Source organism: Phaethon aethereus (genome assembly GCF_964289735.1).
Source record: "Phaethon aethereus genome assembly, chromosome: 19".
NCBI classification, from domain to species: Eukaryota; Metazoa; Chordata; class Aves; order Phaethontiformes; family Phaethontidae; genus Phaethon; species Phaethon aethereus.
This window is the reverse complement of record NC_138595.1, coordinates 6834507-6977142: the sequence shown is the minus strand read 5'-3', so window position 1 is coordinate 6977142 and position 142636 is coordinate 6834507.

Sequence of the window (142636 nt, the reverse complement as noted above, 5' to 3'; positions counted from 1 at the left end):
TTGTCCAGGAGTGCAAGGCTTTGTTTAGTTTTCAGGTTGCAAAACTTTTTAAAGGCTTTTCTCTTCATTGTGGAAAAAGCTTAGAAAGCCATCAAGTTTTAAGTGAAGAAATTGTTCCCTTGAATGATGTATCCCTAATGCCAGTTCCCTAATGACTTGATCAGAGAAGACACATGGGGAGTGTCTCTCCTCTGCTCAGCTGCACCTCTTCACCTCATTCATTGGAACCTCTGAGTTTTAAGGTCCCCAATTTTGTGTTGAATGCACTTGAAATCAGCTCAAAAGCTTTGAGGGAGGGCAGGCAGACTGACAGATCAACAGACTCATGCAGTGAAACTATTTGATTGCTCCAGTGTTATTTCTATCAGCAAACTGATTGGAAAATAAATTAAGACAAATTTGATTTTGAAGGGGAAAAAAATATAAACTAGTTTAAGGAAAGTTGAAGTGAAAAATTTCAGCCCTCCTCAAAACGCATTGTTCCCTCAGGTGCCAGAACCTGTCTCTGTTGGAGACTCACGTAGGCAGGCAGTGGAGGAGGCATGGAAAAGAGCGGGTGCATGGCAGGTCTAACTGGGCTGGCTGGGGGTGGTTTCTTCTGAGTGTCTGGTACACAGAGCTGTGCTTTCATTGCCTGCCAGGCACAGCCTGTGCTGTCAAACCAGGGGAACGCATCCCTCAAACCAGGGCACTCGAGTGCTGCTGCAGGGCCATCGTGCTCAAGAGCCTTACAAGAACATTGTTTCTCTCCCTTTGCTCCTAACTCTGCCATCCCTGCCCAAATCCTTGCCCTAAATAATTAAGAGCACCAAAGTCCTGATGCCCTTCTCAGGTGGCAATCTTGAAAGCAACAGAGGTACCCCAAGAGACTGTTTGGCCCTGATACAACCAGAAATGCAGAGAAGAGAAAAACCCAGCAAAACTACACTACCTGCCAGAAAAACAACCACATTCCCTCTGCCTCTGCTCCCCTCGCCAAACTGCTTAGCAAAGCTGAGTGTTTCTTGGCTGCCACTGACTCCCCCTCTGGATAAAGTTGCAGCATAACAAAACACAGAAGGAGCAAGCCACTTGCCTAAAGACACCTCTTCTTTCCTCCCCTTCTTGCTGTGCAAGGAGGAGGGAGGCTCAGAGACGCTGCCCCAGAGCCTTTCACTTAAGCACTGTGCAGCAAGCGCCGCACAGCCCTCCCAAGGATTTCAGCTCATTTTCCCCAGGGCTGGTGTAGCATTAAGTTCTTATATCTGAAAGCAGCCTTTCAAATTGCTGCCTGGTGTGTTACATAAATCCTCACCAGGATCCTCAGAGACTGCAAGCAATTACACTAGGTGCTGAGGAAGCAAGCGGGAGCTCAAAGAAAGGTTAAAAGAAGAAGGAGGAAAAAAAAGAAACAACAAAAATCCCAGCCCTGGTGGCAGCTTGGAGTGGGAGGGTAGCCCACACGCTCAAGACAAGGCTGCGTGACTTGTGTGGAAATTGCTACATCTTGGCCCAGTTCAGCTGGGGCCCAAGGGAACTTCACCCATCTCTTAACCATGGTACTATTTGATGAAGATCTGAAACGTTCATTTAGGCCCTAAAACGGGAGAACGAGTTGTCAGCAGAGCTCACAGCGTCTGTAGATGGTTCCTAGAAGTCCATGCTCATGTAGGTATTATCTGGATGCTCTCCAGTCAAGGACATTCGCCTCTGTATAGACCTCCCAGTGTCCTCTGCCCACTTACCTGGATGTGCATGGGTGCTCATGCATGGGAAGGGCTATTCACCCATCATGCTCATGGGAAGGGCTATTCACACCATCTCACCTTGCTCTTCAACAATGAATGGCAAACAGCTGAAGTCTGTCTCCGTTAGCCAGTAGAAAGCGTGAGAGATTTCTCTGGAGACCAGTTCAAAGCTGAGACTAGCCTGCTCCAGGAACGTGTTGGAGCCCTTCCAAGGCCTGTCTGCAGCCTGAGATCAAGTGAGGAACTGTGACCCAGAGACTGAGCTGAAAGACCTGAAATCCCCCAGGGTGGGTCCATAGTGCAGAGCTGATGTCTGCAGTCAAGGGCTGAGGGTCCCTTGTGCTCTGGGCAGGCTCCTCAACTCTGCCAACGCACAGACTCTACTTTGGGTCTGGCTCAGTCAGAGCCAACATGGGACTCTCTCCAGTGCCTTAAAATCAGCTGCAAGTGTAAGATGTTACCTTCCTTGCCTTCCCATTTCCCCTCAGGGCAATAATCTCCATCAGCGATCGTCTCCAAAGTGCTTCCAGATCAGTGTGTAGAGCCTGATATCTCAGAAGTTTTCCCTGCACTTGATGCAGAAGTGCTCTTTTCCCAGAGCTGCCCTGTGCCTAATGCAGGCAGCGTGAAGCCAGCCTGCTTTCCCTGGTGTTTTGCTCTCTGTTAGTCCCATAATGTTGTTATCCTTCACGACCTGACAGCTCTAGTGCCTGGCCGATAGGTAACTTTTAGGGGAAGGGGGGTTTGGGGTTGAAGTGAATACATCAAATAGATTTAACAGGGTTGCCTGAATTCATGGTGCTCATAACACATGCATTTCCCTAATAGACATAGGCATGGATTTAACTGTCAAGCAGTTGCATTAAGAAAATGGATAGCAGATCCTGGAGACATCTGAGCTCTGGGTGGAGAAGGAGGTTTAATCCAGGTACGCTGTTCTGGCAAATATGTCACTGACTGGTTGGAGGATCCAGTAATAACTATTGTTCTTAGCTGTTCCCTGGCGGCAAGGCAGATCCTGATAACCTGCCTTTATCAGAGGAAAAAGCAAAGCGCAGGGAAGCTGGAGCAGTAAGTCAGCAGCAAGAAAGGAGCCCACGTGCTAACCCACTGGACTGCTTGGGCGAGCCTGCTGTATGGCAGCGGGCTCTGAGCGATCCTTGGGAGGGAACACAGTCAGTCTACGGACAACTGAATTAGCAAAACGTCCAGACTTTGTCAGGAGGGGTGCCAGGGAGCTGCAAGACAAGTGGACAGCCATCCTGTGCAAGACACTGCACAGCCATCAGTCAGTGCAGAGAGGGTGGCTGATGCTCCTCAAAGCATCCCGCGGAGCAACACTGGTCAGCACAGGCTCAGCACTTTGTTCTCTCTGCAGGTTGAAACATGGCTTCAACTGGGGAAAAAACCCAGTCTTGGGACCTCCAGGTGACAGCACAGCCTCATGCCCTTGAGCTGTGTCCCCAGCAGCAGCAGCAGCACCTGGCTAATGACTCTCACTTTCATGATATTTTAGTTGTCTCCCATTTGACATCAGGCCCCTTCCCTATTTCTTTCCCAGGTGGGTGTAGTCTGCAGAACTGCCTTACTCCTCCTCAGCACAAGCTGACAAAGAGCTAAAGAGGCTGAAGAAAATCTAAGAAAAGAAAGAGGAAAAGGAGAATCTGTGGGCCACTGACATCTTTCCTGGTATCTCCAAGCATCTTTGAAAGACTTGTCTCTTCCTTTGACAGAGCCAGCTAGCCCTTCATCTGGGAACTACACGAGTCTCAGACAGCTTCAAAGCAGGATGGCCACATTCACATTCCCAGCTCCAGGGACTTTCAGAGTCTATATTTAGGCTTTTCCATAGGATAAGGGACAGGCAGTATGGTTTCTGCTGAAGAAAATTGTATTTCTCTGACCTGCTTAAATCCTTTGGATAAGTTAAGAGACCAGTGGATAAAAGGGAATGAGACAGTGTATATACACACACTCCTTCTTTTGAAATTCAAAAGCCTTTTTTGATAAAAACCTTGACAGAGAGCTATCAAGGCATGATGGTGACCAGGGGGTGCAAGTTAAAATCCCTGTGATAGATTAATGCTGTTGGAGAGAATAGAAAGAAATGGGTAATACTCAGCAGGGGAAACTCTGATTGTCAAGGGGTTCTTGCAGGTCAGCGTTAGATGGGAATATTGCTCAGTCTATTTACTAATGGTTGTGGCTGGGGCTGACTAGAGAGGTAGGTAAGTTTGCTGATGACACGTTTTTGTATTTGTTTTCAAGACTAAAAGGGAGTGGAGAGTAACTTCAACAGAGCTGGGAGTCTGGTGTCCTGATTTCTACCTCTGACTTAAGCTGGCCCAGCTCTGCTGCCAAGCAGTGCCTCTGATTTGCACTCAAGGCCCTTTTGTTTGCGGGCGGCAAGGGAAGCAGCCTGGAGAGGGCTTGTGACTGAGCCGGGCTGCTCATTCCCAGCTGCCAATGTTTTCTGACAAGCCGCGCTGCTTCGTCTGGCACATTCAGTTGCCATATGTCCCCAATCTGAGGGCTGCGGCCATAAATGCCCAAGTCAGAATAGCTTCCCAGCATAGGAGAGGGGTTTCTAATTAGTCTGCAACCCTGCCAGGATGCTGTGAGAAGGAAGTTAATTAGCAGAATCCATTCGGACAGCTCACCAGGGAAGTCAGACGCGCTTCACCTCTTACTCCTGATTTCTCTGTCTGTTCCTCTGTCCACCCATCCCCATGCACAGCAGTCTGTCCACCCCTCTGCACAGCTGTCTGTCTTTATCTGTCCATCCAACCATCCATCATCATTGTCCTGCTCTTCATCTCTTGCTCTTAGATAGATCTTACTTCTCCCATGGGAGCACCATTTGGGATCACACTTTTCCCGGATAGCTGAGTCCTGCTTCCCAGGCTCTGTGCACCAGGCATGAGCAAGCTGTGCTGGTCGTCATCTTGTAAGCAGAGCTAAGCTCATGAGACCTACTGACTCCTTAGGAGTCTCTACCACAGCTTTTCTGTCTTTGCTCCCTTCTCCAGCCCCTCACCCACGCTCTCTTCTCTATTACCCCCCAGGAACTGCAGCTAAATTGAATTAGAGTAATTAACTTTTGGTCACACTTTTAATTGAGTAGTCAGGAGGGAGCAAAACGAAGAGAAGTTAATTGAGATGAAAGGAGATGACATCAAGCAACAACCTCTGGTTAATGCACATTGGTGAAGCCCAAGCAAGTGTTGCAGTGTTTGCAGTGGTCACGGAAAACCTCTGACATCTTATTCATAGACCCTGTGTCATATTGCACTCTGGATTTGGGGTGGGGAGGGATTCTCCTCTCTGGCAGGGGCTGTTGGGATTGAATTATCTTGTCGTTTTTCTTCCCAAAATTTTCTTTTCACCAGGTTGGTAATTAAGACAGTTTACATCTACACTGTGTGACTTCTAATTGGACAAATTGTTCTGGCTTGATGGGCTCCAAACACTGTCATAAACTCAAACATGTGGGTGCGGTGCTGGTCTGAGAAGACCTTGTGGGGATGTTTCCTTTTCCTGTAAACAAGGATGTTACCCTCACCTCCTATTGCAGCTTTCAGACCCTCTGACATTTTGATCTGCTCCAGGATTTATGGGAGGGAAGATGAAGTCTCATCTGTTAAATGAAGTGCCTCAGATAAGGCATTTCTATTTATTAAGACAGTTACTATATAATAATTAAGCACCAGTTGCTGACAGAAAACATATTTATGGAGGTTTAACAATGCAGCCTATGAGAGATAAATAGATACTGGAGAAGTGATTGGGGTTTCACACATTGCAGCTATCCATTAAGCCTCAGGGAGAGGCAGAACACCTAAGACATTTTCATGACCAACAGCTGGATGAGAGCTGTTGAAAATGGAAAGTTTTCTCCTGAAGGGGAACTAGACCTGCTCTGTTGAGAAAAGGCACTTTCCAAAGCCAAGGGAGCCTTGTCCATGTGGGGTCATGCTGATGGTCAGGTGTCCCCTTCATCCCTCTGCTCCTGCTGAAAGCCTTGAGGTCCTGGGTGCTGCTGGCAGTTGGGCTACATTGTGCAAAACTTCCCCTCCTGTTCCAAGAGTCGTGCTGGACACCAAGCTCAGGATTCCTGGAGCAGACCAGCTGCAGATACTGGTGTCATCCTCTACTTCCACCATGCCCATGGGAGCCTACTCCTCCTGCGCATCCAAAATTTGCCCCGCTCTTGTGCTTCCGTCGCTCCCCTGATAGCCGGTGCCAGCGTGCCATGGCAAGGACTCCCGCTGATGGGGAGAGGAAGGAGGCTGCATTTCAGAGTGGCTGGTTTTCATGCAGGAGGAGATTTCAGGAGGTGCCTCAGTTTCAGTGCCTGCTTGGCCTAGTCCCAGTGCTCCCTGGCTGAGCTGTGCTCCTGGAGAGGGAATAGGACAGTAAAGGGTGCAGGATCTCTCTAAATGCGCCTCTAATTAAGATGTGCTACTCCTTACATGCCTTAGAAGATATGCTGCAAGCAAGGGGAGGAAGAAAAACAAGTTGCTACCTTCCATGAGGTCTCGGGAGCTGTGATTAGAGGTGGTCTGAATTTGAGTTCTCCTACAGTTTCTTTGCATGATCCTGGCAAAAACCTTTCTTTCAGTAGAGCATGAGCAACCCCCAAAGATGCACATAGCAGCCCCGCCTCATCTGGAACCAGTACCATGAAACACTGCTGGATACAAATGTGCTGCTGTGATGCAGCATGTAGAAATACCTGCCCTTCCCTCAAGCCATCATTACCGAGTCCTCGCAGAGCTGCAGGGCTGCGCTGGCGTTCGCTTCTCTGACAGCCCAGCTCCGCTGCAGCAGCCAAAAGGGAGTGGGGTAATGGAGAGGGTGAAGAAATCAGGGGAAACGTGGAAAAGAAAGTTCTCTGAAGCTTGGTATTAGGCAGGGATTTGGGAAGGTTAGAAGATACAAAAAGAACTTTGAGAAATGCGTTTTCTCTGGGATTAAGACCACAGAGTCCATCTCACTGTGGCTTTTATCTGCCTTGAGGCTGTGTAACACAGCAGCTTCAAAGAGCAAATCCAGAGAAACAGAAAATTAAGGGTATTTTCTCTCCCCACGCCCCACCTGTCCTGTTGCACTCTGAAAGGGAGAACTTTGTAAAAACTCAGGGTAAGCAATTAATTTTAGAGATATGGTCCAGCTTGGAGGCCACAGGCAGCTTGGCTCCTGTTGAAGTGTTTGGGCACAGGTTCCATGTAAGTCCATTACACGCTCAAGCAGACATGCTTTCACGTGCTCCCTCCCATCCGCATGCATCACACAGGCATCCCCCCATGCCTGCCCACACGTGTGCAAATAGTAGGGTATAAAACCTTGCACACACACTCAGAGCATCTTTTCTCCTTCTCCCTTTCTTGGCGTGTCATTGCTGCAGCGTCTCCTTTTTTTAAAACATAGTTAAAGCCAATAAAATAATCATTATTGCTGCAATTATTTCCAAACAGATTAAATATCTGCCATGCTCCCAGTTACAGCATAAAACAGGAAGAACCATAAACCATCTCAGTGCATAAAAACAGGGAAGGGAGAAGGGAGGGATGACATTTCATCTGGCTTCCTCATGGGCCTGTGTAGTTACTGGGAGCATTTGCATATTTTTAATGCAGTGCCTCTTTAATAAATTCCTCCCTCCAGACACATTAAAAATGGTGTGCTTGCCTGAACATCACTGAAGGATAGGGAGTGTTAGCGACTTCAGACCCTTACTTCAGCCACAGAACAAACAATAAGGGGAATATTTGTGGTATTTAATGGTAGGGGAAGAGTGTAGATATGGAAAGCAGATAACTTTTTTTTTTTGTATACACCATCAGAGAATGCCATCTGTTTAATTTTTGACCTTTTTGTTGTCTGACCTCCTCTGAACTTCACCAGAATTCTCCAGGGTAATATATTTTCTTTGCATTCAGGGGCAGGATTATTTGCTATTAAATTGGAATTCAGGAAAGAAGGAGACTTTAATTCTTCTCCTGACCTGTTAATCTTCTGCGGCGTGAAAGTATTGCCTGTAATTACAGGGTTTTCTTTTTTCCTTTTTGGCTTGAGTTCAGGCCAAACCCAAAACTTGCACTTTAAGCCTCTTATGGCAAATACCTCTTTTCTGAGAACAGGCTGTGCTGTTACATTCCCCGGTCAGCTAAATATCTCAGCGCAGAGGCGCCGAGTCCTGTCCGCTGTCACCAGCAATGCTGCTGCCTGCCTGCAGCTGTGGGTCCAGCGCTGAATACGGAGGGAAAGGGGCAAACCAGTGCTGGTTTTAAATGGACTCTGGGAACAGGAGCTCGACTGTGACTCCCACGCAAGCTCAACAAGGTTTGAATAATCCAAGTCCATAAGGACACTGTTGGAGGGATTCACCACATGTAGTAGAGATCAATATGTTCCCTCATCCTGTCACTGGCTCCCACTTTGACTTCAAAAGGACCTCCTCATCTTACCTGTCTCCCTCGTGTCACAGATGCCTCTTTTCTTCTACCCTTTTCCTCTCTTGTTCACTTCTTCTCACCCCAGTGGGGCTGCCTGGGGAGAGGTTTGTGTTGGGATGTGGGATGGCAGATGTGGTCCATAGCTGTACCTCTGGACAGTGCAGATGGGACTCTTCTGCAGTTCCTAGCTGATGAGGATGGTTCACCTAGAAATTTGGGTGATTTTTTTTCTCAGAAAATAGCTCATTTCCTGAACATTGTCATTTCTCCCCAGAAAAGTTGCTTTCATTTTTCTCCCAGAGTGCCTGAAAAGTGGAAGATGTCCAGTCCTCAACTGCTGCAATTCAGGCAAATGGAACAATTTCCATCTCGCTGGGCGGATATGATGCTGGGCAAAACCTGTAATTTGGAGGCACAGTTCCTCATGTCCTCTTTGGGTCAGGGGCTCCCAAGTAGACTCCCATCTCCAACGATGCATTGCAATGGCCATTTCTAGGCCACTCCTGGCTACTGAGTAGGGGGAGACTGTAGTATACCCTGAGAGAAGATATCTACAGTGAACTCCACCTCTTGTGGAGCAGTGTAGCATCCTCCTGAAACTTCAGCATCTTGAGGTTGGCTTGTAAACCCAGCATTTTCAGTGAGTTTCTTTCCCCACCCTCCTTTTGCCCCCAGTTCCTGGCTAGCTTAAATGCCACTATCAGATAGATGTTAATAAATCAAGAGGGCTCATTCTAGGGTCCTTTCTGCACCGTACACATATTGGGTCTAATTCTGCCTGGCAGACTGAAGGTACAGAGGATGCATATCGAATCAAGAATAAGAAGAGTTTTAGTTAACGCACTCCAGCAACTTGCTTTCCACAGCACCTCAACCGGCTATTTTATCAGCAGAACAGAGCACAAGAGAAATTGTAGATGAAACAAATACAGAAAATACATTAAGAGAGTAAGTAATGAGATCTGGGTGAAATTGCATCTTATGAAAAAGTAATCTGCAGCTTAGTGTGCAAGGAGGAGGAATTTGATGGAATAGAGGGACTCTCAAGAAAGGAATGAAGGAGCACATTACAAACAGACAAAGACAGCCAGGTGTGTCATGCAACGCAGGGAAGTCGTTAAATTAGGATGTAATAGAAAAGGTTATTTTAATATTCTCCTTTATGGATATTGGTGTCAATATTATCTCAGGGAAGGAGAGAGTGAGGGTGGGGGAAAGGGGTGTTATTTGTAAAAAAGACAGATAAATTGCATCATGTGCAAATTCAAGAGTCCTTTCATCAGGAAGAACAAAGACGCAAGCGGCAGATATTGCTAGTGGTATCGTGGTAATACGCAGAGGTCGCAAGGGTTTGCAGCATTACCGTGCTCACAGCAGCACAGCCACACACACACATTTCCCTGCACACACGTGAGGGCATGGCAGCTCCTGCTTAGGAGGGTAGAGCCTGAGCTTCCCGAATCCAGGGCTTGTGTCTGGCTGCGACGGGAGGAAAGTGGACCCACGTAGGACAGGATTGTTTAGAGATGTCCCATAGCACAGCCCAACCTTCTCACTGCTTCATTCTAGGTTTCAGTTAGCCTTTCCCTGCAGCAGGATTTCTGTGTCTTTGTCCCAGTGCCACACAATACAGTGAGGAGAGCGGGAGAGCAGGGGCTGCGGGACACTTCTTAAAAGAGATTTTCCCCCTTGAGGCTGCTGTATGGAAGGGCTTGGCAGGATATGCCTTTTCTTTAACCATCCAAATCTCAAATCCAAGGTAGCCCCCTGGGCTTCCTCTACAGGCAGTGGAGAGGCAGAAGCACCTTCCCCAGAGGTTTTGTCACCCTCTCCATCTACAGCAAATGTCAACTGCAAGCAAGCGTCTCTGCTTTAGCTGTAGAGGGAGCTCAGATGCATGGATTTTGGGTGGAGAGGTGGATCAGTCCTTAAACAACAGGCCCTGGGCACAAAGGAAATGGATCCATGCCACAGAGCAGTTCCTGAGGCAGAGGCAGCCAAAATTCCACCTTCTGCCTCCTACCTCTTCCTCCTCCTTCCCTCCTGCTTGCATCCCTCAGCCTCCAACGCAGTGCAACCTCTCCCATCCCGTGCAGAGGCCTTCCACTGGCTGGTGACACTTCACATACCTGGGACTTATTAGCCTCTCCGAGAGAGCCTAATTATGTAGTTGACTCATTAGACAGACAAGCTGAGGTCATGTTGACTTACCAAGGTCAGTCAGGCGTATCTGTGAACTATACCTTTTGTTTATTCCTCCCCTCTTCTTGCAGAAAGCTGGAGGTGTTAATAAAGAGGAGAGGAGCAGTTTAGGACGTGCAGCAGTCAAGAGGTGCCACTTGCGTTTTTCATTAAGGAGCCCAAGATTTGAGCTGAAGTCTGGCACACACACGCCTTACTGGGGGGATTTGTCATTCCTGTCCCCTCCTCCAAAACTCTTGCAGGGCGAGTATCCCCTGCCATTGGGGATCACCGGTGCAACAAGAAATCTCAGGTTCAAGCCTTCCAGCTAGCCACCAAGGCTCCTGCGCAGAGCTGTTGCTCCCAGAGTTGCCCCTGCTCTTAGCTGACTATAGAAAGAGTCAAGGCTGGATTAATTTAGTCCAGAGTGGAATTTTTGCTAACTAAAGTTTGATGAGCTCATTTACTACCTGCATTGCAATCTGGCTCTAACACCTGCCATTCCCAAACAAGCCAGGAAATTAATTCATTTCAGACCAAGCCAGTGGGTAGTTTTCTTTTGTAGTTTTGAATTTTTAGTGGATGGAGAAATCAGCAATGATTTCATTGGGGACTATAGGAAATGCTTTGTTCAACCCCAAATAAGAAGTGGGAGGGTTTTACTCTTTCAAGTATGGTCTTATATAATGGGAATCCATATGAAAAGAGAATGAGCCCTGTGAGCTGAGAAATTAGAGTGGTCCCTATGAAAAATGTCACACTAAAGTATTTCAGGCTTGGGATGAAGAGGAATACTGCTTTCTGCTTTGGCTTTTTCAACTGAATATTGACAATGCAGATAAACCTGGGTTTTTTTTAGCCCAGCCTACATGCTAATGTCACCCAGCTCCATTGGGGTGAAAGGACTGAATCATAGACCCTTGACCCCAAGCGTTATTACACAGATGGGGGGTTTGGGCACACTCCTCCCGTTGGCGTCTGCTCCTCCAACAGCAGAGCCTCCTTCCCTGCTTTAGCCATCATCTCCAAACCTCCAGCTGGGACGCCAGACACCCTACTGAGCTGTACCAGTTTGTTCTCACGCCTGGTCTTTGCACAGCTTCATCCTCGACAGCTCCTCCTATTTCTTACCTGAAATGAATCCCATTGCATCCTCTCAACACTGCTGAAGCAAAAAAAGGGTAAATTAAAAGGAAGCCATTTAAAAAAGACTTTTCACACAGGCACCTTTGTCCCTGTCTCAGTGAAAAAGAGAATGAAATTTTCATAGTCGAAGCTGTTGAAATGAATGTAGATGAAATGGTACAGTGTAATTAAGTAAAGGATCTCCAAGACCTTAAGAGTATCGCCAATGTACAGAAGACATAATTGTGTATACAGTGTCTGAATAGATCATTACACACATGTACAGATGTGTAGACTGTGTGCGAAGTCCAGCCACTGAAATCCTGGATGGACAGTCCTGTAAGCCCACTCCAACCAGCGTTAGCGAGAGCCCAAGGTAAGGCTGCCTCCTCTGGGATTTCCTCAACAGAAAACTGTCCTCACGTAACATACCACTCATGCAATGAACCTGGTACTTCCAGGAATCACAAGATCTGCTGCGCGTGGGACACGTGCTTGCTGGGACGCATTTTGGATGCGCCAGACTTTACTGTACCTGCATGAATCACCTGTGCAGCAGCACAAGCAAGAGTTGTCTTTGCTAGTTTTGGAGTAGTTTCTCTCTGTTGCGGTAGTTATTACATATCAAAGCACAGTGTTTTCTTATTTTGCCTTATTTCTTTTCTTTTGTTAACCCATTCTGGGTTGGAAGGAATTTAGTGTAGGCAGGACAGTGTAGCCAGCAGTCTGAGGGACTAAGCAGTCTCAGCCTACTTACATCTGCGTGCTGTGGTTTGGGTTGATCTCAGGTTCTGTCTTCTCTCAGAGGTTGACCCAAAGCCTGCTGCCACTAAAAGATATGTCGGATAATTCAACTGAATTTTACACTGCACCATGCAGAGTCAAGGCAGATCACAAAAAGCGGAGTTGTGAGGGAGGAGAGCCAGGGATTCCCAAAGAAAAGATGCTTTGAAAAGGTGCTTTTAAACATTCAAGAAAAAAAAGTGGCCAAGGAAAATTATTTTTAAAGCTCACTCCATGAAAACTGTGTTAGGGGAAGAACACAATGCGCACCGTGTCTTGCAGTGCAATAGATGCTCTGTGAGAAAGCAGAATGAGCTACCTAGTGATTAAACTTTCCAAATGAGCCACTGTTGGAAGAGCAAACAATAACTGAAAACAAATTGGTATCAAATTTCCTTTTTCTTTCTTGCCACAGGGAAGAAGGAAAATAACTTGCTATTAGCAGCTGTGGGAGCTCTGCAGAGGGCTCAGTGTTGCAGTGCACTGCGATGGGCAGAGGCACGAAGCAGAGACCATGAAGATGAGAGGAAAAGATTGAAGAACAGAGTTAGGGCCACAGCAGAGCCAAGGAAGGGGGAAAGGCTGGAAAAGAAGAGAGACCAGAGGATGGTAATGAAGTGCGGCAGCAGCACTGCTTCATGATGCTGAATGATGCATGGCGGTTTTCCTGGTTAGATCTAAACTCACGTTCAGAGGAGGCTGCTGCCCTTTTGTTCCCTTCATGCGTAGGGAAATGCAGGTGCCGACGGGCCCGAAGTTTGGGCTTAGACGAGCAGCTGGAGGAGCCCAGCTCCTGCCCTGCCTGCTGTGTGGACCCTGGTCCAGGAGGCCAATGCTGGGGTGAGCTGCCTGCAAGCAGAGTCCCCAGGAGAGGCAGCTAAGGCAGATGTTTAGGCTGGAAAAGCCAACAGGAGGGTCCTGGTGTGCACTGCTGTTGGGGAGTTCCTTGCGGTCACCGCCAGCCCAGATCTGCAAATCTATTTTTTGCTGGGCAGCTGTGAATCAGGGAGTTTTTGCATGGCAGGTATGAGTGCAACTGCGAGTGATCCTCCTCCTAGCTGCCTCCCCAAGGCACGCTTCGGTCCGCTGCATGGCTATGCAGCTGGGTTGTGTGTCTGGGCAGTTGTTGTGCCACTCTGTCCCTCCACGCCTCAGCCTCAGTGTTCCTATCTTGCTGACAAATTCACTAATCTCATTTACAAGGTGCTTTTGGGATGCTGTAAAGCACTGCCCAAGGCAGGAGTGATTTTGGCCAAGACAGAATCACAGCGAGTACATCATCCCAGGGTGAGCTGCCGCCTCCCAGAAATACCGCAGCAGTCTTGCCCAAAGCCCAAGGTAGGAGATCACTAGAGGGTTTCCAGCCCTTGTTTCCCTCTGGTTCAGCACCTCTTCAGATTAGGTGCTAGGCTTTGTAAAGCTGGGCTTGAGGGCGGCGAAGGAATGTCCCATATGGCAATTAGCCAGCACACAGCCTCCAAGGCCACCTGGTTAGAAGAACCAGCTATTTTGTAGGCCTTATCTAGGAAGCTTTGAAAGGACATGCTTTTCAGAGACAATTCCTGAAAACCAGGTCCCTGAGAGGCAGCACTTGATAGGACAGCCCTCATGGCAACTTCTGCTTTGGAAAAATTTGATTTTTCTTCCTCTCCTGCCTGTCCTGTGACTCTCTCCTTTCCCTGACCCCTACCTTTCTCCTGCTGTCCAGCAAATCATTTCCATAGGCTCCTTCTCCAGGGTACTTTGTGCATGTTACAAAATCCACAAGATCTGAAGAGGGGGAGGAAGGGGAAAAATACAACTTTATAGCACAGGCAGTAAGAACCCACTTTATTATTTATAATGCTCAGCTGTAAGCAATAAACACAGGCACCAAATGTAAATTCTGCCACTTCCCTTACCCTCTCTATATAATTCCCTGGTAAATTCACATCATTCACTGTCGGCCTTAATGTGCCTCCATTTGTCTGAGCTACAGATTTCTCTGTGTGATTTTTTTTCTGATGAAATAATATCTCTGTGGATAGTTCTCTTCTTCTATCCTTAGTCTTGTAAATTAAATTTATTTAAAATTCAAAGGGATAATATTCTGCTAAAATGATCAGCTGTATCATTGCAGGTCATGGTGTTGGACTGTAAAATAAAAGCCTGTTTATAACTTATCATTTACAAGGCTTTCTTCTCCCAGAAGCTAGCAATGCGGTGGGTAGAGCCGCCTGAGGAGCTGGAAAGGGGAGATGTCCATTTTCTGTATGGGAAATGTTCATAAATGAACATCCAGAGGGAGATGTTCATATATCCTGGGCCTGTGGCATCTAAAAGATTATCTGAGTGGACTTTTAAAATGCAGTGCACTGTTGTTTGAGCATCCCCCTTCCACAAGGCCTTAACCTTGCTCTTTAGTGTGGTGCTTTGGGGAACTCAAGGAAATCCAACAGAGGGAATGCCACTGTTTCCTTGCCCCCAGTTTCCTTTGCTTGAACACTGTGGTCCCAAGCGGCAGCAAAGCCAAGAGGAAAGACAAAAGTTCCACATCCCATTTTCATATCAGGGGTCTGCTCCTCAATATTATATATAGCAGGAGTGCAAAGCTTGATTTTTCTGGAAGGAGGATGAAAAGTTATTATTTCAAATCTCAGAAACAGCAAAAAACTTCTGTCAGAATTATCCAAGATAATTTTCTTCAATATTTCATTTTCCTGTTATATATCAGAACGAATTGAAAAGAAAAGACTGAGGAGAACAACTTCAGTTAGATTTGTAATGAGCTAGAAATTTTACCGCTGTCAGAAACGGCTCCACTCCCACAAAATCTGTTCAGCTAGCAATACAAAGGAGTCCTTAGGTACTGTGACTCTAGAAACACAAAAGCGGCAGGTGCAAAATCTGCTCCAGCTTCCATGAAGCATTTCTGCACTCTTCCATCCTTAGCACTGGGCAATTTAGTAAACCTGAGTGAGAGACACAGAAGTGCCACCTCCTTTTAATGGGAAGATTATGGAGAAAAGACTCATTTTTGCCACCCTTTCCTACATCCAAGCCCCATTTGCAGGTACTGCTCCAGTGGTGCAATTTTTTCCTGCTGACATATCCTTACCTCCAGTACCAAGACATTGAATCTGCAGCCGTTCCAGGCGCTGCGGCCGCTGTGTTCCTCGGTGAGACAAGGCCAGTTCCCCCCTCCCTCACTCAGCTGTGAGCGGGAGCGTGGCCGAACGGCAGCAAAACGTGTCTCATTAGTGATGCAGTGCAACTGACTTTAAGGTTTCTTCACAGCGCGACCAAACCCCGTAATGGTTTTCTTTCAGTCACTTAATGAAGACTGTTCGCTCCCACTCCTCGTATATCATATTTGCAATGGTTCCTTCGGTGTGGTTGGTGCTTCAGTGGTAGTTCTGTAATTTATGAGACTCTTAGTGCCTTAATTATGCCGTCAGCTCCATCTGTCACTTAACTGATATGAGGAATGATGGGATGCCATTAGCCAGCTAATAGTTGCTGTAAAGAGTATTGTTTTATGCCATTAAATAGCAAGAACATAAACAGTTTTTGCTCCCCAATATCCAGGCTTGCTTTGGTAATGATATTTAAGAGGCCGGTCTTGACATCTGTCTTTCTGCCTGAAAAAGTGCTGGAGGAAATAAAAGGAAACTATCAGCAACAAGTCTAATTAGATTTACCATCAAGATGACAATCATTTGGCTTCATTTTTTCCTGTGATGATGGAACTTTTTATTTGAATCTTGGGGCCTTCCTTCCTTCTCATCTTGATCTCTCATGATGAAGGCAAGGATGCGGTGTCTTCATCTCCATAAGGTAATTAGTGGGCTTGCAAAATTTGCATCTGAGCCCCTCAGTTTCTTTAGCGCATCTGCCCTCTTTGCACATCTGTGAAGTATTATTCATTTAATAGATGGAGAGCTGAGGTACAGGAGGCCATGAATTAGATCTGCTGGAGGACAGAGGCACTTGGTTTCCATTTTAGATGGCAAAGTTAAAAACTTAAATCCCTCTCAATTATTGTTTAACCCTGGAGCTACCTAAAATGTAGTTTTCAGCACTGAAGTTTCTCAGGCACCAACATTCCTGCTTGTGAGCTCACCAAAGACAGTTTCAGCCCAAGCAGGTCTTTGCAGCTCTAAGCCTTGCCTGAACCCCTGCACGGCAGGCAATTTTTGGCAATGTGTTTCGCTGCCAGTCTCAGTGCTGTTGGACGGTGGGCATTTGTGGAGGATGAGGGCATGGGAACTGGGAGGCAACTGAAACCACAGAACTGTGCGCACCTTTCTCAGTTCTGCTATTTTAATCCCAGACACAGCTGTCTCACCCACTCTTGTTCTTCTGCTCCTGCTCATCCCACGTTTGATTTAGTTTCTGCAAACATCACCTTCACCCTGCCTGACAGCATCCACTGCACCAAGCCAGGAGAAGTCCTTCTGGTTCACCCATGCAGTATTTCAGCATTTTCATTTCCAAAAGGTGCGAGTAGAGTGCCCAGTGCTAGAGATGTGAAACCCAGTGCCCGACGGGTTGAGGAGGCAGCGCCCTGCATGCCCAATGATCCTCTCTGCAACAAGTCTATGAGCCACATTCCCAGGATACACCAGGTCCTGAAAAGAGGCAAATTGCCGAGAGCACACTGTTCCAATCCTCTTGGACGGTGCCCAGATTTCCATTAAACTGCTGTGACTCCTTGGCGTGACCTACATCCTCGTAAGCGAGGGGTTAATGCCCGTTGGCTGCTGGTCACTCTCCCGCTCAGATAAGTAGCCATCAATCAGCAGGCGATCTGCTGTAGTCACACAGTAATAAAACTGGAGAGATTATTTGCTACTGTGTCATTCATAATAAATGTATCCCAAAGTGCTTTGTAGAATTAATTAATAGACAAAGGAGAGAGAAATTAAGAGCTGAAGACCAGGAATAACAACTAAGGCTTGAAATGAAATGTGGGAGGATCTCCTGGAGTAAATGTCTGCGGTGGGGCAGCAGCGTGGAGGGGGCTGCTCGGGGGCACCGTGTACCACCGGGTGGCAAGGCAGAGGAGAGCAGGTGCAGATTTGGCCCCTGACACGTGTCATCCCCCATGTCGCTGATGGCAGCTAGGGTTACAGCTCAATACAGGAGCCCAGAGGAGGATGTGGGTCCTCCTGCCAGCCCCCTTCCTGGCCGGCGGTGCATCCTTCATGGAACTGCTGCCTTCCTCTATCCCTCAGTTTCCTCCATAGCAGGCAGAGACTGCCATATTTCGCGGGGCACCGCACGGCTTCATTCATCAGTGGCTATAAAATACATGGCAGCATCTCAGTGAAAGGCACTCCATAAATCCCAGATTTTTTGTCTTATTATTATTTATGGGAACATGCCACCTGGGGACTCCCCCTCTATAAAAATGGTGTAACGCATCAGGGTCAGCCCAAGAACATGGGCTGTCCTTGGCCAGGGCGAGGAGGATGGAGTCAAGAGAGGAAAAAGGGAGAAAATTCCTATTTTAATAAGGAGCATCTATTTGCCTACAATTCCCTCCCACACAGTGCTGAGCACCTCAGCAGGTCACCAATATTTTCAGGTTCACAGTTCATGGAAGTAGGTGGATGAGAAAGTGAGTGGCTGGGTTAGTACTGCTGCTGAGGGACAGGCTGCAGGCATGCTCAGCCTTTATTAGACACTGAAGAACCCACTTGGGAGCAAGAATTTTGATTGCCCTAAGCGGTGGAAAAGGCTCAGTCAGCATCTCTGCCTTGCTGGGGCCAGGCAGTGGGAAAATCACCTCTGCCAGCGTTACTGCTCACCATAGGAGTTACTGTAGGATGTGACGGGCCTGGCCACAGGGCAAGACGCAGGTTTCGGTTAGTGGGACAGACCCAGAGCCGCCATTCATGAGGAGAGCGGTGGGTTCAGCTCTGCCTTACACTGCTGCAAAGCCTTCAGCTGGTGCTGAGCCCATGCTGGGGATAACCTTCATGCCCAAAACATGACCCTCATCCCTGGAGTCCTGGTGGACACCGGTCTCCAAAGTGGGAAGACATCACTTGGGGCTGGGAGCAGGACACGTCCCACACAGCTCGTCAGCTGTGAGGAAGCATGGGTCCTCCAGCCCTCATTCCCCCTTTGTTAAATTGCAGCGCTATAAAACAAAATGTCAATTTTCTTTTTAAACGTCTTTTATGGCAGATTTGATGCAGCTTGGCAGATTGATAGCCCTGGTGACTGACGGCTCCCATTTATCCTTGCCATGCGGCGTCAGGCATGCAGGATTCCCCGGCGCAGGCAGTCCTGACAGGGAAGAAACACCGGGAGGGGGCAACGGGCCAAGGAGGTGGTTGTGGCCCTCTCAGTCAGTCCAGGTACCATTTGCATTAACGAGACTGCTGGGCTAGGTAGAGGTGTCTGTTTGCTATGGGGCTGAATTATACCAGACTAAATGTCCCTGCGGTCGCAGGCTGTGTGTGTAGAGATGGCCCCGTCTGTCCTGCTGACGTGGTGCTTCCACTCAGGCGAGAACGCCGTCAGGAGCGGGCGGTGGGAGGAGTGGGAACAGCCGTGCCATTTGTGCTGACAAGAGCAATATTAGCATAACAAAGGCTATTTTTTTCAGTATCTGGTAGATAAGCTAAGAGATGCAGAAACAGTAAAGGCAGCCTCGAGTAAATAGACTCTTTTCTTCCTCTCCTCATCTGTTCTTTCCTCTTTTCCTCCCTCACTTCATTGCCAGGCTTCATAGCACCTCCAACACACTCCAGCTGCCAGCAGTGTCCAAAATAATCCAAGCAAGAAGTTTATCTGAGCTGCTGTGTTCCTCCCTCCCCGAGAGGATGCTCATGGAAAGGCAGAGCTCCTCTGAGCGAGAGTGCCAGCTGGAGAGAGAATCCCACCGTATGGCACAAACGCTCCCTGCACCGGCGCTCGGGCGAAGGAGGGGGAGAAGGCAGCCGTGCAAGGGCTAGCGAGGACAAGACGAAGGCCGTCTTGGCAAGGGGGCCCAGATTACTGGCCAAACTGGCCCACTCTTTGATATGGCACAGTTGGAGTCAGGGACGTGATGACACTGGGACACCCTGCCAGCGGATGGCTTTAGGCAAGGGTCACCGGCCCATGGAGATACGGCTTCAAACTCAGGATTTCTGCACCCGGCAGCTCCTCTTCCCATCTGCCATGGCTATCTTTCATCATGGTGCTTTGCTCACAGGGTGTGCTGCATACAAGAGGTCGGATTCTGCTCCTTGCTTGCAGAAAACACAGTATGTCAATTATTCATTTAACACATTCTTTGGCAGCATTTGCTCAATTCGCTGTGAAACTGGGTGAGAATGCAGAAAACAAAGGAGCTATTGTATAATTGAACTGCATTTCTTCAGTAGAACAGGATTTAAAAATGGCACTTTCTCTGAGAAAATTCTAACACGATTATTTTTTCCAATGGCTTAATTAAAAAAAATCAAAACCTCAGCATCTTTCATTAAATACCTATCAGTGGTAAACCCTGAAGTTTCCATTTCTTGGCTTAAAAGCTTTTATCAGGTGACTGAATGTGGTCAGTGTTTGACCTCAGACATCTCAGTCAAAATACTCTCCAGGTTTTGGACCACAAGTCATCATTTCTGAGGTTTGCAGACACTGTGAAAAGTTTGGTTTCATTTGCAGCCTTTCTACTGAAAAACTGTTTCATTAGGAAAAAGTGTCACCCATCCTTCCCTATTAATACTTGAGACTCTCAGCATTAATTTTAGCAGCTTGTGTAGTCAGGGAAGGCAACAGAGGTGTTGTGTGGTGTCTGCACCAAATGAACTCCATTGGTTTTGGTCTGTCTTTCTTCTTTTCTAAAACAAAGTATAAATACCTACCACCACTGCCTGTTCAAAGGGGAAAAGGACAGGGTTGACAGGTGAGCAAAACTACAAAAATATTCTATTCCTTGTTGGGCCTTTAATGAAGCATTTACAAGATCAAACAGGAAGAGGTGCCCTCCTACAGCCTTCTTAAAGCTGTAATTAATTGCAAAGTAACTAGCATATAATTGCTTTCCCAAGAGCACCCCAGAGAGCAGGGCGATGCCTTGACAAAGGTGCTAGAGCAAGCGAAAGTTAATTAACATTAAGAATTAAGTGGCTATTTACATTGTTCTGGCACTGCAGCTCACTCTCCCAGCGAGGTGGTGTTTGGAGAGCGTTTCATCCTGGCACGGACCCGGGGGCTGTACCTGGCCGCATCCGTCCATGTGGGCCCAACCCACACAGACATGCCATGTCAGGAGATGCTGGCAGCATCGCAGCGTCTGCAATGACCCAAAGGACCATCTTGCAGATGAGGTTCTGCTGCAGCGGATGGGCTTGGCCTCTCACGTGCTGCTAGACTTTGGTGGGTCAGCCCCAGCTCTTGGCCCCATGCTGGGGTCCTCCACAGGGGACAAGGAACAGCAGATGCTGTGGCTGCTTTTCAGCCAACAGCAACATTAATGCGAAGCAACAGCAGTTAAAGTAAAGAGTAGCAGGCACACCAGTCACCTCCCCATACAATAATCCTTGTGTTCCTAGAGTTTCCCAATTTCCTTGTAAGCCTTCACCTCCCCTGGGTGTATTCAATTAGCCAGAGGGGTCAGGAGCTCTGCAGTATTAAAGGATCCAGCTGCCTGCTTTTAACATGGTAGCAGTGCTTCAGTCTCCCCATCTTTGGGACAATGAGAACTGCAGTTATCACCGAATCATAGAACAGTTTGGGTTGGAAGGGACCTTTAGAGGTCCTTATTATGAGGACCCCAATAAAGATCCCAGGGTTGGGAGCATTACACAGATGTGGCTAGCACTGCTATACTAATACCAGCTATGGCATAGGGCTTAGAGCTAGAAGCAGCCCTTGACTTGCAGAAGGCATCTGCACAGCCTTTGGAGATGAGGCAAGTGACCTCCTTCACGGATCAACAGCTCCGAGGATGGGCCTCCTGGGTGGGGCTGGCTGCCCCATGGGGCAGTGAGCTGCTGTGCAAAAGATGCAGAGTCTGGGGACGGGAGAGCAAGGCCAGTCCTTGGAGGGAGCAAAGCTGTGTGGTGGGGACACGGATGGCTCGGCGGAGAGCCTGGCTCGGCATTGCAGAGGCAGACACTGCCCATTCTTGTAGGCTTCTACTGTATGGAGGGGATTTTCGAGGCACCATCCATGCATAAACCTGCTTCTTCTGGCGTGCCCCCCTTGCACGCCCTGAGCCAGAGTGCACACACAGGCTGGTGGTGTGCAAGGACCCGTGTGACCATCCCATCCAACCCACCTCTGTCTGAAGGGCAACCTGCGGAGTGGGGGCTGAGTGGGGCTAGCTGTCAGAGGTGTTTTACTCTGGAGATGTCTCGTCTTATGAGTGCCTTGGCCAAAGCAGCACTGTATCTGCAAGGGTATTTTAGCACTCTTGGAAATCTGCTGGACAAACAGGAGATTTTATCTTTCTGTGCTCTTGTGTTTCTCTCTGGGTAGCACGACCTCTCCCCTCCTCTCCAGGATGCGCTCTTCCCTCCGGCCTCGCCAAGCCACATGCCATGAGCTTAATCGGTCATTTTTATTCCACCAGACTGTGGCTGGTGCAGAGGGACCTGGGGAGCTGCAGCTCTCCAACGCAACCAGCAACGAGTGAGGCGATAGATTGAAATTTCTTATGTGTGGGCATGAAAATGTTGGAAAGGCCAACCCGCTGCAGGTACCAGCAGACATTGCTTGTGCTGCCTTGTTCCAACCCCATCACAGGCTCCATGATGGAGGTGCAGAAGGAAAAGGGCTTGCTGGTCAGGGAGTGCTGAGGTGGGCATGGCCTGGGACCGTGGCTGGGAATATCATCTACAGTTCTTGGGGACGGTGAGAAAGGCAGCTGCTGAGAAAGGCTGTAAGGGAGGTTGTGCTGGGAACTGTCTCCTCTCTTCTAAGTGGGATGTGCCTGAAGCTGCCCTCCCATCTCCAGATCAGTCTGTGCCATCGGGGCCAGATCCCCCTGGGTGGAAGGAGGCCAGTGAGGGATTTAGTCCGTAGCTCTTTGCAGGGGGACCCGTGTGGATGTGGACACAGTGCCAAGGCCACCCTGTTTGCTGCAGGGCTCGTGTGAATGCCCTGGCTAGGAGGAAGGTTTCGCTTTCCCTGCACTGAGGTACTCTCATCTGACAGCTCCTTCCTCGGAGGTACTTTAAAAGCAAATTGAAAACCTGCATATTTGCAGAGGATTAGCGCAGCATGGCACTGAGCTGATGCGCTGTGGGAGCTCTAAGGGGGGGGGGGTTGGCAAGCGCTTTGCTTTGCACAGTTTTTTATGAAATGTGTTAAGTGAGAGGCAGTTTGGAATTGGTGAACCCTTTGGGGATGGACAGGAGCTAGTTGCGCATGTGTCACTTCTGGCTTGCCCTGGGGTACATTGCCAGGAGACCTGGGGGGATGCAGGGTGGGCTGGGATGAACTGTAGTCTTTGGTTATCAAAGAGGAGCATGTGTTTCGGCTGAGGATATGTTGCTTGCTTCCTACCCTGCTCGTCTGCTCAGCAGAGTTTGCATGGAGCAACTCCATGTCCATGGTGGTGTCTCTTGGTTTACTAGATAAAACGAAAGTGTGAGCTAGAAAATACCTGTGCAGGTGAGAAGCTCTTGGTTGGGAGATGCTGAGAAGGAAATTCATTCTGGTGCCAAATGCAAATAACAGCTCTGTCACTTCAGCTCTGCAGACTACTTTCCCCTGTTTGTTGCATGTAAAGATGTGGAGAGGCACCCTACAACTCCGTTCCACTCAGCTTCATTCCCGTTCATATTCAGGTCATATTGGAAGCAATAATACGCTAAGCCCTGATGCTTTTCATATCTTCGACTTGCATTCCTGCTGCTGCAGGGACCCCACGAAGGACGGAGCGCAGTGCTTCACGCTGACAGTGCTGTGATTGCACAGCATGGCTCATAGCCCTCTCACAGCATCACAGGGTCATGAACTGTGAGGAGAGACTGTGAAGGCTTCATGGCTTTCCTCCCAGCTATGAAAGGCCAAGGCAGCGCCAGCTCCATGGGATCCTGGCAAACAGAGGCTGGGTGGCTCTGAGACCCACTGAGAGCCGTGGAGTTTTCTCCACCTAGCATGGGTGTGTAGCGGTCAAGCAGCACAGTCGATGTATGCTTCTTTGGAAGCCCTCTCCAAAATAAGTGGAGATGCCTTGCTGGCCACTGGAAAGTTCTTCCTCCTAAGCTCGGAGACTTGATAGCTACAGATCTGTGAGCAACACTGGGTTTATTTTATTTAAGGTCTTGCATACTTGACTGAGCTTATCATGCCCTCTCTGTGTGTTCCTGCTGCTCCCAACCAGACAATCTCCTCTCTGAAGGGCGTATCATGCCTCAGCCAGCAAAAATGAGGGTTTTTCCAGTATCATCTTCCTGAGATATTCAGTTCTTCACCCTATGTCTTCATTTTGACTCTTTCTGCTTTCCCCCAGTGTGTCCCTGTATTTAGGTGCCTTCTGGATTGGGTGACACCTCCCTCAGCTCAGAGATTCAGTCTTTAGTCTGATGGGCTCCCTCCTCTCCAGTCTTCAATCTCTCTTGCTGAGAGTTTACAATCTGGCACTGGGCACTAACAAATTTCCTCTCCTCCCTGTGACCAGGCCATCTGAAAGCACTAACCTGCAGCACGCCTTGTCACGTCAAGCACTGGACATACACACAGACTACTCAAGCCTTCAAGGACTTAGTGTTAACTCTCTCTGGGAACACTCTTCATGGGACTAGACATATTTTCATGGGCTGAGCATTAGCATCCATGAAGGCAAAGGTGATCAGGGAAGAAGCCCGGTTCTCCCCTAGTGCTTTGTGTTCAGGTGCTGCAGCAGAGAGGAGAAGCCACAGTTCCCCTCTCGGGTACCAGGAGGGGTGCTGCCATCTAAGCACAAGCCGTTTTCAGTGAAGAGGGTTTATGAGCCTGTTTTTTAGATAACAGCATTTGCCTTAACCTCTCCCCTGGCTCTTCTCCCTCTGTTATGTTGCTGTTAATTCTGGGGATATTTCTTCATCTCCTGACAGTCCAAATGCAGCAGCGAAGGTAATAAACAGAACATTAGCTGTGCTTTGTCAGAGTGAACGAGGCTTCCCTGATAAAGAGTCGACGGGGCCCGACAAGAGGAGTTGCTCTCCCGGGCAACATCTTCATTGTGTATGGCTCCGAGTCATTTCTTCCCGCTCAGGAGCCGCGCTTGCCTCCCTGTCGCTGGATGAAACAGGGATGGCCCCATTCCTCTGGCCTCCCGCGGCAGGGGGAGAGCAGACTGATGCTGTGGCCGAGGCCCTTTCTGGGTCTGGGAGAGGAGGGGAAGGAGATAGCGGAGGAAAAAGGAGAAATTGGGTGTGATTCCCAGCAAGCCTGAGGGGGGCCTGAGTTGCCATAGCAATAGCTGGGATGCCCAGATTGGGCAGAGTTGGTCCTTGATGTGCGGGAAGAGGTGATGCAAGAGGCACCATCAGTCAAGTCAAGGACTCGGCAGCGGTTTGCCACCAGCCCTCAGGTTACTTTTCAATGAACGCGCCCAGGACAGTCTCCAGCGGGGCACGTGGAGTTCAGTTCCCGCTGGATGGCTTTGAAGAGGTTCCTTTAGCCAGGTTCCCAAAAAGAAGCAGTCAGGTCTGTGCTGAGCCAAGGTATCTCCCCACGCTGACAAACCCTCACCCACTTGGTGCCCTGAACCTGAGGTGGGTACAGCGAGGGGCCCGGGGAGATTGTGGGGCATTAAGATTTGACTCACTGGTGAGAGAGCAAAACCTTGAAGTTTGTGTCCTGATCTCACTGAACCGCACCTATAAATGCACACGTGCTTGTCTGAGCTGGGGAGACAGGGCGATTGGATAGGAGGGCAGCCGCTGTGCTCCTCGCGGTGCCCTTGGAGGCAGAAAGCAGGGGGTGGGTGTTGCAAAAAAAATTGCCACGTGGCACGATTCTGCTTGTGCCACCAGAAACCAGGTGCCTGCCCTCAGACTGCGGCAAATTCCCCGGCCCCCGGCCCCCTGCCCTTCCTCTTCCTAAACATCCTCTCTGAGCATCCTTCTGCCCTTGCTGTCTCCCAGCTGCATCTTACCCGCCACCAGTGAGTTAATACCGAAATGAGGATAATAAAGTGTGTCAGGCAGGGAAGGGAGAGGACGCTGCTCATTCATTTGGCCTCTCGCATTCCTGTTTGTGTTTGGGTGTATGTGAAATATCTGCCCAAAGGGGCCTAATGTAGCAGAACGCTGGAAATGCTTTCAGGCTGTTAGGTAGCTGCCCGACATGGCATTACCCCAACAGCTAATTAAACTGGTGCCCGTCCCAAAGTGATGAGTTTGCAGGGAGGCTGTGAATCTGAAAGAGATTGATGTTGCATGGCTTATCAATTTTCAATCTCAACACAGCGAGATATTTATCAGGCTGAAGAGAACAAACACTTGTAATATGTAAAGGGGGAAGACTTTAATGGAATCCATTGCAGATCACCAATTTCTGTTCCCCTGGGCTCATTCCTTTCCTCTTCTTTCAGTCTTTTTTATTTTTAAATCTTATTTTCATTTTTTTAGCATATAATAGTCAATGAGGGAAGGAGGTTTTAATTTAAAATGCTAGTTCTCTTCATCTCCCCCACCCTCTTTCCTTTCCTAAAGGTTTATGCATTTATTTGGATAAAAGGTTTTAAACAATAAAGAACTGTCTGCAGTAATTTGTGAAGATAATAGATTATCCTGGGAGGAGGCCTAGGTTGAAAAATTTCCTACTGCAGAATTCAGTCCTTGTCATTTAGTTATTTTATTAGGAAAGAAAAAGAAGGGCAAGAGAGTAGGAGAGAGAAGAATACAATTACTGGGCTGAATTATTTGCTCCATACATCCTCCCGTTTTTATTGAGCAGGTTCTGAATCTGGTCCTTTCATACACTTGCTCTCAGGTCAGGGCTGTGCAATCAGTACTGAGGGCTGCCAGGTAGTTTTACCAAAGTCACCTCAATGGGAAATAGCATCATGGCTCCATCCCTGGGAATTCAGTTGGATACGGTCCTGGATGAAAAATACTCTACAGTTTTCTCCAAGGAGGCCTAGAGAAAAATTGCCTGATCTCCCTGGCGTGGGATCCAGGCAAGGTCAAGCTAAAATTCATCAGTAGTTCAGAGCTGGACCTGAGTTTGCCATTTAAGAACTCAGCTTTAGATTACAGGTCTATTCATAAGTGCTCATTAGTACACCACGAATACGGGCTGGCTAAATCACTAATCAATAGCTAAAGGGTTTAGCTGATTCTTTTCAGCCACAGCTTATAACTGCCTTCAACACCTTCCACTGACTGTTTTAATAAACACATGCTGCTCCTGTCTAGGACATGCGTCTAAGATTGACTAATCACTTATAAACAACTTGTAAATGGATGGTTAATGAGAACTGCATGAATAATTGCTTTTTCATTTTACTGCCTAACCAGAAAAAAATGCAAAATGAGATTTCTTTTTCAGTGGCCCAAAATAGAAAGTTTTTCAGCTTTTTTCTTGCCATAAAAGAGCGCATGCATGTGAGCCCTCTCCACCTTCACAAAGCCTTTGAGATGAAATGGAAGAGTCTGTATAATGCAAAATAAAACAGATTTCTTTTTCTTTTGTTTTACACTCATTTTCCTCACTTTTGAGAGTATTTTAAAAATTAAGTTGAGGCAAATGTAGTCTCAGAGTAGTGTTTTGAGTGCAAGTGGTTTTATTTTCCTGTTCTGGGAGTAAAAGATCTTTTTGAAACCCCATGTGAAAATCTTCTGGCATAGAGGGAAAAAAGCCCTTTCTATCATTTATTAAAGATGGCTGAAAGAACTCAGATCACTGCATTCTTCAAACACTCCTGTCATTCCTCCTGCAGCTCTGTCACTAGAAAGATGATATGATTATAACCTACATATGAAGACCGACCTCCAAGGATATATACTTGTGGACAATTTGACATTTCCATGGGCTTTCTGGATTTATCAGGTTGGTTGCTGTCTCCTTGCACAGATAGTTCCACCTCCGGAACTCGGAAATTCAGTGCAGACTGAATGCAGATAGGATCTGGATCCAGTTTATTTGCACTTGCCTGAACTTCTGTGAGGATGTTTTATTCTTTTTTAATGGTAAATTTGGGTTTGGCTTATAAAACCAATCCCTAATTGAGTGAAAGAAATTCAAAAAGCTTCAAATACTCTAAAAGAGACTAGGTTGTACCAAGTTATAAGCTCATTTTGCATTAAATCAGGTTTTCTCCATAAATGAGGCCTTCACTATAATTGCTGTGGAGCAGCTTATTGTGATTTTTGCCTCCAGCAAAACACTCAGGGCAGACAAACCACAGAGGAAGGCAGGAGATGCTCAACAGCACAAGTCTCACTGGCACAAGCTGTTCCTCAGTTCTGCTCCCACCTTGTATCTGAGCAGCCCCTCACCTAAGTCAGGAGGACCCTATGTGGGAAGGTTGAGCCCAGCCCAGTATCTCGCCTGATGAGTTATGAGACCTGTGTCCCCAGTTTCAGGGGTCAGTTCTCCGAGCGGGGGCTCGGAGGCTCTGCGAGCAGGGTGTCTGTGAGCCTGGTGAATCAAGTGTCAGCAACCACCGACCCTTGTTGGGGTGATGGGAAATGGGTAAAGGGCAGAAGACTGGGACAGTGAGGTTCAAAAATGAGTGCTGTCTCATTCCAGTAGACAGAAAAGTCCTGCCTTACAACGGTGTGTTTTGCACAGCCAGACAAACCCCGTCTCACCTTACACACTGGGAATGGGTTGGTGCGGCTCTTCACCCACAGCGAGGCAGCCCCATGGCATCTGTCGGGCGTGCTCCAGCCCTTGCACTGTGTAACCAAGCGCATCCCACCACGCTGGAGTGAGCCCGGCTCTGCTCGCCCAGACACATCTGGGCACAGGCACATCTGGGCAGCCACATCTCACCGTCGCTCTCACCCCCTCCTGCCGGCCCAAAGTCAGAGCGCTGCCGGGACAGGAGCCAGGCTGCGCATTCTTGTGCCGTCTGCATCTACTGCCTTACAACCGTGACAACTGTGGCGGGGAGAGATTAAACACAGTAGCTGCTGGAGGTATTCCCTGTTGCAAGGATAAGAAGAAGAGCAAATACTGGAGACAGAGTAATCCGTGTAGTAAACATGACTGGTAAACATCCTCAGCGGGGATGCACTGGCAGGGTTTCCAGGGCCAAACCTGTGAGTGGTGCTTCTGTAGCTGGGCTTGGGGTGATGGCTGTGGTTACACTTGTACGTGCACCCTGGTACGGACACCCAGGCATTCGGGTGGGTGCGATCTGTAATAATCTAGAGGGGAAACCTCCTGGAGGCAGCTAAATAAATAAGCCAGTGCAGCGACATCCACCACAGTTTAGTGAGCACAGCTGGTCTCTCAGAAGGAGTTCAGAGATAATTCCACCTCTGCATTGAACACTTTCGATGACTGTTAATGAATTTAAATGATGGGGATTTTCTTTTCATGCTTCATTGCATATGCTCCTCACATTAAGATGCTAATTAAGAATACATCAGCCCAAGCTGGGAATAATGCAGACACTGAGCAAAGTGGAGCTGAGACAGTGTCTTTGGGGCTACTCCGTGGGACCTTTTATTGGAGTCTGGTAAATTATTTGCTTCTGCAGGTCTTCTAGGTACAGGTCCCAAAGTGAGTTAAGATTTGCTCTGGCTTTCATGTCTTGACATCTTGTTTGATCCCACTGGGATATCTGAGGGCAGTGAGGGATGCTCGGGCAGAGAGGGATGCTTGGGCAGCTGGGCTGTCGGCACTAAGCACAGACGTGTGCGTGAGGAGGGCGGTTGTTCAGTGGCCCTCTGTACCCAAGAGGAGAGGGCCCTTCTCAGGGCATAGAGGACAAACCCCTCAAGGGCTAATGAGTACAAACTCGCCATCACTGGCTTGGGAATTCCCTCAGCTGCAAACTGTTGGAGTTTGTGAGATATTCTGGGTAATACTGCAACAAGTTTGCTCTTTTCTGCTGTTTTTCCCAGGCAGCCAACTTTGGAGACAGCTAGTCTGGCCCAGTGGTGGTGGTACTCTGCTTTCAGGTGATTCAAAGCAAGGCTTTGACTGCTTTTGCTAGGTTTTGTTTGCTGGAGATGGCACACGCTTTCGGTCCAGACAGTGCTTTCCTAGGAGGCACCAGCCTGGGGCTAACGCATCTCACCATCAAGCATCCTGTTTGTAAGGAGGGTTTGGCACTGGGATGCCTTGATGTTCTGGGTGGGAAATCTCCCCCTCTAGTGTACCAAATTCTGCCAGGACATCTCAACAGCTGTGATTGAGAAATTATTTCTAAAACCTGGGCTGAGCTGAAGTCTGCGATCGCTTCTTAAAGTCAAGGGGAGGGTGAGAGAGAAGAAAAGGTTTATAAATCATGAAACCTATTAATCTAATCCTAGAACAAATTTACAATTTCTAAAATGGATTTGCAGAGCCATTGGAAAAAAATGGATTTTGCAAATTTTAACAATTACTGCTTCCTAAATAGCTTCTCGCTTTCCAGAGCAGCTTTGGGTTTGGGACAGTTTAGTGAGAGATTGTTCCGGCAGACTGCCCATGGCCTCTCATTATGAGAGGGTTTGCAAAATGCTAATTCTTGGACTGAAACTCTGCACTCAGTCCTGGGAAGCTCTGTTGGCTGTGTGAGGAGGTGATTTCTTACACTTAACCACTTAACTGCTGCTCTACTTTCTAAAGGTATCATGACAGGAACTACCTGTAATTGCAAATGATTTTTGAAACAGTGGCAACACTCTTATTTGTGCTAATTGGCTTCCAGGCTTCCCAGCGCTGGGTCTCTATCCTCACCCGTAGAAAGACTGCAGCTGAAAGAGGCAAAGAAGTGGTTTGTCTGAAAATGTGCAGGATTGAGAGCTCGGCACTCGTGCTTGCTGGGAAAGGGCCCTGGAAGATCACAGGGGACCTGGGTTCCTGGAGCATGGGAGAGCTGTGGGATGTGCACAGTCGCCAGCCCAGCCGTGCACATACACCCCTGAGCAGGGCAGAAGACGTTCAATGTCTCCCGAAGGATTCAGGGCAATGAAGTCACCAAGTCACCGTCAAAGGGAATGAAAATCCCCTAATGTGGAGGGAGCAAACTAGGAGATGGAGGAGCAAGGAGGTGTGCAGCTGAGATCTCAGATTTGGACCAAGTGGTCCCTGAGCCTCGGGAGAATAGCAGAAAAAACCACCACCCTCCCCAATTTACATGCAAATTGTGGGTATAGTTACAGTCTCAGGTACACTCCTATAAAAGAGAAAAGGCTTGGTTGTGGTGCAGTCACTTAAGAGTAGTTTGTTAAAGGTTTTCATGGTATGATCACTATTTTTGTGGCATCCATCCAAAACTGGAACAGCAAAAAAAAAAAGCTGGCCAGAGGAGTGAGAAGCATGTTTTGCAGTGGAGATTTTGGCTTATTAAGCTTAGCAAAACAGAAGTTGAGTGGGAACAGGATCACTCTGTGTATATCACACTGAATAGCACCGTGGAGGGAGAAGGATACAGACGCTTAAATAGAAAATTGGCATGGGAGAAAATGGGCATAAATACATTTCAGATAGAAATTTAAAAAAGATTCTACCGAGACAGGAGGGAGGTGGTTGACTTTGGCCGTGATGACCCACCAGAGAGATGCAATATCAGTTCTGGGCTCCTGAGCAACATGTGGTACCGTATGGTGCCAGAGACAACGGATATGGATGGAAGGAAACACACGGTACAGCAATATTGGCTTCTGCTGGGGAGGTTGTTTATCTCTGTGGTGATGGAAAATCCAGCACCCAGCTAGTGGGGAGATATGGAGAGACCGTATGCATGCGGTTGCGCCTGTGACAAATCAAAAGGGACATGACAAATTAGGAAAGGGAAACATTTATTTTCTAGCTTTTGAATGCGTGTTGCACCCAGTTGACAACAAAATTAATTCATTCATTAAAACCACTCGCCGCGTCAGATGAAGTGGCGGTGCCACATTATGGGTGACTGCTGCTCACTGGGGGAGGCTGACGGCACGGCGGGGAGCCGAGTGGGCCCTCGCTGGTGGGGACGGCCCGGCCCTGCCACGGGATGAAAGCGCAGGGGTAGCTCAGCTGGGAGATGCTCCTGGCCAAGGAACCCCAAAGGGGGAATTTTGTCTAAATCAAAGGCAAGTTTACTCAGGGTTTTTTGTCCCCTTTGCTACAGAACTGCACGTTACCTTAGATTTATGGCTCCTGTGATGTCTGTAGCAGCTTCCACCTTTTCCCTTTCTATTTTCAGTCTCAGAGAGAGAGCGTGCGGTGTGCTGACTGCTCACGTCCGGAGCTTATTCCCTTTTCAAGGGACGCTCTTCTAGTTGTGCCAACACAGCAAAAACAACGGCTTTCCCAGGGCTTTTTGAACAGAGGTGCAAACTGTTTGCCCCGTCAAGGCGACTGAGTCGGTGCAAGGAGCCCTGCCAGCTACCCTGGCTCGAAACAGGCCACGTCCCCGTGCGCCCCGTTCAGGAGTGCAAGGTAGGCAACGCGCACTGGCATGACCCGTCTCGCATCAGCAGAAAACACCGTGCTTCAGTGCGCTTTCAGAACTGTAAATTATGCACTGGGCTTCAGAGCTCACCTCTCCCAGCCTGAAATACGTGGTGCTCGGCAGTCCTGCCAGCCACCACGCGTCCCTCCTGCAGCCCTGCTCCCAGCGCAGGCATGTCCCACGTCCCCGTCCGGGTCCACGTGCCACAGCACTGCCTGCCCAGCGCTCACCGTGATCTCAGGGCAATCCAAGCTCACTAGTGGATACTGGCATCTTACCATTTTTTACGGCTTTCTGGAGGTGGGGCATTGGGATTTACTGGTGCACAGATTGCCCCGGGGTCTGTGCATATTGTGTTTATTTGGAGAGTAATGAATTGCAGAGATGCCTGAAAACTGGTATCTCAATGTTATTCAAAGGCCAGCTACATCTGACTGGAGCCAATATCCCAGCCCTCTCGGCAGCTGGATCCAGGCCAGAGCATGAGCTGAAATGGCCCGAGTGCCACCGACGGATCCTCTCCTGCTGTCGGGAAGTGGCAGGCGCTCGCGTACATCCTCGTGCGTCGTTCTGGATGGTGCAGGACAGTGGTGCTTCACATGGGAGCGGTGGCAGCGGGCCAGGGCAACACGCTGGAGAGGGCCAGCTCTCTGTGGTGACACGTGTGTTCAGGAGTACACCTCTGCGGCCGGGGGCCTCTCTTGCAGCCCCCAGGCTCAGCCTTTCATGCCCACCTGTGGGCATGGCACAAGCTGCTCCAGCAGCACAGCCTTGGGCTTGGTGGGATGCTAAAGTGGCACAGCTCCCTGCTGGCTAGAGAAACCTGCTCCAGGATGGATGACAGTTCATTGGAGCTGAGCAGGGCAGCAGCGGGGCTGGATCTGCACAACACAGGGAAAAAAGCATTTTGGAGAGCTTGCAGCTTCCCCTGAGAAAGCCTCTTCTTGGTCAGAAGTTCACATCTACAAATGGTGTCCTTGGTTTTGCTGTACTTTTGGATTCCTCTCACATGGGAATGGCCATAAATGGCATTTTCTATCATCCCTAACTGGCAAGGAGATTCTACCTCATCCTGGCAGATAATGACCTGGCTCAAGTTATTCATGACTTCATCACCCCTTGGCCGGTCTACAGCAATGCGTTCTCCTGGGCACAGCGCCCCGAGCCAGCCCCATGCTACGTGTCAGCGCTGAGCCCGACAGCTTCTCTTGCCCTTCAGGTGTCCAAATCTGCACAGGACACCTCCGTCCCCCCGGCTCCACGTGCTGCGTGCACCCACGAGGGGACAGTCCTTGTGCTGGACAGGAGCCAGGCTGAGGGAAGAAAGTAAGGACTCTGTAGCCGCTTAGACCAGCGTGGAGGTTTTGGTTGTGTCAGCACTGGGGTTTGAAGCTGATCTTGAGTTTTCTCATAACGAGAGTGCGGGACCCATGTGTGGATGCGTAAAGCCTTTTACCTATGCTCGTAGATCTCATCGGGAGAGCACCATCCTAGAGACGCTGCAGACAGCCAGATATCTCCAGGACCTTCCAGACCTTCTTCACCTCCCATCTTGCTGCCATGGCTCGTTTGTGAGCCTCCTCGCTTTGCACCCAGACACTCTCCACTGCTCGCAGGCAGAGAAGTGGGAGCAGAGAGCAGGGGACCGAGCACTCCTCCCCAGCACCACTTGCTTATTCATTGCTGCTTCTCCCTTGGCTCCACAGGACATTTCACCTCTGAAGCAGGAGAGTCATTCCACTCTACAGCCTTGAAATGATCCTCAGCCACGCTGTGAAGCAGCCACCACTGGTTGTTTTGTTCCCAGCTCTAAATGTGCACTTGGAGAGAGGGAAAATGGACAATCTGAGATGAGAAAGGGGCTGTGTTTCCTCCACTCCTCTTTCACTGCTCTCCAGACAATGTGTAAGAGAAAACCAATTTGTGCAGAAGAAACAGGAGCAGGGAGTTTCGGTGCACTTGCAGGGAACAAAACAAACTGAAAAAAATCAGGCTATTGAAAAAGTGTCAAGTTGGGAAGAGCAGGAGGATGGGGCAGAGGTATTTTTTAATGCATGGAGCTGGAGACTGCAGAAGGTAGACAGGGCCAGCTGGAAGGTCAGTTCAGGATGTTTATGTTTTAATCCTTCAGGGGCAAGTTGTTTACTGAGCGAGGCTAGGAAAGCGTGCATGGAATGTGATGACAGCTGGGCAGTAGAGAGGATTTCTCCTCATCACAGGGTACGGTGAGTGTGCTCAGGCATCGCTGAGGGTGGGAGACGCATTCTCCTTGGGCCCTGAAGAAGTCCACCTTCCGCCAAGGGACAGCAAAAGTCCTGCCATGAAGACCTGCTCTGATCAGGTCCCCGCTGCTGACACACAAGCAGTCATCATATTTTTGGGGATGAAAGTGGAGCCATACTTCCTTTCCTTCTCTGTTTGGGCTGTGAATGGCCCAGGAGCAAGGCACCCCGCACGCATGGGTCCCTGTGGAGGGGGAAGGAGGCATTGCTGGGGTGACTGACACCTGATTTTGCCTTATTGAGTAGACATTGATCAGCTGTCTCTGCCCATAATAATGATAATAGAGTCGATGCTAATCAGTCCGTTTGTTTCCAGAGCTGGATGTGTGTGCGTGTGAGTGTATGCCAACAAGGCTCATTTGGACTGAGAAATTATGCATGGAAATGGTGCATTAATTCAGCCAGTGCATTCCCTTCCTCTCCTTGGACACCCCAGAATCATCCCCCAGATCAAGGCACATGGAGCCTTCTGGTGTCCCCAGCTGTTTGCGTGATAAGAGGAGGCAACAAAGGCCTGGAAATAGGGTGCAGATACGAACTTCCAGACTTTGCCTTCTGACTGTATTTGTAGCTCAAATTTGGTGCCTTATCTTCAACCAGTGTTTCCTGATCCTGTAAGCAGAGAGCCACCAGCCCTCCCTGGAGGAATACAAACAAAATCTGTGTGCTTTGCACAAAATCCATGCACCATGTGCTGTGACCTCAATGATTTTCATTTATTGCTTCTGTTTCTTTTTCTCCACCCACAATTTGATTTATACACTTGCAGAGGAAGCATCCCTCCTTCCTCTGATCGCACAGGGACGATGGCTGTCCACTATGAGACTCTGAGATAATCTTCCTTAGGTAAGTCACTGCCTTTATGCAGTCGGTGTCTGCTCACACAGTCCCTGGCCAAAAGAGCTCTCTCTTCTGCGTTCAGTGCAGTTGGCTTCTATTATCGGCAGCTTCTATATGCAAAGCAATTGATAATAACAAATAATTTAAAAAGCATTTCTGTTTCAGCAGCCTCTGGGTGCTCTCCCTAGCTAAAACAAGAGCTTGTCAGGGTGAAGGGCCATAGGAAAATGTGTTTTTCTCAGCTGTGAAGTGTTGCTCCTGAACCCTTTTTTATTCCATTCTGTGTCCATCTTATCTGTGGCTGTTCTTCAGGTCAGAGGCTGTATCTTCTCTGGTTCTGCACTGTGGGGTGCCAAATGCAGGCAGTTTGTTGTTATTTTTCTGTGCTGTTTGCTTGCTTGCTTGATTTTGGGGCTGAAATGACATGTGGAGTAGATTGAAAAGCTCCATTGCTGCTCTTAAATAACTCCCCGTGTAGATGGCCGCCTTCTGGAGTGTGAATGAGGTTTCCTGATTCAGCTTAATCCACTTCCAATTCTAACCTGTTTCTTTGCCTGGAGTCAAAATGTTTGTGAGGGGAGCTATCACAGGACAGCTCGCCCGGACAGCTGGCCCATGGAGCTCCATCCTAAAATCCCAGCCTCCGCCCCTGCGGTATTTATGGTCTGCAGACGTCGGAGCTGACCACCCAGAGCTGGCAGGGGCTTCTGGGGAGCAGCAACCAGCACATCTCAGAAGAAACTGATCCCGACCTCTCGCCTCCTCCCATCTTCCAGCATTTCTCTGGCAATTTCAGGCATTTATTTATCTGGCATAGATAGGTTTTTAGAATAAAATAATGCAGCTATTTGCAGAGGTGGATGTGGCTGTGATGCGGGTAAGGAGGCTGCACAGCCTCTCCCCGGGCACGTGATACGAGGCAGACACTGCTGAGCTAGACATGGGGCCACAACCCTCCGGGATGCACCTGCTTCTCCCCCGTGTCCCATTTGTCACCCTGCAAAACCATATTGCTAGTCTACCAGCCATGCTACAAGTGCATGGTGACCCAGGGGCTCCAACCCCTACTTCCACAGATGAGTCCCCAAAGACACAGGTCCCCCCGAAAGGACATGCGCCAGCCTTGGGGAGAGCATGGACACGTCTTCTCCACCAGTGAAGGAGCCAGTCCCTGTCTGCAGGATGAACGGAGCCACTGGGTGTCAGTAGCAACCCACTTCCCGGCCGCTCCTGGAAGCAGGAGGGTGAGCTTTCCTCCATGGAGAGCAGAGGTCTCCCCGAACACCCACTCCGGAGAGCGGGTCACGCTGCACACCCACTCCTGTATTCCGGGGAGGGTGGTACCAGCCCTATCCCACTGGAATTGGTGGTTGTTGGTTAGGTTTTCCCACCCAGTGGAGCTACAAGGAGGGATGCTACCGCATCAGGAGCGGCAGCAATAGACTCGGAGCAGCGGGATACCCTGTGCAGACTCGACTCCTTGTCAGGCACTGTCTGCTTTGGCCAAGGTGGCTGTTTTTTTGCAAGCAGGCCCAGAGCACGGGATTTTATCCCTGCCACCTCTCTTCCCCCTGTAGCTCCTGGAGCCACCTAGCCGCAGCTCTGCTCTGAACCTGTCCCTACACTGTCTGTGTCACCCCTGCCAACCCCCATGCCCCTTCTCACCCATTGCCCCAGCCTGCAGCCCCATGAGATGGTGCTGGCTGGTGATTTTCTAATCATGTGGGTTTTTTTCCCAGCCTTTAACGATTTACTAAAATGAAGCTTTTTGCAGGGACTTATGGATTGACATTTCTAGCCCAAACCAGAAGGAACAAAAAGTTCTGTGCCCCAGGACAGCCAGTAAATCCTTAATCCTGGCATGCACTTCAGCAGTAGTGTAGCTGCAGGACCATCCTCATTCACACTCAGGATCTGAGCTGCTATCTTCCACATAAGGTGTGAAGACTTGACTAAAGAGCTTCTGCTGTAGATAGAGTCCTCACAGTTTCTCCTGGTGGAGATGTTCCCGCTGCTGTTAGTAATTCCACCTTACTTAGGTTGAAATGAGGTTGTCTCCGCAGCCTGCTGGTCTGGCTTTCATGGGCAAGATAAGATACACTTGTTCATGCTTTCCCTGTCTCCCCGCACAGCCCCATGAATCTCATGTCCTGGCTGTATCCACCGGGCTGTCCAGGGATGAGAGATGTCTCTGCTGGGTGTACAAAATCCCTGAAGAACCCTCAGTTCTCAAAACAGAGGGGAAAATGTCCAAGGTCTCGGAAATGATGCTGGCATGGGACACTTACCCGCTCCTGGCCAAGTGTCTGGGTGCAGGTTCGGCAGCCTGTTGGGTTTATTGACTCGCCTGGTCACAGACAGTGGGATTTCCCCCAGAATATCCACTCCCTGGGATGCATTTTCTTCATCAGACCCAGACAGGCTGTAACTTGCCCAAACTCACGCAAGGAAATGGTGTTCATACCCAGCCCTCTGCCCATGCACATGGGAGAGCAATGGCTGCCCCTGTCTCTTCCTCCTGTCAGCAGGTCCCTGGTTTCCCCAGAGCACCTCGGGGTGGAAATGCCCATTTCTGCGGCCCGCTGCTTCCCAGCGATCGCCCTGTAATGCACTTTCCAGGGCCATTATTTCTTGGCTGCCAATACCAACCTGGGCACTCAGCTTGGGGAGTTAATGGTGTAATCGGAGCCGTGGTGTGAGGCCATGAGGGAGACAAGCTCCATCAATCCTTTTCCATGTACACAAGCCCTTGATTAAAGGTTACAGGGTTAACTCGCTCCCGCTCACCATGCTGAGGCAGTGAGAGGGGAAGGTGGAGGAAGGGAACTGGCTAAAAGCCGTGTTTTGAGATGACTGCTGGGCTGTAGGCACTCAGGCCTGACATGCAGCTGTAATCTGCCATCCCGCTTGCCCTCCAAAACCCTCTTCACCTAATGAGAGCTGTTTGTGCCTCTCCATGCTGGGAGGAAGGAGCTTGGTGAGAAGCAGGGTAGCAGTGGAGGAAGAGGCCGACTTACCCCTCACAGCTCCCGTTCCCTACTCCTCTTCTCCCCCTGCGCACAAGGTCAGGTCCCATCAGCTCATCCCTCCTGCACACTCTCCCCTCCATGCGGGATTACCTACCCCTGGGAGAGGAGTTGCTCCCCCAAGTCCCAGAGTGGGATGGAGAAAGGCAGATGTGTCCAGTTCAGGAGGGGACACAGCTGGTGTCACCCTGTGCAGGACGGGGAGAGGATAAGTCAGAGCAGCCCCAAGGCTGCTGTAGGTGATGGTGAGCCCTGGGCACACACTGAATGGTCACAAGCTTCAGACACATCCATGTCATCCCTCTCTTTGCTCGCGTGCAATAACAAAGCCTGGCCCTGTGGTTCAGGCTCGGCGTGTGCCCTGCAAAGCCCAGGCTCAGCTCCAGCCTGCGGGACGTCCTAAGCACCTGAGTGACCTGTCAGGCACCGATAATCCCAGAGAGGCAAAGCAGAGCTCTCATCTTACTTGACATCAGGTGCCAAACGAGGCTTACCCTGCAGAGATAAGGACTGATTTGCCTTCACTTAGACTTGATTGATAGCTGTCTTCTGCAGTTATCAGCAAGGAGATCTGTCATCCTCCACCCAAGGGCTGCAGGTTTTGCTGCTGGAGGAGACAGTCCTGAAGGACAAAGGGGTCCAGGAAGGCTGGACAGTCTTCAAGAAGGACATCTTAAAGGCACAGGAGCAGGCGGTCCCCATGTGCCGTAAGAAGAGCTGGCGGGGAAGGCGACCGGCCTGGCTGAACAGGGAGATTTTGCTGGGACTCAGGGAAAAGAGGAGAGTTTATCATCTCTGGAAGAAGGGGCAGGCAACTCACAAAGAGTACAAGGATCTCGTTAGGTCAAGCAGGGACAAAATTAGAAAGGCAAAAGCCCAGCTAGAGCTCAGTCTGGCCACAGTCGTAAAGGATAATAAAAAATGTTTTTACAAATATATTAACAACAAAAAGAGAGGCAAGGAGAATCTCCATCCCCTACTGGATATGGCGGGGAACATTGTCTCCAAGGACGAGGACAAGGCTGAGGTACTTAATGCCTTCTTTGCCTCAGTCTTTAATAGCCAGTCCAGGTATCCACAGGGTATTCAGCCCCCTGAGCTGGAAGACGGGGATGGAGAGCACAAGGTACTCCTCATAATCCAGGAGGAAGCAGTCAAGGACATGCTAAACCACCTGGACACCCACAAGTCTATGGGGCCTGATGAGATCCACCCGAGAGTACTGAGAGAGCTGGCGGAGGAGCTTGCCAAGCCACTCTCCATCATTTATCAGCAGTCCTGGTTAACAGGGGAAGTCCCAGAAGACTGGAGGCTTGCCAATGTGACGCCCGTCTACAAGAAAGGCCGGAAGGATGATCCTGGGAACTACAGGCCTGTCAGCCTGACCTCTGTACCGGGGAAGATTATGGAGCGGTTGGTCTTGAGAGTGCTCACAGGGCACCTGCAGGATAACCAAGGGATCAGGCCCAGCCAGCATGGGTTCATGAAAGGCAGGTCCTGCTTGACCAACCTGGTCTCCTTCTATGACCAGGTGACCCGCCTAGTGGATGAGGGAAAGACTGTGGACGTTGTCTACCTGGACTTTAGTAAAGCCTTTGACAGCGTCTCCCACAGCATTCTCCTGGAGAAACTGGCAGCTCGTGGCTTAGACAGGTTTACTCTTCGCTGGGTGAGGAGCTGGCTGGATGGCCGAGCCCAGAGAGTTGCGGTGAATGGCGTTAAATCCGGCTGGCGGCCGGTCACAAGCGGTGTTCCCCAGGGCTCGGTTCTGGGGCCGGTCTTCTTCAATATCTTTATAGATGATCTGGATGAGGGAATCGAGTGCTCCCTCAGTAAGTTTGCAGATGACATCAAGTTGGGTGGGAGTGTTGATCTGCTGGAGGGTAGGAGGGCTCTGCAGAGGGACCTGGACAGGCTGGATCGATGGGCAGAGGTCAACTGTATGAGGTTTAATACGGCCAAGTGCAGGGTCCTGCACTTGGCTCACAACAACCCCATGCAACGCTACAGGCTTGGGGAGGAGTGGCTGGAGAGCTGGCCGGCGGAAAGGGACCTGGGGGTGCTGGTTGACAGCCGGCTGAACATGAGCCGGCAGTGTGCCCAGGTGGCCAAGAAGGCCAACAGCGTCCTGGCCTGTATCAGAAATAGTGTGGCCAGCGGGAGTAGGGAAGTGATCATGCCCCTGTACTCGGCACTGGTGAGGCCGCACCTTGAATACTGTGTTCAGTTTTGGGCCCCTTACTACAAGAAGGATGTTGAGGTGCTGGGGCGTGTCCAGAGAAGGGCAACGAAGATGGTGAGGGGTCTGGAGCACAAGTCTGTTGAGGAGCGGCTGAGGGAACTGGGGGTGTTTAGTCTGGAGAAGAGGAGGCTGAGAGGAGACCTTATCGCTCTCTACAACTACCTGAAAGGGGGTTGTGGCAATGAGGGTGTTGGTCTCTTCTCCCAAGTAACTAGTGATAGGACAAGAGGAAATGGCCTCAAGTTGCACCAGGGGAGGTTTAGATTGGATATTAGGAAAAATTTCTTCACTGAGAGAGTGGTCAGGCATTGGAACAGGCTGCCCAGGGAGGTGGTGGAGTCGCCATCTCTGGAGATGTTCAAAAAACGTGTGGATGTGGCACTTCAGGACATGGTTTAGGGGACATGGTGGCGCTGGATTAATGGTTGGACTTGATGATCTTGAAGGTCCTTTCCAACCTAGTGATTCTGTGATGTGATGTAAGATGGGCACGCTCAGCCGCAGCTCCGGCCAATGCGTTGCAGCACTGGGGGCTGTGGGGCCAGCCAGCTCCTGGCATGTTGCTGACGGCCAAGGCTGTCTTCACACCTCCCTGGCCCTGGCCCACCTTGTCTGGAGGTGAGCAGAGCATTTTCCTGATGCTCTTTCTCCAGGCGAACCAGGGATTGCCTTTAGCCTGGCAAATGCGACACATTGGCCTGCGGGAACACACATCCCGGCATGCCTGCGAGTCTCTGCCTGCGCCTTTCTGCCTGCCAGGTCAGAGTGGAGAGGACGAAACAGGAGGAGCGGCGTCCCAGGGCAAAGAAAAGCTTCTGCTCTTTCACTTTGCAGACTTTATCTTTCCTCTAGATGACAGACTTCTGTACAAGTATTTTCAAATTTGAGTTTATTTGTAGCAGCAAAGTTGTGTTAAGATTAGAGAGGACTTAGGGCTCTCGAGTTATGGCTCATCAATCCTGTGGCCTGGAGGCAAGTTGATGGGAAGTGTGCTGAGACCACACAGTATCAGTTCATGTACTGAGCCTGGGAATGATGCTTTGTTCAGAGAGATGGAGCTGTGGTTTGATGCTGCTGCGTGCTGCACTGGCCCAGCGGAGTACACAATAGGGAGCAAACTGTTGCTGAAAGAAGAGCTCTCGGCACCGCTCATCTCCTTATTTTTTGCGCCTTGTACTTTCCTTTTCTTTCTTTGTTTTCTTTATTTAAGCAGCTTCAGCAATGAGAATTCTTAACTCTTGGTGGGTTTTTTTTTTTTCCTTTCTTCCTTCTGGCCCAGAATATTTCAAACTTTATTGTTTTTCTGGCAATAGCTATTTATTTTCCTCTGCTGTTACTTTCTGCTTTAATCTCTCTTCTGTTCAAGTCACTAGTCCTCCTTCTTGTGAATCGGTTTTCCCCCAAGACCTTCCTGATTGTTTTATCCCCTTTTCCATACTGTCTCCTGTCAGCTCAATAGTTTTTCAGCCTTTCTCTCCTCATTTCCAGACCTTTACATTTATTTTTCATTATATCCTCTCTTAAACCTCCTCTGCATCACCACAAAGCCTTCTGCAAAGCAGCCCTCCAGCCTGGAGAAGAGCAGGGAGCATCTGATGGAGGACAGAGCCCAGAGCAATAGCCTCTGCCCTGCCTTTCTGGCTTTCTGCAGGTACCCCTCTAACAGCGTCCCACAGCGTACGGCAGCCCTGCATGAGCCCCGGAGGCCCGTGTCTTCCAGTGAGCAAACACACAGAAAGGTTTGTAGTTGATGCTTGGGCTGGAAATGTGTGTAGCTCCTGCATAATCTAAAGAGCATCTAGGGTGTTTGTGTGTCACTGCATCCCAGCCTGTCCCTATCACGGTGCTGCAGATGGTTCCTCCTGATTCGTGTGGCAAGGTGTTACAAGGGTATGCAGAACCCCATATGCTTTGGAAGATGCTCTTGAGCCCCTGCTTTCAGGCTTGCTGCCTCTATAGCTGTGGAGCCTGGCTCTGAAGATGACCCTGATGCCATCCTCCACAGACCTTTTGGATATAACCCTGCTGTGTCTGAGGATGAAGACTGTTCTGGGGGGACTGGAGGTCTTCTGGTGCCTGTGTTGGGACAATCGGGTCATTGCCACAAGTGGAGCTCTCCCTATTGCGTGGGAGCATGGTTGCAGCCTTGTTCCCACACAGCCCTGCACGTCCCAGAATGACATTTTAAATAGGCTGCTCTGTGCTTTTCTCTCTCCTGCCCCTCTTCCCACAGCGTCTGGGCTCTGCTTTCTCTGGCCTGGCCTTGGTGGCCCTCACACCTCCCAGGGCTCCCATCGTTTCTCAGGGCCCATCCACTTGTGCATCAGTGGTGGTGGTGGCTCCGGCAGCTCCCAGCAACGTGTTGGACCTCTGGGTGAGGTGCTGCCTGGTGTCACCCCACCCCTGTCTTGGCATAGTCATGAGATAGGGCACAACGGAGGATCCACCCACCCCAGGTCCCATGAGGGTGAGGCACGATGGAGGGATGGAGTCACCCATCAGCCCACATGAGCTCTCAAGGAGGATTTGATCACTGCCCTCCTGGGTCTTAAGTCTCTTGGTGGTGGAGACACCCCCTTTTAAGTGTGTGCTTTCCCTTTTCTTTTCCCTCCTCTGATTTTTATTTGTGAACCTCGTTTTGGCGATTAACCTCAGGGCCGGCGCATCGCCTAAGAAAGATGCTCTCACTTCATTAAGAGATAATGGAAGCTGTCAGAGATTTGAAGGATTGCACTCGTGATGGGAGCAGGAGGGGGAAGAAATATATTTGCAGCAAAGTTACATTTTCATGTAAATTGTTTAAAGATTTAAATGCTTTCTATTAGGAAGGGTCACTGGGGCTGTGCGGAGGGCTAAATTAGCTCTTCTGTGCAGAAGCATAATATTGTCTATAAATGAAAAGGAATAAAGAAAGCTGTTAATTTTTTTTTCACTTCCTCATTTCATCTCACAGTCCCTCCCTCTGGCTTTCCAGGAGCCTTCCCCCTCCTTCTTGGTTCTTGGGTCTTTCTTCTAGTCTGTTCTCATCTACAGACTCTACTTGGCAAGTTTGATTTGGCCTGGCCCTGCCCGGCACTGGCTTCTGGGCAGCCAGCCCCAGCCTGCTATCGATGCGCTGATGTTATCATCCCCATAAACCGCTGTTGCAAATGCAAATCTGCTGCTTTGGGTTTCAAGGCACACAGAGCCCCCACAGGGAGGGAGAGACCCGGGTGATCAGTTAATTTGTTAATGACTATCCCAAGTGGGTTGTTGGCTTGCCTGCTGACATGTTAGGTGGAGTCACTGCTCCATTTCTCTGCTCCAGGCTGGTTGGTAATTCATCCACAAACACATCTTCATATAAATAATCACAAGACAGTAATTTGCTCTGGTATTCACAGACGAACATGTTTTTGCACACACCGTCGCCTGGCTAAATGTGATGGCACCTGTGGGGAATAGGTCTCCCCTCCCCATATGGATCCCAGCCCTGTTCAGGATCCAGCCTGCTTCCAAGGGGATGCTGTTGAATGGGGAGAAAGTGATTTGCCTTTCCCTGAGATCTCGGGTGTCCTGATAAAACACCTTCAGGTATTCCCACTCAGATGCCTGTCCCACATGTTTGCAGGTGAGACCACCTTTTCGGGACCATTTAGAGGCAAAGGCACAGTCCCACGTGTATATACAAGCCAGCAGAGATTTGCACATGTCCCTCCTTGCTGTGTTCATTCTTGAAACTTTGTGGTTTACTGCGAAGGCGCAGGGACCTTCTCTGTTCATAGCCACGTGTCTGCACCGATGCGCCGATGAAGTGATTAAACCACACCGCAAAGAGCAGCCCTGCACTGCGCACCAGTACCTCGCTGGCATTCACACCAGTGACAAAGGCTGGAGGAGTAAAATAGCTTTAGAGCAATTGATGGTTTTCATTTCCGAGGAGCTGGACAGACATTCCCCTGTGGAGGGCAGGAACAGAGCACAAGGCGCAGACACCAAGGCAGGGAGAGGTGTGTGCCTGTGTCCTATGCTGGTCTCTGGTGGGATGTCCTGATCTCCGTGGCATGATGTAAAGCCTCCTAAACACCAAAGCACGTTGCATTCAGCAGAATTCAACCCCCTGGCTCAACCCTCAACATGCAGAACGGCAGAGATCGAATTCATCTCTCAGCTCCGGAGGCTCAACTCCAATTATTGGAGGTGGAGCACTGACTGCATAAGGCACCTGTGGAACCCTGGGGGGTGGGAGGTGTTTGGGGAACAGCAGGAGGTAGAGGGTTTTGCACGCCTATTACTGGGAAGGGAGGTAAAGCGGGGAAAAGAGGAAGGCCTACATGAGAATAGCAGAGGCTAAAAAGCTGTGACTGGAAGGGAGAGATTGCGCGAGGTTCTGAGGGATTTCGGCAGCAACCAATTAAAAAAGAGGGATTTCTTCGCAGATGAGGAAAGCTAGGATTTTAGTTCCTTCGTGGAGAGCAGAGGAGCAAACTCACTGCAGGCCGGCGGGTTTGCAGGGAGGGCAGGCACGCGTGCCCAGCAGACAATAGGAGCAGAAATACCCCCCATTTCTTCCTCTTTCAAGGACCAGATTGTAAGTGGAAACACAGGGCCAGTGCAGTCAGTTGGTACCACACCATGTAAAGCTGTGCAGCGTGTATTTGTACTGCCTAAACTTGAGGGCGGGGGGGATTATCTCTCTTTTACAGCCAACGGGACAAGACTGGCAGCTCCAGAGGGCAACTCCTGTCCCCTCAGTGGAGCTGTGAAGTGCGAGCAGCTCTCTGTCATTCATTTGCATGGGCAAGGCTAACACTTCACACAAGAGGCAATGCTAGGCTAGCCAGCTGGTAGAGAATCAGGTCTTTGGTTTTGATCTTGGAAAGGAAAGAGATGTCTTTGCTCCTCCAATTTGCAAGACCTCAGAAACAGGCCTGCCTTTCAGGATGAGAAAATCTAGAATATTGAGCAAATTTCAAGCCAGTCAGTAGAGTACAGAGGGAGGCACACCCCCAAATATATAGGCCAACATGACAGCATTACCATAAAAAAATGGGATCTTGCAACTAGCTTCTTTCAGGGGTAGAGGGATCGTGTGCTGACCAGGATCTCCTGGTCATCAAGCTGAAATTCCCCTCCATGAGTCATAACAGGACTCCAAACAAGGCCTCCTCAGGGCTTTGTGCAATGACCGGAGCAGTCTCCTTTCTCTAAAGGGAATATCTCCCCTGACACCTTCTACTATCATACTTGCCTTTTTTCAGAGCCACCTTACATCAGAGATTTATCATCAGCCCCTGATTGCCAAGTTCATCTCTGCCTTTCTCCCCCTCACTTGTTTCCAATGGATGAGCTCCCAGCTTAGAGCAAAAGCTCCTTTACAGGACATTCTGTGCAATTGCTGTTCCTCAAGGTCACCTAATTTCTCCCACAGGAGAAATAGATTTCTTTCAGGTTTGGGGAATCAGCAATCTTCCTAAATCCAGTGTGTCTCTCTGTGCCAAATCCATCAATGGAAGAGAGAGAGATGAGTCCCTTGGTCATTGTTTGAGGAACTCCACATGTACTCATTGAACCCATCTCCTGCACTGCAGAGCCAGAGCTGATGCCTACGTGGGTTAGATGTATCAGGCTTTTCATGCCTAAAAGAATTGGTTCCCTTTTCAAAGAAGGGTGCCAGTTAGTGCCAGACCACGGGATTTGGACTGATGTCCTGATGGGTCAGCTCAAGGTCTGCCAGAGAAATCTCATTTTCATCACAGGAGGAGCAACCCTGAGTGCCTGTCTGCCAAGGGCAGCACCTCTGTGAAGGCGGTTTTTGCTCCTGGGCTGCTCAGTGGAGGAAATTTTGACTGTTGATTCAGGCCCTATCTGATTTTTGGCTTGTTATTTGGATCCTGTTTGCAGAGTGTCTCCTTGGGTGTGGGTTGTGACCATTGGGTGATGTGTTTGCACAGCCAACATGGCGTGACCTATCCTCCATAAAAGCATATTACATTGGACTCTGTTCTCTGCTCACCTTCAAAATTGGCTAGAAATCGAAGCATACTATTGAGGTCATGATTACTCTTGCCCCATTTCCTTAAGAGTGGTTGCTGTGTTTGGCAAACTCCAGGCATATGGTTCCACTCCCAGTTTGTTACATGCAGTAAAATTCCTTGTTGCCATGTTGGTAATTTCATATGCTAATTCATTGCAAATAGCCTCAGCTACTGACCTGTTTTAATAACTCCTTCCATTTAATTTAAATGGCATCAACTTCTGATCACTGGACCCATGTTTATTTTCTAGGTCAACCTCTTTTGTGATGTCTTCACATTCACTGAAATGCTACTGAAATAGCCTTGTGTCTTCCTGGATCAGTAACCATTTGGAGACAAAGTCTGTTTATTATCATGCTCAGGAATAAGTGGTGCCTGCAATAAGCAACATTTGCTCTGCAATCTGTGCCTCAAAAATTAAAGCCTCTGTGATGAATCAGTCCCATTCTGACTGGGGAGATCTAAACTCAGCCTCCAGCACGACCTACAAACTCATTGCAAAGTCCTTCTCCCAAACAACTTTTATTTTCATCAGCCTAACCCATCCTTTTCCTCTGGTCTATCCTTGCTAGCCTGATTCCACTCCCTACGTTGTGGAGGTCGGTATGGTGATTATGTGACTCGCCTCTGGATCCCTCTGTTTCAGTTCTCTTCTGAGATTTGTCAGCCTTAATCTCAGCATACAACACCCAAACATAACCAGAGGAAATTTACTCTCTGGAAATAATTCTCTTCCCATGAATAGCTCAGCATTCTCAGACCTTTCTCATGGCATCAACATTTGGTGGGCCTGCTGGACTGCATCCTCATGGTGTGCTTGGCTAACTGCAAGAACAACCTCTGACAAGCACTCAAACCTCTCTTCTTTGAACACCTTCCAGCTTGGTGCTGGTATCTGCAATCAATTCCTGTAGGATTCTGCCACTGTTACTGTCCCAAGGTAAAGGACCATCAATAGCTTTCAACTTAAACTCATCTTTTTTCTTTTTTCTTTCTTTTTTTTTTTTCCCTTGGCCGACACCACAGCCTTCTGTTTCTTGGTCCCAAATAAGCAGCAGATTTCATTTCATTTCATTTCATTTCTTCCTAACAAGTCCCCATTCACAGATACCTGCCTGTTTCCAACGTTGTGCAGGTCTGGTTTTTTCCCCCATCTGGTCTTCCTCCTGTTTTCTCATTGTCCTGTTTTCCTTAAGTCCTCTGAGTAGCATCCTATCCCTCTATACGCTTCAAACCATTGCAATCTCCAGTGTCTCTTTCCTGCTGAGACTGCTTTCACATTCCCATTCAGAAGATCCCCATCAGTTTGGGGCTGGGATCTTCTGGATATAAACAGTTTCTTTCAGGAACACATCTAAGAGTGATACATATGCCATAACCCCTGAATCCTGTTATGCTTATTACCATTTTTTTTGTGGGGCATATCTTCTAATTGTCACCGTTTTCCGATCTCTAGACTTAAGCAGTGGAAATCTCCAAAATTCCCTCCTAGAAGCTCTCACATGAGATCTCGTTTGCTTTCTTTTCCTTTTCATATTTTTTGTTTTCCCAGGTAGCGTTTGGTACTTGCTCTGCCACAGCCTGTACTCAATGCTTTATTCAATGCCTTTTTCTACAGAGCAGCAGCTGGAGAGGATGCTTGGTGAAGGGGCTGTGGGTGTCAGTATAGGAGATGCTGCTGGGTTTCAGGATGTGGAGAAGGAAGTTTTTCTTTATTTCTAGCATGCTGGGGGGATTGAGTGAAAGGGGTGGAGCTGGATGGCCATCCTTGTACAAACTGCCAGTCAAATAGCCTGGCAGTCTGCCATGGCACCCAGAGGAGCGGAAGGGGTATCCCGGATAGATGATATCATACCTTTCCTTCCTCCCATTTTCCCAGCCCTCCACTGTCCGTGAATGTGAGCTCACACCATATCTCGACTGACCTCCTGGTAACGTAAGGACACAAATAATCTTACATTTTATTCAGAAGCTATGTCAGAGTCAGTTCATGCCTCATTACAAGGGGAGCACTCTGCTGCCTGCCTCATCCTCCAGCCTTTCCTGTCCTCCCTCGGTGCTTTGGCGTCAGGCAGCTCCTTCAGCTCTTGGCTTGAGTTTTGAAGATGCACGTCTCCAAGAGCCGTGGCTGGCACAGCCTCCCCACACAGCTGCTGAAACACCGGCAGCCTTTTCTTGGAGGCAAGGAAGTGCCCCGAACCCTTGGCTTGCTTCTCCAGGTACATGGGGAAGGTGGAGAAGATGGGGAGGTAGTTGGGGAGGGGGGGGCAGCATTCTGCAACTGTTCTGGGGTTGTGTTTCACCCTGGGGTGGGAGGAGACAGATCCTTTGTAGACCTTGTGGGTGCCGGCACTGGCCAGGGCATGAGATGCAGTGATGTTCTTGCAGCCATCGAGGAAGATGTATTTGATGGTCCTGGAGGTGTGAGAGAGTGTGCGCTCGGGCAAAGGGGAGAGGCTCCTAGCTGCACACTGAGGAGCTGGTGCTGACATCGTTTCTGGCCTTGCCTAGGGAGAAACCACATGATTAGCGAAGTGATGGAGCTGGTCAGGAATTCTCTAAAAAAATGTTTTTCTCCAGAAGAATCTCAATTTCCTGAATCCTCTCTCCCCCTCCCTTCTCCAAACAGATTAACTTTGACAAAATTCACCTCAAGAACAGTAACACATCTCCAGCATAGACTTTCATGTCAAAATCAGAAGTAGATATCCACCAAAATTAAGACTTTGCTCTGTTTGTCATAAAGGAGAGGCTTGAATCTCAGGCTCCAGTTCATAGATGACTGCAGTTACCACCAGCCTGGGTGTGGGAGTGTGTTGTCAGAGACAGACAAGTTGTCTCCATCATTCTTGGAGCTATTCCTCTTTACAGGAATGAATAACCACTGAACGGATTTCGGATCTAAAACTGCATCTTTGGGGAAAGGCTGACCCTGTGCAATCTCAAGCAGCCTTCTGTGTTCTTCCATCATGACCCACCTGAATATTTAAGCTCCCTCCCAGGTTTTGTACATCACTGTGTAAAATGCAGATTCTTTGGGGGGAAAAAAACCAACAACCGATGAGGCCTACTCTATGCTTTGATACCTGGCAGAAACCTACAGTTGACAGGGAGAGAAGGCGACCAACCCAGTTTATGGATAATTCATCTCATGCATAACTCATGCCCACACGTTTCATGGATAATTTAGGATAAGGGCTTACAGGATCAGGATCTCACATGGAAGTGAAGGGTCTCTTATGAAGAAAGATGATGGGAAACTCTAGCTGTGGGACGGAGAGTTTCTGAATGTGGTAACATGCCAATGGCTGGGAGAGCAGAAAATGGCATAGTTTCTTGAATGTTGGTATACCCCAACCTGGCCAAACTCAAATATGTTTGGCAAAGTCTCCTGTCTCTGAGAATGGCCAAAATTGGATTAGTAAAAGGAGATGCAAGCATCCCAACTCCACTGTGTGGAAGCAGGAGGTCTAATATCCTGGGGCTTGTCCAGAAATCCAGCAGCAGCACCTTCCTCTGCAGTCCAAATGCCCAGCTATAGCAAACAGAGAGACGACACTGCCAAAGGGACTGGACCTTCTCCCAGCAGATTACAGCAGCAGCTGGGATGTTACCTTAGATGGGGTTCAGGACCAACGCACAAGACGGCACTCACTCAGTGAGATCATTGCACTGGTAGGACCCTCTCACAGGCCCCAGTATGCTGCCTTCTACCCCAGAGCTGCTCAGACAGACCAGCATCCTCAGCTACAACGTGGCTTGATTGCAGCTGGTGGAGACCGACCCAAGGTCCCAGTGGCCCTTTCTGTGCCAATGTGCTCATGATTGTTGCTTTGTTTCCATCCATTTTGCTACAGCATTGGTTGGTATCTCTAATTCGAGCAGAATGTAATTAAGCATTTTTGTCTTTATTCATCATTGATACTTTTTTCTTTTTCTTCTCTTCCAAACACAAACCAGAATGGGATGGTTGATATTTTTCCCATGGTGTGAATGTGCCAGAATTTCATGTAGTAAAGGAAGAAATCTGTGCTTTTACTTAGGCTTGGGCCGTACCATGGTAACATGTTTAAACCACTGATGGGGAAGGGAGACAGCACCCAGCCAGCGCCCAGCTCCTTGGAGTCGTAGGAGGCTGGATCTTAAAGCTCAACTTGCAGGCATCAAACATTTAAACAGACCAGTCGAAGGCTGAATTATTAAAATGGCCCTACATGAAACGCTTCTGTGCAAGAAGATGAGCACTCTCCTTCCCCAGTTCATTGTCTCTGCGGGGTGTCAGAAATACTAAGGCTCATTCTGCCTTTCCCATCCCCCTTGAGATACTTGGAACAACTGATGCACTCCCAGCTGCCAAGAAACATTGAATATTTATGAATCCCTTTAATCACAGAGGCAGGGACCATTCCAGCCAGCCTAGTTTGGCATGCTTTTGGCCTTGCCTCCTACGGAGGATCAGAACTTGCTCCCAGGAGGTTTTTTCACCACCCTGTATCCGATCAGCAGTCTGTCCTGTTCATGTGGCAACCTCTAGCAGTAACTTCAGGAACAGAGGTGCCTCATTCCTGCTCCTGCACCTCCTTTTGGGGCAAAAAATACAGATGAAATTGCTTCAGGATGTGCCTCCACAGCTTTAACCTTGCAAGCGGAGAGGCAGCAAATCACAGGGAAAGTCTCCCGACTTCCTTACTGTTTTCTCACCATTGCCTTCCCATTATTGCACTGCACATGGTGTTTGCTTCCACCTCCAAAAGAAATGCAAGCCCAATACAGTCATCAAAGTGAAACAAGCAGTGATTTTTTTTTCTTGCTCATTCTCCTGTATTTTCCCTTTCCCCAGCTAACAGTAACAGAGGGAATGGGCAGAATTAATCATGAGAAAAAAGGTTGTTCTTTAGTCAAAATTAAATCCAACTGGGAAGTGCGGGGTTTTCTCTTTTATGTTCTTGTTTGTGTTCCAGTATGCACAGAAATAATTTTTGAAATTCTTCATAAGCATTTGGTATGAAAGAAAAAGTCCTTGGGTTTTTTGGTTTGGGGTTTCTTTGTATTATTTTTTGTTAAACATGCTTATTACCTATTTTCAATTGGCTCTACCACATAGTATATTCAGAGACTCTGGTTTGAGAAAGCTTCTGAAACTGCACGTCCTTGACTGATCAAGGCACTTGCGTAAACTCTCTGTGGGTACTTGCAGCCTTCACAGATAAGAGTTTCATCAGGGTAAAAGGCAAGTTATTTCCAGCTGAGGTCACTGAGAAAACATCTGTTTTTTAAACAAATTTCCAGGTAGAAAACAGGATGGGAAGCTTGCACTATGGTGGAAGACTGTAGGATGGCATCTGGCCGACCTTTTGAGCAGAAGAGGAGTGTAGTAGGGTTTCCTTGCTGCCAGGTGGGCTTTGCAGCAAAGCAAAGCACCTCTGTGACTTATTTCCAGTGCTCACCAGCATGGACCCAAACCCAAGATCTTCTAAACGCAAAATGCAGTAAGAAAAGCTACAGTGAGAGTGGTTCTGATCCAATAGCAGCCGGGAAAACTCTCAATGGGGAATATGTGTGCAGGGGAGCTGAGATGGGTTGATGATAGCTGACCAGTGCAAGTCAGCTGTCTCACTGCTCTTACTCCTGAGGCCATTTGTGTTTATGGAGATTTCTCTGTGCTCAGCATTGGTCTCCCTGGACCCAGCAAGACTTGAAAAGCTGCTCAAATGTTTATTAAAATATCTAATGTTGTTGGAAGACTCACCGAAATCCTAGGTACTTTTCTGTTTGGTTCTGCCTGACGATTAACATCTTCAAAACACTTCTGCAAGGGGCTGGATGCCATCCACCCTGGCTTTGAGACTCTGGCAGGGGTTGTGCGTTGCCATTGTGACGTTCCGCTGTCACACCGGGCAGAATTCTGGACTCCAGGTCACAAGGGACCGAGCTCTGACCTCATGTGGCACCAGTGCAAATGCAACGTGTCTTCATCTCTATTGAGGTGTGCACAACCAGAATGGAAAGGATCTGAGGACTGTATATATCGCATGACTTCCCACCACCTGACTGGAGGTGTCACTATTCTCTGATTAAGACATGGGATTTGCAGGTCCTTTGGAGAACATGTGTCTCATCAGATGTTGGAGGACACCTGCGTTGCGGTGACAGGATGGATGTAGCCCTGCTCACACCGAAGTTGTGATAGCCGCTGTCAGCACACGTCCTGGTTCTCTATCACATGGCCAGACATGCAACTGTCACCCAAAGGACAGCTGCATTTTTGTGACGTGATATATGTGCTCACACATGGCTGTGGGATGCTTGAAAATGTGGGATTTAGGGGATTTTTTTGGAACTCTCTGGGTTTCTTAGTACCCCTCAGCAGAGGTTGCCTGTCCTGTTGATAGATCTTGGGTGAGTGAGGATCTCTGTGATGACTTCACATGTTGTGGCAATGCTGCTACCAGGCTGAGTGAAAAAAATCTGGTACCTCATGTCATATCAGAGCTACATAACTGTCCAGGCTTGCAGTAGGTACAGCAAAGCCTGGTACACTTCTGTAGGGCTCAGGCTTCCTGTCCTAAAACATTTTTTGCAGCTGTTAAACAGCTTGCTGCATTAAAACCCATGAATGAGTTGAAGTCATTCTTGTAAAGAAATAGGTTGCAGGATTTTTAGCACTCTGGGAATTGGGAGCAACACTGCTTTGTAAATTAGATCTATTAAATACATAGTAATATCAAAATTTCATGCGGTACTTTTCTTCAAAGGAGTCTGAGGTGGCTCTGTACATCAAGCAATTTTCCCTTAGACTGACCTGGCCTTTCAGAATCACCTGGGAGGTCATATTTGATCCCAAGTTAATTCCTAATGAGATTTCCTACTTCCCCAAGGCTTTCTAGTGATGTATATGAAAAGACAGACCAGACCAGAGCTTTTTATCCAGACATTTCTCAGCTTTGAAGAAGTTTCTGCAATACCAAGCATTGCCAATCACATGTCTCTCTCTAGCAGATCATAACTGAATAGTTCTGGTCCTTGGGAACCATGAGCCTGGATCTGAGGGAGATGATTCGTTCCTGCAGTGAGTGATCCCCACTGTTGCATGTATTTTATTGAAGAGGAGGCTGGGATGGTCTCACTGAGATCTGGCTGTGTGCAACCGCTTGGATGGCGGTGACTTCAGACCTCCAGCTGTGGCTAACAGGCCCTGGAATACCCAAATAACAGTGTGAAATGGTAACCTTGCAATCAGCACGTCCTTGAAATAAATGAGCCAATGATCCTCTGAATGCAAGCGCTTCTGGTGGTGCCAATGGTGTTTGCTGGTATTACCAGTTCACCCCAGGGTTGCTTAAGGCTGCCTTTAGCTGCAGATCTCATGCGGTACAGCACACAAATCACCCTAGGCTCTGCAAAACGCAGCTGCTGTGGGACAGAGCTTTAGGAAGCTTTTAGCAATGCACAATAGATTCATGAAACAGGCAGCCCAGATGCCGGACTGCTGGAGATTCAGCTTTGAAATTGCTCCGAACTGGAGATGGGCTAGTGGAGAGAGAACCCCTCCCACCTGGAGCTTACCTCACACACGCCAAGCACAGGGAGCCCACACTCTTAACCCACCAAACCCCCTGAGCTGACAAACAGAGCCCTCCTCTTGCAATCGCATCATTTCGTATGGTGCTTCTATTCCTCTGCATTCATTCCTCTTGTTTATTCCTGCCGGGCATTAATACAACAGGTCATAGGTTTGGAAGAGGCTGCCAAAGATAATATACATCCTGTCATAGTAACAAGATCATCAGAAGGAAAACTGAAGAGATAATAAACTGACAGGAAAGCTGAAGAGTGAGAAACAAAAGAGGAACAGAGAAGAAGTGACAATGTTATCTTTGTTTAACGCTCCTCTGAGTCACCATTAGTTATTTCAGATATTCATCTACTAGCTCCCAGCCCTGTCAAATTAAGAGATCCAAGGGGTGGTGGTTTTGGTTTTTTTTTTCAGTGCCAAACAAGTTGCTCTGGTCCACAGGGAGAGGAAGGTTCCATGAATGGTAGATGCATTTTATTGCAGCTCACTTTGGAGGCTAGAAGGAGGCAATTTACCACCACACAGGGCCATATGGTAGCACATGGGCTTTCTTCTGGGTATGAATGTTTCTGTGGTGGTTGGTCCATGGAGGCTGTAATGCGAGAACAGTAAGGATAAAGAGGGCATTAAGGATAAGGAGGACAGCAGCACCAGCCCATTCTCACAGCCGGAAACCAGATACTGCATGGACAAGGCTGGAAGCATGCCAGGACATCTGCCCTTTTGAGAGAGGGGATGTCAAATGGGGGGGAATAGCCCCAAATCAGCTGCTGCCATTGTCAAGGACGATGAGTGTAGGTCCCTTGTAGGGCGACCACAGGCATCCAGGAGAGATGATGCTGTAAGAACTGAGTGGGTGACCAAGATGTTTTCATAGAGAACATCAAACCTGACCCCCAGCCCCCCCAGACGCCTGGACCAGGCAACACCTTGGAGTCATCATTTCTGCGATCTCGCTTCTGCTTCGTTCCCAAAGACAGATCTCCGAGTCAAGTGGAGAGACCCAGGAGCCATCTCTCCTGCTGCCAGGTGAGGCTGCAGCGCACAGGAGCACGTGTGCACCCACATGTGTCTCTGTGTTTGGGGAAGCGCCTCTTCCCTCTGTCTTTTGCTCCTGTCAATTAACCCAGGATCCAGGAGAGTAGCAAGAACATTAATTTAACGTACCAGCTCAAAATAGTCAAGATGGCCTTTCCCTGAGGCCTTCGCAGAGGGAAAGGAGGCACCTGGCAGGGAGAAGTGGTGAAGAGGGAAGGAGAGAAAGGAAACACGACTGGCTGCAGGCTGCCCGGCTTCCCGGGCTTCATGCCTAGGGCAGAGGGGAGAGCACAAAGGGTGACAGGAGGGGTGGAGAGCACGGGCTGGGTGACTTCTCCCCTCGCAGTGGGGCAGCTCTGCAGAGCACGTCGGACAGACCTTGGAGCAGTATCTCACTCCCGAGCTCCCCTGGGAAACCAGCGGCCTGCAAACCGGTGAGGCGTGGGATTAAATAAATTAATGATCTGCGGCAGGAGGATAGGAATCGTCGTCTTGCTGGGACAAAAACCCAAACCACAAGAACTGAGGATTTATGGCAGGGGTCAAATGCTCACAGTCCCTTCTGGATCCAGGCTGAAATCTCCACGGGGTCCCTCATCCCTGAGCAGCTGCACATTCATTGCCAGCATGAAGGAGCAGGACAAAAATTATCGCAACCAAATAATTAGCAGCACAGCAGCCGGGAGGGCTGCATGGACAGATAATGTTGCAAAACTGTTAAACAGCAGATTTTAGCATTGTCACGGGTTTTCTGCTGAAGCCAGAAAGAGCAGGGGAAGGTCTGAGGCATCAGGTGGTGGAGCTCTCCATATAGGTCAGTGGCTGATCTGGGCCCTGTGTAACTCCTTTCACACATAACCTGCTGTACGAGACCATTTTGGCATAAACCAACCCTAGCAGAAGCTTGCCTACCCTCTTCTTTAAAACCTCTGATAATGGAGGCTAAATCCCACCCTGGTGCCCACAGCAGCCCGCACCGGCATTGCTCTGAGCAGATTTCCTTGTGCTGACTTGGGCAAATCCCTTTGGACCCGGAGCACAAGATATGCCACCAAATAACGGAGCCACCGAGCAGCACCTGGTTCCAGGATGGAAAAAGAGATGTGAGAGCTGAACTGTCCCTCCTACCGAGAGGATTTTATAGATGCCGGGAGAAACCCCGTTGCTTGTGCCCGGCGTGGATTCGGCACAGTGCCAGCCTTACCCGCTTGGCTGATGGGGTCTGCCCGCATGGACGCTGATTTGCGCCATGGCCACCTGCACGCCGGAGCTGGCCCGAGTCCCCCCAGCCCATTTCACACATGCTATCAAACATCTGCTCGGCCGTAATGACTTTCCATCACTGCCGACCGGGGCCGTATTCGAGGCGGTGACCTCGGGCTGGAAGGCACCGGAGACCATCGCCAATCTGCCGGACCAGCTGTCGGCCACGTTAGCGAGCCGCCGCGGGCAAAGCGGGGCCAGCCAAAGCCTTCCTCCCGCCGCACACGAGGTTCAAACTGAGGGCCGGCGCGCCGGGGGCAATGCAGGCTCTTGCGGCTGCAAACACCATCGATATAAGCCGACAGTTGCCAGGGGCGTCTTTGGAAAAGGTACTGGAGACCTCGATGCTCTTGCCTGGCAAAGCCCCAACCTCATGTACGGTGAAAAGAATGAAACATAAAAACTGCTATGTCCTCTGCTTTTATTTTATGTGTTTATTTTATTTTGTGTATATATTTTCAAGGGGATTACCAATAAATTTAATTTCAATACTGTTAATCCCCATATATATTTACTGAGGGCAATTAGCTGACATTTATGTTAAATATACACAATAGAGTTGAATATACAGTTTATATAGTATAATTAGATATATATACACATATAAATAGATGCATAACTCTGTCTGCAGTGTGTATTGGTGAGGAAGGACCAGGGTAATGTGCCGTGACAATATTTATCTCATACCATATTTATACCCTGGTAGCTGGAGAAGTACAGCAGGGCTCTACGGGAGCGGTTCCGGGAGCAGCCACGGGCAGAGTGGGTGCTGCAAGGCAGACAGACAGACGGGTGCAGTGCTAGGGCGATTCGGGGGGGCACGAAGTAGTTTGGGGACGTGAGGAGGCAGCAGCAAGGGAAGACTGAGCAGAGTAGAGGACCCAGCCCTGAGGGAAGGTGCTGCTAACCCAGGGCAGAAGCTCAGGAGCTTCCCTGGACCAAAGGGCACAGGAGGTGGTTTGGGTGCGTTTCCCTGCTTTGCTCGCAGTGTTGCTGTGCGTTTTGCTGTTGTGGATGGATTCTAAGTCCTGCGTGTGAGCAGTGTAGCCAGCACAGCGTGGAGAAAAACTCCTGCCACTAGGCTGGTGCCAGGGCATCATTTTACCGCAGCATCAGCCCTGTGCAGCGAGCAGGAGAATACGGTTCCCTTCGGCACCAAGACAGGGCTGCCCAAGCCCCAGTCTGGATCCAGGTGTGGGAGCAGATGTTGGAGGGAAAGGCGATTTCTGAAATGCGAAGGCTGCCAATCTTCCTTGGCTTTTTCGCCAATATTTTTTCCTGGGGTGAAACTCTTCCTTGTTCCAGCTGGAGTCTTGCTGTTTGGGAGACAGCGGTGGGGAACCAGCTGGATGGTTTTCTGTTCCAACCTGGCATCTGGGCTCTGCCTGGAGGGTCCACCAGCCTTCCTGGGGCAGAGAGGGTGAGGGAGACCTGGCACACCGTGGTCCTGCAGCACTCGGCTCCTCTGGAAGCATGGGATAGCAGCTGAGAGGGACAGTGGGGTTAGAGGACTGGGAAGATTTTCTCTTATTTCCCACCCCTTCTTAAGAAGTCCTCTGTGACCTGGAGCCTGCCACCATCTCTAGACCTCATTCTACCAGGAAGAGAAGGGACTTGGGAGTTGGTTGGAGACACAAATTTTTACACCCAGGAAAGTCTGACCCCTGTGGAAAACTTCATGCACTTACCCAAGCATTAGGGCCAGGTACAAGTGTTTGACCAATGTACCTCTTCCAAAAAAGCCAGCAATTACCTGGATATAGCAAAGCCTTGCACTTGCAAACTTGCAAAAGCATACAAGATTTGCAATACATGCAAATTAGTAGTTTATCACCAACAGTAATAAAAACTAACACTGCCATTTCCCCCGTTCAACCTATCCATCAGTCATTCTCACTCTTGCTGGAACTGCACATCTGAGTGATGGGAGCTGCTCATGCACGTGCCTTCAACTCCATCATCCTGAACCCCTGCAAGAGCAAACAGCCTTCCTCCTTCTGCATCCAAAAGCTGTGGAGCATCCTCAGGTGGACCATCCCAGAGCTCAGTGCATGGCTGAGTCAGTCCCAAGTTTAAACCCATGTTTGCTTTTAAAAAAAGTCAATTTACTTCTTCGTATGCCTTCCACCTGTTCCTATTTGGCTGCCACCAGCCTGTTTTTTAATCACACACAGCTTTCACTCTGGATTGTACGGGCAGTGTTAAAATCCTGCCTGCAGCTAAATGTGGTGTGAAGCTGTGCTGCCTTTGGAAGACCCTCAAAGTCCCCAATGTCTCTACTTACCGATGGGCTTCTCCAACCTTGGCCCAAAAATAAAGGACCAGCTGAATTCTGGGAGCACGTTGCCTCTCACCTCCCGTCAGCTCTGTCCTGCTCCTCCAGGGAAAAGTAAGCCAGACAACGGCGTAATTAAACCTTCTCCTCACTTAAAGTACTGTTCAGGGAATTTGATTCCCAACCGCTATTTATGGCTATTGATTTCTGCACTTCTTATTACCGCGGTAAGTGACCTGTAACCAGAGCGGCAACTGGCGGGTTTATCAATCTCTTTCAGGTAATTAGTAACACAGGAAGTTCAAGAAGGAAATAAATGGTGCAGTTGAGAAAAGTTTGCTTACCACCCAACGGGGGCTACCAGATCCAGCAGAAGAAGCAATGAAGACCTGCATTTCATCATGCCCAGCCCGGAGGAGCCAGCCTTGGAAGCTGCTCCCAGCACCTGGTCAGGATTTGCGCAGTAGAGGGGACAATATCTGTCCTGGACTCATGTCTCATCGGGAGCAGGTGCCAACTCCTGCCTTACAAAGGTCTCCCTGCCTTGGGTGGATGCACCCTCTGATGAAAAGCCCTGTGTGCGGGAGCCCGGCCCAGGGATGGAAGGCTTGGGTGAGTGGAGCAAGCACCAGCATCTGCATGACCATTGGTGGGGCCAAAACACGGAATCACAGAATCATTAAGGTTGGAAAATACCTCTAAGATCATCAAGTCCATCCATCAACATGATAAAGCCCTTTCACGCAGATCCCATGTATTAATCCCCTGGAGGCCAAACCAGCCCCGTTCCCAGTGGCCTGCTGAGACAAGGGCTGGTTGCTGCACTCAGAACCAGGGCCAGGGGGATAATTATCATTTTGGCCTCTTTCCTATTGAAAGGAAAAAAAAAATTGCCTGCGATTAACTCCTCCCAGAGGAGCCAGGTGGATCGTGGCCCTTATTCAGACCCAGATCGATCTGGGGAGCAGGACCGGGTGCAGGGGCTGCCTGCGATCAGCCGAGGGGCTGCCGATGAGCAAGTGCCTGGTGTTAGTTAGTGATCTCACACTATTTGTCACTACCTTGCTGTAAGCAAAGTCGGCAATCTGAAGATGATTAAATGAACCAGTCCTGCCAGAACAGACCCAGAGCTTTTATTAGCAAGACGGGAGCAGCAGGTTATCTGCAGGTATGTTTAAAGCCCTTGTGATGCCTCTGCTCCCTTCTGCGCTGGGCACTGCCCCTAATCATTAGAGCTGGGGACAAAGAGATTTCAAGGGTGCAGAGAGGGTGGCTGGAAATTGAGAGTTAAAAATGAGAATTAAACCCATGTCTCCTGAAGGCTGGGACAAGGCCTTACCCCCAAATAATCGCTTTGCTGCTCCTAGCTGACCTCTTTCCCATGCAAATAGCTTTTCAGTGGAAGGCTAATTCATTCTCACAGCTAAAAATGATCATTGCTGTGAGAAAGTGTTCCGGGCGTGAATCCTTTTTGCAGCAAATAGCAGCATTAACAGGTTCATTTTCTCTCAGCAATGCTATCAAAATCTCTTTAAGCTGCTTCCAGAGCATACTACAGATGCACTAAACCAAGCCTGCAAAATGGGTGGGAGATGCGATTGCAGTCAGACCTCCCGCCTCAGCCTCAAAACCCGACTCAGTCCCGTGCCGAGCAACACCCATGCCTGACGGCTGCAAGAATCCGTGTTCCCTCCTGAGGTGCCCTGGGAGCATGTCCTAGAGATGGCTCCATTTCTTAGGAAACGTGCAGGAAATTTCTGCTTGTCCACAGAGGGACATGCAGGAGAACTGCCTGAGAATGGAGCGGTTTCCCTGCACATCTAAACTATACATCCCACCTCTGTATCTCCAAGCACTGGGTGGAAACCGGGTGTAAGTTTTACCTCCTGGAGTTTTCCCAGAAACTGAAGGAATAAGTAGTTAAAGCCCTGAAATCATCGGGTGGATCACTGCCAAAACTGGGAAAGAAACACAAACTGTTGCTCCTCTGCTTTATCCATCAATCAAAGCACGGCTCAGTGCCACAGTTACAGGTACCAGTGATGTAGCGCAGGCTTGCAGGTGTAGTGCTCCAGCTCGGTTATGGGGTTAGGAGCCTTGTTAGAGACTGTTACAGACTTGATTTGGGGCAAATTCCAGCTGCTTATTGTCCAAAGGGGACATTTTTCCAGGGACTTGGTGACTTTTTTGCAATACCAAGCGCTCTTGAGGACCGCGTATTAGAGGTTTCTTCTGGCTCTGGAAGAAGCGTGGAGATGCAGATCTGCCAGCCGGCTGTTGAAGCAAGAGGAGTGACGAGCAGCATTTCACTCAAAGCAGCCGCAGCCGCGAGGCTGCGGATTCACAAAGCCCAGGGATGTGCTGAATGCAGCAGCTGGCTCTGAGCAAACGCTATCCAAAGGTCATCAGCGATGCTCTCTTTGCAAAAAAGCCCACACGCCTTCCCCATGACAACCTGTTACATGCTCCAAAGGAAAACAATATTGCTCTTTTCTCATTATTTACTTTGAGACTGAATTGCTTCTCGTATCCAGCAAAGCTGCTGCTTCTACCTCGTAAATCCAATTCATGACTTTTTGGGGTGATGTGGGTCATCCCTCCATGGGCTGAACGGGTCATTTTTATTGGCCCTGTAGTGCTCTGCCAACATGCGCTGGGAAGAGCTGGATGAGTTTCCTTGGCACTGCTGGGGATGACCAGCAATGGGGAAGATGGAACCACTGGAACCAGATAACCCTCCTCTTGCTCCAGTTTCGTACCACAGTGATGCAAACCTGGAGTGACGTGGCAAGGAAGCGGGAGCTGCAATTCTACATCCATGGGGAAAAAGAGTAAAATAAGGTGGAGATCCCATCTCTGGAAAGGGATAGCACTCAGAGGTCTTCTGGGGAAGTGACCATGTTTTGCCATGGCCGTGCTTGCCTTCATCCATCTCTTTCCTTCTGCACTCCTTAGGACCTGGGTCCTTTGCCCTGCTCCGCTCTGAAAGGCACTCAAATAAAAAGTAAATGTCCCCAGGTTGGCCTTGCTAAGCACTCTGTTCACTTGATGAACGGCTCTGCCTCTATCCTTCCTCCGAGGTGACTGAGCTATCGCTGCCCAGCAAGGTCCCCCGGGGCTGCGTGCCAGCCCCACGCCAGGAATGTGCGAATCACCCACGGGGGCCGAGCACGCCGGGTGCTCGACCGCGCTGTGCCAAGAGCTGCGCAAGTCCCCGGGCTGCGGCAGGGGCAGGCGGGGGGAGAGTTGAAACTCCCAGGAAATGCAGGATAACTCAGAATGTCCACAAAAAGGCAGGATCTGGGCCAGAATTATGGCAGAAAGACTCTGAAGGGGGGGTTGGTAGAGATGTCACTGTCTTCAACAGTGCCCACCCGGAATGAAAAGCAGCCCCGAGGCAGAGGACAGGAGCGTGAGCACCGCGACCTGGTGCTGCTGCGTGGGACGGCCAGTGCCCAAAACCATACAGCACCGAGCATGGCCCCTGGGGCCGAGGGACATGTAACTGCCCCTGATTTTAGGGGAAACTTGACTCCAGAGCCTGCCAAGGGAGGGAGTGAACTGGAGACCCGGGTCTTATTCCTGAATACATCACCCCCCCCCCAACTACCTTGGGCAATCTGCTCACGCTCTCTTCGCAGCAAAATAGCCTGAACATTACTGTCCTACTTTGCAGTGATGTTTTGAAGACAAATTTGTGTTTCCCTGGGGAGCGGGACTGGAGGAAAACTTGTTCACCAACCAAACCAGGGTTTAGCCACCCAGTTTGTAAATGGCATGCTAAGGAGCCTGAAATTGCCGTCTCCTGGGAGAAGCTTCCTTTTTTTTTTCCTCCTTTTTTTCCCATCGACGAAAAACTATTGAGAAAAATTCATGGATATAAAAACAAAAGATCTTTGGTAACCTCTTTGACCATTAAAGTAAAATAACGATGATAATGAGTGCTGCAGTTTCACTCATCTCAGAAGATGTAAAAAAAAAAAAGAAAATTCAGGCCGATTTCTTTTTGCTTGCCAGTAGATAAGAGCCTGACCCAGATTGGCAGAGCTCAGCTTCCTCTGCAGCTTTGATTTTCTTGGGAGAGGCTTAGTTCTGGCTGTCAGACCCCGAACCCCGATGTTGCAAACCACAAGCAGAGCTGCCAGTCACTCGCACGTCCCGGTGGGCTGGTAGGGTGGAAGGGGTGGAAGGCTTGCGGTCAGGTTTTCGATGGGGAGCACCACACTTTGCTCTCCTGCTTTCCATGTAACTGAATTTTTCTGCTAATCTGCCCATCAGGCTCACAATGAGAGCTGCTGGTTTCTGAACACACAATCTGGCAATTTATTCAGGTGATTAAATAAAAGGGAGGGAAAAAAAAATACCCTGCTCCAAATTGTGAGTGCTGAGCCCTTGGGAATCACAGCCCAAAGTATAGAGAAATAGCAAATAAATGCTGTGGCGAGGACGACGTTTGTGCTGTCCCTCCTGCAGACATAATGCCTTTACATTAATTATATTTAGAAGTAATTTCTGCCAAGCCTCACATAGTATTAGAAAAGTTCCTTTTGTCACTTTTTCCCCTTTTTTTTTCACCACTGTGAAATGGCAAGTTAGATGCAATAGGCTAAAATAATGTGATCTGATTGAATAATGAATAAAGATTAATGAATTTTTGCTAACATAAACGATTACATGGTAATTGCTTTAATAATATAAAATTATTTTCTGCTACAAACTATGATTAATGATACCAACTGAACATTTGAATCGTGTGCCTTGTTTTTTGTAAGTTCAGTGATTAAATAACTAATATAATAGTTTACTCTTAATTTTTCTATAGGCAGCGATCATCGGCCAATTGATTCAGACACAAGGGTTGAGCGAACCTATGGTTTTATGTATCAAAACTCTTAGTCACTTTTTGACTCCTCAGCAACAAAATCAAAAGGAGAAGTAGCTTCTTTTCCACATCATAAATTTGTTCATTAGTTATATTTTAAGGGTGCTGAGTTGTTGGTGTGATGAGTAACGGTCCTACCAGGGCCCAGGGCCATGTGCTGGGAGCAGAGCGAGGATTTGATATTAGGGCAAGATGGAGAAAGGCTCAGCAGCGTCCTGTCTCAAAGCCTGGGGGCCAAGGAAGACAAGAAGAAAAAGGGATTTTTTTTGCCTCATTTTGGGGGGAAACAGTGTTCCCCAGGGCTCGGTTCTGGGGCTGGTCTTGTTCAGTATCTTTATAGATGATCTGGATGAGGGAATCGAGTGCTCCCTCAGTAAGTTTGCAGATGACACCAAGTTGGGTGGGAGTGTTGATCTGCTGGAGGGTAGGAGGGCTCTGCAGAGGGACCTGGACAGGCTGGATCGATGGGCAGAGGCCAACTGTATGAGGTTTAATAAGGCCAAGTGCAGGGTCCTGCACTTGGCTCACAACAACCCCATGCAACGCTACAGGCTTGGGGAGGAGTGGCTGGAGAGCTGGCCGGCGGAAAGGGACCTGGGGGTGCTGGTTGACAGCCGGCTGAACATGAGCCGGCAGTGTGCCCAGGTGGCCAAGAAGGCCAACAGCGTCCTGGCCTGTATCAGGAATAGTGTGGTCAGCAGGAGTAGGGAAGTGATCGTGCCCCTGTACTCGGCACTGGTGAGGCCGCACCTTGAATACTGTGTTCAGTTTTGGGCCCCTCACTACAAGAAGGACGTTGAGGTGCTGGAGCGTGTCCAGAGAAGGGCAATGAAGCTGGTGAGGGGTCTGGAGCACAAGTCTGATGAGGAGCGGCTGAGGGAACTGGGAGTGTTTAGTCTGGAGAAGAGGAGGCTGAGGGGAGACCTTATCGCTCTCTATAACTACCTGAAAGGGGGTTGTGGCGACGAGGGTGTTGGTCTCTTCTCCCAAGTAACTAGTGATAGGACAAGAGGAAATGGCCTCAAGTTGCGCCGGGGGAGGTTTAGATTGGATATTAGGAAAAATTTCTTCACTGAGAGAGTGGTCAGGCATTGGCACAGGCTGCCCAGGGAGGTGGTGGAGTCGCCATCTCTGGAGGTGTTCAAAAAAAGTGTGGATGTGGCACTTCAGGACATGGTTTAGGGGACATGGTGGCGCTGGATTAATGGTTGGACTTGATGATCTTGAAGGTCCTTTCCAACCTAGTGATTCTGTGATTCTGTGATTTTCTATGCTTACAAGGCAAGGGGACCACTTTGCGCCCCGATTTGCAGCCCACTTTTGGCAACCATTTCGACACCTCTGAACTATTTGTCTCTTTGGCGACAGAGATAAATAAGCCATGGCCTCCCCCCCTTTGCGGGATGTTAATGAAGCATTTAATCATTTGGTGTTTCTTTTGCTTTGGCTTCTTTTTATTTCGGTTTGCAGGAATCAGAGAAACACTGGAGCGTGGAAAAAGGCGGCTATTGAACGTCTGTATCTGTTATTTGCCCCCATGATGGGGAATTAATTGCCTTTTGATTAATGAGCCCTTCAGATTCGTGCCCGAGCTGGGACTGACGGAAAGGAGGAGAGAGAAGGGGGAAGAATATCAGCTGCTCTGCTCTAACCTCGCTGTTTTCTGTAGTGCCAAGAAAGGGTTAAAGAGCCAAAAGCCGGTGGTGGGGTGGTGGCGGTGGTGGGAAGGCAGAGGGGAAACGGTAGTCCTGGCGTGTGTCAGAGGAGAGAGAGAGAGAGAAATTCAAGCAGCAGTTTAATTTTATGAGTGCTTTCACGCCCCTTGAATGGAGAAGGGGAAAATGATTTAATTAAAAATATATTTACTTTTAATGCAACCATCAATATTTCCATCCGTGCTGATTGTTAAGAGGGTTTGTGTGTTTGCATGTTTAAACACTTCCCAGCTCTGCCTCTGACTTGCTCCTTCTCCACCAGCCTCCGCTCATGCACACTCAGGGGGATGCCCGTGCACACTCACCCAGCCCCTGTGCACGCTCACCCAGCCCCTGTGCACACTCACCCAGCCCCGTGCACACTCACCCAGCCACTGTGCACGCTCACCCAGCCCCTGTGCACACTCACCCAGCCCCTGTGCACGCTCACCCAGCCCCTGTGCACACTCACCCAGCCCCGTGCACACTCACCCAGCCACTGTGCACGCTCACCCAGCCCCCCTGCACACTCACCCAGCCCCTGTGCACGCTCACCCAGCCCCTGTGCACACTCACCCAGCCCCCCGTGCACACTCACCCAGCCCCTGTGCACGCTCACCCAGCCCCTGTGCACACTCACCCAGCCCCCCGTGCACACTCACCCAGCCCCGTGCACACTCACCCAGCCCCTGTGCACACTCACCCAGCTCCCCGTGCACACTCACCCAGCCCCCCGTGCACACTCACCCAGCCCCGTGCACACTCACCCAGCCCCTGTGCACACTCACCCAGCCCCGTGCACACTCACCCAGCCCCCCGTGCCCCCCGTGCACGCTCACCCAGCCCCCATGCACACTCACTCAGCCCCCCGTGCACACTCACACAGCCCCGTGCACACTCACCCAGCCCCCATGCATGCTCACCCCGCCCCGTGCACACTCACCCAGCCCCCGTGCACACTCACCCAGCCCCGTGCACACTCACCCAGCCCCCCGTGCCCCCCGTGCACGCTCACCCAGCCCCCATGCACACTCACTCAGCCCCCCGTGCACACTCACACAGCCCCGTGCACACTCACCCAGCCCCCATGCATGCTCACCCCGCCCCGTGCACACTCACCCAGCCCCTGTGCACACTCACCCCGCCCCGTGCACACTCACCCAGCCCCTGTGCACACTCACCCCGCCCCGTGCACACTCACCCAGCCCCCCGTGCCTTCCCAGGTTTGGGGTTGGGCAGTTTTGGCGATTCCCAAAAAGGGGAGCATTACAAGTCTCCCCCGCTCCAGAGCTAGCTCTGACAGCAACCCATTCTCAGGGCCCCCGTGTCCTTTCCCCCATGATAGGTGCGTTTTGCTGCTCACAACCTTGCTGGGTTTCTTTTGGAGGTACCAGCCGACCCCGAGGTCCCCACCACACCCCTAACACCAGCCCCACTCTGCTCGTGGCTGGTTGGGGTGTCTGAAGCAGAAGGGGAGTGCGGGGCCAACTGGGTCCTCAGCCCTACCAAGTGAAGGTGCTTCATGTGCAGAGGCCGGGCGAGCAGGTAGGCACGAGCATCCCCTGAAGACAGGAGCTGAGAGCTGCCCCTGCTGCTATTTCCTAGATGATTTAGTAAATTGAAAATGGCAGGATTCAGGGATTTTGGCAACAACACGCGAAGAGTTGTACAGTAAAGCTCCAGCAGCCCTTCTGATCTGTATTCCTTCCCACCGTCAAAATGCTTCCCGGTTACCCATTTGCTTTTCTTGTTCCTACACTACACGGATGGATTTAAAGGATTTCTCCACAATAGCCTTTAAATCTCCTTGCCGGGTGCTGCTGGATGGCGGCACGGTTTGATGCGGCTCTGCATCAACTTGGGGGCTCCCCGCGTTGCTTTGCAGCTGACCGCACGAGGACAGCGGCTTTGGGTGACGTACGGCTGGAGGAAGGTGCATTTGGGAAACAAAAAGTTTGGCTTTTGAGTGAAACAAATAGCCTTTGTCATCTTGACCTTGAAGCTCAGCGACCACACCACTAGAAATGGCAACGCTTACTCGGTTATCACCTTTCTTTCTTCAAAGAAGCTCTTGTCTCCCAAGACTGGTAGCATCATTCCTTATTTCTAAGGCTTGGACTGTATTGGTTTGGTTGGTCTTATTTTGTTGTTTATTTGTTGTTTTTTTCATATTTGCAGGCCCACCAGGAACAAGCCCTACTTTCCACAAGGATGAGTAAGATTGGTCTGACAATTTTCAGCCCCGTCTTTCCTTTTTCGTGGTTGTCGCAGCCTGGGCTGAGGCTCTGGGTGGAAGTCCAAGCTATGGCACGGAGTCCTGCAGGACCCATGCAGGCGACGCCAGCAGGCTCCGAGCTCCCGTCCCCGCCGGTGCCACAGAGCCGAAGGCAAAGCAGCAGCTCTGCCTCTCTTTATTGATGCAGCTCATGGCTTCATTTCCACTCTTCATATTTCAAGTGGAAAATTTGGTGAAAACAAAAAATTAGCAGGACGTTCTTAGTAGAGTAGCAGCAAGCAGTACAATCTATTAGCAACAGCCTTTTTTGTGTGTGCACAGTTATTACTCGGCGTATATTTACAGCAGAATTGCTAAAGGATAGAGCCGTCACTGAGGTCTGAGGGACTGTGAATCTTCCTTCTCCTGGCAGGTTCTGGTCACAGCCCGTTGGAGTGGCCCCATCACTTCATGTCTCCCCGAAGGAGCAGGCTGCTCTGGAGCCTGTATCCTCCAGTGAGACGCAAATGTAATTTACTGATTTTTCTGAAAATGGTGTTGAAATTATATTAATTCCTGGCTCCACATGAAAGATCAAAAGAGCCAGGGAGGCAGTGTCGAGCACAGAATGGAAATCATGCTCTGCAGAAAGAAGAGAATTGGAAACTTCCTGGTGGAAATACCCATGTATTTAAACCAAACCCAGTGGCAGCCAAAGTTGCCTTTGCTAGACCCAGACCACCGAACAGAAACGAGGACAAAAAGCCCCCAAGGGCTTCTGTATTTCACTACTGTGCCGAGAAGGCTCTTTCTGAGCCATTTCTAAGACAACGCTGCAGCCAACCTTTTGCCTTTTATTGCCACAGTCTGTTCCACTTCTCATCAAATACAGCCCTGGATCTTTTTCCGCCGAGCTGCTGCCCAGCCCGTTGTAGCCCATCTGGTGTTTGTGTGAGCGACTTGCCGTTGAGCTGCATGCTGGTCCTCCCTGAATTTCATCAGCTTTATACAGTATCTCAGGCCCTTTCTCCAGTTTCTCATCATTGGGTCTCAAGTCTGGTCTGAATTTGGTTTCACGTCCTCCAAAGTGCCGGTAGCCTTTCCTGGGGTGAGCCCTCTGCAGATCTAATAAACATCTCCCCTCTTCCATCATCTAGGAGGTTAATTGAAATATCGAATCGTACCAGATCAAGAGAGACCCCTGTTAGATGCATCCCTCCTTTCTGACAGGGAACCATTGATAATCCCTCTCTAGGTACAGTCAAATTGCAATATAGAGCCATTTCCTAGTGTGCTGATGAGAATGTCATGGGAGACAGCTTGAAAAGCCTTCCTGAAGTAAAGACAGATGACATCTCCTCCATCTTCTCCCAACAGCAGCCCTGCCACCCTGTCATTGGAGGAAATTAGGTTGGTTTGACCCAATTTGGTCTTTACAAATTCATGTTGGCTGTTATTTATTTTCCTGTGTCCTTCCAGGTACTCGTGTAGGTTTTGTTTATTCTCAGAAGTCTTCTGAAAATTAGAGGTAAACTCATTCGCCTCCCTCCCCTTTTGAAAAGGCAGGTGTTGCATCTGCCCTTTTCTACATTTTTGCATCATCATGTTCTCAAATATTGCTGTGTTTGAGAACCACCAAACACTTCAAAATCGCGTTTGGTGGTTCTCGATGTGCCCAAGGACGGAGCTGGCACGGCACAGCCGATTGGAAAACACCTGCCTTAGCTAAGTACGCTCAAAACTCTCTGTCCCTTCCTAGTCTGGTATCTTACTCCTCAGTGTTAATTGTGTCAGACACCAACTCACAGTTGATCTGTTTAGTAAAGACTAAACTGAAAGAGGCTTTAGCCTTCTCAGCATTGTCTGTTGATAGCTTTCCCTCTTCAGACGCTCTGACATTTTCAAATGGGATTTTTTTTTAAATTCAAAGTGACTTTTTCTGCTGTTTTAAAATGTAAATCAATTTCTTCAATAGAAGCATTTTAATAACAAGGCTGCAGAGGTTGAAAAATAATTCTTTGAAATAGCTGAAGCAAAATGTTTCTTGCTACTTGAGATCAATTCTTTTTGGAACAACTCTTAGTGGTTGGGCCAGAAATTGGGGGTTTTGTTCCCATTTAAGAAAGGGAAAAGATTCAACCCCCCGGTTTCTCCTAATTTTGTTGCTCGGTAATCAGAAATACTATACGCGCCCTGCCATGTGTTGGCTCAACCGGAGCATTCGCTACTGCTGCAGCTATTTGCCTCTAAGATTTCTTTGGGCCAGAGAGCTCTAGATTCTCATGCAACTCCATCTGTATCGATAACAATCGGTGCCGCCAGCCTGAATCCACAAGAGGGAAAATTGGATGGGTATTGAGCAGAAATGTGTCTTGTCCCACGCACAGCATCTGAAAGCTAGTTTTAAATGCAAATAGGATGGGAAAGACTATGGAAATTCAATAGTGAATGTTCTTTAAGTTTCTTTCCATACAGCACAGATCATTAGGTAGAGCTCTAGCTGCCCAGAGACCTCTGGCACGAAACAGAAATATGAAATCAGATCTTTCTGATCCGCTCAAGTCGCAGTCAGCACCATCACATGTGATGCTGTGTGAACTTACTCACCTGTTTCAGCTCCGTCTTAGAAAAAGGTGATATTTCTTATCCCCTGATCCCATCAGAAGATCATTCCAGGACCCCACCGCTCTGGTTAAAACCTTCTTCTGACTTCCAGGGTGAATTGATTTGTGGCCTAGCTCCTCTTATGCAAACATTGTCCTTTAACTTAAGTAGCTCTTCTTTCCTTGTGTCTGGGTGATGGATTGAGCAGGAGCGTTTGCCATTTCAGCTGTCTCCCACAACAGCTGCTGCTTCAAGTGAGAGAAGGATGGCGGTTATCCGTATAAACAACTTTCTCTAAAAAGTGATTGTTTCCAAAATGCAATGATCAACTTTCTAAAATCAACACTTAAGCACTTTTAATGCATTGGAGATTTTCATTGGAAGACTGAGTCGGGAGGTTCAATGCAAAGAAAATGATAACTTTTCTTCCAGAAGTCAAAGTTTCCTTTTTTTTTCCCTTTTGTTTTGGCTGAAAAGCCATCTGAAATAGAAAAAAAGAATTGTTTGATTGGAGAAATCTCCAGGTTGTGCAGCCTAGCTGGGCTGTAAAACTCAGACTCGGGGTTCTGCGCTCGATTCCTGCATCTACCACTGGTTGTCAACAGATGACTTTGAGAAAGTCCTTTGCCTCCTGCCTGCGTTTCCCCATCTGTAAAGCAGGGAAAGTCACTTCACCCAGTTTGGGAGAAGGGCGCTAAAAGAGACTGTGGGGTTGTTCGAACAGCCATCAGAAAGCCAAAGAGGTGGGAACAAGAGCCAGGAGAAATCCTGTGCAGAGGAGAGGGACAAAGATGGAGTAGAAAAGCCCCAGTGCTGTTCAGGGCAGGTGATGGGAAGGTGCAGGGACCATTGAACAGGGAACCCACATGTCTTGTCCCATAACTGGCCACCGTTTTGCTGGACTCAAATTGCGCTGCGACGGTTGTTGTCAAGGCAGGTGAACGCGGAGCATTGCACTGGCAAACACAGCCACTGGGGCTGACGTTCATGACCCTTCGGCCGCCGCTGTTCCCACCACAGCTCTGCTTTATGCACAGAAAGGGCACAGCACTGTTCCAGAGGTGACCGATACCCCGCTGCTGCATCGTGCTGCTGTACCAGAGAAGAGGACGAGCAGGGGAAGGACGTCCTTTGCCTCAACCGCTGTGGTGTAGCCATTTCTCAAGAGCATCAAGAGAGCAAAGTCTGTTGTGAAGGGTACTTAAATCACTAATTAAAGCTGTTACCCTCTGGATGACACTAGTAACAGCCTCTTCTGAGCCTGCTTGGAGGCTGGGGGGTGGAAAAGATGGGTCATCATCTTGTTTTTCTGTCTCGCACCTTCCCCTTGGCATTTTTTCCATCATCCATGCTGCCCGGGATTCGCTCCCTTAGCCTTACACACGTCTCGCCTAACTCCCATGCTTTAAAATTAATATAATATTGATTGGAAGGGTTTGGAGGGATTGCAGGTCATTTGCATTCTCCCGTCCCTCTTCATTTCTTTGCCCAAGCCCGTCTGGGCGAAGTTTGGCAGCTGGAGCGAAGGAGGTCTGGTTGCTATAGCTACCAGCACTGCCTTCCTCCCAGCGAGGAGGAGGAGACCGCAAGGCTTCAGAGCAAAGCCATTTTGCACAAACTTCTGCCTTTGAAAGTCAGCCAGGGGCCCCGCGGCACCCGTGGGTCACCCTTCTCCTCGGCCCTCCCCTCCGGCAGCTGGGGAGGAGGAACCACTGCCTGCTCCCCGGGGGCGAGGAGGATCTGGCTTCAGAGCTGGGGACGGGCAGCATCTCCGAAAAAATCCTGCCTGTCCCATCTCAGACTGAGCACCTAATTCAGAGGCCACTTCTGTCCTCCTGGAGGACATGTTTACCGTGCTGTAGAAGGACACGGGGGATAGATCATGGATATCTAGAGCCCTTCGGGACCCCACAGGGTATTGTAGTCACCTTCCCAGGGCTGGCAGGTACAACCCAGCTCTCTGGGTGGCCAGGGATGCCAGGAGGCTGTGCAACATCTCAGGTGGCATTAAACACCCCTCAGCTGGGGGCCTGGTCCCTTTTTCTGGCTTTCCCTGCTGCATCCCCCAAATCGGTACCAAGGACTGAGCACTGCACTAACCCAGCTGCACCCCAAAACCCGGGGTTTCATCTGCCTTTACACTATGGAGGGTACAGGGCGTGTGAGGAGGAAAAGACTGAGTAGGTCTTGTCTAACACGGACTCCCTTTGTTTCCAGGTTACTCTGGATTGTCTGTAATTATGTCTAGGGATGCATGCCATGATAATTGTTGATTATTTGCAGCTCCTGTGGGACTGCTTCCTTGTGAAAGAAAGGCGAGGAGCCTGCACGTAGCATAGACAAGAAATTCAGATCAGCAGTGTATTTCTGGAGCGGGCTCAGGACCTGAATAAATACGTGAATAAATTAAATAAATAAAAGGTGTGAGGAAATGAGTGAGATGGCCTTGCTGTGTCAAGATAACTGTACCTTGTCCCCCTGCTCTGCAAACTCTGTTGAGCAGATTTATTAGTTTTAATTAACAGGAGGGGGGAAAAAAAGGAGCTGGGAATACATCCAAATTCCAACTCACAAAATCACTGCTCCTTCCTCAAGATTGAGAAAGAGGGTGAATGACCAGAATAATAATCAGAAAAGAGATCTGGATGCCAAGAAAGCCATTCCTCTGCCCAGCCTTTGCGCTGGCTCCTAGGACGAGGAGGAACATATTCAAAGCTGAATGGGAAGTCCCAGCAGGGTCAGAGTTTAGGGCTGGAGCCTGTATAAAGTATGGAGAGGGGTAGATGAAAACTTCTATCAAAACTTCTCCTTCAGTAGGAAACTGGAGCTGGGTTTAAGCTTATGTCTGTGTGGAAAGTACCATTTTTCACAGAAAATGTGATTTTTTTCATTATAAATCCTCCTCCCCAAGAATGAGCGGTTTGGGGTCAGCCAGTTGCTGACGTACCCTCAGTGGGCAGGGTAGTGTCCCTGGGCAGTGACGCTGTGTGTGTGCACCGCTCCTCTGGACCAGGCTCCTTCGACAAGTGCCAGTGCCCAGGGCATGACAAGGGGAGACCATAGTGACATAGTGACGTCCTGTGGCATTTCAGAACACCGATATTTTCCCTTTTTCCATCCTCCAACCCTGGCTTGCAAGGCAAACCCAAGACCTTGAGAGGATTTGGGTGACTGTTGTGGAGGCAGAGCCTGGCTGAGGGCTCCGCATTCCTGCCGGAGGCACTGTGCGCAGCCGGCTGTCCAAGGACCGACCGACGAGATGGTGGGTACTCATGGGGAAGATCTGGGTGCAAAACATCCTGCTCTCTTGCAGATATTAACATTGCTGGCAGCTTCTCGGCTTCTTGCCATGGCATCCCCATGACACCACGGCCAGCTCCCATCACAGGGACGTGTCCCCATACTGTCCTTGGCACTGGGGGATGCAACTTTGGTGCCCAAAAAATATCAACCCTGCCACCCATGGTCTGCACTCATGGATGCTGGTAGAAAGGTATTTAACTGAGGTGTTGCTTAGTCCCAGTAGCAAACAAGAGTTAAAAAAATAATAAAAAGTCAACTTCCAGCCCAGAAAACATTGACAGTTGAAACCATCCAAAAGAAAATGGTACTTGCTTTTATTTATTAGAGTTTTTTTCCTGTTGGCATCAAGTCGACATTCCCTGCCAAGGATTTGATGAGGGTGAAATACATTTTCTCCCTGTCAAAATGGTCTGCGAGGGAGCCCAGTCTGTAAGCATCTCCCTCCCACATGGTGCAGCGCAGGGCAGAGCCCCCTGAGCAACTGCTTGCTCCAGGACCAGCCAGAGTGCAGCCTCATTAGCCCAGCATACGTGTCAGCTCATTAGCCTTGATGAGTAACCAAGAGCTATGCTGCTCCTGGGCTTCTCCTGCAGATAGTACTGTTTCACGGCATGGTAGGTCCTGATCCAGGGAACTTGCCTCTTGCCTGGTATAGAAATTACCTTTACAGCCTCTGCACCATCAGCTTGTACCTCCAACGGGGCTGAACCTCTTCATGTGGTACCGTGAAGGTCCAGAGATCTGCAGGGAGCTGGAAGACAGCCACAAAGCAGAGACTGGGAAGGAAAATGGGTTTTGTTTTTTCTCCCATGTTGAAGTTGTTCCCTTTCAAGTTTTCTTTCCATTAGGAAATGGTCCTGAGACCATTAGGAACCATTTCGGAAGAAGAGCTGGAAAGAATGGACTTGGATCTGGCTGCCAACATCTCCGCGGTTCAGAGGTACTTGGACCACGGATTGTGCCTCAGTCCTGTCTCTGCCCTTTACAGATGTTCATTAAAGGAGTTTCACGAGACAACACAGCATTGCTCTCCAGGAAACAGCAGCTAAAACATTTTATCTTTGACTTTCACAACTTCAACAAGTCCCTCGGGGAAAAGCACAAGCAAGTTTTATTAAAAATAAAAAACCGTCATGGAGAGGACTAATGCTTTGTCTTCCAAATTTAACAGGAGCTGCTGGAGATAGCAAAGACACTTCAGAAAGGCTCTTGGGGCAGAGCAAGACATAAATAAATGGTCCTAATAAAGGCTGGAGTGACCCAGCACAGTGATGAACGCATAGGGGCCCTAAGGCCACAGCCAGGTTTGATCTGTGTTGTGGCCAAAATGCCAGGAACAGCAAGAGTTCCCAGGGAAAACACAGCACGACGAGCACCATCGTGAACACAGGCCCCACAGTCCCACGGAAAAAAACGCGATGGAAAACACAGCAGAGAGCTGCATTCTGGCCCTGGGATGAAGATCGATCACTTGCTTTATCCTCATTTCATTGAGTTTTTGAGGCTGGCTTGGTAGAGGACACATGTGGCAAGCTACCGTGGGAAACGCTGTCCCAAGGGTGGCTGCACGGATGCGGCCGGCAGAGCACTTCAGATGAGGCAGGAGACAAGGGTTGCTCCTGCTCAAAGTACATCTGGGTACATTGGTTGACTTGCAGGCCAGAAAGGTGCAAACTCCAACTGATGGTTGCACGCCAGCTGGGAAATTTTAAGGATTTTTGTCCACCTGAGATCCTTTTGTGTCTAATAAGAGCCAAACCCCTGCTACCTACCACCTTTTCTTCAGTTAGAAAACCAAATATAATTGAATCTGGACTGCGATTTTTGAGAAGTTTGTCACAACCCAATTATCTCCACGATCTCATCCCATCTGTGCTTGAAATCTGCCCAGGTATGCCAAAGTTTGATGGTGGAAAGGTGACAAATAGACACAGAGAAGGTGTGATTTTACAGCCTCATTTCCCCAGGGAAGCAGTCCAACAAGGGCTATTGGGAGAGGTCAGATCTTGGGTCTGATGGCATATGTTCAGATTACTTCATCAGAGGCCTATTTGAAACATGTCCATGGATGCTGCTGGCAGAAATTTTTATTTTTTTTTAAACTAAACTATGTTGCTTTTTTGCCCACTTGAGAAATGTTGACACTGTATAAAAAAAAAAAAACAAAAACACACCCACAACCAAAAATACAGGCCAACAACAAATGTTGAATAAATAAGAGGCATTTTCACTTTGGAACCAAAAATCAAAATAGATGTGTTGAAAACAGAAATATTTTCATACTACCAGCGCCGCTTGCAATTTATGCTCACATCGATTGCTAATTGCACGGCCAGTCCACTGGCAAAATGCTTGACAGGCACCTTTTGACTGAACCCCAAAGGAGCAGCTAAACCGTGTCGCTGGCTTTGGGCTCCCGCCATGTGCGGTATCTAGGTTTCAGCGCGGCACAAAATGGTTGTTGCGCTCCATTCAGGAATACGGCTGACTTTCTGGACACTAAATTTGCCCTTCGCTTCAGAGCAGTGATTTATTGACCGCGTTAGAGGACAACCATCAGACTCAAGGAGGTGCCGGCGCTGAGCCTGGTGTTCGTGTCGCTCCTCTCCGTTGTCCGGTTCCGAAAGCCGTGGTGGCCCCACGGCTGCTCGGGGACCAGAGGGGACGCACGTGGTTATCTGTGTAACCACCCCTGTCGCAATACGTACCGGTTTAGGAGGAGCAAGACTCCTGCTTTCAGGTTTGGGGTCACCTTGAGCTGGCAAGCTCAGCGCCACGAGGCTCTTCCCCTCCATTTTCTCCTTGCTGGCACATTTTGGCAAATGGTTTTCTGGGGGGAGCAGGCGAAGGATGGAAATCCCCGCTCTGTCGCTGGGGCAGGGGGGTCTCACCGTCTCCAAAGCCTCCTGCACCCAGCGCACTGAGTCAGGCGGGAGGGAGACGAATTGCTTACACATGAACATCTTGGCACGAAGCCACCTCCACGAGGGAAAGGGGAAGCAAAAAAATCAAAACAGAAAGAACATGAAAAATTAATAGGTTTTTAGACTATTACATTTTCCAGGACTTGTTGGATTGTGGCTTTCAATCCTCAATCAATCACATTTCAATTGGACTGATTAATTTTCCAAAATACTTCTTTGGCCGGCTTGGATGTCCGCTCCACTCCTGTCCCCGGGGCGCAAAGCCAAGCCCGGGGCTGGCGGTGGGGTGCTCGTGTGGGGGCCCCGGCTGACACCCACCCCTTGCGGTGCAGCTTCCCCCGCTGCAGCCCCCGCTTTCTGCACTTCGCTGCAGGTCGGGGCTACGTCCCGGGGTTCACGCTGCTGCGGCCGGCGCTGCCCGCTGCGTGCTCAGCTCCCGCTTGCTCCGCTGGCGCGTGCCGGTGGCCACCGCTCCCAGCCCGTCCCTGCAGCCGCCTCCTTTCGCCTGGGCCTGGTTGCCCTGCTTGCCCTGCTTGCCCTGCTTGCCCTGGCCTCTGCGGATGGCCCGGGGTTAAGGAGAGCACTTTATTGTGCCTAACGAGGCGCTCTGCCCATCCAGCTAGAGAGCAGCCAGCTCAGCCAGTGGATTGTCTTTCGCTTTTTATTGCCCAGCGGGAGGAGCACAGGGAAGGTCTTTATGTGATTTTAGAGGAAGACAAAATGCCTTAATAGCAGCCGGCGCTGCCTCTCTGGGACCCAGGAGACCCTGCAGCAGCCCGTAATAATCATTGTAAATAAAAGGGGACATATCTAGTGTGCAGCATGGGCTGTTAAAACAAGCCTTAGGGTGGAAGGGATGTCTTAAAAACAAGCTTTAGAGGATGTTTCTCTCCGTTTCTCTCCTCATTGCCCCTCTAATTCTCCTTCCCTGCATGGTGGAGCACTGGAAGGCTGGCACAGCTCGCCTTTCTCCCAGCCTCGATTAGCTTGACAAGCACATATATATATCTTTATCTTTACTTTTCTGCTCACGTGGCCTTAGGGAAGGGGACTCCGATGTACTTGGGCTCATGCCTGGCTTTCCGGCCTCGTACAACTGAGTAAAGGGGGTATTTAGGCTTCTCACTCCTCCTCCACTGAGGACAACCCGATGTCTCCTCCGGCAGCTTCACCACAAGCCTTTTGGTAGCACGGCTGTCATCCCCAGCGCGCTTCTCCGGGCGCCACAGGGCTCTGCGGGCAGCCCTGCCGCAGGCGGGACGAGAAGCCCGATTTCTAGCCCCGTGGTGCAGGGTGCGAGGTAGAAACCACCGTCCTTGTGAGAAAGAAAAGGAGAGGTGAGCGGGGAGGATCCGGATTTGACTCACGGGGAGGACGCAGGTGAGCTTCGAGGCAGCGTGTCATCCCCAGGCTCCCAGTGCTGAGCAAGCAGACACTTTTAAGTTGAAAACAAGTTTTTGCAGAACAGTTTTCAGTAGCCCTGGGAGCGATGCTGGACACGGAATGCTGTGGCATCGGAGCAGAGCTCCTCGGGAGAGCAGACCCTACCCAAGCCCGTGGGGAACAAGGGACTGTGGCCTCAAAAAAGCAGAATAAACTTCCAGGAGAGAGGAGGGCTGAGCCAGGCTTTCAGGCGCACAGAGGGAGTCTGGGATGAGTCCGATGTGTGCTGAAACAGCCGTCTTTAATGGCTCAGAGCATGTTAAGGACATGGGAGATCTCAGGAGGGAAGGGGCCTGAAAAGACTTTTCAGCATAGAGGACGCACGAAATCCTTTTCCTTTTTTATAATACCTGCTCGTCTCTCTCGGGGTGCTTTTCATGGCTTTTCAAGCAACAGATTGGCAGCTAAAACTGTTTTTCTCTTTTTTCTTTGGTTTCTTTTTCCCTCTGCAAATGTTTGGCAGAAAGGAGAACCTGCAATAAAAAAAAAAAAAAAAAAAAGTTGATTAAAAACCCTGAGCCCTAGCTGCAAAAATGTTTTGAAGCAACTGTAACTACCTTTATTTTCTACATAATTCTTCCGTTGCATTGCATTCACACCCTTCACAGTTTCCACACGCGGCCGTCTATAACCCTGCTGCGGAGTTATCAGCGGTCGGAGGCGCGTTGTTCTCACACGTGCAGGGACCCGCGGCACCGCGCTCTCCCTCAACACCCCCGGCTGTTGATGGCTGCGGGAGCTCCTCCAGAAACGGATGGGAAGAGCTCGCGGGGGTTTTGCCACGCGGGGAAGCAGCCTGGAGCACCCCCCCAGCCGCCCACCTTCCTGCCGGCCGGGGTCAGGGCGTCCCTGCCTCTGTGCGCGGGGCTGATGTGAAGGCGGTGACGGCCGCGAAGGTGAAGGCAGCTTTGGGGAGGGCCGACCACACGCCCCGTGGCCGCAGCGTGGTTCTCCATCCCGCGTCCCGCTGCCTGGGCACGGACTGCCAAATGTAGCTTTGCAGGGTGTGTGCTCCATCCCAGGCTCCTGCTCCTGTTACCCCCGTGTGTTAAACTTTCTCTTCTCTCCCGCACCTGACAGGGCATCACCTTGTCCGTGAGTTAATAGAATTGCTTCTGTTACCTTCATCAGGGGTGGCTTGTGTTCCCATGGACCCTACAGGGCTGTGGCATGGGAAGAGGGAGCTCGGCCCTGGTTGCCGCTGCTCAGCAACACACAGTAACTCCCACCCGAGTCCTCAGAGTGTGAGGGTAAAAACCATGAGCAAACCTGAGGTGCTCGGCTCCTGCATGAAGGTCCGTCACAGGTGACCACAGTATTTCAGAGCGCAGGCGAGAGGCCTCATGCGTTCGTCCCCCGGCATCTCCTCCCCGACACCAGCTGCGTGTGGGGACAAACACATCTCCTCCCGGGCACGGCCGCTTCCCAGCCAGGCTGGACAGCAAGAGTTCATCAAGCAATTAACATCCTTTGCAATAAAAGCACTTGACTTCCTCCTGCCGCCTCTCCTGTTAAGCCCTTCCCTCCCGCTGCAAAGGAGCGTTTTGGCTTCGGAAACGTGGCCTCTTCGGGAGAGCTTTAGTGAGGGCTGGAGGCTGCGGCTGAGCTGAGCCCTTCCCGACCGTCCGCCCAGCTACCCGGAGGCAAAGCCGGGACGTCCTGCTCTTGCAGGGGTTGTATCCTGACCACATGTAGCAAATACACCCCTAAATCACCCACCAGGAGTTGCATTTAATATCTGCGCAGATCTCGGAGCCCATGCGGAGGGCAGGTGAGGAAAGGCAGGGCCGGGCGGGAGAGGGCTCTCAGCCTTTGCGGAATAAAGCCGGGGCCTGCCCAGCCCTGGAGAGATAAAGAGAGTAGGAACCTGGTCCCACCTCCCTCCGCAAGCAGGATGGGATGGCCCCTGTTTACCTGCCTCAATAAATGAAGGACAGAAGGAAGGAAAGGAAGGGAGAAGGGAAGGAAAAGGGAAGGAAGCATTTAAACGGGATGTGGATTTGGGAGGGGGTCCTGCGGGCACCTCCAGACCCGCAGGAGCTGGTGGGATGGAGCTGTTGGTGGAGCAGGGATTTTTCCTTGCTTGCCTTTATTAGCCCCTCAGGATTTAGGGTCCCCGTGGTCCCCTCCTCCTCGTCCGCTTCCTTCACATGATTAATCTCCTCCTTGCCTCTCGCTTAGTAAGAACTATAAACGCAATCATGCGGTTTATGGGCTGTGAGGATCTGCTGGCGTCAGCTAAATCAATAAGGCACTTAGGGCATCAGTGGCCCTTTCCCCCCTCCTGTTCCCTTTGTGTCATCCATTGGTGGAATGAGTTGCATGTTCTCAGCTGCCATCAGCTTGATCCTCTCTGCTACCAAATTCAAGTCCCCACACCTTGTGGGTACCTCGGAGGAAGGTGACAGCCCAAAAACGTGGGGAGCAGACTTGAGCATGAGGTGGGTGATCACCCACCACCGGCCCCCGGGGCCCCGCTGAACTGCTGAACTCCGCCCTGGCTTAGCCCGGGGGCAACCTACATCAGAAAGTCCTCCTGTGGTCCAGACCAGCACAAGCTGAGCACCTTCCGCAGCCCCCAGGGCAGCCTTCGCGCCCTCCTGCGCGTCCTCCCGCCGTGCCCCGGGGCGTGAAGGACGTGCCTCCGCTTGGTAACCCACGGCGCCCGGCTGCAGCCCGGCGCCGGCCTTACAGACGCCTTCAGCTGAAACCAGAACCCCCGAACAGCCACTTCGCGTTTGCAGCCCGAGGCACCACCGGGGCCCCGGCTGGCCTGGGGCCGCGCGCTGCGGCTGCGCTCAGGTTCCCGAGGGTTAGCGGTGCCACGCAGGAGGAGCCTTGCTGTACAAGCTGTGGCTCACCAGAGGAGCAGTGACTTCAAAGCAAAGGACGGCATGGAGTGGGGAGAGGTACGGAAACCACGCTGTTGCCACCAGCCCGGGGAAGGGCAGCCCAGAAACGCCCTGGCCACGGCCCAGAGCCTGTACAGCCACAGCCGAGCGTGCTGGGCTTTGGCACCCCTTTCCTTTTAATTTTCCCTTGCTCTTGGCCAAAACCTACATCCCCAGACAAGGTGCATGAATAAAACACGGCAGCAGCTGCCTCGGCCGCCATTGAACCTTAAAAGCGAGACCTGCGGGGCCAGCACCGGCAGCAGCGTCCACGGCAGCCTGGTTATATTGTCCCTGTCACAAATTATTGCAGTCACACATGTCAAAGGTAGCGGGGTGGCGAGTGCAAGGAAGGGGACATGACCAGGTTGAATTCTACCTGGTTTTAGTGACGCAAAGTGCAGAAAAACCTTTCCGAGCCCTTGCAGAGCCCTGGCTGTCCCCGTGCTCCCGCCCGTGTAACTTGGCGACACGCGACAGCCACCGTCTGGGGCACAGGACAGGACTGACCCCGGGACCTGCGGCACTGAACACATTCCCGGTGAGCCCGGCGACCCGGAGCTGCCGCGGGGCAGCTGCGATGGACGTACGTGGCACTGGGGCTTGCACACAAGCCGAGTTTTCCCTCTACTGCAACACCTGGTTGTTTCCAATGTTAAAATAAGCTTAACAGAAATTTCCAGACTTGGGGCAGAACAAAAGCCTCCCCTTGCAACTGCAAACAGACCGTCTATTTGCATTGATTCGCACAGTACGCTGCAATTATAAATGGAAACCCGGTGTTTCAGCTTTGGCTGGGGGAAGGGTTTTTTCTAAAGCCTGAAATTCAGCCTGTCTCTCTCTCGCCAGCCTTGCCGTCACATCAGCACTGCCACGCTCCCCTGGCTTTGCTCCTTTTGGGGCCACATTTCTCGGGATGCAGCACGTCATGAGGGAGCAGGGAAAGCCCAGGACCAGTCTCCGGCTTTACTCCACCCGATGCAGAACAAACCAGCCGAGAGCAATCCTTTTGGGTGGATTTATGGCTATTTAGCACCATCAGAACAGCCAGGGGCCAGTAATGAATCTGGTCCCTTAGCGATCTAGTCCAGAGCTGGACCCTCACGTCCAAGTCGTGTGCTGCTCGGCACAGCCGTCGTCCGCCTGCTAACGCAGCGGCACCGGCACGGCCGAGGCGAGCTGTCCCCCGGCGTGTGCCACAAGCTCTGCCCCAGCCCGGGCACCCAAACCTGACTGGCGGAGCGGGGCTGCTCCATGCCCGCTGCCTCCTGCGCTCTCCATCCCGCCGCTGGCAGTGGGTGACTGGTGTGACTCATGGTGACGTGCCGCTCCAGCCGCTGCGCTCGCTGCTTCTGCCCACGACAAGGAACATGTTGTTTTTAAGTTATGTATTGTCTGGGGGCACTGTTTTTCTCTTCTGAGAGGCTTCCTGGAAATTCACTTCATATCCTGCAGCTAGAATGAAATAATTTTAATGCCGCTGTAGCTCAGCGTGCTCTGCCTCGGTTTGAGAGGCCGGCTCTGGCTGCGCTGGGCTGTATTGCTGGGCTGTGCCACGGGGGTGGGAAAAGCAATCCCAGGCATGGGAAGTGCAACCCTCGGGATGGGAAATGCAATCCTCTTGCTCCCGGACAGCCACTCCAGCACCCGGCACCCATCCTGTGGGCACTGCCAAGGACGCAAAGGGCTGGGCTGGGGGCGATGCCCACCCTTGGGCTTGGCCTCCCTCTCCGTCCTGCAGCAGACCCAGCAGCAGCAAGGGGAGCTGGGGAGGGCTCGTCCCTCGCTCGGCTGCGGTGGGTGGAGGTGTCCCCGGCTGGTCCCAGCAGAAATTCCCGCCCCAGGTTTCCCAGCAATTCATTTTTGTGAATGTCTTTGCCGGCAGCAAGAGGGGACAGGACGGGGTAGGGCAGGAGATCTTCTCTGCTGCCCTGCTCTGCAGGTGGTTGAGTTATTTAAAATAAATGCAGCCGAGGGGGCAGGGTGCCACGCTATAGGGGCTGGCACTTCGCTGCGTGGGACCACACACTGCCCCGGTATTTCCTCGAAGAAAACGGAGGCAAAATGACCCCTCGTTTCCCCATGACCCTTAGGGCAGCTTCGTAGCCTTGGCTTACCAGGGCGCACTCGCTGCCTGCTCAAGGTACACTCGGCCGTCCGGCTGCTTAGTGCATGGAGCAGGCTTGGGGCTGCCGCACGGCCGCGCGCGGGCTGGGCGCCGCCGGCGCCGCAGCTCCCGTAGCAGCGTCGCCAGCAGGACCCCGCTGGCCCCGGCGATGCACCACGCCGCAGCTCCAAGGGGAGCAGAGCGCGCTCGAAGTGGCGCCGGAGCTGCAAGGGGTCAAGGCAGAGGCGCGAGCTTTGTAGAGAGGCAAGGCTGTTATCGGATCAAATAACGCACTGGGAGGGATTAGGGGGTATAAAAGACCAGCGGGCCACAGCAGAGGAAGCCTGGCCGGGAACTGGGCACGCAGAAGAAAATGTGGTTATCAGGTGCAAACAGCCACACCGTGGGGCACTGCAGTGATCCAGGGAGGGGAAAAAGCCGTTTCAACTTATAGCACTGAGTCAAATATTTAAACTCGGGGAAGAGTTTTTGTGGTTTTCTTTACCTGTTAATGTGTTTTGGATTTTTTTTTTTTTTTATCCCCTCCATAGAAAGTGGAAAATTTTTGTGAGAGGCTTTCTTTGTTAAAATCTCCAATTTTCAGTTGAAAAACAACTTCGGTTTTTTTCTTCTTCTTTTTCCTGGGGTACATCTGGAGTTTCTAATGAGCACTAAGAAACCGCACTGATGCTTGTGCTCGGAAGAATTCCCTGGGCTGTCGTTCTGCTCCCAGCCATGGGTCCCGCGTGCTGGATGAGCCACATCGTCCTACAGCAGGAGGTTAAAGAGGATTTACAGGGAGACACGGCGCTCGCTCCCACCTACAGAGGATTCCCCCGTTCCGCAGGAGCCGTGGAAATGGTCTACACCACCAGACCCCCGTGGGCCCCAGCACCCTGGCACAGCATCCGTGTACTTAAGCCTGCTCTTAATCTCCCAGCCCAGATATCCCCCCTTCAGCAGGGTGCAACCCAGAGGTTTTTCAGCTGCTCTTTGCCGGCTGAAAACGTCAGTGGGGTCGGGGGGGGGGGGTTCATGGACCAGTGTTGGGGTGCAGGGGAGCAGCAGCCACTGAAAAGGGCAGAATCCAGCCACAGCCACCTTATAAAGCGGCCGTGGAGAACGAGGAGGTTCCAAATCCTAAAATAAATCCTGTTTTAAAAAATAGTGCTAAAATAGGATGTATTTGGGGGTTTGCATCTGGAGATCCCTCCCTCTCTCCGCTGGTGGAGAGCCAGTGCTGAGCAGAGGTTTTAATGGCAAAGTTCAGCTTTGTGCATCCTCAGACTGTGGTTTAGGAAGGGGTGCTGGGCTGGTTTGGGACGAGGGCTGTGCAGGGCAGGGACTTGGGCAGGGGATGGAGACGGGGCATTGCAGGACACCCCAGCAGCAGAACCACCCCCTTGAATTCGGCTCCCATGAGCTCATTCCCGAAGCACTTTTTGCTTGGCAGAAATATTCGGAGGATGACTACAAATTAAAAACAAACAGAAGAGAGCCAAGAATCATTTATTTAGAGAACATTTTGCAGGTTTTGTATAGGGTCTGGTTTTAGCCTGGCACTTGTTGATTGTATTTGCACTGGAAATAAGATAAATGTGACACCTGCTCCACTTAATCTCTCTCTCTCTTTTCTTGCCCCCCCCCCTTTAAGTATTCACCAAAAGAGATTGAGAAAGAGCGAGAGATGTTAGATCATGTGCCTGATTAACGATTCTCTGGGGGGAAAAGAAATCATTTAACCACAATATAGAGCACTTTTGATTGAAAAGAACTTTAAATTCCATGTTTGAGCCAGGAGCAAAAACTGGAATAACGAACTAAGGAAAGCTTGTGTCCGCTGAGTTTATCACCACTGGCCCAGGGGGTTTTCTATTGCTATAAAAGCAAGCAACCAAATGAGTAAATATGCAAACAGGCTTCCAAATACAACAGCAAACAGGGAGGTGATGGAGGGAAGATTGAAGGAGTGAAAGAAGCCGGAGGTCAGATTTAGTATGGGCACGTGGCGAGGTTTGACACGAGGACGCCTTGGTCTCTCTTGCGTTGTGCTTCTTTTAAGCGTGCTGCTGGCTCAGGCTTGCTCCCAAATCACGGATACCCCTCTTCCCTGGCAGCGATGCAGGGTGCATCCCGCACAGCCTGGAGCCGCGGGTCCCACCCCTGCGCCCAGGGAAATCCCGCTTCTCTGCGTCCTCCGCAGGGCTGGGGGAAGCACCAGCCAGGAGCCTTTTCTCTGCGGGAGAAGGGAAAACTGCGGGTGTGGGCAGTAAGGCTCGGCTGGGGGATGTGGGTCGGGAACAGAGGTTGGTCCTGAGCAAAGAGCCCGGCGCGGGAGCGAGCCCTGCCACTGCCGTGCCCCATCGGCCGGGGACAACACCAGTGGATTTATGATGTTCCTCCCGTCACTCCTGTAATGAAAGAGTATTAAAACCAGTAATACAAAACTGTAGATTATTTTCCCCCATCTTTTCATGTGGTCTTTTTACATCCGAGGAAACAAACCAGCAATGTGCAGTTTCCTCCAAATAATCCGTAAAGAATGAGTGAAGGAAATATTGTCACAATCATGTTAACTCTGTCGAGAATGGACTCAGGAGCTATTGCCCTGCTCAGTGAATTGTCTGCTCGTTTCTCCCCATCCTCCTCCTCCTCCTGATCCCCCTGATGCTGTGGCATCAAGGACTCGCAGTGTATATGAACGTGGGAGAGTAAAAACAGAATGGGAATGCCGTGCGCAGAATAAGCTGCTTCCTTTCCTCTGATTGTTGCTATTAATAAAACATTACATTAAATCAGTGCTGGAAGAATATAATTGGGATCATCCATCAAATTTCCAGAGGAGAAGGGCTCCCGTGCGTCAGCCGAGTGGAGCAGCCGCTGCTACCCCAGCAGTGAGCGTGGAGAAGGGGTGGCCTCGCGTCCCCGTGTTTTGGACTGATCCTCTCCCCATAATCAGCACCATTTTTTACCATTTTCTGCCTTTCTTTTGTATGCGCAAGAGCAGGAGCTGGGGCAGAAGGAGGCGTCGGCTGGGAACCCTGTGGCTGGACTGGAGACCGCTGGAATCTGGGATTTGGGATTTGGGCTTGAGGGCAGTCTCTGTCCACAGCCGGCTCCTTCTCACTCCGCACGGGGACGAAGGCTTTTCCATCGCTTCTGCCGACGAAGCCAGAGGAGAGCACCCCTTGGATTCACACCAATAAACCCCATTGCAATAGGGAACAGAACAGTCGTAATTTCATCCACTCTTCAGGGCAGCTGAAGCCGTTAAATGAAGGAGTTGACTCCTACAGCACGAACCGGAGATCTTTCCCAAGCCCAGTAATTTGTGTTGGGCTAATGCAACTCTTCACTAGCACCGTATTATATAAAGTGGCAAATAACTCCCCCGTGCGCTCCCAGCCAAGCACAGCGATGGGGAAGGACTCGGTGCTGCTGGGCTGGCAACGAGGAGATTTCCTTTCCCTGCAGCCAGCCCCAGCCGCCCGCCTTGGCCCCACGCTCCGAGGCTTGCGGAGAAAATCCTGTCGAGGGCTGCAGGACTCTCGGGTCTCCCGAAGTCACGCACGCCAGATCAGTCCTTATTCTGATCTCTATAAAAAGCCTGTGCCGGCAGCTTCTGACCTGCAGCGTCCAGACTAAATTTCCAGGTGGTAGCTTTGTTTAGTGCCATTTCTGTGAGATTTAATAAACCCTTTAATATTTCCTCCTGGTGAGGGTATTTGGCACTTTAACTTACAGCTCTTGATGTCTTTGGTAAATCAAACAGGTCAAATCCCTTTGGTCTGTCACTGCACAGCATTTTCTCCAGGTTCATTCCTGTAACTCATTCCTGGATCCTCAGTATCTTTCTTCAGACCTCCAAGACTGGCTGGACGTAATGATGCCCCAGCAGCCTCAGCAAGGCAATTCATTAGGAATGTTCTCTATTAAAAATGTAAACCACCCACTGATCATTTTCCCGTATTCATGTTTTATTTTTCCGTTCCTTGTTACGCTAAGAACAGCAAATAAATGATGCCATATGCATACATCATACTTATAACAAGCACTAATGATTCTACAATGAAAACAGAATTATAACTGTTAAGACAGAGATTAAGAAAAATAAGATAAATGCATGTGGTAAAATATTTTAAAAACATGTCCCTAATTTCAGAGCATCGAGTCATGATCACAGCTGAAAATATGACCATCCATCAAAATCCCGTCACACAGAGAGTTTGGGACTCATTTTAGACAATGAAGAGCTAAAAGAAATGCCGAGTTTCTTACAGTATTAATACATAACTAAGCAATCCAAGAGGAGGAAATTACATTAATGGCATAAATGGATCATAATAAAAGACCATTCTGACATGTCAATACTCTTACCCAGCTGTATTAGGGAAATCAGAAATGGAAAAGGCCTTTTAACGAGGGCTGGTGCCTGCATCCCTGATGGACCCCCCGGCAGCGCCCGGCCCGGGGAGCGGATCCAGCCGGCAAAGCGCTGGCTTGCGGGGGAACGGCGCAGTTCGGCTCCCGGCTCTGCCTCAGGTTATTTTAACCTGAGCTCTGCCTCAGTTTACCTCCCAGGTCAAAATTGCCTTCTCCTTGTCCGCCCGCGCCCGTGTGCTTGCGACCCGGGGGACGCAGCAGGACCGTCACCGTCCCGGCTGGGTGCTGGGTGACCGACCTCCACCAGCACCGGCACACGAGCTTCCCCGGCAGCCACCGGCCGGTGCTGCTTCCCCGAATCCAACGCGGCGCCTGCTTCTCTCGCTTGGGTAATTGCTTATTTGAGCACCGAAGATTAATTACTGGCACTTAATCTCCTCGGAGAACACTCAGCAACCACCACGCGTTGGTCTGGCTTCTGCGGCGAGGCAAGTGCCGGGTGCCCTGCTCGGCCCCGCCACCCCCTGCTCCCCGTTTCGGGGGCTGCCGGCTTTGGGGTGCCTTTGCACGGCGCCGCCGGGGTTCGGCCACATCGGACCGCGCCGGCCCAGCACCCAGGCATCGCGGCAAAGCCCCGATGCCACAATGCGTGGCTCCCCGGCACCACGTGGCTCTGCGTCCCAGCCCAGCGCCACGCTCCCACGCCGGGACGCAGGGAAGGAGATGGGCTTTTCTGAGCGCAGAGCGCGGTGCCGTTTCTCTGCGGCTCCAGTTGCACGTTGTTGTCGTTGTTATTGCCCATTCCACAATCAGGTTGTATTGTTCCTAGAAACCCAGCGTGAGCAACAGAGCTCTGGGGAGAGGAAGAGATGCTTTATGTGCCGGGCTGGAAGCTTTTCAACAACTTTTTTTTGCTTTTGTTCAGTTTTGGGCAAAAGCCGGCTCTTTCAAGTGATGGGACCTTTTTTTTTAATTAATTGGAGATTTGAAAGTTTGCAGAATAGGAGACGAGGGGAAATGAGAAAATGTGGTGTGGAGCTGATCCTGCTGCTTCAAATTTTCTGATCGCTTCATGAAATGAATCCAACCCTAAACTGTATCTTGAGTCTCCTCGAAAGAGAGAAGGACCAATTTGCTTTGAGCTGAATGGGACCAAAGGGCTTTTACCTCTTCCTTTAATTAAAAGGGATTCCCATTTAAAATAAAATAAAACCAAATAGAGAAGCCAGAGGAAAGCCTCTTACGGAGAGCAAGAAGAAATATGGGAATATATTAGAAAAACTGCAACCAGATAGAAAATGTTCATTGGGGGGAACATTTTGATGAAGAGAATGTTTTTTGTTGTTGTTTTCCAGCCAGACTTAGCAGACAGAGGGAAAAGTAAAGAGGACAAACAAATGCCCAGAGCAGTTTCTGGGGTGGCTGATGGTCCCGGGAGATTGGGAGAGGGGACTGTGAGCCAGGAGGATGCTGCTGGCCTCTCCTAAAATCCCCACAGCCTCTTGCCAGGGAGTGGCCAGGCGGGACGCCGGCCGAGGGGGCTGCAGGGGATGCCGAGGGGTTTGGCCGTGTCTCTCCCCAGACACCGTGCGCGGGCTGTGCTGACCCTGCCGGTGGTGGGGCGCAGGCCGGGGGCGGATGCTGTGGGTGCCGTCCCCGTCACACCGGGGCAGAGGTGTGCCACAGCCTGCCCGGTCCTCCCTCCACTCCGCTCCAGGCGCCTGCTGGGGATGAGATGGCTGAGAGACGGTGCCCAGTGTCGAGACCTGACTGCCCCCGACGCATCCAACCTCTTTTTCCCTTTTCTTTTCCACGACTCGTCAAACCTGGCCATCAGAGAGTTTCTCAAAGCACCGAGGAGCTCATTGCACAGTGCTGCAAGCAAGGAGGATCAAGGGAGGATGTTTTCACCAACATGAAGAACAAGAAAGGAAGCAAAGATGAGGGGCATGAAAGGACTGCGAGAATTCCTCTGACCCTGAACAACCCCCTTGGTGGTAGCCATTTCCCTGGCGCAGGAGGACCCGGCTAGAAAATATTTAATAACTTGGACTTGTGGGACTGTGCAGCATTTCTGAAGGTGTTCGTATCGCAGTGTCCTCAACCAACAACAGTTTCTTGCTGCAAATTCGGTACAGCAGCTAGCCCAGCTGCACCAGCAGCCGTGCTGAGCTCTGTCAATGGTATCAGAAAGCAGGTCCTGCTCATAAGCGTCACCAGCACCGTGCAAAAGCTGCTTTTCAGCGTTCGCACTGCAGCCCTCCTCTGTTTTCCAGGAAAACGGCCTGCAGCGCTTCTGTATCCCAGCCCAGCCTTGTTGTTGGCAAGTTTGTTCTCCTTGACTAAAGATCAGCTCAGAGGGGCCCTGCCAGTTCGAGTCGCGCTACGGACTAGACTCTGTGTCTGGGCAAAACCAGCCCTTTCTTAGCTAAGCTACTTCCCGCACCCGCGCATGTTGTGACCTCCACCAGATTCACCTCCCGGCACAGATGTCATCCATGCGCTGTGTAATGTGAGCGGGTTCAGAAGGTGATGAGGCAAATTAACTGAGGACAAGGTTGTCACGGGCGGGTAAGCCCCAGAATGAAGAGATGGCTTCTGAGTCAGGATTTTCCTCCCCCTGAACACAAGAGAAGGGGGACCGGTTGCCTCCCTGTCCTTGTGAACAGTCTCCAGGCATCTGCTCTTGGCCACTGTCACAGCCGTGATAGGAAGGACAGTGGGTTGGCCTGACCCAAATACAGCCCTTTCCTTACCCTTCCCTGCCTGCACAGCTGCCTGTGCGGGGACTCCCCACCTTCCCCGCGAACCATGACACGGGCGCAGCAGAGAATACGTGGTTCTAGATTTCATACTTACCGACCCAAAGCTCCTCCCCACATTTCATTCCCTGTTTGAGAAATGGAAACAGAAATGATCTGAGCAACCTCAGGCACGTTAGTCCAGCCCCCAGAGCATACAAGGCTTTAGAACAAATCTGGAGGGAAAGAGTCATTAAAAACACAGAGCTAAATAGAAAATGACATGAAGTGCAGTACAGGAGATGTTGGGCTCATTTCACATTAGGTACTGGGCAGAGGAAATGCTGTAGATCTCTCCTCTCCATGCTCCAGTACGGTGTCTGATACAGTGCCTTGTGGGAAATTATTAATGAGGACAAGGATTAATGGGAGAGCGGAAGGTGCACGAGGAACTTTCTAAAGAGGAGCTGACAGCTTGGTGTGCTGTGGCGTCTGGCTTACAGGAGATCGGTCCCGAGGACAACTGAGTGATTTGGTTCCTGACCTCAGCGCAAATACTAGAAATGCATGAGTGACAGCGCGGGGAAGCACCATCAGTGTAGAGAAGGGAGGACAAATGCCTCTGATCAAATCACTGGTGGGATTTATCTGCAATACTCTTTACTCTTCTGGTCTTCTCCTGAAGGCAAATCCAAACAGGAAAGGACTCTGCTGCTGCTATAGGGAGCGGAGCACCCATTTAATGAGAGGAGACACAGAGAATGGCTTCCTTGGCCTGTTAAAAAGGAGGTTAAGAATACGTCAGGGAAGAAGAAGAGCTCTTCAGGTTAAAGGACTATCTTTGCAGAAGAGGAAGACTCAGCAGAAACTAGGCAGTAACACATTCAAGCTCAAAATCAGAAGATATAAAGAAGGTTTAGGAATTAAGGACAAAAGCAGCCTACGTAGTTTTAAGACAGAGGCTGATATGTTAATGTAAGAGATGATTGTATGACCTGGTTGCCTTCCACAGCAGGCAACAGGATTGATCCAGGACATCCTTTCCAAGACATGGACGTAACTGATCCCCTTTATGGTCCCTGTGCCTTCCTGGAGCAGTCTCACAGGGGATCAAGCTAGTTTGCAATTCCATTTTGTTGCATGATGCTCCAGCGACAGCTCTCTGGACACTTGTCCTGCTCTCCAGCATGACCTCTTGCCACGGGGCACCTTGCTACGATCAGCCAAACAAGATGCACCTTCCAGTCATGTAGAAGAAAGCAGGTACCTCCGGCGTCTTCCCAGTGAGAGCCCCTGGCAGGGTCTCTCCCCCCGCAGCAGCCTCACATGTGTCAGGCTCGGGCGTACGACTCAAACATCTTCCTGAGAACCTCAGTTTTCCACCGGCTGAACCTAACCTCCGCTAGTCATCACCGGTTTCCCTCTCGGACGCTCAGCAAACTCCATCAGAACAGAGTCGGAAACATTAAGCAGATCAAGGCTGAAGGACACCATTAAGGGAAGGAAACAAAGCAAGGAGAGGCAGAGAAAGCTCATGTCTCCAAACCCAGCTTTCCCCTCTCCCTTTTACTTGGGTTTCTGTTCCTGCTGAGGAATTTATACTCGGGCTTTCATGGTCTGGCTTCTTCGTCGGAAAAACAAACCTACCATATCCCAGCGGCTTCTTGGTGCTGTGCAAGACATAAATAAGTAAAGCTTTTGATGTGAGGGAAGGCTGGGGAGCTCAGCAGCCATGTTTGCACAGCTTTGAAGTGAAGGGAGGCTTTTGCCGAGGGAGGTGGGCAGAAGACGCTGCTGGCAGGAGGAGAGAGGAGCTGAGCTTGGTGTGCGAGCAGGAGCCTGACGGGTTGGGAGCGATGGGGGTGGGAAGGGGTCCCAGTGTTGCGTCTTGTCCCTGTTGACACCCAGAGCTGGGGGGAGCGGGGAGAGGAGGCTGGGAGGGTAGCACGGACTTGGCAGGGAGCCGGGGATTGTCTGGGGTGTGGGAAGGTGCCTCCGCCTGTACCCTCCATCCCCAGAACGGAGTTGTGATCGCTCGAGCTGCTTTCCAGACCCTCCTGGTGTCACTCCTGATTAGGAGTGACAAAGGCTGAAGTGAGGTTCGTGCACACATGGAGCGCAGGGATGCGGAAGGGTGGGCTTGTTGGAGCGTGGTTCACATTAGGGGTAGAGATAGAGACCCCACAGCAAAAGATGAGAGAGAAAGAAGAAGCAGAAGGGAAGGGCACATGCGTCTGGCTTGCGGTCTCCCACGTGGCTTTGGGTCCCCTCTCTCATGCCATGGGGAGAAATCACCATCTGGTTTCCATTCTGCTGAGAGTGCCACCTCCCTCCAGGCCGGCTCAGGGCTGGCTGGCGTGCGGGACCTCCCGTCAGGTCCCATCCCACACCGGTCAGCGGAGAGTAACAGGTCTGTGACTGCAGTTGTGGGGACTGCTTGCAAGGAGAGCTTAGGGGATCTGCACACATCCTAAACCATCGCTGCCCCCCAGAATGCTCTGAGCCACTGTGGAGGTCAGGCTGCAAGGCATCAGCTGATCCTGTCATCCCAGGAAAGCCAAAATATATTAGGAAAGACTAAAAAAGCCACTTAGACACAGGTAAGAAGCCACGATGCAGAAGGGAGTGGAACAGAGGAGGCACACGCCGCAGCAGCTGCTGTTTGGCTCAGCTTCCCGTCGTTGGATGTGGCAGCACCTCTTTATCGTGTTTTCCAGCTCCTGAGCATGTCACTCAGCGTTTGACACCCTACGTATCGCTCCGGCACATAAACTGCTGACTAGGAGCCGGCCCAGGGAGGGAGCTGCAGCCCAGAACTGAGCTGGTTTTAGTTGCTTTGGGTTCTGAATCACATCACATCCTTGACAAAAAGCAAAGCTTCAGCTGCCTCCTAAGTGTGGGTTGAAGGGAGCGATGGCTTTCTGCTGTGTGTTAATCCTCATGGTGGTAGTGGTATTCCCTCCACAGCTCTATCCATCACGCTGCCTGCTCAGATACCTGCCAGGAAAGGGGAGATGTAGGCGCAGATCCGGCTGCCAGGGAAACCTCCAGAAGGGAGACCAGCACAGACCCCCTCCTCGAGGGCATCTGGGGAAAGCCTTGCAGGCAGCAGCCACAGGTGGGTCCCCACGGTCTCCTCTGAAGCTGCTCCACTTAGTTTGAACAACTAAGTTTTCATTGGAGTTGGGAGTTGAACCCAAATATAATCCAGAGCCAGGGAGCTTTTCCTCACCGCTCCTCTTTTTGATCCGTGTTGTTTGTATCTGTATATATCTCCCGCAGGAAAACTTGAGGCAGGGAGGGACCCCGAGAGCCCATCAGCCTCCCTTCTTCCTCCATGACACAACTTCTCTTGAGAAGCTGTTGTTGCTAAATGTACTCGGAGCTCAGCCTTTCCGGGAAGGTCCCGCTCAGGCTGAGGCAGAGCAGAGCCAGTTCATGTTGCACTTTTGTTTGTGTCCCAGTGGTTTCACATTGATTGAGGGCTGCGTGCTGCCACTCACAGAGGGAGGAGAAGGAAGCCACCCTTCCACTCTGGCCACGTTTTGCATCCCCCAGCTTGCAGAAGCAAACTTTGACCTCAGCCCAGTCGGTGATAGGGCAGAGGGACCAGTGACGGCGCTGCAAAGCCGGTGCCATCAAGCGACTACAAGAGTGACCATCATCACCGATGAAGACCATGAGGGTCACCAGTGTCCCACAGAGCCACCACAGATTGACCCAACAGCAAACTTAGCACTGGGACCGCTTGCAAAATGGGGCAGGACAAATGTCTGGATAAATCTAGGCTTCACCTCGTTCTTCAAGTGGTTTTGCATTAAACTGGGACACTAATGGATGGAGAATAGCTCTTGCTGACGTGCTCCAAGACACCCTCAGCCACCAGCACCACTACTAGGGTGGCGCAAGGGCTGCGGAGATAATACAGTGCAGTGCCAGCAAAGGGAGGCCGTTGGCTCTATGAGCTGTCAATCAGCTAGATGATCCACCTTCCTTGCAATGGCTGCTGGGTGGGTGGGCAGCTATAAAAGCCTGGGCAGTGGCCAAGGGAGGTCCTGGGTGGTGTGGCTCTGCTCCTGGCCTTCTGGTTAGGAAGGGTTTATGTTTGCAAGGTTGTTTTGGGGTTAGATTTCTTTGGGGTTTTTTTAATCTTTCCTTCACTGATTTAGGGGAGCTTGGGGGCAACTTTGTTTAATTGGGTTTCTCTGGGGTGGCTGCTTTGGGATATCTGCTGCTGCAATGCTCCTGCTGGTGGGAAAACTGCATCTTGTGCCACAGGGCAAGAGCCTTTCCCCCATGGGGGGCTTCAGTAGTTGCCCCTGCCAGAGCCACCCCACTGAAAAAGCTGTGTCGTGTTGTTCTTTGCAGCCAGCCCAACGCTGGAGCCCGTGATGGTTGGCATGTGGATGGTGTATGGAGGATTTAGGAGGCCCCCCAAGAGCCAGCTCTGTCCTACCAGGTAAGGAGTCTGGACCTGCCTAAATTTGGGTGCTGCTTGTGCAGCAGGGGTGAAGGGTGGCAGTTGGGGAAGACTTTCCCTGCAGTTCTGTGGGGATCAGTTTAATTGCCCCAAACACCTGATTCAAATCTGCTACAGCTGGATGATATGGTGAGGGGAGACCTGCTCTTGAGCCTGAGCTCTCCTCTTCCAGGGTTTGGCTGTCTCTGTCTCCTGAGGCATCGCTTTCGCTGGAGGGCTTGTGAAAGGGAGAATGGAAGAGCTCACAGCTTTAGCGCAGGCTACGCACAGTGAGGCAGCCACAAAACCGCCTCTGGTTTCGGTTGAGGAATTAATGCCAAGGAGCAAGTTGCAGCCCTTTGTCTCCGAAGCATGAAGTCTGAAATAGCCCAAAGAGCTGCAAAGTGGGGCTCAGCCCCTGCAGGGGACCGAAAACCCTGGGCCAGAGGGGGAAACATCTCTGGCACACGTGCCCGGCGGTGTCCGAGCCGCAGTCAGGGGGTGGGACAGCTGCTCAATATCTTCTCTGTGGTCTCCTCACGCAATAAAACCCTAAAGTGATTGTAGATCATAGCAACATGATGCAAACTGCCATTTGCATAATCATTATGCAAATCGAGATGGATAACCAGCTTTAACCAGACTTAAGTTGTTTTCAAGTGCCTTTCTCAGCTGGCACTTAATCACTTAAAGGACCAAAAAAAACCCACCCCAAAACCCACCAAAACCGCTAACTTTCTTTTCTTGGTTAAGCACTTCCCTGGGGCAGGGAGACAGAGGCGATGTGTGCGGGCACTGCAGTACCCGAGTGGCCTGGAGGGGTCACTGGTGGCTTTCCCATCCAGAAGCCCCAGAAGGGCTGTCCGGAGCTCGAAGCCCTCGGCTTGAAACTGGAGGAGCCCTCTGCATGCTCTGCTCCATTCCAGCTTTCTTGAGCCCTTTGGAAAGTCTCTGGTCTGCCTTCATCTGAAAGTGCTGTGGAGGACTGTGAGGACAGCTGCATAGGAAATGGTGGGATAGTCAGGTAATTTGTTGGTAGCTAAGCTGCTCCTCTTGCATCGGGGGGTTAAGAAGTTTAACTGTCTCCTGCTAGAAAAGGTATTTAAGGTATCTAAGTATTAAAAACAACTGCAGGGAGGAAAGTGAAATGGGTATCTTGCTCATGCTGTCCCTCCCTTCATGGAGGGTCCAGTCCTAAAGCATCCCACCCCTTGTGCTGTGGGGGGCGAGGGAGCTGGACCGGGGTGCCCTCATCCCCTCCAAGAGGGCTGGCAGGGGCAAGCACAAGTGTTGCACACTTCCATCTCCAGCAGAACTCTTTTCTTTCCCCTCCTTCTGTGAAGTGCTTTCAGCACAGTAACGGTTCAGTGGCTGGTGCTGACAGCCCCTTCCTGGGGAGCTGGGAGATGTTAATTCATCGCTGGCCCTTGCTGCTGGAGCACTGCTATGGCGTGAGCCCACATCCATATGGGACGCTGCTGCTCACGCTTGCCTTCCCTGCCAGCCCCGCACCGCTGCGGCCACCCCTTGTTGCTCGCCGGTCTCCTTACTCTCTGGTTTTGGCTCCTGCCAGCCCCGGCTTTCCTTTTCCATTTGCCCATCTGGGATCTCTGCCTGGGATGTGTGGCTGCTTTCCAGCTCTCACCGCCTCCGTAACGAGAGACGGGAGCATTAACTGTTACATGCTTCTCCTTTTGCTCTCCGCAAGGAAACCCTCTGTCATGGTCCTCATAGACCAGCTCTTGCGTGCCCCATCTGCGTCGGGTTTGTGCTAGGCTGGGTCAGGAGCGTGGGTGGCTTCTTAGTGATCCGCAGATGCCTGTGTGATGCTGCCATGCAAATCCTCAGCTCTTCTCCCTCTCCAGACCTGGGAGTCCTTGGGCGGTTTAACTAAGCAACTGCTCTTATCTGCTGCGTGGCTAAGGGATATCACTGAATGTCCCCAGAGAGAATAGATTAGGAGGAGTGTAGGGTGACCCAGATAGGGACTTTTATCAAATGGAGGGCCATCAATACATTATGGGGGACACGATGTTGTGTGTAGACCTCATTAGTGACAGCTGCACGGGGCTTGCTGCAAACCTGCTTGACCCACCCTGGATGTGCTTGCATCTCCCAACCCGGCTGACGCAGTCACTCAGGTTTCCTGCACCCACCCGCAAACTGCCTGGCCCCATGGCAGGGAGATGGGGGCCAAAAGGGCTGTGGGGGTCCCCCAGGAGCAGGGCTGGAGCTGCAATGGTGGAGGAGTTGACCTGTGGCCCTCAGTATGGAGGATATATGTGGGGCTTGAACAAGTGCTGTGGGCACACACCTCTGCAGGGCAGTGTTGGAGAGTAAATGGTGTGACAGTCCTCCTTGTGGGTCCTGCACCTCCAGCTCCTCCCTGCTGTAGGTCCTACCTCCGGCCTGCTGCTTCTCTGCTACCTGCAGACACGCTGGTCTCTTGGCCTCAGCTTGCAGAAGTATTAACCTCTGAATTAACAAAAGGAGGAGTCTATGCTAAGCAGGGCTATCAGTATGCAGATATGTGAGCCCTTCTCAAGATCTGGACTCAACCAGAAAGGAGGCACCTAAGGTGAACTTCAGTTTGCTTAAATATGAGGACCAAAGTAACACACTGTCTGTAGCCCTTCGTGTCTGGCCATGAGGAGAAGTGCTGATGGGTTAGAACTGGCTGAATGTCCTCTGTGATTATTGGTGTGTTAAAAGGAAGGGCCAAAACCCCTCCTGTGGCAACAAAGCTGGAGAGAGTGGGGGCAAGGGGCAAGACCTTGGTAGGCGCACAGAGGATGCTGATCTTCAGGAGGCTGAGGATCTAAAAAGTTGGGGAATGGGTGAGAGCCTGCTTAAACACTATGATCTTTTACTGGCAAACAGGCTAAATTGCTGAACCATCTGTTTGTGAGCTTTAGGGAGATGATTCAAGAGTCGGGGGTAGAAAGAGGGGCGACTTCAAGAACACTTTGTGTCTTGAAGAACAAAACAGCCCCCAACTGAACTGAAATAATGGATGATTTCATAGTGCAGTGCCTGCACCCACCACAGCCCAGCCTGCTCACAAACCTCATCCCCACTGACAGAGGAACATTAATTGCTGGGGGCGGGGGGGGCGGGGGGGGGATAAAAAGAAAACCCGTGGTTGCCTGAGATAGGAGTGAACATAATTTGATTACAGCCCCTGCCTACTGTGTGGGTCTTCCAGGATGGCAGGACAAGGCAGTAAGCGATGTGTTATACTCCAAGTGCTGTGAAACTGGGTTTTTTTTGTTGCATCCTCAATAGTGCACAGATGTAGGGAGGAGGGAGGAAACAGACAAATAAATGTGGTGGTGAATGATAAAAAAGGAATGTTACCTAAAAATACAGGTAGCAGTTGGAAGAAATCAAAGAAACTAATGGACTATGAATGACCAGAAGGGTCAAAGACCATAAGAAAGCATTTAAACAGAGTGGGGAATTTATTTCTGTGTCAAAAATGTCTGTTAGAGACAGATGGTAAAATTGTAAATAGCAGAGTGGGAAAGGTAGGAATGTTCCATAGATATTCCAAATACAGAAGAAAGGAGGCAGGAGGACGTATTTGCCACAGACAGTGCTGTGGCTGGCATGTAAAACCTGCCTTTTGTAATGCGGGAGGCTGCGCAACAGCCTGGAGAACATCTAACATTTGTCAACCTGAATATGGAGCCCTAAAGTAGGCAGCAAGTTCACCAAATTACTGCTTCTTTCACCCAGATCTTCAAAAGCTGGGAGATTCCCCAGGGGCTGGAGGGATCCCAGTATTATTGTAACTCTTGGGGATGAAGTTAGGTCACCCTGAGGCAAAGTCATGGGAAAATCCATTAGAAATGTTAGTGGTGAAGGAGCAGGCACTGGGAATACCTCTGCAATTTGGCTTGGTCAAACTGAAGTGGGGTCTTCATGGCAGGTCTCTGGTCTGGAGGCATCTGCATGGCTACAGGGCATTAAGATTTGGGTGTATTAAGATTTCTTCAAGACTTTTGGCTTAGTACCATATGGCCTCTTGTTTCCTTCAGGTATATTGTGGAGAATTAAAAGGGTCCTTATTTGCTGGGTGTGTCACTGATGGCTTTCAAAATGCAGGTATTAATGGAGGGATCAATAAATGTTTGTTTCCATCAGGATCTCTTATGGATCTTTTCTTGGTTTAGTGTCATTTAATAACTTGGTGAGGAAAAGGTAAAATTGCTGGTGTGCTGTCGAGGAGGCATGGCAGGGCGGGAGCAAATATTGAGCGGAAGAGACCCCAGGGGCAGCGATGGGATTAAACGGTCCCAGCATTTGATGAGATGGGACCACAGAAAGCTGCTGTACAAGCTGCTGGGAACCAAGAAAAGCCAGTTTATTTATGTACATGCACAGGGCAAAAGATCATCCTTTAAAATGGTGAGTAATCAAAGGCCTCTGCCGTCGGCACAGCCCGCTGCCCCAGGGGCTCCTCTCAACACTGAGCAAGCAAAGGATCCCTGGGGTGCCAGATGACCCCTTTCCAAAGGGTGGGTGCCCTGGGTCTGAGCTGCGGGGGGGGGGGGGCGGGTCCAGGATAAGCCTGTCTGTTAGCTGCAGTCAGCGTTATCTGTAATAACCGTCGTGGCTAACGCATTATCCAGCATGGTAGCGGGTCAAGTGAGTTGTTCCAACAAGCTGTGAGGTCAGGCCTGGAGCAAGGTGTGAAAATCGAGAGGTGAGAACGAGGGGGATGGAGCAGATCAGCCAGTTCTCCATTGTGTGATGTGTAAATGTGGGATTTAGGGAATTTTTGGGGTGGTTTCAGGAGGAAGGCTGGCCCTGGGGACAGCCCTGACATGGCTGCAGGAACTTCACTCCATCAGGGTATGGAGTGGAGCTCCATACCCCATACAGGGGTATGGGTCCGAGGTGATGTATGGGTCTAGCGCCAGCTCGCTGTGGATACCGCCTTATACTGGAAGGTGCCTAATCATTGAAAGAAGCTGTTCCTGTTCCCCTGGGAAGCAAAGGGGCTGGTGTCCCCCGAGATGCCCATCTCGTCACAGCTGGGCTTCAGAGGGGCTGGGTGGGGTGGTTACATGCATTATTCTTTTTTAAGATGAAAATAACTAAATAACACTGAGCCCCCTGCTCCCACACTGGAATCACAACTGTCCATGAATAATTTATCTTCAAATAATTAATTATTCAGCTTATTTCTTCATTAGCTGAAGAACCTGAACTCAATTAGCTGCTTACCTCCACAATCTTTTTCTGAAGTAAATAAATAAAATATGAGCAGCTCTTCAGCAAAAAAAAAAAAACCCCAAACCACCAACCACCCACTGGTGACCCTTTATACCAGGTTCCCTGAAGAACTTTCCGAGTGCGATATTCCCATGCCGCTGCTCACTGTTGGTGGTTGAATGGGATCAAGGCCCCTCGGTGCTCCCCTGGAGACAGTCCCCAAAAAGCTGATCTACACCAACTGGGGAGGGGTTGACAGATCCTGGGGAATCTGGTTAATCTCTGCCAGCCTGGCATCCAGAGCTGCTTTATTTAAACTGGCATACTCAACGTGGGGGGATGCTGCCTTCTCATGGCTTTAAAATATTGTTATATTGTGGTTGTGTATCCTTGTGCCTTTTCAAATTTATTCTTTGGGCTGAGGCTTGCGCTGTGCTGCAGGCTGTGGAGGCAAACGCTGCCTGGGACCTGCCCGATCCTGCCTCCATGGCTGCGTGGGCAGAGCTGGGCGAGGTGGGCGTCTCTGCTGGCCCCAGGAAAGCTGCCCCGGTCCCTGAGCGGGCATTTCTCATCCCTCCTGGGCCTTGTAGGGTGGCTTTTGGGGGGAAAAACTGCTATGAATTAGCAGCGGTCGCTGCTGCCCTTGCCTCGCCCGTCCTGCTGGTTCACTTTGCGTGCCTGCAGCCGCCCCGCTAGCGGGGAAGGGGCGTCTCCCGGGAAAAGCTCCTTACGGAGCGCCCCGGCTTTCCCTGCAGCTGCTCGGGCTTGCTGGGGGCTTGTAGCTGGCAGCGGCCACACCTGGGCCAGGGCCTTGCTGGACGGATCTGCAGAGCTGCTGTGTTTGCCCCGGCCTGTCGCTGCCCGGCCTGAGCTGCCCCGCTGGCCTGTAAGTGACAGAGCCGCCGCGCGCCTTCTGGTGCCTGCGCGCGGCGGTTAGCGAACGGGTGACGTGGCGCCCGGACAGCCGTGTCGTGGCGGGACTCGCCGCGGCGCTGGCCGGCCTGCGCTCTGGCTGAGGTCGTTTGGGGGAAGAAATGACCGTAATAATCAGCCGTGCACAGGCCGCGGTTTCCGCGGCGCTGGGGCGGTTCGTCTGCCGGCTGCGGGCCGGCCCTCCTGGGTGGGCTGCAGAGGGTCTCGGCTCTTCTCTCCGGCGCTTCACGCTCATGCGGCCGTCTCAGTCCTGTCTGTTTATGCTTTCATTTTAAGGGGCGATAACCCCTCTGCTGTACCACACCGTGCTCTCAGCTGTGGTGTCCTTGGCCTCGCTCTCTCTTCCCTCCCCTGTTCAATATCAGCCCAGGCTCTGGGGTCAATCCTTTTTTTTTCCCCTTTGTTCCACCGTCGCTTGGGTTGTGCAAGTCATCCTGATGCCTTTCTCTGAAGAATTCTCTGTAACTCGCTGCAGAGTTGGACGACGCATCTGCCTTCTCCCCTCCTCCAGTTGCTCAGAAGCCTCTGCTCCAAGAGTTTCTGCAGCCAGGCCTGAGATCCACTTGCAGCTTTTAAGATCGGCCGCGGCGGACTTGGCAGGGAAGAAGCCGGAGCCGTCATGGATGCTTCCCTGGGGCAGTGATCTCCCGTTACCCATCTGTGTGTGCCTCCAGGCTGCAGAGTGTTGGGTGAGCGCAGGCAGCCGGATGTGCCTTTTGCTCCTGCGGGAGAAGGAGCTTGGGGAAGGGCCGGGGCTGCGGCAAGCTTGCCAGTTGCCTGGCCAGTAATTCGTCCTCTTCATAGCGGGTTTGGAAATACTCAGCAGTCCGTGGTTTGCAATAGCAGCTTCCTTGAGGAAGGAGCTGGCCTTTTGGTAGCTGGAGGAAGCGCCCCAGTTCCAGTGATCTGTGGACTCCGTGGCCAAGGTGAGCTGCTGCAGCTCAACCTTGACAGTGCAGGGTGCCCTGGGCTGCCCTTGGCCACAGGGCAGTGCCGGGGTCCCAACCAGCTCGCACGCGCCTACTGGGTCCCTGTGTGCCACAGCAACCCCGTGTGCTGGCCGTGCCTGCTCCGTGGCACTCATGTTGCTGGGCCAGAAATGAGGTGGCTTCAGCTGACTACTTTTGGATGACTTTGGATACCCGGTGCCTCCAATCAGTCTCTTCTTTTCTTCTGCTGCAAGATGTGTCTTCATGGTTTCCCTGCTGCCATCAGGGTTTCAGTCCACTTGAGTGATCCTGAAACTTGCTGACAGTGTTTTGGCTGTGCTGGTGTGCTTACTGCCATATCAAACCTCCCATCCCCTGGTCACCAGCATTTACTCTGCTTTCATCTCCTACTGCCTGTGATGGCAGCTCCTCTTTTTCTCTCCATGTTCTGTTTGAGATGCAGTTTTGCTTGAGCTAGCTTTGTGAGCTCACCATTTCCCTGCGTTTCTGCTGACCCTAGTAAGCTGTGCATGCTTTATCACACTCCTCTTATTTATTTGTATTCTTTCGCCTTGTACCAGAGCCAAAAGGGCCTGAGAGTCAATGTTGCTAAGTTCTGCAGCTGCATGCTCTGTACACCCTGTACCTTTGTGCATGTTCATGCAAAATTACTTTCCGTGTCCTACTTCGGGTGATATCCCTGGCTGTCTTCTAACTTTGTACGATGCAACCCACACTTACTGCGAAGTCTTTGATAGAGGATGCACGCGGCTTTCTGTGTATGTGCCTCGGTCTGTTGGCTGTATCTTTGTTTCTATCACACACACATTGGCAGGTTGTAATGATTGCTTTTATCTGTTCTCTGGGCAATCTTGGATAGTCTGGTTCTTCAGACGGCTTTTGCAAATGCTAACTTCTCTTACCTCAGCGATCTTCCTTCTTCTATTTCATCTGGTCGAGATTAGACTCTGTGCTGAAGGATATGCATCTTGCAGTTGCCTTCATTATCAGATTTAATGGGGTTCCTCACTGCTTGGTTCTTTCGGGGCCCTGCATTTTTTTCGTGGAGAACTTTGCTGTGGATGTGAGGCCTCGGGGAGGAGGGCTGTGCTTCTGAGACCAGGGAAGGAGGCGGCAGAGGCGGGGGGAAGGCTGCAGCATATCCTGTGTGTAGCTGCCTGGGGTGCAAACAGAGCCTCGGGCATCAGCAGGGTCACTTCAGGGGGCTGTTGAAGTCATGACCTGGCTGCACTGGTGCAGCCACCTCCCCACTGCTCACGGGAGGAGCTGCTCCCAGGCCTGGGGAGGGATCAGTGCCGCTCCTGGATGGACAGGGCATTCCTGGAGAGATGCCACCGCAGCACCAGTGGAAGACGCTTACGCCATCTCCTCCTGGGGCTGGGCCTGCTCTCCCACCATCGCTTTTCAGCCCCTTCACCTGGGGGGAGCATTGCTGCAAGCACCGAACCCCCTCCAGGGTCCTTTTACCTGAGGTCAGCAGCGTGGTCCAGCCGGGTGTTTATGTTGCCCAGCAACCCATCTCCCACCGCTGGGTTTCCATGGTGATGGAGTAGGAGCACAGGATGGGGGGTAGATGCTGAGCAGATGCTGCTTCTCACAGAGCTGCACCCCTGCCCAAAGGCTTTGCACAGGTGTGTGGGGATGCAAGGGTGCAGGAGCTCGCTCCTCTGTGGGCATGGGGAGGCTGCAGAGGTGCAGGTGGGAGCACACGGGGAGGTGAGAACCAGATGACCTTGGTGGACCATCAGACCTGTGCAAGCAGGGTTCAAGAAAGCCAGCTTGAAAGCCCAGCACTGGACCAGACGTTATTGGGTGCCTTTGAACGTGCAGCAGGGAATCACAGAAGACTGAGACAGCAGAAGTCGGGCAGGGAAACGGCCGTGTGGGCCTGCGAGGCAGACCCATGTTTGATCGCTGCCCTCCTTGGTGATCAGACAGCTCAGGCTTCCCCATCCCTGATGCCAGCCTGTGTCTGGTTCCTAATTACTGGCCTGCTTGGCACAGAGTGCTGGATGCACAGTGAGCACCAGGTCAACGTGGGGGAGAAACACCCCCTGACTACTTCTCCTTCCAGCTGGCTGAAGCCTCAGTGGCAGCACCCTGTTTCTAGAGCACTGTGTCAGCTGCAGACGTGCTCCTTGGCAGCCTCCACCACTGTGTAACCCTGGGCGCAGAGCAGCATCCAAAATTGCTCAGCATTTGTGGGTGCTTTGGCTCCTCTGAAGACAGCTTTTCTCTGACTATGAAATCTGTTTTGGTGCAGGGCTGTTGGTAGTGTGGCTCTGGGGATCAGATTGGAGCAGGCACAAGGGAAGATGAAGTCCCAGATGGGTGGTGAGGATTAGAGCAGGAGAGAAAGGAGGAACTTGTGCTCATGCCCTGTGCCAGGAGTATTCAGCCTTGTTCAAGAACAGTCCCTGCTCTTTCTGGCCCAGGAAATGCTGGGTTTACCCTTCTGGTCCCATTAGGAATGGCAGGGGCTGGAAGGACAAGTGTGCAAGCAGCTTGTCTGCTGGGTTGGGGCAGGGAGCGTGGGACATCTGTGCCAGAGGAGGACAGGGAGATCTTGCATGACAGCTGGCTGTTCTTGCTGCCATGCTGCCCCGCTGCGTTGGAGAGAGCATCTTCTGCCCTAACCCTCAGTGGCTGCTGACCCCTACCCATCCCATCTTCTCGCACTTCATCCCCTGGACACAAGTGCACAAAAGATTCCCCAGAAAGCAGATGATCTGGTTAGGTTTTGCATGCAGAAACTCTGTGGACAAGACTTCCAGTATTAAATGGTAACAGGTCCTCCTCTACCCAGAGGATATCCAGGGCATGTTATAGAAGAAAACACGGAAAGCGGGCACCTCCTATAGGTAAGACCTCCTGGGCAATGAGACTGGAGAGGAGCCTGGGACATCTATTTCGATCCTCTGCTGCCATGGACACATTACCTCGCAGACCCCTTCATGGGCTGGCTCCTCAGGCAAAGTCTCAGATTGCAATGCCAAAGCTGGATCACGGGAATAATTAGACATTTCCTTCTACAGTTATTCACAACCAGTTTCTGCCCATTTGTCCTCGTGCCAGCATTGTCTTCTGGCTTCAACAGCTTTTCTCTGTTCTGCGTATTTAGACCCTGATGTATTTAAAGCTGACAGTGATAGCCCCTCTTGGCTTTTGTTTTGTGAATACAGGCTCCCTCCTCATGGTCTCCCTCTCTCCTGAACATAGGTGGCCAGATCCCAGGCTGTGTCACCTCCCTACAACAGCATTACTCCTTACTCTACAAGTGGGGTGTGCTTCTCCCCTCAGTGTACCCAGACTACGTTAGTCTCATTCACAGCCATGTGGTGTAATCCTCCTTCGATCAACCTGGCCCTCTTTCTGAGGGACTGGCAAAAGTGCAGAGAAGAATAATTTTAATCCAAGTACCTGGCCTTACACCTCACACTGTTATGCTACAATTTCATTCCACTTCTAGGATGCTCAAGTCTTGCAGTACAATATCCCATCTTCCTATTTTGCAACTGATCTCATCTGAATTTTCCCCTGGAGAGCAATGGCTCTGTTCAAAGTGCTAAGCAGGTTTGGTCTTGCTGTATGCCTCAGGCAGATCAAGAGAATTTTATCTGAATGGTCAAATAAAAGGAGGATTCCTACATGGAGTCAGTGGTCCTCTGGTGCTGCTGTGGTCATATGGTGGTTCTCATCTGCAGATGTTGCCATCCACCGCCTTTGAGATGTGGTGTCTGATGTCAGGTTGGTGAGGTTTTTCATCTTTTCTGCTCACTGTTAATGCCTCCCTGTCTTTTCTCTATCCCAGCCCATGCAATGTTTCTTCTGTGTGTTCCTGTAGTCTTCATCTTCAGGTGTCTTAGTTCTGTCCAGCTGGATGAGAACAGTTGATCCTGTAGACAAAGGGGATGCGGTAATCCACTTAGTCTGGCGTGATCTCCCCTTGCTAAGCCCTTGTATCGTTGTTTACTTACTTCCAATTAGCCTTGCCGTCTGAATATGCTGTGAAGGCTCATCCTCTATGAGATCAGATTAATGGGCTTGTGTCTCGTATTTAAATACGGCCCCCACATGTGCTGTACGCCAAACCAATAATACTTTATCTTGATGTAATAAAAATAATTGCCAGCAGAAACGCTTTCCCTTGTGCCTATTCTTCATCACTCCAGGGAATTGCTCGCTCCTGTCTCCTGCTTTCCTGTTGCACTTCCTCATATGTCTCTTACCTCCATGGGCAACCTCACCCTGGTTGAAAACTGAGGTCAAGTAGTGCTGGGATGTGCCCTGAGTTATCCTTTAATCTTTTCACTATTCTCCTCACATAACAACCCTTGTTCTTTCTCTCTTTAAGCTAGAAAGGTTCTGAGGCTTTATAACTACCTATTTGTTTCAGTACCTTTTTTTGTAAGGTCTAACTCTGACTTGATGCAATTTCCACTTTGTTGAAAAGTTGGTGGCCTCTATGACCTCCATTCCAGGACTCCTCTCTTCCAATCTGTGCAGGGTCCCTGATTCTTCCTAACGCCTTTCTTCAAGTGACTGCTCAGCCCATTACATCGCAAGCTCTTCTTTGCAAGCCTTTATGTTTAGTTTCTGTTCCTCCTGCTCAGGATTTCTTGCTACTCTAACACCTTTACACTTGATGTGTTTCAAGGCACCCTGCATTTGTACCCATGACCTGCCTCTAGCTGACTTCACTAACCAATTCCTTTTGTTTCTTGACGTCCACTCTGCTTGAAATCAAGATACTCAGTTACAGGCTTATTTTCATTTGTTCATTTGCTTAATCACAAGTTGATTTAGGTCAAAGTATTCAATTCAGGGCTCACTTCTGCAATCAACCCTTCCATAATATCTGCCTTTCTCACGAAAACTAAGTCTAAATAATCATTGACTCATAGGTTCAGGCGACCATAAACCTGCCAGCTTTCACATCCAGCTTTGTCTGCTTTATGGCTGCAAGCAGCACTTGCTTTCCGGACCCCTGTAGACCAGAGCCATTTGAGTGGTTTTCACAGCCATTGAAGTGGCCCAGCAAGAACTGCTGCTTCATGTCCCAAAGGGGAGGTTTGCTGCATGAAGAGGTCACAGCTTGGTCCCCGTATTCCCAGCAGTTCCTATAAGGAGGATTACCCCAACCTGGTTGTTCAAACCACTTTTTCCTTCCTTTTACCTCTTCGAGTTATTCACCTATCCCCTACATATGTCTCCTCCATAGCATTGGTCTCCAGTGGGTCTTTGGAGAAGACCATCACTGCTTGCGTTGCACTGCAAGCCAGTGTCATTGCATGTGAGCAACCACCAGCTAAAGGGGCTGCTCCTTAGGACTTGCCTTGAGCTGAGCTACGCCACAGCTCCCCATCCAAGCCCTGTCTGTTTGTGCAGGGTCCCCTTGCCAAAGCTGAGACTGGCCTTGGGGAGGCAATGTTAATTCCTCGATTTTCAGGGCTGCTTATCTCAGCCAAAGCATGAGGGAGCTGGAGGTGGGCAGGAGACCACCAGGCAGGGGACTGGAATTAGGCAGTGCTCTTTAATCCAATGGAGGTGCCTCCGGTTCAGTGTGGGGTGGTGGAGGTGGCTAGACTGCACTCTGCAGATGGAGGCATCAGACTGCTGACTCTCAGGACACTTGATTATTTTCTGACACAGCCTTTTTTCCCCCCTGAGGAAACACCAGTATAACAAAACGCGTATCTCAGGGAACTCATCCAGCAGGCTCTTGATTTTGCAAGTCGTGGTTGACTGGATCAATCTGACCTCCTGGGTCAGTGTGACATATGATAGAAATGGCCAAAAGAGCAAAATCGAGCTGGGAAGGTTGTCAAGAAGGTTAGAAAGGAAATCTTCTTGTGCTCAGCTTTTGGTTTCTTGTGAGATAAAGCTGAATTTTCAGCAGCTCGAGGCAAAATGTAATTTTCTGGTTGGCTTTACTTGCAGTCCACCTGACTGCTCTTTTTCCCTCTTGCTGCTCTATGTCTGAGACGCTCACATCCCTGCTTCCACTTCTGCACTCCAGCTGCCATCCCAGGCCCTTGGAGGATCAGATCTGAGCCTGACAAGCCACCACCATCCCACCATGGGACTGGAAACAGCTGGGACCCAGCCACCGACCACCCTGGGAGCTGCCAGAGCCCTGTGCACCAGCACATGGCAGGATGGGGTCTGCCAGGGAGGCTGGTGGAAAGGAGGGCTGAGGAAATCATGGCAAATAGGAGCTGACTGCCCAATAATTGTGGACAACAAGGCTTTTCAACAGGGCTATAAATCAATGGCAGATGGAGACACAATGGGTGGTGGTTATCGATTTCTTTTTTTTTTTATTTTTTGTTCCCCCTCGTTTACTGCCCAGCAGAGTGGAAAGGCTCCTGAGGCAGCACTGCAGGGGCTTTCTGTCCGCTTGGCAGCTCGCCCACCTTTGTCCCCTGCTCCTGGCTGCTGTGTGGGAGGGCAGCGCTCATGGGTGGCCAGCATCAATATCATCCATCCATGGAGCTGCCTGCCTGCCCTGCTGTGCCTGAGCCTGGCTCAGCACCCCTGGAGCTGCCTTTGAGCCTGGGGGGGAAATCGAGGCTGGAGGCAGAGGTAGGGACAGAGCTAAAAAAGGGTGGACCACAGCTCTGGCTGAAGTCTCATCTCAGCATCTCTAGCAAGCCACCTCCACCCTGCCACCATCCATCTCACCCAGCCAGCAGCTTTCCCACTCGCCTGCTGTTTATCTCTGACTCGTCATGTTCTTCTGATGAATGCATCAGTCCCCGTTTCTTCTGCTCTTCACTTCCCTCTACCACTTCCACTTCTCAAATGTGACTTAAGGAACCTGCCAGGTCTCTCAGTGGTGTCTTGGCTGCTCTGAGGGGAACTGCTATGGGGAGATGCACCAGCCTTGCACTACCTGGGGGCTGATCCAAGGGATGCCCTCTACCCTCACAGATACCAGTGGTGCTAGGGAAAGGACAGGGTCTCCCATGAACAAGAATAATGCTGCCGAAGGAAATCCAGCCCATGGGAGTGGGCAAAGCCATGGGTTCGTGGCTGGACCAAAGTGCTAGGAAATAGGGCTTTTTGCTCTGCTTAACCTTTTCTTAAGACCTTCCCTCCATCTCCTATGCTCCTCCAGCTCCTCAAGGAAGGTCTTTGTGCAATGTCGATGTTGCACTTTGGGTACTGAGGGGCACCCGTGCCCTGAGCTTAGTTGGTACTTCTGGGTACTACGGTAACAGTGAGGGTGTTGCTATCCTCTGGCTTGTAAAAGCAGTGTTATCCACGTGGGGGAGAGGGGATATAATTTTAGTAATGGCTTTCTTTCTAGGCTGAAAAGCTCTGCCGTTAGAGCTGGTCTGGGCTGTATTTTTTTTTCCCTTCCCTTTTGTTCAGGGCTGCACAGAGCACTATGGAATTCATAAACTGGTAATTTATTGAACAAGTCTTTGGAGAAGGGAAGTAATGAAAACTGCCATATAAATTACAGGAGCGTTTTGGGATCCTATGGCTGGCGGGGGCACGGCAGCTCCGTGGTCTCTGACGGAGCCAGCATCTGCGTAGAGGCACCCTCTGAGGAGCAGACGCCTTGCGAAGCCACGCCAGAGGCAGGTGGAAATGGGATCAGGGCTGCCAAAACCAAACCCGTTGCCATGTCCTTGGGAGATGGAGCAGAGCAAGCATCTCTCGTAGAAAGGCTGTTTGCCTGCCCGGTAAGGGGTGGGGGGATTTACTGGCCCCGTAGCATTAGCAGTCCCTGGTACAGAGGGGCTGTGCGGGGCCTTTTTGTTGAGCCAGTCTCTTTTTTTTCCTCCTTTTCTGCACCTTTTGCCGTGGGCAGGCAGAGCCCCTGCTGCTCCCAGCCTCAGCCGGGTCCCTCCCAGTGCGTAGTCCGCAGCGACGGAGCTTGTTGGCTGCGATGTCTCGGACCAGGGAGGAATTACGGAGCTTTTACACCTGCGGGAATGGGCAGGTGGGGTGTGAGATCCCACTCCCAGCCTGCAGCATGTGGGCTGGATTTGAACTTCCCCAGACCTCTGGGTTCAAAATCCCAGCCCGACGCCGTGGGTGATGAGCAGATAGGTGGTGCGGCCAGGAGGCCATGTGCCCTTTGCCGGGCACCGTTGCCAGGCTGTGGTCTTGCTGCTGCTCGCTGCGTCCATCCAGTGAGGTGATGAGGTGACGGCCACACGTGGCAGCCTGTCCGTGCGCGCTCAGGCTGGCAGTAAATCCTTGCAACACGCTGCTGCAGTCCGGATCACCCTCTTCTGCCTGCTCGAGGGAAGGCACTGGGAGTTTTTGGTGATAGAAGAGTCCAGTTTGGTTCCCGAAAGCCTGACTCTGCTTTGTCACGTGCTGCGGAGCAGAAACCTTTATCAGAGGTGCTTTTGGAGGAGCTGGGATGCAGGAAGCAGCGGGGCAGCAGTGGTATGGCTGTGGAAAGAGAGGGGAGTGCGTGGGAAGGGAGGTGGGGGCTGATTCACATGCAAGCCGGGGCCAGGGGCACCTGGTAGAGGTAAAATTATTGCAAGCCACAGCGTTTTCTGTGTCTCTGGTTAACTGGGGTATTAGTTGGGACATTCACCTCCAGGTCTTGGCTCCTGTTCGACCCTCTGCCCTTGCAGGGCCATGAGGGCACAGGGTCGGGGGGAAGAGCCCTCGCTGGTGGGGCGGCAGCGTGGGCGCTGCGCGTGGGCACTGCGCGGGGCTGCGGGGGCGAGGCTGTCCTCGGGGGCACTAGGATTTTGGTTGCGTGTTTTTATAGTTACTGGAAACTCCTGTCTTGGTTCCTCCAGCCCACCGGGCTCCGTGACCACGGACGCAGGGGCTTGCTCAACGTTAGCAGGGAGATTCCCTAGGGAGAGAGAGCCAAAATATAATAGAGAGTCACTGGGCTTTTCCTCTTGCCATGCAAAGGCAAAAGCCCATTTTCTGGATCGTCTGAAGTGCTGTCAGGAGGCCCGATATATGTGGCTTCTTGCCCACAGCTGCCAGAGGTGGTCACCGCTGAGCCCACTGTATGACTTTTACTTCTGCGCATGGCTTCAGTCCTGGGAAGGAGGGAGGGTTGGCTGAGCTGCTGGAGGCCCTGCGTGATGCAAAACGCTCGCGGGGAAAAGTGCCGTGTTCCGCTGCCGAGTCCACATGGAAAATGGTTTTGGGTTAAAAATGGTGTTTCATTGAATCCTGGGAAAGGAGAGATGTGAGTTTTGTACCTGAGCAGCATAAATAAATGAATTAATGAATGGATTAAATGTAAATTGTGGCAGCTTTAAAATGAAAGTCATAGTTTCCAAAAGTGCTTTTAACCGGTACTTATTTCTGCAGCAATATAACTGCCAGCAAGAGCTTAATTCATTATCACCAGAACAAAATGAAGACCCTGTAAATTTGAAGTCCAATTTAATTTCCCCAGAAAGAGCTCTCTTTATCTTTCTTTCCCTTTCCTCTCTCTCTCTCTCTGTCTAAGGAAGGAGGATTTCCATCGCTTAGAGCTGTTCTGCGCCTCCTTGCAAATGGGATTTTCTCAGCCTGCCCAGCCGCGGGCACCCGCTTGCCGGGAGCGAGGCGGTGGCCAGCAGCGGGTCCGTGTGGTGGGGCTTTGTGCTGTACACCGGCTCTGCAAAAGGCTGGCATTGCTTTGGAGAGGTCAGCCTGTAAATCAGCACAGGACGGGGAGGGCAGCGGCGGCTCGGAGGGTAAGAGCAGCTTGTCCCGAGTCTTGTAGCTTCATGGCAAAAGACGGGCGAGGACCTGAGTCCTAGCCTGACCCTGTGGCCATCAGTATGGTCCCAAAAGGGTTTGCAGGGGCTGTTGGTCACACTTGAGGCAAAATCATCCAGGTTTGGGGACCTGCTGCTGGGAAGATCGTGGCTTGTTGGTGGGTAGCCAGGGAAGGCAGGGATCTGGCAGGGTTGGAGGTGGCCACAGGTCTGATGCCAGGGCTTCTGCTGCAGAGTGGCTGCCGGAGGCAGCTGAACCCATCCTTCCCTGGGGGTTCCATCAATAAACCAGCCCCCCATTCTCCATTCCCTCCCCTCTGACCTGCCTCCTCTTCCTCCTCCGCCTTGCCACTAAGGAGAGGAGCAAGAGGGGTGGCTCGATTCTCTCAGCTCGGTTAAATACCAGCGTAGACGTCCTGTGCACGGGAGAGTGCATGTGCGCACGCGTGTGCCTGCTTCCAGAGCTAAGGAACACCGGTAACAGCACATTTCTGCCATAAGGTGTAAGACAGAGTTGGAGCAAATGTGGGAAGGGGCCTGATGCAGTGGGAAGGGGCCTGATGCAGTGGGAAGAGCATGATGAGGCCTCTGGTCTCCATGGAGTCTTTGTTTACACTTGTCGTCTTGCTTTTTCTTTTTTGCTCTATTTTTTTTTTTTAAAGGGAGTATTTTTAGCCCGTAGGAGGGAGAGCAGCGCACTGGTTCCCCGGCCGCAGGGCTGGCGGGAGCGAGTGGCGTCCGAGGTTCTCGCACTCTGCTCCCTGTAAAAACACCTCCGTCCTGAGCCACCTCGCGGTCCCGGGCTCCCCGTCTTTCTCCTCCTCCTCCGCAGCCCACCTTCCGCAGTGACCTTCCCTCGCTCACCCTGTCCTCAGCGCCCAGGGCAGCCCTCGGCAGGGGCTGGACGGCAGCGTGAGGCTGATGACGGCACGCAAACCAGCACCTTGTGCAGGTGGGTCAGATACACCCAGAGGAGCAACGGATGGGGCTGGTGTGCTGGGGAGCTGCGGTGGCCCCTGGCCACCACCGTCCCCTTGCTCTTGCAGCTCTGTCCCCTCCCTGCACCCAAGAACCCCGCAGCGTGGTGCGGTTTGGGTGCGTTTACACCAGGATGCCCTCCCGAGGCCGGCGCCGTTCTGAGCGTTGCCTTGTTTCTCCACCACAGTGGTGGCTCCTGTCTCGGTGCTGCGTCAGCAATCCTCCTTGCTCGCTCCCCAAAACCCCGGCAGCAAAGGGAACCCCTCCGGGCATCCGAACGGAGCAGCCATCTCTGCTTAGCTCCTCGGCGTGCTCTTATTAGTCCATCCCCGTTGCGTTTAATTATAGATATGACACTCTATTCTCCCGCAAAGAATGACTTGCAGGGTGCTCCCAGAGTTCATCTGAAACATGAAATTACCAGCGCAGCTTTCATACGGGAAGAATCGCTCCTGTGACCTGCAGGTAATTAATGAGATGGTGCATGGCCAGCAGCCCCAGAGTAATTAGTGGCAGCAATGGGAGCGTTCTCCACGGAGCCCCGCTTGCAGAGGCGTGTGTTTCTCTGCTGTGGTGCTGAGGCTGAGTGCGGCTGCGGGGTGTCCTGGGGTTGAGAAAACAGGTCTGTGGGATGCGAGATGGCTGCGTGAGAGCTGACGGGGTGAAAGCTTGGTGCAGGAGCCCCAGACCTGTTGTTCTCCAGCCCTCCGCATGAAAATGCAGAAAGGAGGAGGAAAAGCATGAATGAAATGGGAGCTGTCGGGGAATTGCGCCTACGGATCACGTTTGCTGGGGTCTGCCCAGCATGAGCACGGCCGAAACGTTCCCTTCCCACACTGGCTATTCTGCCCTGCAAATCAAATATTCAGTATAATATTTAAATATAATTAATTCATGTAATGTCAGCTTTTATACTATAGTAAAATATTCATTTTGAGATAGTATAAAGGTTGAGACTGCATCCATCAAAAATTAAGAAAAAAGGATAAGTCTTGAAATAAAACTTTTCCTCCCCCGTACAACACTGGGTGTTGGAGAGGTGAAACAAGGGTGTCAAAGTGATTTGCCGCCGTTTGCTCCTTGCAGCTTTGGCCCCGGATGGCAAAGGACCGGCACAGCGGGGCTCCTTGTGCAGCGTTGCAAGAGAGGGAGGCACCTGGGTGCTCCCAGTGCCAGGAGAAGACCTCAGCAGCTCTGGGAACTTGCTGCAAAATAGAGAGCTCCTTTTTCTTTAGCGTGACCACCTCATGTGCAAATGAAGCTGGAACCAATCTACCTTTTATCCATGCATAACATGAAACAACCTCCAAATAACCCATGTTGCGAACAGCCTAGAGGAGAGACTCCTCACTCATACCTACCTGGCTAGAAATACCACTGCTTGGGTTTTGGTGTCCTGCTGGAGGAAGCTGGGCAGCAGAGTTGCTTTAGTAGCAGAATTTTCTCCTGGTGGCCACCTTCCCGAGGAACCTGGCTCCATCTCTGCCCAAGGAGGAAGGTTTTGGTCTCCTTCCCACACAGCAGAATTGGGGGGCTTGAGCCCAGGTCTGTGCCAGGGGATCGCGGTCGCCTGGGGATACAGGACGCCCAGGAAAAATTATTCCCACGCAACACTTCAGGTAGACATGGGTGCAGAAGGGAGCTGGAAGGGAGGGCAGGAGGCAGACGGACCATCCTGCATCTGCTGCCTTAACCAGGACACATCCCCGTTTCTCTTCACCTCCTCCAGCCGCGGCCCAGTGCCGCAGTGAGGATTTACTGGAAACGTTTGGCCTGTCGATTCCCACGGTCAGCTCGAGCTCACAGGGGCTTGAAAAGTGAGGGTTTGATTTAGCCCTGGACCCGTCCCGGCGCCTGCCCTGACGGCCGGTCCCCTGTTCGAGTGCAGTGGTGCGGGCGTGATTTAGGCAAGCTGGGGACCGGGGCCACCGGCTGACCCTGGCAGCACTGTGCTGCGAGCTCCGGCCGGAAGATTTACGCGGGGCACGGTCCTCCGGTCTGGCTCGCAACCCAAAGAGCACTTGGTGGAGGGGAAGGGAGAGGGAAGAGTAATAATTTCAGCCTGAAGGGCAGCACAAGCTATCTCTGGACTGAACCTGTGGCAATTAATACCTCCAAGATGGGCTTAATGGGTTGTTTGAGATTTGGGGCTGTGAAGTACAATCGAAAGCAAAGTGTTTGACTATTGTTATAATTGTTAACAGGCTCCTTTTGAAGCCCCATGCAAAGAAATGGATAGACTTCAGCCATCAATAATATCGCTGGAGGAGAAAATTGAAGGGATATCTGCCCAATTAAATAACCTACAGGGCTGGAATTGAGAATCAATGTGGCATGAACGATGAGGTATGGACTACCGACGCTGAACACTAAATCCACTGCAGCCTCCGATTTAACAGAGAGAGAGGGATGGGGAGGAATACCGCAGCCGTGATTTCCCAGGCTGTGCACACCAGCCTTGGCGTGGTGGCTGCAAGAGGCAGGAGGTGGCCGGGGAACGGCTCGGCGTCGCTGTCCCGTGGGCTGGGACGCAGCAAAGGCATGAGATCTCCAGAGATCTTCGCTGCTTAGGTGGGAGCATGGGCAGAGGCGGGGCTGGTGGTGCGGCGGGGATGCACGGGGGGATGGATCCCTGGCCCTGGGGAGCACCCAGGAGCTGCGGGTGGGTGGTAAATGGGGACTGCTGGGAGGCTGATACGTTGTTTTCTGGATATCTTCCTCCTCCCACTTCTGGGTCACCTGGGGAAGTGGAAGTGAATTTGCTGAGACGTGTTTGAGTGTTTAAAGTGGACTTGTTAAAAACGAGCAGGGTGGTGAGGGGGAGAGAAGGGCAAGTGGCTCTGGGGATGGGGCAGGACATCTGCTGAGGACACGGGGCTGCGGCTGAAGAACATCAGATGTCCTATTTGCAGTGAAAAGGTGGAGAATAGGAATAGGGTTTGGGGGAAGAACCATGGACTTTTTTTTTCCCCACCCTGAGGAAAACCCAGACCTGATGGCTGGTGTCTGTGTGCGCTTTGCAGGACATATCTATCGCTGGCAACGCTGGGACAACCCTACCCAAACGTCACCGGAGCCACCAAGGTAGAGCGGGCCCTCTGTCTCCCTGGAAGTACAATCCCATCGTCTGGGACTCTTTCCAGCAAGGATTAAGGGTAAGAAACATCTGCTCTGTGTGCCTCATTCCTCTTCCTCCTCCCATCTTCACCAAGACGTGCCCCACTGCGGCACAGGGATTGAGCTCCTCCTGCAGTGGGACGGTGGGCAGGGGCACAGCCAAATCCACGCTCTGCCCCTTTAATTGTTTTTAAAGGAGAAATTAATTTTGTCTTTGCCTAAGTACCCATCACTTTAAATTAATGTCTCTGATAGTGAAAATGACGAAGCAGCCAGGTCATTAGGCAAATTTTAATTAGAGGCTCAGATGGCCTTTACTAATAGCATGCTACAGTTCTTTCCCAGCGTTCTCGCTTTCCGTCCACAGGGTCTTTCCAGCCCACCCGAGGTTGCGTTTCCATGTTGTTCCTCAGCACCCAGGTGCTCCTCTGCGTGGGCATCCAGTACCGGGTTAGAGCTGGAGATGAGACGGGGGATATCGCTCAGTGCAAGGGATGCAGGAGACCCCATTTCCCTGGGGATACTCATTGCATTGGCTCTGCTCTACCGGGAGCGGCTGTTTGCAGCAGCTCGTACGGCGGTTGCGATAGCTTAGGTGATGTTAAGGCATGGCAGCATCTCTCTCGGTGCCACGGGAGAGGTTTTCCCACCCCAGCAGCCCACGGGGAGTCCCAGCCGCCACCAACGGCTCGCTGCGGGCTGCCGGGGTGGGGACACCTTGATGATGGGCTGACTTTATCATTGCAAAGAGCCCACGTGCCGCATGCTGCCTTGGGAACCTTTGCCAAGACCAAGAAGAAGTTTGTAAGGCCAGTGCATTATGAAAGATTATTTATTAAGACTTTATGTAAAGAGTAAAGCTGCTCTGCCGTACACATTCCGTCTCCCTACTCGTTTTCAGTTGTTAAAAGGGGTAAGAAATTACCTAATGAACTGTCACCCCCCACGTTTTCTCTGTCTGAATAGACAAGGCTTGGATCTAGAGAGAGCAGCCCTGGGTTGGCTGTAAATCCAGCCTCCAGCCCAGCATAATTAAAGGTTCAATCCGTTCCTGGGTGAGCCAGGCTGGTCTCCTGCTTCCTTACGGCACAGCCAGGGAGGAGAAATACAGTCGGCGATCTCTCCCCAGGCCTGAACATGGCCCTGGCCACAGAGAGGAGGAAAACAGGAGGTTGGAGGAGAGGAACAGGCTCTTTTCTTCCATTCTTTGCTGGTGACGGGATCATAGCTCTTCTCCTCCTGGTGTGACCAAGCCGCTGTGCCCTGCAGGTACACATGTTTTTGTGCTGCGTAATTTCACAAGTGAGATCCATCCATTAAGCTGCCTGTTCCAGTCACTCCACCCGGTGCAAAATAACTGGCAAATGGGTCTCTGACCTAATTGTACTTTTTTCCCTGTGGGTGCAACGTGGCTGGAGCCGGGCAGGGAGCAAGGCAGGGATGCAGGAAGGTTGGTGCAGCTATTCTGTGCCTGGATCCTGCTTTCTTCGGGCTGGGGGCAGAAGAAGAGGGGGTGACCGCACTCCTCCTCGCTGCAGCTGATCCTGCGCTGCCTGCACAGAGTTAGAGGAGCTGCTCTGCGATTCCGTCACCCCCACCAAAATGCTGCAGGGAGGGAACCTGCTCCAAGAAAGGAGCCAATCCATGATGAAAACAAGAAAAATCATCCGCTTTCATGGCAGAACTTGCTGTGTCCAACCTAGAGGTGAGTAATGTTCTGCAGCCAGGAGAAGCACCCCTTTCAGCCGTGCATCCCAAGGCTGCTGTGGGTGCTGCTGGAGGCTATACTGGGCTCTCCAGTGCCAGCAGGGCTGGAGAGACCCATCCCTGCCCAGCCCGGGGTCACGGGTTTGTGACCACACATCCCTCTGCCACGACGACTTCATTACTCCCAGCGCTCGACCACCCCCATGGATTCGCACGCTGTTTGGAAATCCTTGGCAGAAACAGTTTTATTGACAGGAAAGGCAGTTTTCTCAAAATGGAAACTTCCCGCAAGAAAGTGGTGCTTTCAATCAAATTTTGGTTGGGAGGGCAAAGGGAAGGGAAAAGTATGTTATGGAGCCTTTTGGTAAAGTGAAAACATCCTTGTTTCCACACATTTGGAAGGGAAAGCTTGAATTTTTCACCTCCAAATGATTTTCACACTGACATTTCTTTTATTCCATATAATAAGGCAGCTCTAAATATTAGACTCTCACCACCAGAAGGACACGTTTTGAGCGGCGTCTCCCCACCTCTCCCACCTTCCCTTCCCTTTCCCTCCTTCAGGCATTTGGAAATAATGGAATTTCTTGCGGGCACTGGAAATTTCACTGCCTCCTTTCCTCAGCACAGGCTGAGGGGTTTTTAAGCTTTCCTTGCACCCTGAAAATCCAGAAAACCTTATCCTGCTCCTCCCGCCCGGGTGAGCGCTGCAGCAGAAATTGCACCAAGCTGAGCCCAGCTCTCGCGCCCATGGAAGCGCTCGCGTGCGTGGCTGTTCGGGGCCGTCGGACGCCTGGAGACTTGGTTGTGGTGACCAGCAAACATTTATAAAGAAGGTTATGCAAAAGAAGTAGTGGCCCTTTTTTTCCCCTTTCTCCTCATCTTGTGCAAATTACCCTATTATTCTGCTCCCTTAGGATGCCTGAGTGTCCTTATTTCTTCTTTTGAGCTAAAGTCATCCATGCATTAAATTAGTTCTCTTCCTAGAAATAGCTTGATTACTTTCTCCAAGCTGCAGTTAATGAGAGGTTCCCCAAGAGTTTCAAAAATAAAAATGGGGCAAAAGGGGGAAGAGGGGAGTGAGAGGGAGGAGCAGGGGCAGGGTGCAGGCTCCCTGAGCCGGGAGGAGATAGATTTGCCCGGAGCGCGAGGTGCGGCGGTGCAAGAGAGGGCGCAGGGGCTGTCCCCTGCGTGGTGTGATGGGGGGGTCGTCCCCCGTCCCTTGGGAACAGTCGCCTTTCGCAAGGGCACAGGGAACAGCTGGGGCTGGACTCGGTGGCCCATGCAATCCTGTCCGTTGCCTCTTCCCATAGCATTGCTTGGATAATGATATTTTTCCTCCTGACTTGCCTCAAATCGTGTCCCAGATTTCTTTTCCATGCCGTTGCTCTGTTGAACTCTGACTGAAGAGAAGGAGGGAGACCTTGGCGGGACGCCCCGTCCCAGCGTTGAGGATGGGTCAGCTGAAAAAACTGCCAGAGCTCAGAAAGACCCAGGATCCCTCAAGATCCCAGATTTTCTTCCCTACCATAAGTCACCCCAGTGCAGGGGTGAGCTCCCTGCTCCCAAGGGGGGAGTCTGCCGCAGAGGACAGCGTATTTGAACAGGAAAACCTCGCTTCTTGTTAGGCGTTTGCTGTAATAACACCCTGCAGGAGCTGGCACGCACCCCCAGCCCGGCCAGGACCAGCTCTTTAGCCCAGGGTGCAGGACCACAAAACGCACTCCCACCTCCCCGAGCTCCTCTCCTGCTCCCTGCGGCACCCCTGAGCCTGTTCCCTCGTTGCGGGGGGCAGCCAAGCTCCTCATCCCTCCTTCCACCCGCAAACCACAGCAAGTTACCTCCCTCACGTTCCTCCTTTTAGTCTCTAACCCGCGGGAAAGGTGGACGCTCAGCCCCGTTCCCCTCCGAGCTCGGCATCCCCGGTGCCTCCGGGCTGGCACGGCACGCCGGCAGCTCGCACCGGCCCCGGGCTCCCCGCTGGGCATCAAGATCATCTCTGACTTTCGCTCCCTGCCAAAACGCGCGCTCTCTTCCCCTCGTAACCGCGGCCGTTTTTCTTCTCTTCACCCTCGTTTCCTTTTCTGCGGAGCTTTTCCAAGGAGGCAGCCGGGGCCAAGCCCATCGCCCAAGAGGGGCTGTGAATCTCAGATAATGGCCTTAGAAAATGTCCGGTGCTATTTTGTGCGCATTCCTGTGTATTGCCGTGACATTTGTGCGAGGTTTGGGGGGCTTTTATTGGTTTTTTTCCTTAATTCCCCTGACTGTTGGGCAGGTGTCTGCTCCCAGCTGTTTGCAGGAACCCCAAGAGCCTGAACATCAGCCACTAATTCAGGGCCAATTATCCCTCCTTTTCTGCTGTGTTTCGCTGTATCCTTTACAGAATTACCTCTGCAGGCGTGGGGCCTCGTTCCTTTTTTCTCCTTCCCAATCACCTTGCTTCTCACAGGCTCCTCCAAAACCCCCTTCACCGCTTTTACTGCCTGCTGGAAGTAATTTGAGGAGCATCAGCAAATCCGCAGTGAAGGCGCGTGGCTGCCGTCCTCTCCCAAGACCTACATCGCATCCCATTGATGCTCCTCCTCCTCTCTGGGAGCAAACCAGTTCTCCCAGTAGCCGGGGAATCGCTGGAAGGATCCCAGCGTGCGACTCTCCAGCGTACAGCCGCTAAGGGAATAATTTGCAATTACCCAGAGCCCAGGCTGCCTGCCCAGCCCGGCCGGCATCCAAGCAATCAATTCCCATTCAGCGCGGTGGCCTCCCTTCCTGCGCTCACAAACAATGACAAATGGAGCTCCGCATCGACTGGGATGGAGCAGCAAGCGCCGGCAGGAGGAATAATCACCCGTTTGCCAGATGAGATCGGACGCGCGGTTTTCCTGCGCCGCCTCCCTGGGAGCTGGGCGGCTGGCAGCGGTGGAGCGCAGAGGCGGTCGTGGTGGGGATGCATCAGCAAGCGATGCCCTGGGGGACCCCAAGGCGGACATGTCTCCATCGTGGCTGGAAAAAGGCTCCCCAGCCAGCAGTGGGGACAACGTGGCATTGCTGGGGTCCAAATGGCGGCTGTGCTATCTCTTCAGCTTCCAGGGCAGCGGTGGGGTGAGCTTCTACGAAGCTCTGCAGATGTTTGGAGGGGACCAGATGAGCCTGAGGTCTTCTCCATGGTCTCTGTGGGAGAAGAGCCACATCTGGAGCGGGTTTTGCACCGTCCAGCCTGCCTTCTCCATGTGGATTTGCACTCAGAGAGTGTCTCTTCTGGAGTTAAAATTTATTCCCTGGCTCACTTTGACCAAGGCACAGAAGAGCTCCTTGCCACGGATGAGGAGGTGGGAGGATGAGCTCTCCAAACTGGGGTACACCAGCACAGAGAATGTCCCCGGGCTGGTCCCAGCCCCTTCCCCAATTGCTGGGAGAGAGAGAAACTGCTTCAAGAAAATCCTGTCCATGCCGAGAGGTGGAATGATACAGCTTTTTACAGAGGTGTCACTACAGCTTTCCTCTTTTCTTCCTTTAATTAAAAAGAAAATGTCTCTCTCTGAAGTCATTAATTACTAATGACACAATTAGAACTAGTAAAGAGGGATAGGAAGAATAAGATGAAAAAGAAAAAGAAGAGGGGAAAAAAAAGGGCAAAACAAACGAAGACCCAAAAAACCCCTCTGGCAATATGAGATGTTTGAAGCTTGAAAGAAATTAAGGAAATAATTGCCTGATTTAAACTTTATTCTCATTCCTGCTGGGCCCACAGAGGATGGACAGTGTGTGGATGGAAACTACCTTTCCAGTGCTCCTCCGTTGCACCAGAGGAAGGAGAGAAGTCGCTCTATCTCATGCAATCTGATTTTCCTGCTTGGAAGCAGACCCCAAGGCAGCGTTTCACGTTGGGGTCCTTTTCTGCAGTCTGCCAATTTTCTGTGCAGGAAACCTGGATTTAGCACCGTAATCCCCATAGTCAGATTTTTCACATCTACTTTGCCAGCACTGGCATCCCTCGTGGCCTCACCCCTATTTCTCTCTCTCCAACCATCCCATCTCCCTGGACAAGAAACCACAGCTCATCCCTCCTGCCCCGTACCCTGTTCTGCTGGCGACCAGGGATGCAGCGGAGCTGCGAGTTGAGGACAAGGCCGGACAACTCTCAGTGTCCAAGTTCAAAGCACCTTGGCTTTGGAAGGCTGGCTTAAATTGCTTGAAGACTCTCTGAAAAATAGATTAAGGGCATGGGAAGAGGGAAGCCCAGCAGAGCTGCTGGCTGCCTGCTGAGTGCTTATTATTTCTGTCAGCTGAGTGTTTTAACTCGATAATCTCAGATTGAAATAGGTTTTGGGAGGGGAGGAAGCAGTGGGAGGTGAGGTGGCTGCTCCTGTGGGAGTCTGGATTAGGCAAAGAGCGAGTTTCAGCCTCTCTTTTGATGGTGAAAAGCAATCTCTGACCTGGAGGTGGGACAGGGCCACAGCCCCAGGTTTGGCAGAGGAATGGGTGAAGCAGATCACCCCGTGATGGAGCTCCAGGTTCTCCACCTCCTTTTCCATCCTGGCCATCCCTGGTCCTCGGGAACTGAAGGTACCCAAAGCTGGGCTTTGTGTCCCCTGGTAGTCACGAGGACCATGACAGTTGCTCTCCTCTGGGGCCCACGAGGGACAGCAGGGTTTTTGTAGGTCCTGCGCTAAATGCCCCGGCGGTGGTGGTTTAAGCTGTGTCCCAGAGGGGAGGCTTTGCTGCTTGCTAAGGGCTCTGGCACAAGCATGCCTGTGTGGTCTCAAAGGTGGTTATTTTTCTTGATGGATATACAGGAAGGGGTGACCCCACTCCTCCAGGCACAGTGAGGGACTGTGTCCTGACACCAAGCCAGTTTTTCTGTTCACATTTCAGTGCAGAGCAGTTTCTAAGCAGGACACGTGGGAAAAGATCCCGGAGGGAGGATTCGGACACGTTTGCCTTGTCTACGACTCTGACCCCTTAGTAAGAGCAGATGGATCCCACACATATACTGCGTCTCTGCCTCACCACCTCTCGCACACCAAGGCTTCACAGCCTCAACGCCCAAGATGCTGCCTGGTGATGAAGGAGGAAGGTTCACCCTTGCTATTCTCCAGATGACCTGTCTTGCAGGCCACCAAACCACGGTGGGCAACCACGCTCCAACTCATCAGGAGGCTGCAAAGGTGTTACGCTGGTCTTGCTGCAGGTTGCAGCAGTCTTAGAGCAAAGCCAAGCGCTTTTCTCTGTGCAACATGACCCTCAGATAGCAACCCTTAAAAATTTGGTCAGCATTTGTCATGGAGGTCCCAGAGAAGGTCTCTGTACTCAGCCAAAGGCCAGCTCGTCTTCTACTGGGACATGCTCTCAACCCCCATTCTCAGCGACAGGGAAAGGCAAGAAATGGGAAGGAAAATCCAAGTTCTTATTGACTGCTCAGTCCCTCCAGAGGCCATGACAAGTGGGGATGGGGAGGGAGAAAAGCTACTAATACATCGTTTTGTCTTCAAGCAATTATATGAAAATGAGTTAATCACAGGGTCACAGAAGCCATAACCATTAATTAATCCCCAGCATGAGCCAAAAAGATGAATTTCCTGCAGTAAACAAACATGAGTAACAGCGTGGCAAGGAATCAAGCTCCCACCGGATTATCGCAGCCCGCGCCAGCAGCTCCACCATGGCTCTGCGGGACAGCCAGTTTGCACCCCCAGACCACAGACAAGCCGCTTGCATCCCCGCCGAGCCCCAGCCCTTGAGGGTGAAAGCCTTCCTGCCAAATCGCTGCCTTAGGGTGGCCATGACGGGGGGAGCAGGGGAGTCGCCGCAAATACGGGTGTTCGATGGCTCTTGCAAATGGTAGAAGGCAAAGGCGCGTGGTTCTGCTCCCTCCTGGTGCTCTGGGCAGTCAACGGTGCGGGGTGCCGGGGGGTATCCTTGCTATCCCTAATCCAGCTGGATTTTGAAGAGATTTAACTCTCCCGTGCCAACCCTGCAGGGCTCTGCTCCTGCACTGTTGTAATGGAGGGGGGAAAGGGGCACGGAGGGAGGGATGGGTGGGAGGATCTACGTTATCTATTTGATACCTATTTTCACGTTATCACCATTTTAATAACTAGCTGCTCTTGTATTTTAAACCTTTTTAGAAAGATCCTGTTAAATCCCAAATGCAGACAGATCCGGCACGTCTCCCAGGGAAAAGGCTCTAAAAGCCAGCCCAGGACAAATGTAACTTTGCTGTAAATCCAGGTGTCTCCATGAAAACTGGCCTTTTTTTCTTTTTTTTTTTTGGTACTTCCCCTCATTTCCCCACATGAAGCAGTTAGTCACTGGCCCTTTTGGAAAGGGTAGGAAACCCTCTGAAAATTCATCTTGTAGCAAACTCTTCCTCTAAACCCAAACCACACCAGTTCAATAAAAATTATGATTTGCTTCAGGCTGTGCAAGTTGGCTGCGTGCACACGATTAAATCAGTTTAAATCCAGCCTCTATTTATTTAGCTAAATGGAACAGGAATAATGCTAAAACCAAGCTGAAATCATCCAAATTCCTCCTGGGCTGTCAGAGATTGCTCAGGGCAGGCACAAAACTCTCCTTACCAAGTCTCATCACCTCTCTGCTTTTCATTTCTTTATTAAGCCCCTGCTGTCCCCGGTGCTGTGGTCAGCTCATCCCAAGAGAGGCAGACCCTCAAAGCTCGGTGGTGAGCAGACCCACGGCATCGTGACTGCAATCCCAACGAAGCAACGGAAGGAAGCCGGGAAGGACATTCCCTTCCAGAGCGCTGGAAAGGCTTCGTGTGCGCCTGATCGCTGGGAGCTTTACCCAAACTTTGCGGGGTAGGGTCAACCGCTGGAGGTGCTTCTCCTTGGGATGCTGCACACAAGCCTGGTTTCTCCTGTGTGACTTCCTTGGTGGCATCTCCCAGGTCCAGGTGACATCCCACCGCTGCCCGAGAGGCTGCTGCAGCCTGAGCCTGGGCGACCGCTCCGTCCCCGGCTGGATCGCCAGGACGAGCGCTGGTTCTGGTCCCTTGTCCCCATGGCCGCTTCTTGCTGCAGACCCTCCAGCTTCATTCTCCTCCCATCCTGCCCTCCTCTCTCTGCGTTGCTGTAGGATCTGCGAGCTCGGCTGATCTGTGTTACTCGGCTGGTGTCAACCCAAAAGAGCAATTCTTCCAAGGTGTGACCTGTCCGGGAGTATGGGAAAGAAAAAAAAACAGCATAAAATACATCACTGCAGATCAGTGGGAAAGGGGGTTTTTTTACGCATTCCCCCCAATAAACATAATTTTAGGGCCTATCTGCCCTTTTTTTTCTTTAAAATCAGACAATTTTTATTTTAAAAAAATCCATTAAAAAGAAGTCACAACATTTCAGTTAAAAGAAATCCAAAGGAAGCTGAGTGTTCTGAAGTGAAATATCTTATTTTGAAAGCATCAGAATGAAACATTTCAGCTCCTTCCAGACACATTTCTGGGTGTCTCCAGCCAGACCTGCTTGCCAAAGCTGAACTCCCCTGGTTGTCCCTTTGCTGGGTATCCACCAGTTAATGCTGTTTAATACTGGAATAAGTGACTCTGCCATTGACACAAGCGTTTGCACTGATTTAGCTGCCGCTGGTTAACTACAAATCACTGCTTGCTGTTACCTCCTGAATGAGCTGCGCAGAAATAACGTGAAGCCTGTGCAACAGCGCCTGGCTGTTGGCAAAGCCCAAGACCCAAGGCGTACGCTCGAAACCCCGCTAGTGTTCGTATTCAGAGAGCAAAAATTAACTCCGGACACCGGCAGACATAAGATAAGGGATGCCCATTATAGCATCCATCAAGCCTTGTGCTCAATCAGACATTTCCAAGAAGCAGGGGCATTTTGCTGAAATTTCTCATCTCCTCGCATTTATTTGATAACTGACCTTTACGAAATTTGCTGAATCTCGCACGGGCCAAGTACCACTCGGTGGTGTTTATTCTCCCACCGCCCGCTCCCCGCTCCTAATGATCACTCTCTTCACAGCCATGCTAACCTTTGACAAGAGCACTTCATGAGCCTTATTAGCTGCTGGGAAGTTCTGCGATGGCCCTGTGAGTAAGCGGAGGGATGGGGATGAGAAATCTCCCTGTGAAATAGGGTGTTTTACATGAGAGCCGGCTGTGGTGGTGGCCCGGATGTGAAGAGTTGGGCTGGAAGAAGCCGGGGAGCGTGGCCGGGCTGGGGAAGGTGCTGCTGGCCGGCGGCTTTTTGGTGACTCACGTGAAGGGGGATAAATGAACCTCGAGCAAGATGCAACCATGTCTCCAACCCCAGCGACCAAGCAGCCAGAGAGCGAAGGCTGGTGGTTCCACGGGGAGCGAAATGCTTCCTTCGCGTGGGTGAGGACGGGAATGCCGAAGAGGATGTCTCTTCCCCAGGACTATCGGGGCGGTACCTGGGAAACCACGTGGGGTAGTTTTGGGGAGCAATGGTTGTGTGCCTCACAGCTCGCAGGAAGGTTTGCACACCCCGTTCGCCCTGAATCGCTGCAGTGCTGCGCCTCGTCCTTGGCTCCAGGTGTGCCCGGAGACCAACCCTGATTCACCCGGGCAGAGCCCCCAGTGAGAGCCAAAAACCCACCGAGGCCCGGGGACGGCTCCGGGTCTGCCTGGGGCTGCGGCACGTAGGAGCAGCAGGGTGGAGACGTCCTCAGGCCGTGGGGAGACCGCGGGGCTGTTGGGCAAGGAGGGGATCAACCAAACAAGGTGCTGGTCCTGCGTCGAGCAATAATCCCCTGCTGAAAAGCAAGCAACCTTCATGCCTGCGTCTGGGGAGAAGGCTGGGATATATAAACGCTGCCGGCAGGAGAGCAGAAGGGAAGCCAGACAGCTCCCTGCTATAAAAGAGAGAGAGAGAAAATGAGCCTTTGCCATATCCTCACCCATTTACACACATAAAACTTTCCAAATGCTAAGCCAAATAAAGTCGTCTTATCGGCGTATTACCACTTAAGGCTCTTTCAGGCAGATTTAGAATGAATTAGTGCTTTTTTTAACTACAAATAGGAGCAAAGTGAAATTTCTTACTCCGTCAGCTCGTGCAGCTCCTGCCTTAACCCTTGGAGGGGAGAGCAGCTCCCCGGGCGGGTGAGGACCATGCTGGGTCCAGGCTGGGCCAAGGTACCTCCTGGTACCGAGGTCTGATGTGGCAGCTGCTGCCTCCCCCAGGTCCTGGAGGTGCTGGCCCGGGTTTTGCTGAGGTGGGTCGGCTCCGCACCGTCCTCATCTCCCCCTTATCATGCTGAGTTACGCAGCTTTTTGGAGCACGGGGCTGCCTTCCCTGTCCCACCTTGCCATCGCCGGGAGACTTGCCCCAGCGCTGGGAGAATGCCACCGCGGCTTGTTGTAACGGCAAACTGGCCGCTCGGTCAGGACAGTGCCGGGTGCTGTGCCCATCCTGCGAGCCCAGGGCCAGCGTGGCCCCTCCAGCTGCGTCTCGGGGGTGACGTGGGGACCCGGAGCAGACCCAGGTCCTGTCATCTTCCTTCCCCACCCAGGCAGGGGTTGGGACACAGCATGGATGGGCGCTGTTAGCACGCACTGGTGTCTTGCTCTTTGCATGGAGACAAGACTGGTGGATAACTCAAACGAGGGGCTCTCTCCTGGTCACAGCCTGGACGAGAGGAATGGCGGAGCTGGGCAAAGGCAGCTGGGAAGTGATGGGGTGATGCATCCTGCCTCCTCTTTCCCTCGCCGCAGGTGATAGTTAACAGCTCCATACACACAGGCACGGCTGGCTCGGCTGGTCTGTATTATGTGTGCCTCGTGTCCCCTCTGGTTTGGGACCTCAAGCACCCAAGCTTGGGTCTGAGCTCTGGAAAGCCAGAGGACGTCTGTTGTGCCCGTACAGCATCGATGCGGTCGGGTCTCCCGGTGACTGTCCTTGCCGTGTCGGGGCAGGACACCCCCACTGACTCCTTGGATGATCCCCGGGGCAGAGCCAGGGGCTCTCCCAGCCCCGCTCATGCCAGACCTGCTCCCACATAGGGCAGAAAACCCCTGGGGCGGAATTGGGCACCTCTGGAGGAGCCACCCAGCCCCATCAGCCAGCTGCTTGCCCACCAAACAGCTCGCTGGCCACGCTCCTCCTGCACACAGGTCCCTCATCACCCGTCAGAGAAACACCACTTGTTAGCAATTAGTTGCCTGACTTAATTGCTCTCCAGTCCTCTGATCTCCGTCAGGCTGTTCTGCTGTTTCAGGAATGCTAATGTTTTACAAAGCCTTTTTTTTTTTTTTTTTTTTTTTTTTTGGTAGGGAGTGAGGGAAGCAGCCGTCGGAGGCTTCATGGCTAAAATTATTTATAGAGATTAATGGCTGTGGCTTTTGGAGCCTCCAGGAACAGAGTCACCATATGCTGGCACTTCTCGGCGAGATACGCGCTCTCCACGCACGCACACCTACGCGTGGCTCTGCTCCTCTGCGATGAGCCCGCGCTGCCCGGGGCTTGCTGGGCACAGCGCTTTTCAGTTGGGATCTTCTGAGATCAGCTGAGAACCGAAGTTTTGACCACGCCGTGACAGTTTCTCTCTGCCCTGTCCTGGACGCGGCCAGTGCTGCTTTCACTCAGACCCGTCACCCGTGCGACTCCTGGACAGGAAAAGCATTCCCCGTCCCAGCCCCGTCCGCACAGCCCTGCGAGCAAAGCAGGGGCTGCGCGGGAAGAAGAGGAGGGTTTTGCACAGGCTGGGACATGAGCCAAGAGCTCAGGGAAGCAAACAGCCCCAGCAGTTTGCATCCCGTGCTCCCTTACAGTGAGAGATGTGGGAGGGTGGTGTGGAAGGAGAAGACACCGAGACGTTCCTTCTTCAGGCTAGCTCCACTTTCGATGGGATGTTGGCACCCAGGATATACGAGGCCAGAAGGGCTGGATATGACACAACTGATGGCCATTAACTGCCAGCCGTTCGGCACACCTCGAATGATGCCACCCAAGCCATCGCCGCCAGCGGTGGAGGTGATCTGGGCTGTTTGCGAAGGTGATGATCCGAAGCCAAATCCATCCCTGAAAGGGTCACCTTCAAGAGGGGCATCACTGGTGCCCTTCCAGAGTCCTGCTATTAATAAGGAGTCATTAGCAGAGCAGCTGTTGGAAAGGGCCTCCTGGGACCCAGCATGCGCGAGCCATATGGTGCAGGAGGGATGGGTGGAAGAGTGATGTCGGAAGCCTGTCGGCATCTGCCAAGCTGGGGTGAACTGGGAGGCATCTTCTGCCACGTGCCATGTGATAAATGGTGGTAGGAGCAGGGCTGACATCTCCATTTGCTCGTCTTCATTGTCTTCATTAATTTCCAAGAGGAAATCTTCATCCACTGGGTTGGGGCCATGAGCCTCTCCCACGTGCGTGCGCTTTGGTGTCTCATGGAGCCAGTAGGAAATTTGCCACGAAGCATGCAGGGAGGAAATGTTGCTTCAGCTTGGGATTTTCGGGTTGCTCTTTTGCACCGTGTTAATCTTCCACACTCTCAAGGAGACTCCAGTTCCCAGCGCTGACTGAAAGGAGAATTTTCCCCTTGGTGAGGAATCAGCTTCTTCATGTTCCTTTTCAGTACCTGCCAGGATGAGAGGAAAAATCAAAATATGCTAAATCTCCAGCTGAGTGTGAAAGGCCCTCTTTGGCCCTTCACAACCCACTTTGCAGTATGTTGACACCAACCCCACTATCTTATTCTCATTGATTTTTGAGAGCTCCTGGGCCATCCTACAAAATTCAGAAGCTGTCCAGCTCTCTTTAAAAAGAAACAAACAGAACTTTCTTCCCAAGGCAAAAGCAGACTCTTCGATCGTGTCCTTTTCACAGAAGGCAAATGGAGCTCACTTTGAAAAAAACCACAAAGGCAGGAGTGAATCCCACAGTCCCTGGTCCCAGCCTTACTCGGCTGCACCGAAGCAAATTAAAAAGCCATTTGCAAGTCCTCATTCACAACGTCCAACAAGGGGAAAGTACAAGGGCTGAGTTTAGATTCACTCTCTCCGTGACAGGAGAGGGAAGTGGCATGTGGCTTTTGTTCGTCTTCAGCCTCTGTTTAAATGAGCAAAGCATTGGACGTGAGCTACTGCTGGTGGAATTCCACCAGAAAGAAGAAAGCAGTGATGGTAGGAGACCAGCTGGACGCCCTTTTGTGCCCATCACATGTAGAATGGGGTATCTTAGCATCACCTTCATCTCATTGTCCTGTCTCATGGCTCCTCTCAGCATCGTGTCCATGTCCACTGCTTGGAGAACATGAGACATCTCTTGCCCAGAGCCTTAGCTATTGTAAACTGCCCCAAACTACTCAATGACACGAGCCCCATTTTCTCACAGGAAGAACAAACTCCAAAAGAAATTTTGTGCAAAATAATCTTTTTTTTTTCCATCCTAATTACAGCCACAAAATTGGCTTTTACTGGTGAGTTTGGGGAGGCTTTGTGTGGAAAAGGTGTGAATGGAGACCTTTACTTGCCTCCCACTTTCATCCCTATTTTTCTGACCCAAAAAAAAAAAAAATCTGGTCTCTATGAAAACCTCATCCTGCCTAACAACATCACATTGCTGCTAACGAGAGAATATTGTCAGCTATTGTCATTTTGCCCTGGGATGGCTTCCTTGGGCTTAGCATGACGTCACAGGCGAGGAACAGAGAGGCTCATGGAAAATGAGAGATGTGCGGAGGATGAAGAGGGGACTAAATTTAGCAAACGCCCAACCCCGCTCCGTACCTCCACAGCTTGGACTATCTGGGGGGCAGCAGGGCCCTCTTGCTGGCAAGGAGGGGCTGGACCTGCCTTCCCGAGAGCTGGTGCTCCAAGGAGACGCAGCCTCTGAGGTAACGTTGTGAGGCCCGTCCCTCGAATGCGCAAACGACGGGCGTAGGTAGGCGCGTCAACCGTTAGTGCAGCCCAAAGAGACTGGGGCCATGGCTGGCTCTTTTCCTGCATAGACATGGGACACAGCTCCGTTCACGTTCCCAAAGAGCCCAAACTCTTGAGGTCACTTAGTGTCTGGGGAGTGGATCCGGCACCCAGACTCTCCAGGTGACCTGCGCCTTGTCCTAATGCTCCAGACTGTCTGCAGCCGGGGTCAGCAGTGTCCCAGCTCCTGGTTCCCTCTGAGCTGGCCCAACCGTGGCTACCAGCAGAGGTCTTACCTGCTATCTACTCTCCCACCACAGGCCAGCTCCAGCCCCATCACAGTCCCAGGAGAGCATGCTCCAGGGGACTCTTGCCACCCCACAGTGGCCATTTCTCCATTGATCACCATCACACTTCCTGCTCCCCTTTTCACCCCTCCCTAGATCTGAGCCATCAGAATAATTTCTCTGCACTTTCTTTGCATCCCCGGAAGGCAAAATGTATTAAAAGCCATGACTGTACATCTGAACTATTGTGTTTCTTGCTGTTGTTTGAGGAAAAAGGGCTGGAGCTTGTAACTGTGATAAGTAAGTAGCAGTGAAAGAACCAAGTTAATAAATATGAGCAAAAAGAGGATCTAAGGGAAGTGACGGATCAAGACTTTGCCTTGTCTGACTGCTCACACAAACTCTTCAAGCACTGTGTGCCGCGGTATTGCAGGAGGTGTGACTTTACTGCCCAATCTCTGGCAGAAAAAAACTCCTTTTTGCACAGCTCAGAGAAAAAGCAGTAGATTCACATCAGTCTAACCTACTGCTTTTTTTCGCCGTCTCCAGTATATGAGAGTGAGTGAATGAAATGAAAAATGAAAAGTCATCATTTTTCCACTTGATCCACCAAGCTCTTTGTACAGTATTACAAGGTGATAGTACATCCAAGGCCCATTTACAACATCACTTCTGACAGCACAGACACTGGGGCTCCGTGTTTGGGAAAATTTCCTTACCTGAAAGCCTGTTCTAGTTGGGTGGCTTCTGTCGACAGAGACCGGTTGTCTTGGTCTTTCATGCTCATATCTTCCAAGGCACTTCTAGCAAGTGAACGCCCAAGACCTTTTCCTGGGATGAGGTGATGCACCTCTTTCCTTGAACAAATGCAAGTCAAGAATTGGCTGACCCTCTGTTTTGTCTGCATGGGTGGTATGGCTGAAATGGCAAAGACCTTCCCCCCCATCCCACTTTGACATTCAAAGGAGCCAAAGGTGTTTTCAACCTAAATCTGGGATCCCAGTGCATGGAACAGGCTGAGTTCTCCATCTGTGTCTGTTCAAGATCAATTGAGAAGGTTGGACAGGCAGGATTTTGATTTCTGACTCTATAGCCCATTGAGTTTTCCTCACAAAGCACCACACTGAAGCTGCTAGCAGTAGCCACATGCCCAGGAACCAGCCCTCTTTATGGTCAACTAGAGCCCTAAAGAAGGCTACCTCTTCATGCTCAACTGCCCAGATATAAGTCGAAAGCACCTTTGGCTCCTTTGAAAGTCAGCCCTTCAGCTCAGCACCTCCATGTCTTATGCTGAGGCAAGACTCTCCCCTTGACATACAAAGACTCTACCAGGCCAACCCTAATATTACGTCTTCTGACCAGTTACTCACAGTGCCAACATTTTATTTGCTGAGTCCCTTAATTTTTGCTTTTTATCCAGTTTCTCCTGTTCTACTTGAACATACAATTTTTAGCTCATGGAAGCAATGGTATTTGGTACCAGACACCAATCTGTGCTCTCATGGCTCATGGCCAGCAGCTCTCTTCTTCGCCAAGGGTTGCATCTGCATCCAAGGAATCGCACCCCCAGATGACAGCTCGGGATCCTCTTTGCTTCTTGTAGTCTTGCACAGCATAGAGGTTGGTGCTGGCATCAAGGGTTAATAGGAACAGTCACCCCAGCAGTTGTTCTGGGAGGTGTGGTGGCCACCTTTTCCCTTTGAATTGACCTTGTAGCTGCAAGCGGACCCAGCTCAGACAACTGATGGACTCACAGCTCCATGCCAGAGCTAACATGAACACAGCACCTGACCTTCCCAGACAGACCAGAAAGTTTCCCCCTCAAAGTTTTTGCATTATTAGAGCAATATATAACCCAGGCTGTCTCTCCTGGGTCACTATTTGTATCTTCTCATGGTCCTAATTTTGCATCCTCATGTGACACAGAGGTGATCTCTTCCTCTGTACAGATCACTGAATGCCTGGGAGGCAGATCTGGTGAGAGATCAACAGTTTTCTGGCCAAAAAACCCACCTGCCTCATAGCTCTTTGCGGGATTGAGCCTCAGCTCACCTCCCTGCTGGACTTCTGGCCAGTGCAATAGCAGAAGACCTGCCCTGACCTCCAGCAGCCTGGAACCTCAGCTGGAGAGCTGGGGACCAGCTCCGCTGGGGAGGGCTGACCCCGGGCTCCCGAGGCTGAAACCAGAGTCCTCCTCTGCTCCTCTCCCATGCACATCCCTGGGGAGTGTCTTTGCTTTTCTGACCTTGGAACGGGACTAGCAGCAGTTGGGTGCCCCAGGCTTGGAGCAGCCTCTTGCAAGAGCCCAGGGCGAGGGAGCGAGCCCACCGCAGCGGGAGAGGGTGGGCGAAGCACTCGGGTTGCGCTCGGCAGCCTTTTTCTCTTTCCTTTGCCCTAAACCCCAGGTTGGCTCATCACAAGATTTATTAAAGATCCCAGTGATCTCCTGGGGGTTTTTTGGGCCCCGCTGGGGCTGAGCGGGTGGGTGGTAACTGGAGCAGATGCTCCAGAGTCGGGGGTGTTGCTGTCTCACGGCGATTGCTCGGAAAGCCCTGCAGAAACCTGTCCCCTGATTTATTGCCCTGCTGTCACTGCTTGTCCCCACTCCTCCAGGAGATCGGAGGCTGAAGCCAGAAACTGTTGGTTTCTCCCTGAGCGGGGCTTCATTTTCCCAAAACCAGGGAGGGTTCCTGCTCTCCCCAAGCCCAGTGCAAAGCCAGGACATGCCATAATTTAATGGAAAAAACACCAAAACTGGTTGCTTAAATCACTGCATTCAAGTAAACTGGTCCTTTAAGTGCGAGGCTGGGCTGAGCCTCACCTGCAGCCTCCCAAGGTGATGGGCTGAGCCAGGATCGGGCCCTCCTGGGCTGGCGGGAGCTCTCTACAAAAGGGGTCCCTGGGCCATTAGTGGGGTTTTGGCTCCTGGGCGGTGGTGAGTACATTTGGTGCTGCAGTAGCAGGGGCCTATTTTTGTCAGCCTTCTGGTGCTGCGAGGGGGACGGGCTTTTTTGGGGGATGCTGGTGATGCTTCGCTCTCGTTTCCGATGGTGGGGGGGGGCTGCCGCCTGCGTGGCTCAGGGTGGTTTAAGGAAAAGTGCAATGAAAATATGAGCGTGTTGGCTCCCACCTCCCGCCTCTCCTGCTGCCGGGCTTCATCCAGCTGTTTCCTTCAGCTCAAAATTTGACACTAAAAATACTTCTGAAATCTTGGGGGTGCTGGCACCCAAAATTGCTTTATTTTGAGCTTTTTCCATGCTTTTTTTTTTTTTTTCCTTTGGTTGCTTTCTGCCTGTGCAAGGAGGCTGCCAGGTGCTTGCCTGCTCTGTAACGGGGGTTTGCAGCAGCGGTGTTTGGGACCCGCCGTTTGCTCCCTGTGGGAGGTGTGGGGATGCGGGCTGGAGGAGGCTGGTGGGGAGAGCAGTGGTGAGCAGAGCCCAGCCGGGGAAATGACCCCTGGAGCAGCCAGGTTTACACCAGCCCCAGGCTGTTCATGGTCTGGCAGAGAAATACTCCTCTTCTCCCACCCCTGCCTCCTCCCTGCTGGCCGTGGTGCAGGAGCCATCCTGCTCTCCAGCCTGGAGCTGCTGAGGAGAGGACGTTTGCCCTGGGCAGCTGGGCCATGCCCTGTCCTGGGCCCTAAGGTACAGGTCCTGGGAGGTGGGGAGAGGAGCTGGGGGAGCAGCACCCTGCTCTCGTGCTGTATGTACCCTCTGAGCACGGTCAGAGGCTGGGTCTGGGGAAAGGCTGGGTTTTGGGCTGACCTGTTAGGGTGGTTTCGTTCCACCAGCCTGTACAGAGCAATAGGAAAGAGAAATAGGAATGTGGTGGCTTCTCCTCCGTGTCATCCCTGGGGAAACTGAGGCAGCAGACAGATGCCCTGTGTGATCATGAGCATCAGGTCTCTCGGGCTCCCAGATCATCTCCTCCTGCTCCCTGTTGCTCCCCACCCTGAAAAGAGAGGGTCCGGGTGGCTGTAATGCAGAGAAAAACCAGCAGGAAAATCCACCCTGCCTGGTGATTTTTGTTCCTCACCCCTGCCCCGTCCCCCCAAATCCCCGGGGCCCTTCCCTGAGGCACGGTGGGCTCCGAGCCGCCCTCGGGCAGCAAGTGGCCCCTGTTTCTGCTCCTCAGAGCAGCCCCCGCAACTGGGATTGCGATGCCGAGAGATCCAGGTGCTATCGGACTTTATCCGCTATCACCCTCCGTGTCGCCGATCCCCAGCTGAGCAGAGGATTACTCCGAGCAGCGTTTCCTTCAGATATTCAATTTTAACTTCCTCTTTCTTAATTTAATTCTATCATTCCTCCATTTCACCCCCTGGGAAGCGATATCACATCCTGATATCCGGAGAGAATTCGCTTTGCCGTCTTTAATTCGCCTCCGCTATTAAAAGGCGAAGAAGAGGCAACACGCCGATTTGTCTGACAGGATCTCCCTTGGCCTCTCTCCCTTCACCCCTCTTCCGCGGGGTTCCAGGCTGAGCTGGCGGCAGATTTGGGAGCTCCCGGTGCCGTGCCGGGGGGCAGGACACAGCCCCACGCCCCGGTCCCCGGCGCAGGGTCAGCCCCTCCATCGCTTAATCCCTTAATGTGCTCTGCCTCCACGCTGCTGCCCCGCTCCCGTTTCCCGGGTGTTTCTCTTCCCCCCGGAGCTATTTTGACGAGGCCTTTGTTACTTCCTAATTGTCCAAACGACGTTTCCACATTTCTCTTGATAAAGGCAGATTTTTAAAAGCAGTTCAGCATCTCAGCCATTTTAGAGTCATCTGCTTCATCCCTTTTATTGTTTAGCAAATGGCCTACTTTCCCTCAAACGTTTTTATTCCCACCCCAAGAGAGGGTTGGTTTCCCCCCCCTTCTTTTTGATGGCTTTCTTCCACCTCTTAAATAATTCCTCTTACGTTGACTCTTTCTGCCTTTATTTTATTATTTTATTCCCACCCATTTCTCTGCTGGGCCAACCTCCACAGGCTCTGCCTCTCTCCCAGCGCTGGGACTTGGGTTTATTTATTTTATTCCCTTTTCCTGGCAAACCTTTTGGGTTTGGGGGTTTGTTGCATTTATCAAAGAAGGCGAAGCGCCGGCGCCGCGTTTCATCTACCCACGGTGACGTGCTGGGGAGCGCGGAGGGGTGGTTGGCATCACAGTGGCCATACAGAGCAGGTTCCTGGGGGTTTTCATTTTTCCAGCCTTTTGTAGCCAAAAAACGTCACATGTATCCACTGTCCATGTACAGCTTCAACCCTTCTCCGGTGTTTCCAGAAGAAACCAGTTGTTGGAGGAAAACCCCAACAGCCCCTTGGTCCCTCACCCCAGTAAAGGGCGAATTTGGCCCTAAAACGGAGCCTTTGGAACTGTCTGGGGACCACCATCAGCTTTGGCAAATTATTTCCTATCAGAGGGAAGGAAATGGAAAGGAGACAAAATGCGTTGCTGCAAAACGCCGTTGCTTCTAAATATCGAAATAAGGGGCATGAAGGGAAAGGGAACTTTTAATCTTGGAGGCAAACAAAGCCTTTCCCTCCAGCTGATGCAGGTGAGATCGCAGGAGGGAGGCAGCGGATAGGACAATTCATTTTTTAATGTTTTTTAACCCCTCACCAGCCCGCTGTGCCCTGGGGCAGCCTCCTTTAGGTTGTAAGGATACAGAGAAGAAAAAAAAAAAAAAATCCTCTGGGAGATGATGCTGAATCCCACCCTGGTCCAGCTGAGCCCTAGATTGATGGTTTGGGGGGGCCCCACTTTGCTATAAGCCTGACAGAAGCAGGCGCTTTTGCATTTACTGTTTAAGACAATTTTTTAATAAGGAAAAAAAAAATGTCAGGGAGATTAAAGTTTAGGTTTGAAACAAGCCTTTCTATTAAATCTCCTGAGGATTCAAATTGGTGTTTCCTCAGCTGCAATAGCAATGTTCAGTTGGATTCTGGGTGTAACAAGTGATATTTTAAGATTAAAGATATGTACAGCACATCCCTGTGCCCGCACAGAGCTAAGTGGAAATGGCAGGACAAGAACGTCGGTCCTCCAAGCGCATGTTAGACGGTCTCTTGTGCTGGGGGAATGTAGGGCAGCACATACAGTGATGACCTGGAGGAGGGTGAGGATGGAGGGAAGGATGAAGGTGAGGACCGTGCGTGCCCAGGGGCTCCTCGCATCTGGCTGAAGCTCCTTCTTCCTCCCGGTGCCGCAGCCGTGAGCGTGGGGCAGGAGGTGGCCGGGTGGGCGAGAAGGCTGCCAAGTGTAGTAGACACCAGAGAATCCAGGCAGGAGCGCAGTCGTGTGACGTCCCAAACGGGGAAAAACTCTCTGCCGGACCCAGCAGAGCCCAGCGGACCCGCTGCCAGCCGGGGTTCCCTCGCCGGCGCCTTCGCCGCTGGCGAATCACACCGGATCACTCGGGTTGGAAAGGACCTCCAAGATCATCAAGTCCGACCCTTAATCCAGCGCCACCGTGTCCCCTAAACCATGTCCTGAAACCATGCGAACGCTGACCCGAGCTTTTCCCTGGGGACTGCTCTTAATTGCCTGTAGAGCCTCTGATGTAAGGAGAGCACCGGCGACGCAGCCTGTTCCTCAGCGGGGCCATTAATTATGTCTTTCACTCCTCTGCCAGGCTGCGGATCCTCTCCAAGCCTGTCAGAACATAATTCTCTTCAGATTCCTATTATTACTGTCAAATTTGGTTCAAATTGCCTCGTAACGTATAAAATGACGAGGGAAGACGTGCCGGCTGTCTTAGGCACAGGGAGTGCAATTGCATAAACCTCTTTTCCTCAGGAAACCAGGCTTACAGAAACCAAAATGCCCTTTTTTTTGTTTGTTTGTTTGCTTCTCCAGAGCTCAACACATCCAGCTTGGCATGGCCAAGGGACGGCAGCGGCGCAGCCGCCGCGGCAGCTCTCCAGCAGCGGCATCCAGGGGCCGCTCCCGCCGAGGATGCTCAGCCGCGGTCTCGGAGCCTCGGAGCGCTGCCGAAAACCGCTCCCAGCAGAAGCCCGCGATGAGTGACCTGTCCTTGAGTCACAGGGAAAGCTCCTGAGCAAACCCAGCCCTGAGTTTGAGGGTTTTTTTTCCCCAGCTGTGGAAGCACGTGGTGAGCATCGCGGTGGGAGATGCCCTCTGCCTTGGGATTTCACACCGGGGAGTTACATGGGTTTTAGCTATAGGATAATTTCTTTTTTCCCCCAAATAACCTCTGTGGGGTGCAGAGCCCGGTGCTTTCAGGGACTGGGAGCACCTTATTACGAGGGCTCAGAAACCGGTTACTGGGGCATCTCCATCCCTTCCCTGGGACGTACCGGTGTCCCCGCTCATGTGCGGTTTGGCACTTGCTATCTGCAGGAAAAAAAAAGAAAAAAAAAATTGCTTTATAACGTTAACCCCAGGGGAACTGTGTCCATCCTTTGCCACCCTCCTGCCTCTGTAAGCGGGTGCTGGGGAGGGCAGGAGCGGCCGGCCGGGGCCGGAGGAGGGATCCTGAGTGGCCAGATCCGTCTCAACTCTGCAACAAACTAGAATAAAAGATTAAATGTTTATTCTCCCTTTTAACGTGCTTTATGCCTTATTTATGACTCTTGTCAAAGGCAGGGAGTGAGCGCAGGGACGTGGGCAGAATAACACACCGGCTAAAGGTGGAGGAGAGGGACCGCCAGGGACAATAATGTCTGGCCGGGGCTGTGCTGGGGCGAGCAGCTCGGGGACAGGGACGGTCCCGGGTGGGGAGCACCCAGGCTCAGGGCGAAGCGTGGCTCAGCAGTTAAAATATAAAAGGCTTGAAGAGAAAAGGGGGTGAGGGCTGGGAGCGAGGCAGGGCAGCACCCCGGGGACAGCCGAGCCAAGGCGCCCTTGGTCAGGCCGGTGAGCTGGCGTGTCCTGCGGGGTCCCGGGGCGCCCGCCGGGAAGGGGCAGGATGAGGCCGAGGTGGGCTTACCCACCCGGGAAGACACCTTACAGGGGCTGCTTGGGATCGGCAAAGCGACTGCAAGGAAAACTCTCCCTGAGCACTCGGAGGCTCCGCTTTTCCCAGCCCATGCTCTCCGTCTGGTTTGCAAGGCTCAAGCTGAGCGAATGGAGAAAGGAAACGGTTGGAATGAAGGTGCTGAGCCCCCCCAGCTGCCTGAGGATCCATCCCTGAACGCAGCGTGCGGCTAATCTAGACGCTAGAAGCCATTTCAGGCGAAAAACCAGAACTACCCCTTCCTTCCGGAGCGCTTCACGGCTTACAGAAGTTTGGTGCTGCTTCCCCGCGCCCAGGAAGGCACGCAGGCGAACGCGAGCCCCCGCTTCCTCCGGCGCAAAGTAACTTCCCGCTCCCAGGGAAGGAAAGCTATGAAATTAAATCCTCCTCCTCCACAAAACTCCAGAATGCCAAAACCAGCCAAGATCCGGCTCAAAAATAGATCAACAGGGCATTAGGTGGCTTGACACCGCAGCGCGTGCTGCACGTGGGGGAAGGCGAGGCGCGGTAGCTTTGTGTGCACGAGTACTTGGATGCGCCCGTCCCCTCGTGGTAGCTGGGGGTGAGTGGTGGGCTTAGCAGAGACCCACGGCACGGGACCACTCTCCACTGTAACGCGGGAGAGGTTGGCGATCCAGCCAAGCGGGGAGCGGGGCTGCCACGCTGCAGGTCGCGCGGCTGCGCTGCGCAGAAGCCTGGCAGACCGCGCGCGGTGCCGGCGAGCAGGAGGGGCTCACCCCGCTCCACCAGCACTCACCCGCTTCCAGACGCCCCTGCTTAATGAGCAGCTACTTCATATTTTTTTGCCCCGGTGGAAAATGGCCGTCCCAGGTCTGAGTGTTCAAAAATACCCCGGACGTGTAGCCCAGCACCAGTCAGAGGCTTCTGCTGTGCCATGTGGCACTGGGAAGCTCCAGTCCAGCAACTGACTGGGAGGTGGGTTTGGGGAGCACTTTAAAGTCCCTTTTAAACCCGGGATGGAGCAGCAGGGTTGGTGCGTTGTATATCCCTCCCTTTTCCTCCAGCAAACTCCATCTCGGGGCTTTGGATGCTGCAGCCGCACAAGGTTTGCCCACTGTGGCAGAGGATCTGCACAGGAGGTGGTCTGAGACCCCCCCAAACTCATTGCATGCAGAATGCTTCGGCGCCAGCAGCTGGTCTTTTTCAGGTGAGGGACTGTGGCAACGAAGGACCATCCTACCTCTGACATCTCCACTGAGCCGTATTATTAGTTTTGGCCATTAAATAGAAACCCGTTTACAGGTGACAGTGCTGTAAAAATAAGTAGGTACCAGAGCCGACATTGTGAAAATAAGGCAGGAGAACAGAGCTCAGGCAGCGTACGTAATCCGCGGGGAAATAAGTGTGTGAATAATGAATGTGCACTGGAAAACTAAAATACATTATTGTGGCAAAGATAAGTCTATTAAAGTCTTGCTGCAGAGCCTGCACTGGGATGCCTGATAGATTACTGAGCTCTCCACCTCCGGTGCAGCGCTCTCCTCCTCTCGGCTGTGTGCCCCCCCGAGCATCCGGCTCGCCTGGGACGGACGCCTCGGACCTCCTCGGCCCCTTTCCTAGCCCCCCGTCAGTGCCCCGCGGCGGCTTTTAACTGAGCTTTAGCTGCCGGGACGGGAGTTGGGTGCAGCCGTCCCCGAGGGTTGGGGGGGTTCCCTGCCCAGCCTCCCGGCACGGGGATGGTGTTGCACCAGGTTTGCTTTCGAAGGGGAACAGCTTTCTGCTGGCCAAATCCAGCGTTACGGTGCTCGGCTGCGGGCGGCGGTGGGACTGCCAGAGCTCGGCCACCACCCCAGCACCTCCGTGAGCCAACAGCCTCTTTTTGTTCTCGCCTTGCACCACCCATCGCATCGCACCTTCATCCAAGGCTGAACTGCCCTGAGGTGCCTGGAGCCCGGCAAGAGGACGTGGTGAGGGCTTGAGGGTCCCAGGGAGCTTCGTCCCTTCATCGCCCTCCTCCGCGCGCGCCTGGGCAGGGGGTCCCCGGCGCAGACACGTCCCGTGAGACGCCCAGCAGCCATCTCACGTCCAGCCCTTCCTGCAGACAGACCCAGGCGTTGCAGGCTCTTTCCCTGCCCCACCAGCCCTGCGCGTGCTGGCAAGGGGGAAGACATGTCTGTCCATCCGCACCCGGCCATGAGTTCTGCTGTCGCCGCTGCTCCGGAGGATAAAGGCAACCCCCGGCTCACTGTCCCGGTCCTCCTCGAGCTCCAAAACCACCCGAGCCGAGCCGGTGGGGTGACCTGGGTAGCAAATGCTGTTTCTCTGCTCCATCAACCCCAGGAGAGAATTTCCAAAGGAGCAGTCACTTTGAATCAAAATCTTTCCCTTTTGAAGGGGCCGGTGTGGTTTGGGGAGATTTTGCCTGTTTCTTTTTGAACATCTCCAGGATGTGGCTTGGGTGAAACGGGCTGTGGGGCCACCCCTGGGTGCCCTCCCGCCACGGCTGGCAGGGTCCGGGGCAGCCGGTGCCTCTGGGCTTTGAGGAAGGTGTGTTTCTCTGATATTCAAAGAGCAAGAATTGCTTTTTTTTTTTTAATGCAAACACCTTCTCTAGCCAGTGGAGACCTGAGGATTCATCACCTCGTCTTGCCCAAAGCCAGGCAGGATGCCAGCGCTGAAGCCACTGCGGGGGACACCCACACCTGGAGCTTTGTGGTCACTTCAAACTTGGAAAACAGCTTCAGATCTTGGTTCACACTGGTGAGCTTGGTCCCCACGTTAGCCCCACAGCTCCATCGCCCACCGAGAGGAGGGTGGTCACACCTTCAGGAGAGATGAGGGGCTGCACTGACCACCAAAAATCCCCAGGTTGATTTTTCACCATACGCATGAGCTGGCGATAGAAGCTCTGCTTTTGTAGGCATTGCCTGAAAATGGGGGGGGGGAAAAACCATGGTGGTGGGGAAATAAATATGAATTATATATGGAGAACTTCACAGGAAAGACACAAAGTGTAAGGATTTACTGAGGGGAGTGGAAAGGTGCCCCTGATGCCTTCAGCTTTGAAGACGGGATTGGAGACCTGAAGGTTTGTAGGTGGGTTCAGTTTGCATTGGCTTGGGTTTCCTTATCGATAGGGTTGGGGTTTTTTTCCTTCTGGTGGGATAGTTTTAACCTGCACCCTCTTTTCCGAGAAGGTAGCAGCTGGGAACGTTTTCTTTTTTGCTTTAAATCCTTTTGGAGGAAAAGGACGGGAAGGCAGTGCCTGGGTCTGGGGCAGCTCTGGCATGAAGGATGCCAGTTGCTCGGGTGGGTGTTTCTGAACTTTCTGAAGAGCATGTTGGTGAACCGCTGGGCAACCGGGCTCTTAAAAGCCGGATGCAGGAAGGTCGGTAGAGATTTCCGGTGAGAAACCCCCACCCGTCTGCCCCCTCCTATAGAGCCCTTTGTCCAGCCGTGACTTTCCACTGCCGCTTCCTCCTCCCCAGCCTCTGCATTAAGCACATGTCTATATATCTGAATGCCTAAACCCCTGAATTTTTTGGAAAAAAAAGTCCCCAGCCTGGTTGCCTCTCCCACCGGCGCCAGCCAGCTCGCTGCCGCCGGCATCCCCAGCCCACCCGGCTGGTGCGTCACCGCAGGGTGTAAAACCAGCGTCGTGCCCAGGTAGCGTCACCCGCGGTGAGCCCCGCCGGGGGTCGGGGTCGTCCCTGTGTGTTTGTCCCCTTCTGGGCGAAGGCTCAGCCCTGGGCTTTGACGGGGAGACCGGGAGGACGCCGGCGCCGACGCTCCGGCGAGGAGCTGCGGGGCCGCAGCCGAGTGGGGCTGCCGCAGGCGGTACCTGCGCGCGAGGGCGCGTCGAGGAGCAGCTGAAAGCAGCTCGGGGAAATCCCGGCCCCGGCCCGGCCACGTGCCTGCCGGGGCGGCTGCACGGGGGGAGTCAGCGGGGAGACGCCGCAGAGCCCGCGTCTGCTTTGATGATGAACGGTAGGAGCGGAGAAATCTCTGCATACACGGGAGAGGGGGAATCTTTCAAGTTGGGCTGTGTAGCTAGCTGCCCACCCCCAGAACAGCGTCGTGTACCCGTCCCCATGTATGCTTCCTGGCCTCCAGACAAACATCCATCCCTCTGTCCGTCCAGCCGCCCTCGCTGGCAACGGGGCTGGTGAATAGGGCACAGACTGACACCGAGCAGAGGTGGGATCTCAGCCTGACCCTGGGACTCTCACTGTCCTGCGGCATTTTGTAGTGGGAACCTGCACCAGCGTGGTTATCGTTCTGCCGAAAGGTAGAAAAAGAGAGATCGGCTTTGGGATGGTCACATAACCCTCAGCGACGGGCGAGATAGCCCTTACTGGGCATGTGAGCGCTGCTGAGCCTCGGCTCCTCGCTCAGCTCTGCACCAAAGGAGCTCAGGGATGTTGCTTTAAAGCAGTCCGAGGTATCGCACCCGATCACCGCACTCGCTGCTGGTGCCGTGCCCGGGGGATGCCCAGGGTCGCTCCATCCCGGGGCGATGCTCGCGGTCCCGAGGGCAGGGCTGCAGCTTGCCCTCTCCTCCTGAGCAGGGGAAGCTTGTCCTTCGTGAGGGGAAGGCGCTGGGAAGGCTTCCGCCCCGGTTTGGCGGCTGAGGAACGGGTTCGACGCACACTGTGTGATTCGGGGAACCGCAGCGGGGAGGGAACGGCAGCTAGGAATACTGTGGGTACCATACGTCAGTAAGGGAAAGGGAGCAAGAAGGAAATCCGTCAGCTGGCTGATTTAAGATGCGCTTTGAAAACCGATTCCCCTTCAGGGGAAACACGTGCCCGCCCCGCCGGCAGCCGGCCCCGGCGCGCTGCGCTGCGCGAGGCAGCGTCGTGCTCCCGGGAGAAGGCGTTCGGGCCGGGAGGTGAGCGCTTGCAAGAGTTGCCGGTGTGTTTACAGCCAAAGCGGAGCCTTGCAGTGCCGAATCGCTCGGGGAGAAGAGCTGGGCCGGCAA